General features: G+C 39.6%; 1 protein-coding gene and 1 long non-coding RNA gene across 20 annotated transcripts, besides 9 other annotated features; one reads left to right on the plus strand and one right to left on the minus strand.

Annotated features, from left to right (window-relative positions):
- Window positions 1–3,415: 3,415 nt before the first annotated feature.
- On the minus strand, window positions 3,416–84,560 carry YAF2 (YY1 associated factor 2). Of its 19 annotated transcripts, none has more exons than NR_135139.2 (7): window positions 84,467–84,560; window positions 83,911–84,036; window positions 56,860–56,931; window positions 45,448–45,547; window positions 18,452–18,521; window positions 7,925–8,077; window positions 3,416–7,138 (listed from the first exon to the last, which is right to left on the minus strand). NR_135139.2 is itself a non-coding variant. In XM_011537728.4 (6 exons), exons 1-6 carry the CDS (start codon window positions 84,490–84,492, stop codon window positions 6,901–6,903), a joined length of 717 nt encoding a protein of 238 aa, XP_011536030.1. In that variant the 5' UTR covers window positions 84,493–84,560; the 3' UTR covers window positions 3,416–6,900. The 19 variants fall into 19 exon arrangements, 11 of the variants coding, with proteins under 11 accessions (XP_011536030.1, NP_001307009.1, NP_001177908.1 ...); NR_135140.2 differs by lacking the exons at window positions 18,452–18,521; window positions 45,448–45,547 and adding exons at window positions 56,667–56,766; window positions 58,756–58,796 and having other exon boundaries at window positions 56,860–56,992; XR_944467.4 differs by lacking the exons at window positions 3,416–7,138; window positions 45,448–45,547 and adding exons at window positions 56,667–56,766; window positions 58,756–58,796 and having other exon boundaries at window positions 8,006–8,077; window positions 56,860–56,992.
- Window positions 15,506–15,706: a silencer, noted in NCBI's record as "peak1683 fragment used in MPRA reporter construct". NCBI's record gives its function as "represses an SCP1 promoter by STARR-seq MPRAs in K562 erythroleukemia cells {active_cell/tissue: K562}" and the evidence as "EXISTENCE:reporter gene assay evidence [ECO:0000049][PMID:32103011]".
- Window positions 63,116–63,316: a silencer, noted in NCBI's record as "peak1686 fragment used in MPRA reporter construct". NCBI's record gives its function as "represses an SCP1 promoter by STARR-seq MPRAs in K562 erythroleukemia cells {active_cell/tissue: K562}" and the evidence as "EXISTENCE:reporter gene assay evidence [ECO:0000049][PMID:32103011]".
- Window positions 83,686–84,015: a silencer, noted in NCBI's record as "silent region_4359". NCBI's record gives its function as "represses an Ori minimal core promoter by ATAC-STARR-seq in GM12878 lymphoblastoid cells {active_cell/tissue: GM12878}" and the evidence as "EXISTENCE:reporter gene assay evidence [ECO:0000049][PMID:35858748]".
- Window positions 83,686–84,352: a biological region, named in NCBI's record as "H3K27ac hESC enhancer GRCh37_chr12:42631341-42631842".
- Window positions 83,851–84,352: an enhancer, noted in NCBI's record as "H3K27ac hESC enhancer chr12:42631341-42631842 (GRCh37/hg19 assembly coordinates)". NCBI's record gives its function as "activates a minimal SCP1, AML or CMV promoter by ChIP-STARR-seq in naive H9 embryonic stem cells {active_cell/tissue: H9 hESC(naive)}" and the evidence as "EXISTENCE:reporter gene assay evidence [ECO:0000049][PMID:30033119]".
- Window positions 84,136–84,205: a silencer, noted in NCBI's record as "silent region_4360". NCBI's record gives its function as "represses an Ori minimal core promoter by ATAC-STARR-seq in GM12878 lymphoblastoid cells {active_cell/tissue: GM12878}" and the evidence as "EXISTENCE:reporter gene assay evidence [ECO:0000049][PMID:35858748]".
- Window positions 84,306–84,685: a silencer, noted in NCBI's record as "silent region_4361". NCBI's record gives its function as "represses an Ori minimal core promoter by ATAC-STARR-seq in GM12878 lymphoblastoid cells {active_cell/tissue: GM12878}" and the evidence as "EXISTENCE:reporter gene assay evidence [ECO:0000049][PMID:35858748]".
- Window positions 84,736–84,975: a silencer, noted in NCBI's record as "silent region_4362". NCBI's record gives its function as "represses an Ori minimal core promoter by ATAC-STARR-seq in GM12878 lymphoblastoid cells {active_cell/tissue: GM12878}" and the evidence as "EXISTENCE:reporter gene assay evidence [ECO:0000049][PMID:35858748]".
- LOC124902920 (uncharacterized) lies at window positions 84,757–85,590 on the plus strand. The gene is made up of 2 exons (XR_007063279.1): window positions 84,757–85,039; window positions 85,449–85,590. It is a non-coding gene; the product is annotated as an uncharacterized LOC124902920 (long non-coding RNA).
- Window positions 85,166–85,305: a silencer, noted in NCBI's record as "silent region_4363". NCBI's record gives its function as "represses an Ori minimal core promoter by ATAC-STARR-seq in GM12878 lymphoblastoid cells {active_cell/tissue: GM12878}" and the evidence as "EXISTENCE:reporter gene assay evidence [ECO:0000049][PMID:35858748]".
- Window positions 85,591–113,479: the final 27,889 nt, after the last annotated feature.

Raw genomic sequence — 113,479 nt, forward strand, 5'->3', positions numbered from 1 at the left:
TGTTGGATTATGAATTAAAAGAGGATAATGAAAATAATATCCATTTAGTTTCTGAATTTTCTTGCTAAAAGATTTATTAGAAAAATGATGATGAGGTGGTAGCTTTCATCCAAACTCCCTTCTTCCAGGTAGGTCAGCCGATTTAAATCTAGATGTAATCTAAAGACCTACTAAAACTGTATGTATTATTTCCACTCCTCAGGAATTCCAGATGGGGAGGTATGTATCTCACTGGATCCTTGCCCCAAATAGTTCCCCTAGGAGTTTATTCTTACAACTTGAAATAAGGAAGATTTTTTTTTTAAATACTATTTGGCCTGATTTACACTAGATATTTGTGGCCATTTATAAAAACAAAAGAAAAACAAGTAGATAAAAATCAAACTCTGGAAAAATACAAAAAAGATCAAGAATAAGAAATTAGATTAAAATAGAAAAAGAGCCACCACCAGCCTCCATGGCTCACACCTATAATCCCAATACTTTAGGAGGCCAACTCGAGAGGATGGCTTGAGCCCAGGAGTTCAAGACCAGCCTGGGCAATGTTGTGAAACCCAATATTTATAAAAAATACGAAAAGAAGAAGAAAAAATTATATTTCACAATTTATTATTTGTCATGATGTGAAGCTTGAATCTTTATATTAAATCTTTTCCTCTGATTAAAAAAAAGACTAAAAAGTTAGAATGCAGATAAGCAGACAACCAAGGCTACATAATTATTAAAACTGAACTCAATTTTTTTTTTTTTTTTTTTTTGAGATGGAGTCTCGCTCTGTCACCCAGGCTGGAGTGCAGGGGTGGGATCTCTGCTCACTGCCACCTCCATCTCCTGGTTTCAAGCAATTCTCCTGCCTCAGTCTCCCAAGTAGCTGGGATTACAGGTGCCTGCCACTATGACCAGCTAATTTTTTGTATTTTTAGTAGAGACGGGGTTTCACCGTATTGGCCAGGCTGGTCTCGAACGCCCGACCTCAGGTGATCTGCCCACCTCGGCCTCCCAAAGTGCTGGGATTACAGGTGTGAGCCACCGCACCCAGCCTGAACCCAATTTTAATAGGAGATTTCTCACAACTACAGCAAAAATATCGGGCAACCAATTAATAATCTGCTTTGTCCATAAGGAAAAGGCAATTTCTCAGGTGAAGTAAAGCTCTTTCTGAAATAAATCTGAATAAAATTTCTTTTGGACAGAGTGATGTAATACGCTTCTTCATCTACAAAAAGGACATAGCAGACCTCATTCAGCTGTTGTATGATTTTTTAAAAATTAGTGCAGGAAAATGATAAATTGTCTCACTTTACATGGCTTAAAGTCTTAAACTTTCAAAAATTCAAGCTGGAGTAAATAAAAGTGGAGTTGGGCTAAAACTACTGGTGACACCCAAAATTATCAGCTTCAAACATCAAGATGAGGCCCTAACATTTTCAATGTGGACTTGCAGTAGATGCTTTAGCCTAGGTGAATTTTCTAGAAACAAATGGGTGGCAAGCACTCTCTCTTGTCTGCATCTCATACATGTTTTTATTATTGTAGTTATGGCACTGTAATTATTTACAGTCTCTAAGATGGCCATTCCACATCTTATTGAGTATGTATATTCATACATACTCAGTAAGTGTTCACTGAATTAAATAATACTCAATAAGTGTTCACTGAATTAAATAATACTGATGTAAATAAAACCAAAGTCAACAAAATACTTACTGTATTACAACAGTGAAATAGCTATTACAGTCCATAACTCCCAGCAACAGGGGAGACTAAGAATGTGAAACATGTCCCAGAGCACCGAAGCCTTCCAGGTAGCTACTTGATTTTTTCCATTGAAGTATTTAGTCTTATGGCATTTCATATGCTCCAGAATTAGACTATTCCATAAAGACAGGAATATCTGCACTGGCTAAGCACAAAGCCTAATTCAGTTGACCCTTAAACAATGTGGCGGTTAGACACACCAACCCTCAAGCAGTCAAAAACTCGCATACAACTTTTGACTCCCCGCAAACGTAACTACTAATAGCCTACTGCTGACCAAAAGCCTTACTGATAACATAAAGTTAATTAACACATATTTTGTATATGTATTATATACTGTATTCTTCAACAAAGTAAGCTAGAGAAATTGTTAAATCATTAGGAAGGAAAAATATATTTACTATTCATTAAGTGGAAGTTGATCATCATAAAGGTCTTCATCCTCATAGTCTTCATGTTGAGTAGGCTGAGGAAAAAGAGGAATGGTTGATTTTGCTGTCTTCGACGTGGCAGAGTTGGAAGAAAATCCATGTGTAAGTGCACCCACGCAGTTAAAACCCATGTTGTTCAAGGGTCAACTCCACATTACATACTTAAAATTTAAATTATCTGGGCTGGTAGGAAAATGCATTCAGGAAAGTAGTTAATAATTTTCTTTTGTTCTTACAAATGGCCACATATATCTAGTGTAAATCACGCCAAATAATATTTTAAAAAAACCTTCATTTCAAGTTGTAAGAATAAACCCCTGGGGGAACTTTTTGGGGCAAGGACCCAGTGAAATAGATACCTCCCCAACTGGAATTCCTGAGGAGTGGAAATAACACACACAGGTTTAGTGGGTCTTGAATTACCTTGTAATTCAAGGTAAAACTTCTCTGTGACAGCTTCCTAAAGCGAACTGGTTTTGATGAACATCATTCTGTATTACACATACTGCTGTCTTAGTAAATAGTCTACTAAACACAAGTTAAACTTTAGCTAATGACAGAGTCATCATGAAGATGCTTTATCATGTTTTTAAAACGTCACCAGAGACTTATGTGCTGTAAGTTCTATTTGTTCTGTCCCTTCCTAGTGATTCTACCATTATCCAGACTGAATCCCAGTGTCCCCTTTTCTAATTTTTTTCATAACTTTTGCTTTTTCCCCTTCTTCTTCACTTTTTTTTTCCATCCCTGTCCTTCATTGCCTGTGATAGGAGTGGGGCTTACTTTTTATCACCCTCAATGGCCAGGGAGGGCATTCTTTTCCTTCTGCTTCTGAAAAATGATCAGTAACAACGTATATTCTGTAACCTTGTCTTTTTATTCTGATCAGTGATTTTTGTCATTGGTAACTGTTCTGAATTTCTTCAGTTTTTCCTACATTCTTTGTTCCAGACAACTGAAGGTGCCTGGGGATATACAGGAGAGGGCGAGTGCTAAGAAGTCAAAGCGTTCTTTTACTATTATTTTCCTTACATACGCACTCACTTTTCTGCTTTCACTTAATTTTCAAAGTACAGTGCGGAAACTTCTACCAATGACTTACTAAATAGCTCAGTTCCTACATCAAGTCCTTAAAAGATTCTGGAAAAGAGGTAAGTAGCAGAGCAAAAAAGTATCTCAATCCACTTTTTTTTTTTTGCTATAACAGAATACCTGAGACTGGGCAATTTATAAAGAAAACAGATTTATTTTGGCTTATGAGTCCAAAGGCTGAGGAGTCCAAGATCAGGGAGCCCATCTGATGAGGGCCTCATGCTGCTTCAACTCATGGTGGAAAGCAGATGGTGAACTGAGGAGGGCAAAGAGAACAGAACACAAGAAGCATCCTCACTTCATAACAACCCACTCTTGTGAGAATTCATCCATTCCTGCAAGAGCGAATCCATTCCAGAACTAACTGAGCCTCATGAGAAAGCCTTTAATCCATCTCAATGACCTAATCACCTCTTAAAGGCACCACCTACCAACACAATCAAACTGGGGACTCAGGCCTCAGCATGAGTTTTGGTGAGGACAAACCATATCCAAACCATAGCAGGAAGTTTAAAAAAGCGAGTGGCGGAAGCCTCAGTGGAAACGAAAACTTCTAGACCATTTACCATTAATGCAGAGGCTACATTCTTTCAGTCTATAAGGATCTTTATCTAAAAGTTAATAAACATGCTATCAACTTAGAAAGGCTGAAGTTTCTCTTCCTTTTTAAATGTTTTCACTTTGTCTATTATCCACTATCATTTTAGGAAAGCATTTAATAAAAATAAAACCTTTATTTCTATTGTATAATACAAAAGGTTTTAAGAATATTCTTCTGTGCCTCAAATTATATTCACTTTTTAAATATACATATATATATATATGTATATTCAAATTTTTTCATAGAGATGAGCTTTCACCATGTTGCCCAGGCTGGTCCTGGGCTCAAAATATCTGCCTGCTTCAGCCCAAAGTGCTGGGATTACTGGCATGAGCCATCACACCCGGCCTATCTTCACTCTTACTTATAGCAAAGTAAGGTAATAAATGCTGGAAAACATCCAAATTCTTTTTGTATGGAATTTGGCTAAAAGAACCCAGTGCTCAAACCACACTGTAAGTTCATGAAACAGAGAAAAACATGTACCCTAAACCTAGGTTCTGAATCTTTCGCATATTTTAACGTCAGTTCTGTTTATGGAATTTGGGTCTGTTTTCCTGGTGTGGAAGTGTACTTGAAGTAGGGTGAAACAAAGGCAGGTTGAGATACCTGTGATTAATAAAAGTAAAATAATTTCAAGTCAACTTAATTCATTTCTCCAATCTCATAGTGCACACCCACCAGGTTCTTTAATTATGGAAAGATGGTCTTTCTGCATCCAGAGAAAACATCTGATATTACACTGAAAATTTAGTGAAATCTATAAAACACTATTACTTTAGGTCATCCAAGAGGGCAGGAAAATAACTGTTACAAAAAATATTTTTGTATTTTTGTAATGGGATTTTACCTATAACAATGGTAAAAGCTCACATTTACTGAGTGACCAGTATGTGTCAGATAATTAAGAATTTTACACGGATTGACTTAATCCTCCCAAAAACCCTATAAATTAGATGTGATTACCATTATTAGCCCTGTTTTATAGATGGAAAGTAAGCTTGGGTAATTTAAGCTCATTTCCATTCTACAACAGGATTCAAACATGAGGTGTCAGTTAGCACGCTTAATCTCCATGCTACACCGTGTTCCCGTCTATGTAGAAAGATGAGTATCTTCCCACCTATGTAGAAATATGAGTATGCTCCATTCAGGTAAAATCCCATCTCCTGTCAGATTTTTCTCTCTTGCAGCTCATTTAAAATACATCCTGAAAGTTATTTGATCATAAGATGTAATTCCTTTAAAGCATAGTTTTTGACTTAAAAATTAAATATTTTCCCTATTACATTTTTAAATTTTTACTATCTCCAAAAATGTATAAAACATTTGAAACATGTTAAAAACAGAATAAGACAAAAAAATTCATGTTTTAAAGGAACATATCTGGTTAGCTGGTATTCCATTGAAAGTATCTTATAATAAACACAAATTTTAATTTTTCATTTAACAACACTAAAGAATGAGGTATATAAATGTTTTAATCACAGACTTTTACTGTATGCAATTAATTGTATTTCACAACTAGCATCTTACAAAAAAGACAGTACCACTGTGCCTGTAAAAAGTACTGTAATTAAACAGAAAATTACATTACCACATGAAACCACCAAATATCACAACTGTTAGGGTCTACAGTTTTATTTTTTCTTCAAATGTTATCATGATGTCTTATGTGATATTTTGCATCCACATTCTATTTTTAAGTTCATTTACAATTCAGAAGTCTCCTTTAGGTAGATATATATTAAGCAAATGGTTAAGAGAAAGCAGGAGACCCCAGGAGAATTTAAGTACTGTGTGGTTTCTAGGTTGAAATTCTAAATACAACATAAAACTCTTTAAATAGTTGTAAACAAAAATGCAAAATCTGTAGTCATAAAAATATTTTATTGGTAATTTTACATAGTATAAGTGGGGCTATACTTTTTTCCTTTCAGGATACTGAGAAATGTGTAAACTGGCAGCTGTGTCTGAAAATAGGGTACTATGATTTTCATAAGAATTATTGTATTTAATAAGAAGCCAATTTGACTGATTTAAAATTAGTTATTTCCCATTTCTGTGCAATAATTCCCATTTCTGTTTTAATTAGATTCATACTTCTATGGCCCTGGATAAGTTTGGGACAAGAAAACAATGATAAAACTATCATTAAGTTAAAGCTTTTCTAAAATTGCAGCTTGTAAAATATGGCAAGTTTCTTTTCTCTTGTTTTTGCCAAATGCTTATAATTATTTGAATTTTAATGTTTTATATGATACAGAAAATACCAGTGTTCAATGACAATAGCACTAAACCTGAATTATAAAGCTAAATAATCAATGTTTTATTGTTTACTAGTCCGCTAGTAAACATTACAATAAATGAATGTTTTGAAAAATAAGCAAACAAAAAAACCTCAAAAAATAGATAAAACCAGAAACATAATTCAGGAACAATAATTAGTAAAACGTGTCAAAAACATTGGCAAAGGTTCATACAAATTCTTTATTTAATAACAATTTTCCTATTTAACCACACCAAGTACCAGCAGGTGTATTTAAGAGGATAACCATTAAGAAAAACCTGTTGCAGCAATAGTTAAGTTGTTCTTTGACTTGTATACATATAACTATCTGTTTCACAATTCTCAAATAATACATATTTAGGCAGCTTGCACTATGTTATAAAAAATTTAAATTCGTTACATGCCAATAGTAGAGAATTCAAGAATTATGTGTTAGAATTCACTAAACTAAAAGTGAAAATACACTTACCAATAACACTGCATAATGAATAATTCAACCACATTTTCATGGCACTTAACTGCAGAGACCAAAATGTTAAGTCTGGAAATGTTTGGTAGGCATCATTGCAATAAAATCTAACAAATTCTAACAAATTTCTATTTTATGTAAAACTCAAATTATGGATTGTGCATGAATGTATCTGTCATGAAAATGTGGTACCTCTTGGCATAATCTGTGTATTTGCATGGTAGGACAGAAGTGACTAAGAAATTGGAGAAAATAAACTTTAATGAGATTCTCCATTCAATGATGAGGCTTCTCCTCTGGGTGAAGATGACCTGGACATTCCTCTCTCTGTGTTATCAGAGCTAGAGCCGCTTTGACTGTGTTGATCTGCAGAAGCAGCACTAGATGCAGGCGGTGACTTTGTTTTCTCCTTAAAGTCTGTAATAATGACTGTCAGATCTCCAACAGTAACTTCCAAATGCTGAGCACTACTCCGATCCACATTTTTCAATCTTGGCCTAAACATAAAAAAATGAAATTTTAAACTAGCTTTTCCCTCTACCAAATTTCTGAGCATATAATAAATAATAAAAGTGGTAAAAGTAACAAAATGAATACATGTATTTAAGGCAATTTATGTGTAACTAGCCACAAAAACATCATAAAATGTTTCAACTCATTAACATTAATCAAACCAATCATTCATGAACATTCTTCAATGCAACCAAAAAACTGTGACAGCCTAGAAGTAGAACTTGTGCTTCTATAGCTGTATCATAATTTTGCAGACAGCTTATTAATTTTATTAAAATAGATGTTTTAGACAACAATGAAATAGTTGCACCATGGAGGAAGGTGATAAAAGCTAAGGTTGAGCTATATGCAAGGAAGACTGTTACTCCACTGACACACACTAATAAGGGTATCATGATTGTTATGACTGAACGCATGACCATTTTGATAGGTTAAAACCCATGCAATTATCTGTTCGGTATGTTGAAAACCACTCCTGGTTCAAATAGCTCTTCTTAAGGGAAAAACAAAACAAAACAAAACAAATCCAGACACAAATGTCTTCCAATCTCGTAAAAAGAAAAAAGCATCATCACATTTAAGCTTGTATTTCTGGCTTCTGTGTTTAATTTCCTATGTATCTTTCAAACTCAGTAAAACCTTTCCTGATACCTTATAATAAAGGAGACCAAATATTTTACTTCCACTTTGTGTATATTAGTATGTCAAGGTTAAAAAAATTAAATGGTTTTATTATTTCAAAAATGTCATAAAACACTCTTCACATTTACCTGGTTTTCTTATGGCTATTCTTTTTGCTAGTTGTTTCCTTTTCACTTTTTTCTTTTTCTACTTTATCTTTTTTCTCTTTCTTTGACTGTGTAGGAGGCACAAACTGCTGAGTAACCTGCTGTGCAACCAACTGGGAGACAGGTCGAGGTTTCCTGTGTGCATGTTAAAAAGAAAGGTATTTTAAATTACAACTTAAAACATAAGTGCTTTATGACAGAATATCTCACATTATGAAAACAAGTTAATAACAATAACTTTCAAGTATAAAAATTCCTCATATGTAAGGTAATTTAAATATACAATTTTAAAGATATGTATCAGTTTTTCCCGTTCAACAAAAATGGAACAAACTATAACAATTAAAATTTATAGTCTAAGATATATGCTCAAACATTAGAATACTGTTACGTAAATCAACATAAGAAATTATTTTAAATGTATATCAAAAAAAATGGGATGTACCCATATAAACATGAGTTCTAAAAATCAAACTTCAAAGTTTTCACTGAAATAATAATTTATCCCTCCTTCAGAGAAGGAAATACCTGACCATTTGTGACAATGGCTATCTGTTCTTTAAAGCTTTTCATTTATTCATTTAATAAACATTTATTATCAAAATTTCTCACTCCTTATTGCTTAAATCCTTTAAGTTTCTTACATCTCCAGCCACAATCTCACCATGCTCTTTTGACCCTGGAGATCTGCCCAGTCTTTTGAGACTCATCTACTTGCTAACTTACTCATTTAGAAAATATTTATTGAGGACCTACTGTAAGAACTGTTCAGGGATATCTGAAATGTTGCCTGGCTTCAACATCTGATGCTGGTACAAGCTTTCACCTGTCCAGCTTTGCCACAGAACTTGCACAACTGAGGTTAAGGTTCAAAATACAGTCTCTAAGTTCTTAAGAGAGAAAGAAGGATATAGCAAGGAAAGAGGCAGAGGGAAGGAGGGAAGAAGTAAGATAAAAATACATTTTAACAGATGCTCTACAAACAATGGTAACTTTATTGCCTGAAAAATCCTCACCCTTTTTTGGTTAGTACAGTTTTTAAAAAATCTTTTTTTCTCCTGTTCCTCTATGGCAAGACAACATAAAAAATAATGAGAAAATATTGTACAATCTAAGAATTAAAGCTGCATGGCTGAGAGAAAATAGGAAACAGTATGTAAAGCAGATATCAGGAGATGGATAATGAATTTTGCTCAGGGCCTAGACAGTCTGAACTACTGAAAGGATATCCAGGACAGATGTCCAATATACAACTTAAAAAATAGGACTGACATAGAGTTTGAGATGTAGATTAAGAGTTGCACAAATAAAAGTGATATTGAAAGTATGGTAGTTAATGGCTGAGGTTAAAAAAGAAAAGGGTTAAGGTGGTGGTTTTCAAATATAAGGTACATCAGAATCACCAAGAAGGCTTGTTTAGCTTGCTTAGCCCTACCCCGCAGGATTTCTGATTCAGTAGGCCTTGAAGTAGAGCCCAAGAAACTGTATTTCTAACTAGTTTCCAAGTTATGCTGATGTCTCTGGGGACCACACTTTAAAAAAAAGCTTGAGGAAATGCAATATATCTGGTGAATACTGTTACTACTATAAGATAAAGTTTGAGATGGAGAGCAGAGTGGCAGAGTGAAAAAAAACCAAGCTGGACAGATAAGAAGGGATCCCATGATTAAAAGCTAAGCAGTCTGATTTTATCCTTAAGTGATGATAAGTCACTGAAGAAATTCAGACTTGAATTTTACAAAGATTACTGGCATTAGTCTGAAATAGAAAGGTACTACACTACAGTAGAAGTAAAAATGTGAGACTAGTGGTCTAATAAATGATCATGTAATCTCTGTACCTAGTGTTGTTTGTTGTTATTTTCTAACCATCAACAAATTTTCTATAGTGGTTCTTTTTTTCTGTTCTTGAGTAGTTGCATATCTTTCTCTTTTTATCCTAGGCTTACCTAAATGTATACTACACAACTATTCCATTTTTATTCTTATTTTAATGTGAAGGTTGATTTTCACTTAAAGATTATGATTTTGTACCTCAATTCTATGATTATTTCATCTGGTTCAATTCTGAGAGAAAAGAAGCACAAAACATAAATGTATATAGTTCAATTATTCAAATAAAGTTCTCTGCTGCTCTCTAGGAGCTAAAGAGCTTTCACTGAAGGTAGGAGGAACACAGTTTATGATGATCTTTTTACAACATCGTAAGTCACTCAACTCCATGCCCTATTAAAAATAAAGCCCTTCTATCTCCAGGTATCTTAAGGTTTGTGATCCCTTTTCTATTTGATGAGAAAAATCAGGATAGGAGGAAATTTTAGAGGTAGGAAATAGTTAACTCAGGAAATAAAGGGCAGAGTATCATTTATAAAATATACCCTTTTATGTTCACAGATTTATCACTCATGGTTTTGACAGTACACTTTTAGTAATGCCAAAGGTTCTGTGATAAGGAGTTGATGTGCACAAAATGGTTGCCTAGTTAATAAATGACTACTGTCTAGCCACTGGCCAACTACAGTCCATCATCTACTTATTCACATATGCCATGATTAGACTGTATTTGTCAGATATGATATTCACCAATTTGGGGATCCCTATGTATCTTTCATAGATAGCCCAAATAGAAGGTATAAGTTTTGCAGTCTGTTGATTTACTATAATGTAAGAAAAGGGGGAACATTTTATTACGCATTAGGACAAAATATTTTTGGAGCTGGCTGACCTTCTGTGTGAGCAGGAGGTCAATACATGTTGGCTTCATATATGCAATTTTCAACTACGGTCTGCCTTCCACCCCCACTGACAAAAATCCCATGTGCTAAATATTAGAGGAATAATATTTTCAGCTTGATCAACTTCATCATAATTTAGCTTTGTCATGTTGGACAGGTAAGATGAAAGAAAGGAAAGAAAGAAAAAGAGTATTAAAAACAATGACATTCTTTACTAAAAAGAGGCAGCATAACTCAAATTTCAAAAGAAGTAATCTGCTTAGTAACACCAAAATATATGGTAAATTGAAGCGATATGGTAAATCTCATCAAAAAAAAAAGGCTGGACTAAATCCATACATATTGTGAATCTGTTGATACTCTGGCTAACAAACGCCCAAAAATCTAACCTAGGAAAGATTTTATAAAAAACCACCTGTTTACAACCAAGCGTGGTGGCTCACACCTGTAATCCCAGCACTTTGGGAGGCCAAGGCAGGCAGATCATTTGAGTCCAGGAGTTCGAGGCCAGCCTGGGCAACATAGTGAAAACCCATCTCTACAAAAAAAATACAGAAATTGGCCAGTAAAGGTACGCGCCTGTAGGAGGCTGAGGTGGAAAAATCGCTTGAGCCCAGGAGGTGGAGGTTGCAGTGAGCCACGATCACACCACTGCATTCCACCCTGGGTGACAGAGTGAGACCCTGTCTTCTGGAACAAAAAAAAAAAAAAAAAAGAAAAGAAACTACTTGTTTGATAAATTTTATTGCACATTTACATGTGTCAGGCACTAGGTAAGGAGATTAACCATGAACAAGACAAACATAGGCCCTGCCCTCATGCGCTAAAAATTAAAAACAAAAAAACTGTGTGTTGTGATAGAGAAAACAGGAGGAGGAGTTATTATAGACAGAGAGGAAATAACTTCTGTCCATGTTTAAATGGTCAGTATACCAGGAGAAACAGGTATCACAATGGACCCTTTTAATAAGAGAACAATGAAACGACTTCATTAAGCATTTTATTAAGACTTTAAAAGAGAGTAAACCCAATTTCTTATTCTATAATAACTTGGTTTTAAAGTTATCTACACCTCGAATGGCCAAAAGGTTTTTGTTTTTGTTTTTGTTTTTGTTTTGAGATTGAGCCTAGCTCTGTCGCCCAGGCTGGAGTGCAGTGGCGTGATCTCAGGTCACTGCAAGCTCTGCCTCCTGGGTTCACGCCATTCTCCTGCCTCAGCCTCCCAAGCAGCTGGGACTACAAGTGCCTGCCACCATGCCCGGCTAATTTTTTTTTATTTTTTATTTTTAATAGAGACGGGGTTTCACTGTGTTAGCTAGGATGGTCTCGATCTCCTGACCTCATGATCTGCCCGCCTCAGCCTCCCAAAGTGCTGGGATTACAGATGTGAGCTGCTGCGCCCGGCCAGGTTTTTTTTTTTTTTTTTTTTTTTAATGTAACTAACTCCTCATCAACTGTCATGCCTAATCCTATGAACATTCATCTTGTAAGTACTGATTCTTGGTTTTAAATTCTATCTATATCTATCTATCTATCTATCTGTCTATATCTATATCTATCTATCTATGAATGAGACGGAGTCTCACACTGTCACCCAGGCTGGAGTGCGGTGGCGTGATCTTGGCTCAATGCAACCTCCAGCCTCCTAGCTTCAAGCGATTCTCCTACCTCAGCCTCCCGAGTAGCTGGGATTACAAGCGTGTGCCACCATGCCTGGCTAATTTTTTATATTTTTAGGGGGTTTCACCATGTTGGCCAGGCTGGTCTTGAACGCCCAACCTCAGGTGATCCGCCTGTCTTGGCCTCCCAAAGTGCTGGGATTACAGGCATGAGCCATTGCGCCTGGCCTCAAATACATTTCTAATAGGTTTTAGCTTTTCTTTACTTCTACCACTTCTTGGACTTGTATCATAGGATGCTTTACTTTTGAAACCCTTGACAACTCATAATTTCTTGAAGAGACAGACATTCTCTCTGCTTCAGAATTACCATTTTCATTTGTAGATGAGGTACACATACCTACCTTTAGCATCTGTCCACTAACGAACTATCTCAAGTAAATTTTTGTGTCAAATATAGAAGATAAAGAATGTTTTCACATGTCTTTAAAGCAAAACAAGATGCTCCAAGTTCTTTTTGCAAAATATTGCATGATAAAATCCTTTCTGTTGAATGACTACTTATATGAGAAATCATATATACTTTTTGTGCTCAGAAATATTTGTTCACTTATCAATTACTGAGTTTGAGAAAAATGAACAAGGATATTGTCATCTGAAGACTCATGGTCTGAGATTTCCCTTATATGGTCAATTTCAACATCACTACAATTTTGGATGCCACTATCACTGGCTTTACACCATCCCCTGATTCATCTAGTAACTGTGAAACATCTTGTAAATCTTCCTGTCATTAGGAGCAGAAAATGAAAAATTCTGAATTCTCAAATGTGTTCAATGAAAGTTAAAAAAAAAAAAAAGGAGGGCAAAGACTACAAAAATACTGTCTCTACACTTTTGTACTTTCTGGGAAGATGATAAAACACTGGATTTTTTTTTCAAAATTGCACTATCCTTCTAGATGATGCCACCATTTTTCTGTTTTCTTATTATTTTGGTCTCTTTTTAATACAGTTGGAAATAACTAAGTAGTAAAGATAAAATAGTTCCTAGGAACAGAAAACCAAACACTGCATGTTCTCATTCATAAGTAGGAGCTAAACAATGAGAACACATGGACACAGGGAGGGGATCATCACACACCGGGGCCTGTTGGGGAGTGGGGGGAAAGGGGAGGGAGAGTATTAGGACAAATACCTAATGCATGCGGGGTTTAAAACCTAGATGACGGGTTGACAGTTACAGCAAACCACCATGACACATGTCTATCTATGTAACAAACCTGCATGTTCTGCACATGTATCCCAGAACTTACAGTAAAATAAAAATAAATAAAATAGTTCCTAGGATGTAATAGCAAACTATCTCAAGATATAGGAAAAAATCAAATAACTAAGATCCCGTTATATATGACAGAAATATAAAAGGGACCAAAAGGTCCATATGGTAATTTCAAAAAATAAATGTTCTCCTTCTTTGAAGACCTCAAGGAAAGAACAAAACATAAAGTATCAAATCTATAGGTAGAACCACTTGAAAAAGGACTCAAAAACTAAAATTGGGTCCAACTTAAGAAAAATCATTTGTGTATCTACATATTAAAACAATACACATATCCTGTAACTAATTATTTAAATATTACTGTATTAGAATTACCATTTTTGGTTCTTAGCTCAATGTTGAAAAATATAAATAGCACACAACAGAAATTCAATAAACGAAAAGCTGTTGAAAATTTCTGGCCAGGCTCGGTGGCTCACATCTATAATCCCAGCACTTTGGGAGGCCAACGCGGGCAGACTGCTTGGGCCCAGGAGTTTGAGACCAGCCTGGGCAACATGGCAAAACCCTGTCTCTATAAAGTTACTCAGGAGTGGTGACGCAGGCACATGCCTATAGTCCCAGCTACAGTCCAGGACAGTCAAGTCATCGTCTGGCTTTGTTTCCATACCTCGAGCTCTGACTGCATCCCAAGATTACTGGGTAAGCCAAATAAAATAATGAATGTTAAAAATGTATATACTGTAAGTTATAAAATACTTTAAGTAATATTTATGAATAATATACAAATATATCTTGATGGCATAATATTTTTAAATCTAGGATTCTGTTACACTTTTGTCTCACATAACTCCCACAACATTCCTGACAAACTTTCCCATCACGTCTATCTCAAGAAAAGAAAGACAGCATTTTTTTTTTTTTTTTTTTTGAAATGGAGCTTCGCTTTTGTTGCCCGGGCTGGAGTGCAATGGCGCACTCTCAGCTCACTGCAACCTCCGCCTTGTGGGTTCAAGTGATTCTCCTGCCTCAGCCTCTCTAGTAGCTGGGATTACAAGTGTGCACCACCATGCCCAGCTAATTTTTTTTGTATTTTTAGTAGAAACGGGGTTTCACCATGTTGGTTAGGCTCGTCTTGAACTCCTGACCTCAAGTGATCCACCTGCCTCGGCCTACCAAAGTGCTGGGATTATAGATGTGAGCCACCATGCCTGGCCGAAAGACAGAAATTTTATGTCATAAAATTTAAGCAGGGTGATTCAGTTTGAAGAGGCTTGGCTTCTTCCTTAAATTCTTTTCGGAAAAATGATTATCTTACATTGCACAAAATAAAGACTCTAACCTGGTATTTAGCTATTGTCCCCAAAACTATCAAAATCCTTTTTATACACAATTTCTCCTTTAAAAAAACAAGAACACTCCATTCACAGGAACAAGCCACTGTTCTCAAAGTAGTTACAGTAAGCAGAATCTACTATACAAACTCTAGATCTAAGGGCATATTTGCACATTTACATGTCATTTGGTTGAGATGGCCTGCCTAAATATTTTTTAAAAACTTAAAATTTTCTAATTAAATTTATAATTAGTATTAATATTTTAATTTACTAAGTTTAAAAACTCACAATTACCTTTTAAAATGTTGTAAATATTGTGGGGCTCATACCACCCCTCCCATCATAAGAACACTATACTCCTTTCACAGACATAGAAATATACTGAAGTCTCTCCCATCTAGAAGGAAAAAACTCCTCCCTTAATCCCTTGTTTACTTGCTCTTCCTTTCTCCTCTTCCAGTATTTTGAAAATGTCTGCTATTCTCTCAGTTGTGTCCTTGTCTTCACTTCTACCTTTCCAAACCTCTTTCCTATCCACTAAAGAAACCATACTAAGGTCACCAAGTATGCCAAAACCAAAAGACAGCTTTCAGTCCTCATCTTATTTGACTTCTGTGTATCATGACATTATTTAACATTCTCCTGCACCATAGCTACAAAGGTTCTACTTTCTTATTCCTCTTCCTACCTTCTCCAGTAAGTAGGTCCTTCTCAGTCATCTTATATCTAAACTGGCTCCTCTTAGAACTTCCTCTTCCAGCCCCTTTAATGTTGAGGTTACTTCATGCTGTTCTTAATCTCTTCTCTTTAATTTTTCTTTTCTTTTTTTTCGGAGACATAGTCTCACTGTCCCCCAGGCTGGAGTGCATTGGCACAATCTCAGCTCACTGCAGCCTCTGCCTCCTGGGCTCAAGCAATCCTCCCCTCTCAGCCTCCCAAGTAGCTAGGACTACAGGCATGCCCCACCACACCGGGCTAATTTTTGTATTTTTTGTAGAGACAGGTTTCACCATGTTGCCCAGGCTGGTCTCAAACTCCTGGACTCAAGAGATCCACCTGCCTCAGCCTCCCAAAGTGCTGGGATTAGAGGTGTGAACCACCGTGCCCAGCCAACTTCTTCTCTTTTCATGTTGAATACAAGCATTATTCTTGAAGGATATGGGTAATAATGACACTATTGGAGTGGTGGAGCTACAAGACTAAATTTTAGGAAGTAGCAGGGTTAGAGATATATAGTAGAAGAGTTTCCTTCCTTCCTTTTCTCTCTCTCTCCTTTCTTTTTTTTTTAAGACAGAGTCTTGCACTGTCACCCAGGCTGGAGTGCAGTGGTACAATCACAACTCACTACAGCCTCAACCTTCTGGGTTCAAGCTATCCTCCTACCTCAGCCTCCAAAGTAACTGGTACCACAGGCACGCATCACCACACCTGGGTAATTTTTTTATTTTTTGTAGAGATGAGGGTCTCACAACGTGGCCCAGGCTAGTCTCAAACTCCTGAGGTCAAGCAATCCTCCTGCCTCAGCCTCCCAAAGTGCTGGGGTTACAGGCATGAGCCACCAGACCCGGCTATGTTATGTGTTTTTGATAAGTCAGTCAGTCACATTACACCATAATTGTAGGTATGCTTGCAAGCTCCTGAAGGATTGTGTCTTTTCATTTTTGAAACACTGGTAACAAGCTCAGAGCCTGATAGGCATTCAACAAATGATTGCTGAATGAATTAAATAGCCCTTGTTCTCTCCTGAATCTTCCATCTTTCCCTTTTTAAAATAATAATTTATCTCAAAACATGCTCATTTATCTTGCGTATCTTAATGATAACAAAGAATACTTGATATCTGTGTTGGTTCCTGGTTTATATTCTGCTTCAGGGAGCTCATCCACTCTAAGAGTTCCATTTGTTTCCTCTATATAGAAAACTTGTGGCCAGATGCGGTGGCTCACGCCTATAATCTCAGCACTTTGGGAGGCTCAGGCAGGCAGATCACTTGATCCTAGGAGTTCGAGACCTGCCTGGGCAATATGGTGAAACCCTGTCTCTACTAAAAACAAACAAACAAACAAAAAACTATACACACACACACACACACAAATTAGCTGGGCATGGTGGCAAGCACCTTTAGTCCCAGCTACTGGGAGTAAGGGACAGGAGGATCACCTGAGCCTTGGGAGGTTGAGACTGCAGTGAGCCGTGATTGTGCCACTGCACTCTAGCCTGTAGATCCACCTCTCCAATAGTATCATTATTACCCATATTCTTCAAGAATAATGTTTGTATTCAACAAAAATACAAACATATTTCTTTCCCCTAATATCCGCTCTAAATGTTGAATGGTGGGAAGTGGGAGAGAGCACTAGAGCAACGTAAGTGGTCAGGAATTGTTTAGTTTTTTTTTGTTTTTGTTTTTAGACAGAGTGAAACTCTGTCTCCCAGGCTGGAGTGCAGTGGCGTGATCTCGGCTAACTGCAACCTCCGTCTCCTGGGTTCAAGCAATCCTCCTGCCTCAGCCTCCCAAGTAGCTGGGATTGCACGTATGTGCCACCATACCTGGCTAATTTTGCATTTTTAGTAGAGACGGGATTTCACCATATTGCCCAGGCTGGTCTCAACTCCTGACCTCAAGTGATCCGCCCACCTTGGCCTCCCAGAATGCTGGGATTACAGGTGTGAGCCACCACACCCAGCCAGAACTGTTTAATCTGTAATATTCTAATATTGTAAAGTAGGTAATGTACTATCCAGGCATAGTGGTGCATGCCTGTAGTCCCAGTCACTCAGGAGGCTGAGGCAGGAGGATCACTTGAGGCCAGGAGTTAGAGGGGCTGCAGTGCACTATGATCATACCTCTGAATAGCCACTGGCATTTCAGACTGGGCAACGTGGTATGACCCCATCTCTTTAAATTAAAAAAAAAAGAAAGAAAGAAAGAAATATGTTACTTGTAGAATTACTTTTAAAAATAAAATCAACTAAGCACTTGCCTATGATTCTTACAGACTACAAGCAAAAGGGCCAGAACTGGGTATATAACTCCTGATCATTTTCTCATTACAAAAATCTCATATCTGGCTGGGCGTGGTAGCTCACGCCTATAATCCTAACACTTTGGAAAACTGAGGTGGGTGGATTATTTGAGCTCAGGAGTTCAAGACCAGGCTGGGCAACATGGTGAAACCCCATCTCTACAGAAAATACAAAAAAAAAAAAAAATTGGCCAGGTGTACTGGTGCGTGCCTGTAGTCCCAGCTACCCAGGAGGCTGAGATGAGAGGATCACCTGAACCTGGGAGGTTGAGGCTGCAGTAAGCCATGACCGTTCCACTGCACTCCAGAATGGGAGACAGAGGGAGACCCTGTCTCAAACAAAAAAAGAGTTTAAAAACAAGTATTTAGGCTCCTCAACAAACCAGCCTCTAACTACATTTCAAACATTAATGCTATCTGTTTTTTATTCTTCCAATGCTCTATGCTCTTTCTATATTTGATTTAGTTGTGCAATGCTGGGAAAATCCTTATTCACACAGTTAAGTACTTACAAATGACAATCTTTTAACTTTAAATTCACCTTGAATCTTGGGAAGCTCTTCAATTAAAGTAATTTAGAAGCTTGAAAGAAAGATACAAGGACTTTTGAGTTAAAGTTGCATCATTAACAGTAGTTAGTAACCACTTACATTTTTATCATAATAAAGGACAGAAGTCGTACAAAATTATAAATTATTATAATTTGAAATCTCTTATATGCATCCATCTACCTGGCTACTAAGCCACAATGACAGCATGTACCATCAGCAGATGGGCTAGAGCCTTCTTAAATATGCTTCAGCTGAGGCATGTGTGATACAGTGGTGGATGAATTTAGATGTCATACAATTTTATATAAGCCAACATGAGACCTGAATTTTTTTTAAGCGACTAGGGCAGGGGCTACAACATTCCTAATTGGTAACATATTTAAAAGGTTTGAAAAATACAGAAGCCCAGAGATAGCAGAAGTGCTATTCTGAAGTCTGCACAGGAGTGAATAAATCAAGTACATACCCAAGAGAAATGAAAACATATGTTCACACAAAAATGTGTACATGAATGTTCACAGAAGCATTATCCTTAACAGCCCCAAAGCGGAAGCAACCCAAATGCTTACTAACTGATGAATGGATAAATCAAATATGGTGTATATTCATAAAATGAAATATTATTTCACCATAAAGAAGGAATGAAATACTGACAGATACTACAACATGGATGAGCCTACGGCATTATGCTAAGTGAAAAACACCAGTCATTAAAGACCACATATTCTTGCATGGTTCTGTTTATATAAAATGTCCAAAATAGGCAAATTCATAGAAACAGGAAGTAGACCTGTGGTTGCTCAGGGTTAGGACATTAAGGAACAAAATGGAGAGTAACTGCAAATGGACATGAGAGAGGGAGAGAGAGACAGAGAGAGAGAGAGGGAGAGAGAGAAAGAGAGAGTCTGGAGTAAAAATTCTTCTAAATACTAGAGATGGGGTCTCGCTCTATTGCCCAGACTGCAGTGCAATGGCACAGTCATAGACACTGCAGCCTCAAACTCCTGGGCTCAAGAGATCTTTCTTTCTCAGCCTCTTGAGCAGCTAAGACTATAGTCACAAACGGGGCTCCACGGTCTATATGTATTTAATTTTCAATAGCAAACACTTCTGCAGCAGACCAGAACACAATTTTCCCCCAACTCCTGGCAGGTGGTACCAGGAAGACTTGATTCCTTGACAAATACTAAGATAGTCCTTGGTAAGCACAGACAAAACAGATTACTTACATCATTTCTATAAAAACTAGGTTAAAGTTTTCAGCAAAGCCTCTCAAATCATTAAATGACACGACAGTTTGGCATTTGCTTTTCACTTAATTTGAAAGACTAAGGACAATCTTCAAGACTACAAATAGGTCACTCTCAACTTTCCCTTCCTCTTAGCCAACTAAACATTTAAGCCCTTTCCATTTTTCTTTCATATTATTCCAACTGTTCCTCTTTATCATACCCACTAATACTACTCTAGCTTAACCCAACAGACTTCTACAGCACCTTCTCCTTTCCAATCCAAGATTACTCTTGCTTCCATTAATTTATTTAACAAATATTTATTAAGCATTTACTATGTTCCATTAAATATTCCAATTACTGTTCTAAGTACTGGGAAGAGAGCACTGAACAAAACTTGCTTTTATCATGTGCTATTTTATCAAGGGGGTGACCTTAGTTCTTATCTCACAGAGAAAAGAGAAGCTATTCGATTAGAATGTCCACAGCCTTCCATCTGTACCGACATAGTCTGACTTCCCTACCCTTACTCTTAATTAAACCATCCATCTCTCTGCCCACTGGATCCCTTTCTCCAGGACACACTCCTGCCACTGACCTCCTTTGTTTCCTGCTTAAACAATATTTCCTTCTCTACTGGGTTATTCCTGTCAGCATACAAAATATTTCAATAATTCATACCTCAAAAAGAAAAAAAAAAAAAAAACTCTTTCCTGAGTCTACATCCCTGTCTAGCCACTGCCCCATTTGTTTTCTTTTCCATGACACCTCAAAAAAATTTTCTATACTCACTCTATACTTTTCCCACTCTCTCTCAGGCTCACATTAGTCAGGCTCTTGTCCTTCCACTCCAGCAAAATTATTTATTTCAAGGTCACTGATAACCACTTTACCAACAGTCAACTGTAGTCATCCTAGCCTTTTCCAGCAACACTTCACTGAGTTTATCACTCCTTCCCTTCCTGAAAAACTTTTTTCACTCAGCCTCTAGGACACCACACTCTTCACATTTCTCTCCTGCCTCACTGGCTACTCTTTCACAGTTTCATTTACTGATTCCCTTCCAGTGTCCCAAATTTCTAAACTTCAGAGTACCTCAGGACTGAGTCTTTGGATACCTCTTATCTACGCTAACCCTCCAGACCAGTGCTACTCAAAAAGTGTAGTCAACGAATGAAGAGTAGCAACACCAGGTACCTCTTAAAAATGCAAATTCTCAGGCCTTGCCCTAGAACTAGGGTGATTTTTTTATGCATGCTAAAAGCACTCCTCTTGTTGACCTCATTCAGTCCTCGGTTTTAAGTATCATCTGTACAATGGTTTTCGACCCTGGCTCCACATTGGATTTCACTTGCAATGGCATTTTAAAAATATGACTAGAAAGCAAAAGTTAAATTTTGCTAAATTTTATAAATAGAATATTTGTAAAAATAACACTTAAGGAAAAACTAGATTATGACATTGAAAGTAATGAACATTAATTTTAATAATGAAAGTAGTCCCTGAATAATCTTTTCTATGCATCAAAGTTTTCCTCAAAGGCATACATAAACCCCTCACATTGAAACATATGAAAACAATGTGATCCATAACATCCAGGCATTTCCCTTTCAATATATGTACTCAAAGAAGGAAATATATGTCCATACAAAAACTTGTACACAAATGTTCATAGCAACTTCATTTGTAATGGCCCAAAACTGAAAATAACCCAAATGTTAATCAACAGGTGAATGGATAAAGAAACTGTGGTACATCCATACAATGGAATACTACTCAGCAACACAAAGAAATGAACCACTGACACTCAAGAGGAGTTATGCCGAGTGAAAGAGATTGGACCAAAAAAATACACACTGTATGATTCCATTCACATAAATTTCTAGAAAATGCAAACTAATTTATAGTGACAGAAAGCAGATCAGTAGTTGCCTAGCAACCAGAGATGGGATGGGGGTAGGTACAGGAGGGAGGAATTAAAAATGGGCACAAAGAAACTCCAGAAAATAATGGATGTGTGTCTGCTCTCTTGATTGTGGTGATAGTTTCACAGGTATATTCATATGTCAAAACTTAACATATTGCATGTTTTATGTGTGGTTTATTGTATGTCAATTATACCTCAAAAAAAAAAAAGCTGTCTAAAATTTTTTTAACCTAACTACTAATCAAATTAAAACGGGAGGCCAGGCACGGTGGCTCACGCCTGTAATCCCAGCACTATGGGAGGCCGAGGTGGGCAGATCATGAGGTCAAAAGATTGAGACCATCCTGGCCAACGAGATCGCACCACTACACTCCAGCCTGGCGACAGAGCAAGACTCTGTCTCAAAAAAAAAAAAAAAAAAAAAAAAAAAAAATTAAAACAGGAATACCTAGGTCCCACTTAAATGAGGATCTGTAGGCTCAAATTTTTTGAAAGTTCTCAAGCTGATGTGTATTCAAGGTTGAAAACAATTGATCTATACACAGATATTAAAATTTTATCAGCCCCAATGTCTCCCATAAACTCCAGACTTCTATAACCAACTACCTACTTAACATATCCACTTGGGGCTAGGCTTGGTGGCTCACACCCATAATCCCAGCAGTCTGGGAGGCCAAGGCGGGTGGATCACTTGAGGTCAGCAGTTCAAGACCAGCCTGGCCAACATGGCGAAACTCCGTCTCTACTAAAAATACAAAATTTGCCAAACGTGGTGGTGTGCATCTGTTATCCCACTTACTCAGGAGGCTGAGGCAGGAGAATCACTTGAATCCAGAAGGCAGAGGTTGCAAGTGACAGAGTGTGACTCTGTCTCAAAAAAAAAAAAAAAAAATCCACCTGGATGTCTATGAGTAGCTGGGACTACAGGAGTGCACCATCACGCCAGCTAATTTTTGTATTTTAAATAGAGATGGGGTTTCACCATGCTGGCCAGACTGGTCTCAAACTTCTGGCCTCAAGTGATACTCCTGCCTCAGCCACCCAAAGTGCTGGGATTACAGGGGTAAGCAACCATGCCCAACCAACAATATACTCTTGATTTCTCCCTTCTCCCACTCTTCCAATCTTCAACAATCTTTTTATCTCTCAGTAACTAGCACTTCATTCTTCCAGTTGCTTAGACCGAACACTTAGAAGCAGTATTTATTCCGTTTTTCCTCTCATACTCACATCTAAGTCACCATCAAATGCTTTCCATCCCCACCTTCAAAATAAGTCTAAAATTGAATGCTTTCTTACCACCTCCATTGATACCACCCTTGTAATATCTTCATAACATCCCGGCCAGGTATGGTGGCTCACATCTGTAATCTCAGCACTTTGGGAGGCTGAGGTGGGTGGATCACCTGAGGTCAGAAGTTCAAGACCAGCCTGGCCAATATGGCGAAACCCCGTCACCACTAAAAATACAAAAAAAAATGTAGCTAGGCGTGGTGCTGGGCGTCTGTAATCCCAGCTACTCGGGAGGCTAAGGCAGGAGAATCGCTTGAACCCAGGAGGGGGAGGTTGCAGTGAACCGAGATCACGCCATCACACTCCAGCCTGGGCAACAAAAGCAAAACTCTGTCTCAAAAAATAAATAAATAACATCCCTCAATTGTTCTGCTACAGGCCATTCTTCCACAGAGCAGCCACTGTGATCCTTCCAAATGTAAATCAAATTATATTATTCCTCTGCTTAAAACCACCCAATGGGCTCCTCCTTTCCACCCAATCAATCCCCTTCACTGGCAACCAGAGTATATGGCAATCAACAAAATCCAAAATTATTGCTCTAGTCCACAAGTCTCTATGTGATATAGGCTCTTCCTATCTGATCTTCTATACTCTTCTATATGGCACCCATTATTCCAGTGTCTTAGTCTGCTTGGGCTGTCATAACAAAATACCATAGACTGGGTAGCTTAAACAGCAGATATTTATTTTCTCACAGTTCTGGAGGGTGGAAAGTCCAAGACCAAGGTCCAGTAGGGTTCCGCTTCTACTCAGGGCTCTCTTCTACTTACATTTCCTTCTGGCTTACAGACGGCCATGTTCTCACTGTGTCCTCACAAGGCCTTTCCTCAGTGCATGCACAGGGAGAGACCGACAAACCTCTCCCTCTTCTTACAAGGCCACCAATCCTACTGGATTAGGACTCCACTTTTACGAGTTCATTTAATCTTAATTGCCTCCTACCAGCCTTATCTCCAAATACAGTCACATAGGGGGTGAGGGCTTCATTCAGTATGTGAATTTTGGAGAGATGCAACTGAGTCCACAGCATCCTGCATCAATGGCTTTCTACTTCTGCCCGAGGGTTTCCCCTGCTGTTCCTCTGCCCACTCACTCCCTCACTTCTTCCAGGTCTCTGTTCAAACGCCAAATGTCAGAGAAGTCTTCCTTTTTACTTTATTCTTTTTTTACTGTATATGAATGCCAGACCATAATTGTAGGAGAAGTCTTTCTTAATCTGACACAAAACAGCATTCTACTCTCCAACTTCACTCCCTACTCTATCCTCCTTACTATGCTTTATTTTCTTCAAAGCACTTCTCTACCTACTACATTACATATTATTATTAATAGTTTATCATCTGTTTTCCTCTACCAGAATAGAATATAGGCTCCCTACCACCCCCCTAATTGTAAACAGGGACTTTTTCCTCTTCTATTTTGTTCACTGCTGTTTCTCCTGTGCCTACAGCATAAAAATACTTAATGTGCAAAAATATGTACATCTATTTTGTATCAATAAAGAAAAATAAATATTTAATGTTTTTAATGAATGAACGTTAAACCATCCTACAAAAAATTTCCAGGGATCTGTGATCCTATCGCACTTGTTTTCAACCCTGGCTACACATTAGCATCACAAGGAGTCCTTTTAAAATTACTATACTTGGGCCCCCACCCAGACCAATTGAATAAAAGACCTCCAGGAATGAAGCCTGGTACAGGTTATTTTTCAAATCTCCTGGGCTGCTCCTATTGTGCAGTCAATGGCCTATAAAACAAGATCAAATCAGGATCTGCCAGGTGAAGCAAATTATTACATTTCACCTTTGCTTTCCTAATCCACTGAAGATTCCATCTTTTCCAAATAACCTTATCTACTCTAGTATTATCGTCATCTCTCCCCTCTCTAAAACACTACAGCCTATGTAGACTATGACAAATAATCATTATAAATACATATATAACTATATCATCAAATACAGTTTGCTCCCATTTTCATTTTTATTTTTTAAAATAAAAAAAAAATCTTCTGTCCAATGTGTCAGCACCACTTTCAAACTACTTATATTTCTTTTTAACCCTCAAAGTGTTATGCACATACTGGATACTGAATACATGCTAAATGAAGAAAATTTGCTTATAAAATTATGTGCCCTTTCAATTTGTACTAAACCAGAGACAGGGTGCATAATTCTAATCTTTTATTAAGAACCACTTAAATCAGTGGTGTCTAACACCCTGGCGACATATTGGAATCATCTGAGGAGCTTTAAAAAAAAAATACCCCTTTAGCCAGGTGTGGTGGTGCGTGCCTGTAGTCTTACGTACTCAGAAGGCTGAGGCGGGAGGACAGCTTGAGGCCAGGAGTTTGAGGTTATAATGAGCTATGACTATGCCTCTGCACTCCAGCCTGTGAAACAAAGCGAGACCCTCTCTCTTTCAAAAAGAAAGAAAAAATACACTTGTCTGGGCTCCACCTTTAAGAACTTGATTTACTTAGACTGGGATAGAGCCCAGTATCCTCTTATTTGTTTAGTTGTGAAGTTTCCAAGATGATTCTAATGTGCAGTGAGGCTGGGTGCATTGGCTCACACCTGTAATCCCAGCACTCTGGGAGGCCACAGTGGCTGTATCACCTGAGGTCAGGAGTTCGAGATCAGCCTGGCCAACGTGGTGAAACCCCGTCTCTACTAAAAATACAAAAATTAGCAGAGCTTGGTGGCGTGAGCCAGTAATCTCAGCTACTCAGGAGGCTGAGGCAGGAGAATCGCTTGAACCCAGGAGAAAGAGGTTTTAGTGAGCCAAGATTGCACCACTGCAGTGCAGCCTCAGCAACAAAGCGAGATTCCACCTCAATAATAACAATGTGCAATGAGAGTTGGGAACCAGTGACTGAAACACATCAAATCTGAAGGTCTAAGTTTTCTAAAAATAGAAATTGAGGTGGGCAAATCATTTGAGCTCAGGAGTTTGAGACCAGCCTAGTAACATGGTGAAACCCCATCTCTACAAAAAATATAAAAATGAGCCAGGCGTGGTGGCACGTGCCACCCAGCTACTTGGGAGGCTGAGGTGGGAGAATTGCTTGAGCCCAGGAGGTTGAGGCTGCAGTGAGCCATGACTGCACCACTACACTCCAGCCTTGGCAATGAAGTGAGACCCTGTCTAAAAGGCAAAAAAAAAAAAAAAAAAAAGAAATCAGTAGTATTAAAAGATGTTATTTGATTTAGAGTTCACAGAAAACAATTTTCCAAATAGTTCTTTATGATATGGATAGACTGATAGTATACTCACTAATAAACCATGCCTAGTTTTAGCTAAAATAAGTCTTTTCTAGGTATTAATTTTTTCTTTTACAATTCAGCTTCCATTTCTGCAACCTATAATTCTGGAGGACTTACTAGTACAAAGTATTTTTCCTAAGTTTCTTTCATTTGTTTCATTAACTTAGTCACTCATGAAAATGTTTATTGTGGCAGGCAGCCTTCTAAAATGGCCACTAGTAATCCCTGCCTCCTGGTATTCATGCCCTTATCCAAACCCCTTCCCTACATGTGGGCTGGACCTAGTGAGGTGCTTCTAATAAATAGGATACAGCAAAAACCGATTGGATGTCATTTCCAAAATTAGCTTACTAAAACACTCTAGCTTCTACCCTCACTCTCTCCCCTTGTTGTGATCTCCCCTAACAGAGTGGCCCATGTGGCAAAGAACTGAGGGAAGCCTCTGGTCAACAGGTCATCAGGAACTAATGTCCTAGGTCCAACTGCCAGCAAAGAACTGAGGTCAACAGCCACCTGAATAAGCCTGGAAGTGAGTGATTCCTCCTGTCGGGACCCTTGAGAGAGCTGCAGCCCCAGCCACAACGCTGACTGCAGCCTTGTATCAGGAGATCCTGAATCAGAGGACCCAGCTGAGCTGTACCTAGATTCCTTATCCATAGAAATCTGTGAGATATAAATGTCGGTAAGTAGCTAAGTTCCGGGTAATTTGTTATGCAGCAGTAGGTAACTAATATATGTATTTATACTATAATATTTCAAGTATTGAGGCCAGGCACAGGTGGCTCACGCCTGTAATCTCAGCACTTTGGGAGGCTGAGGCAGGTGGATCGCTTGAGGCCAGGAGTTTGAGACCAGCCTGGTCAACATGGCAGAACCCCATCTCTACTAAAATAGAAAAATTAGCTGGATGTGGTGGTGCGTGCCTATAATCCCAGCTACTCAAGAGGCTGAGGCATGAGAATCGCTTGAATCCAAGAGACGGAGGTTGCAGTAAGCTGAGATTGTGCCACTGCACTCCAGCCTGGGCGACACAGCAAGACTGTCTCAAAAAAATAAAAATAAAAAAATACTGAGATGCCATTCTTCACTACAGAAAATCTGGTGCCCATAATGGGAGGATGGCTTCTTTGATACACCTAGCTCTGGGCAACTGAATCTTTATATATTACATAGAAGTTATGGCACTCAGTTAATTCACACTGGACTGCAACAAATCATCCATTAGGTTACAGCACATTCAGAGTGGGACAAGCTGTCCTTTGTTTGAGGTTACTGAAGTAAATAATACTTGATTTGCCCTTCACTTATCATTCTAATACAACTGTGCTAGTTGGTGTTTCACTTCTTTGTGATGTTCATTTTAATGTGTGCTTATTCCTGTTACACAGTTTACTCTGTGCTCTTTCCTTACTACTTCTCCTACTGCTTTCCCTCTACTTCCTGCCCTGGTGCTGGTAAGACACTGGTTTTAAGAGTCATAGTCAGGCAGTAGTATTATTGCCCCTTTCATCCTGTGTCTCCACTGCCTTTTACCAGCCAGAGCTGTTACTTCTTGCGTAATGATCAGATCTGTGGCTCTTTGAATAACTGCTCCGGGAACAGCTTACTGCAGTATTCTCAAAGCACAGTCTCTATACCAATAGTGGGCTCTGTCAGTCTATTGTATGCTCTACAGGTAGCCTGGTATAATCATAAACTTAAAAGGTAATTATGATTTTTCACAGAAACCCTGCTGTTCTTATGTAATAAATAATTCAAACTCATAAAAATTGTTTTAACTCATAAAAGCAGAGATGAAAATAATTCACAGATGCCAGAATTCAAAATAATGCTGTGAAAGCAAACAATAAACAAGGCTTCAATGGAATGTGGAATGTCAATCAGTATGAACTGGGTAAATGAATTTATAACTGTGATGTCTATGCCAAGTACCTAGAAAAGTATGAATGAGAAGCGTAGTAATAAGTATCTGAAAACTGTTTTTTAACAGTTTTTTACATTTTACATTTTGCTTGTTTCACAAACAAAAGGATGTTCTTTAACATCCTTTTGCTTCTAGTGGCCAGTGTTACCTAGTGTAATCTTTTTTCAAATAGTGGCATGAAACATCAAAGTTTTTGAATAATTTTCAACATGAAAGTACCTCTCTGCCAAACAAAGTAAGGTTTTATAAAACAAGGGCAAAATATGCTCTTCTGTGTAAACTGATGAATTATTTCACAAAAAAAGAAGGTTAAAACTACAAAAGCATCATTTATAGTTGTATTTACAATATAAAAACATTATAAAGAAGGTTTTTAAAAAATTCACAAAGTTCATGATATGTTTGACGAGGAAGCAGAAGGCATGAAATTCTGTTAACATATGATGTGGCCGGGTATTTTATAATGCTGATAGCATGCAATGTAGAAGAGTTAACACTATTACATGGTAACAGGTATTTTTGCTTTACAGTTGGAACAAAACACAAATGTGAAAAAAAAATCAATCAGCTTGTTATGTAATTACAGACAATCTATTTGAGAAAGACGTGAACAATGACTTCTGTTTTATCACTTACATCAAAACTGAAAGAAAAGTTATTTCTAGTAGAGTGAAACTATAACATAAACTGAACTACAATATCATTGGAAAAGATGAGCTGGAATCACAACTTTACCTGTGTAGATACAAAGTTATAGAAGAGGTTGCAAAAGATTGCCTAATCTTCATGTTGCTTTAAACCTCAGTATGTAATTGGCAATCAAAAATACACTTCCCACACTCAATGAGGTCAGAACGGTTGTAATGTTTTTTCCACAGAAAGAAAACATTATTGAATATATTGAATTTTCCATCTTAATATAAACTGGCTATTGCAGGAAAAAGAATTTACATTTCAAGAAACAGAAAGCATCCTAAATGATCATATATAATTTCTAGACCACTGCTCAAGTGATATCCATATCAGGACATACAATGAAAATCTTGAATAGCATGAACACAAGAGCACATCTCATTTTATTGTGCATTACTTTATTACTTTTTACAAATTGAAGGTTTGTGGCAATCCTGTGCTCAGCAAGGCTATTGGCGCCATTTTTCCAACAGCATGTAAAAGTTGTCTCTGTGTCGCATTTTGGTAATTCATAAAATGTTTTCGTTATTATTATATCTGTTATGGTGATCTATGATTGGTGATCTTTGATGTTACTGCTGTCATTGTTTTGAGGAGCCAAGGCCCACACCTGTATATGACAGTCAACTAAATTGGTAAGTGTTTGTGTTCTGGCTGCTCCACTGACCAGCTGTTCCCTGTCTCTCCTTCTCCTTGAGCCTCCCTCTTCCCTGAGACACAATAATATTAAAATTTGGCCAATCAATAACTCAACAATGGTGTCTAATAATTGTTCAGGTGCGAGGAAGAGGCATACATCTCTCACTTTAAATCAAAAGCTAGAAATGATTAAGCTTAGTGAGGAAGGCATGTCAAAAGCCGAGACAGACCAAAAGCTAGGCCTTTTGTGCCAGTTAGCTAAGATGTGACTATAAAGAAAAGCTGTCGAAGGAAATTTAGAATGGTACTCCAGGGAACACACAAATGATAAGGAAGCAAAACAGCCTTACTACTGGGATATGGAGAAAAGTTTCAGCTTGGATAGAAGATCAAACCAGTCACAACATTTCATTAAACCAAAGCCTAATCCACAGCAAGACCCTAACTCCATTCCATTCTATGAAGGCTGAAAGAGGTGAGGAAGCTGCAGAAAAGTCAAGCCACCTTCACATGAAAAAATTACAAAGTGAAGCAGCAAGTGCTTATATAAAAACTGCATCAAGTTATACAGAAGATCTAGCTAAGAGAGTTGATAGAGGTGGCTACACTAAACAACAGATTTTCAATGTAGACAAAAAAGCATTATTGAAAGAAGATGCCATCTAGGACTTTCAGAGCTAGAGACGAAAAGTCAATGCCTTGATTCAAAGCTTCAAAGGACAGGCTGACTCTCTTGTTAGGGGCTAATGCAGTTGGTAACTTTTAAGGTGAAGCCAATGCTCACTGACCATTCCAAAATTCCTAGACCCTTTGAAATTATGCTAAATATACTCTGCCTGTGCTCTATAAATGAAACAACAAAGCCTGGATGATAGCACATCTGTTTACAGCATAGTGTACTGAATTTAAAATATTCAGCTCACCGTTAAGACCTGAATTTAAAATATTTAGCTCACTGTTTAAGCTCACTATTGAGACCTATGCTCAGATAAAAAGATTCCTTTCAAAATATTACTGCTCTTTAATAATGCACCTGGTCACCCAAGAGCTCTAAGGGACATGTACAAGGAGATTAATGTTTTCATGCCTGCTAACACAGCATCCATTCTGCAGCCCCATAGATCCAGGAGTAATTTCAACTTTAAAGACTTATTATTATTATTACTGTTTTTGAGACAGAGTCTTGCTCTGTCACCCAGGCTGGAGTGCAGTGGTGCCATCTCGGCTCACTGCAACCTCCATCTCCCAGGTTCAAGCGATTCTCCTGCCTCAGTCTCCTGAGTAGCTGGGACTACAGGCATGTGCCACCACGCCTGGCTAATTTTTATATTTTTAGTAGAGACAGGGTTTCACCATGTTGACCGCACTGGTCTCAAACTCCTGACCTCAGGTGATTGACTCACCGCAGCCTCTCAAAGTGCCGGGATTACAGGCATGAACCACCACGCCCGACCCTCAAGTCTCATTATATTAGAAATACATTTCATAAGGCTATAGCTGCCAGATAGTGTGATTCCTTGGATGGATCTCGGCAAAGTAGATTGAAACCTTCTGGAAAGGCTTCGCCATTCTAGATGTCATTAAGAACATTTGTGACTCAGGGAAGGAGGTCTAAATATCAACATGAACAGGAGTTTGGTGGAAGTTGATGCCAATTATCATGGATGACTGAATGGTTCAAGATTTCAGTGGAGGAAGTAACAGCAGATGTGGTAGAAATAGCAAGAGAACTAGAATTAGGCCGGTGTGGTGGCTTACGCCTATAATCCCAACACTTTGGGAGGCCGAGGAGGGCAGATCACTTAAGCTCACAAGTTCAAGGCCAGATCTGGCCAATATGGCGCAACCCTGTCTCTACCAAAAATGCAAAAAATTAGCTGGGCTTGGTGGCGCATGGCTGTAGACCTAGCTACTTGGGAAGCTGAGGTAGGAGGATGGCTTGAGCCTGGGAGGCAAAGGCTGCAGTGGGCCAAGATCGCGCCACTGCACTCCAGCCTGGGCAACAGAGCCAGACTTTGTCGCAAACAAACAAACAAACAAACAAACAAAAAAACAGAACTAGAATTAGTGGAACAAGAAGATGTGACTGAATTGCTGCAATCTCATGACCAAGCTTTCACAGATGAGGAGTTGCTTATTACAGATAAACACACAAAGTGGTTTCTTGATATGGAATCTACTCCTGGTGAAGATGCTGTGAACACAGTTTAAATGACAACAAAGGATTTAGAATATTACATAAACTTAATTGATAAAGAAGCAACAGGGCTTGAGAGGACTGGCTTAAATTTTGAAAGAAGTTTTGCTGTGAGTAAAATGCTATGCAACAGCACTGCATGCTACAGATGAATCTTTCATGAAAGGAAGAGTTAATCAATGTGGAAAACTTTATTGTCTTAATTTTAAAAATTGCTACAGCCACCCCAACCTTCAACAATCACCAACATGATCACTCAGCAGCCATTAACATCAAGACAAGACCCTCCACCAGCAAAAAGATTACAACTAGCTGAAAGCTCAGATGGTCATTTGAATTTTTTAGCTATATTTTAAATTAAGGTATATACATTGTTGTTTTTGGATATAATGCTATTATTACACATTTAACAAACTACAGAATGGTGTAAACATAACTTTTATATGAACTAGGAAACCAAAAACTTCGTATGACTTGCTTTGTTGTGATATTTGCTTTACTGCAATGTTCTAGATATAGGGCACAATACAATAAATTTATTTTTTAATTTTAAAAAGTCAGGCTGGGCCGGGCACAGTGGCTCACGCCTGTAATCCCAACACTCTGGGGAGTCCGAAGCAGGTGGGTAATCTGAGGTCAGGAGTTCGAGACCAGCCTGACCAACGTGGTGAAACCCCTAAAATACAAAATTAGCTAGGCATGGTGGTACATGCCTATAATCCCAGCTACTCAGGAGGCTGAGGCAAGAGAATTGCTTGAACCCAGGAGGCAGAGGTTGCAGTGGCTGAGATTGCGCCACTGTACTCCAGCCTGGGCACCAGAGCCAAACTCTGTCTCAAAAAAAAAAAAAAAAAAAAAAGGCTGGGCTTGGTGGCTCAGGCCTGTAATCCCAGAACTTTGGGAGGCAGAGGCAGGAGCTTGAACCTGGGAGGCGGAGGTTACAGTGAGTCAAGATGGTGTCACGGCACTCCAGCCTAGGTGACCGAGCAAAAACTCCAACTCAAAATAAATAAATAAATAAACAAAAATAAATAAAAATCAAATATGGTATATAAGGGTTGATCAAGAAAATAACTTTCCTGAGGGGGGCAGAGGGGTGGATCACCTGAGGTCAGGAGTTTGAGATCAGCGTGACCAACGTGGTGAAACCCCGTCTCTACTAAAAATACAAAAATTAGCTGGGCATAGTGGCGGGTGCCTGTAATCCCAAGCTACTTGGAAGGCTGTGAAAGGAGAATCGCTCGAACCCAGGAGGTGGAGGTTGCGGTGAGCTGAGATCATGCCATTGCACTCTAGCATGGGTGACAAAAGCAAGACTCCATCTCAAAAAGGAAAAAAAGAAAGAAAAAAAGAAAAGAAATTAACTTTCCCACTAGGAGTAACCAGGAAGCAGATTAGTATTAAATTTGCCAATGCCTCAATTTGGAATATTCAAACTGTTAGCATTTTAGAGGGACAAAGCTCATCAAGGGTCTGAGGGTAAAAGAAACACCCATCAGTAGGAAATTATCCTTAATTTCTGGATCAAGTTCAATATGAATATTCAGAATTATCTGAGCAAGCCATTGCTTGCCACCAATTCAGCGAACTATAATTTTAAATTAGCATAGGAGGTAGTAGAAATTGAGAGGAAATGAAACATACTAAATGGGGAACTTGATATATATAGTTCAAGCTCATGAGCCCTACATAGAACCTAATAATACAATATTGGTTTCACAGATTTGGTTTATTATGAATAATGATTATTTTAAGTACTAATTATTATTACTATTTTATATTTTTATTTATTTATTATTCTATTTATTTACTGATTGACTGACCAACAGCGTTTTGCTGTGTCACCCAGGCTGGAGTGCAGTGGCACAATCATAGTTCACTGTGACCTCAAACTCCTGGGCTCAAGCAATCCTCCCACCTCAGCCTTCCAAATAACTGGTACTACAGGTGCTCACTACCATGCCCAGCCAATTTTTAATAAAATTTTTGTAGAGATGGGGTTCTGTTATGTTGCCCAGGCTGGTTTCAAACTCCTGGCCTCAAGCCATCCTCCTGCCTTGGCCTCCCAAAATGCTGGGATTACAGCCCACCTTGTTTTTATTATTGAAGATGTAATCTTTTTTTTTTTAAACTTACAAAAATTAGTGGTGTGCTTCTATATTCTTTGTGTTCCAAGAATACTAAAGATTGAGATACAATGGCATAACGTTTAAGAGCTTGGCTCTGAAGTCAGATTGCCTGAATTCAAATCCTACTCTGATACTTACGTAAAAATCCTCATTTCTCTTTTATAAAACAGTAATTCTGAGGAGTAAAATATATATAGCATGAAAATACCTTAATATATTGTCTTACAAATAAGTATTAATAAATAATAACTATTTGTTCTTATTCTTTGAGGCTCACATCTCTTGCATTCATGCCTTTGGCCTTCCCACACTGAATATGGCTGACTTGTATAACCAGGACACTGCAGAAATTACAAAGTGGGATTTCTGGGGCTAAGTCATAAAAGACATTGTGACTTTCATCCTGTTTACTCCTGGATCATTCACTCTGGGGGAAGCCAGCTCTTATGTCATGGGGACACTCAAGCAGCCCTATGAGCCGTCTTGGAAGAAAATGTTCCAGCTGAGTCAAGCCTTCAGGTAACTGCAGCCTCAGCTGTTATCTTAGTTGCACCCTCAGGAGAAACCCAGAGCCAGAACCACCCAGCTAAGCTGCTCCCAAATTCCTGACTCACAGGAACTATGAGAAAATAAATGTTTTGGAGTAGTTTGTCACACAAAAATAGGTAATAAATCTGTTTACCAAAAACATGTGAAAAGACAGTGGTTTCTGGCACGGGAAAGGGGAATACAGAAGAGAGAAAAAGGGAGAGGAATGGGAATAGAGCTAATCAAATGAATAGAATAAATCAATGTATTCAAAAATATTTTAGTCTGTCATTATTTCTTGGTTTCTAAGATCATTTAATTATCTTCTTTGTCCTTAGCTATATGCTCTGAACTTTGAAATATATATATTTTGCTTTTTTTTTTTTTTTTTTTAGAGACAGAGTCTTACTCTGTCACCCAGGCTGGAGTGCAGTGGTACAATCTTGGCTCACTGCAAACTCCACCTCTCGGGCTCAAGCAATTCTCATGCCTCAGCCTCCTGAGTAGCTGGGATTACAGGCATGCACTACCATGCCCACTAATTTTTATATTTTTAGTAGAGACAGGGTTTCGCCATGTTTGCCAGGCTAGTCTCAAACTCCTGGCCACATGTAGATCCACCTACCTATGCCTCCCAAAGTGCTGGGATTATAGGCGTGAGCCACAGTGCCCAGTCAGAATTTTTTTTTTTAATTTAAAAAATGTTCTAAGTATTCACATGTACAATTTTATTATGTAATAACCTATTTACAAAAAAAAAGCAAAAGTTCACTGTTGAGACGCTATTCACTTCAAAGCTTCTATTACATGCAAGGCACTGTGCTAAATGCAAGAGGAGACTAAAAGATGAAGATAGATGGTTCTTATCTCATCATGGAGTCTCAATTTGGTAGGGAAAACAGACATGATGAATCCAGTAATGACTCAGAACGTAGTATACTTTCAAGCATTTGTTCAATAAATATGAGAAGTAGGTAATGCTGAGACTATACCTACAACTGGGAGAATCAGAGTGGAAATGTGTCAGGAAAGCCTTCCTGTAGAGATGATTTTTAAACTGAGCTTAGAGTGTGTGTAGAATTTCAACAGATGGAGCTGAAAAGCAGGGCAATTAAGGTAGAGAGAGCACTATGAGCAAAGTCACCATCTCAAGAAGATGTATAAAATTTCCAAATCTTTTTCAGAAAACCTGCTAGTAAATAATCAACTACAACTGCATACTCAGATTATAACAAGAGATAAGCTGGAAAGGCAAGTTAGAGGCAGGATATGGAGAATTCTGATTGATATATTAACTGGTCTGGAGCCTGGGATTTGAATCAGAAAGAACAGGCAGTTATCTATTACAAGTTCAATCTTTATTAGGATTTTTTAATGCTACTCTGTTTTTGCAGATATTTGAAATGTACTATAATTAAAGGTTTAAAACACTGAATCCATTTTCAAATCCACAACGATTACAATGCAAGGGCATCAGGGACAGACTGGGAGCAAGGAGAACCATTAGGGGCCTGAGAGCATGATGATGCACAGTAGCAGAAATGTGAAAGTTTGCCAGTTAGACTTGTGTATATGTATATGTGACTGTGCATAGGTACACACACATATATTGTCTATATGTATCTGATGTTTATGATACATACATTATAGATAAAACATATAGTATATGCCTTTTTTGCAGCAAATACAAAATCTTAGGAAATTTTACATTTCTGATTAGTATTAATTAGTATTAATTAAATTAGTATTAATACTAATATTAGATGGGGTTTCATAAGTACCAATTGATGGTGTATGCTACAGATAACATGTATCAGAAGAAAATTAGTCTAAGACAAGCACATTTTGTTAATAATTCACATAAAAATGATCAGCACAAGAAAACAGGTCAATAGCGTATGTATTCACTACAGCATATACTTTCTAAATAGCAAAAGCAGCTACGTTTAATTCTGAAAGGGTTGAAGACAAATTGTAATCAAAATATGCTGTTTTAATATATTATACAATGCCATAACAATTTACTTTTGTCGTTTTATTAAGATTGTTTTTGCTGGATGTGGTGGCTTACGTCTGTAATCCCAGCACTTTGAGAGGCTAAGGCCAAAGGATTACTTGAAGCCAGGAGTTTGATTCCAGCCTGGGCAACACAGCAAGACCACATCTCTACAAAAAATTTTAGAAATGAGCTGGGCATGGTGGCATGAGCCTGTAGTCCTAGATACTTTGGAAGTTGAGGAAGGATGATCTCTTGAGCCTGGGAAGCAGAAGGTGCAGTGAGCTGTGACAGCACCATGGCACTCCACCCTGGGCAACAGAGTGAGTGCAACCGTCTCAAAAAAATAAACAATAAAATGAAAAAGAATTGTTAATACTGTTTATATCTATAGTTACTTCTTTTTCATAATCCTAGTTTTGCCCTTTGTTAAAAAAAGATTGCTAGCTAGCCTTACTTTTAAAGGACAAGTTCTGTTTTACTTAACTATTTTTTCTGTTTTCTAATCCATTATTTACTATTCCTTATCTTCACCAATTACTTTTTCCAGCTTTCCTTAGGTTTATTTTGTTATTCTTGTATTAAATTCTTTTGTTGAGTGTTTGTTTTCATTTTCTAGTAATGAAATTCTTAGAAATAATTTTATTTGTATCCTGTATGTTATTCATGTCTTTCATTTTTATTGTAATTATTTTCTACTACAGTTGCCAGTCTGCAGTATCTTTAGACCTTTGACTTAAGTTTTTTCTTTTTTCAGGGACAATAATTTTACATTTTTAAATTCAAGTAATTGAGGTTTTTGTTTTGGGATTTGGAAAGGTTTGGTTTCTGGCTCTCCCTTTTGTTATTAACCTAAAATTTCATTGTAGAGTATGTGGTTAATAATATTTCTACTTTTTAGTTTTTTTTTCAGCTTTCTTTATAATACAATGTAACCTACTTAACAATGTTTAAAAATATAACCTATTTTAAAAAATGTTCTGAGGGGAATTTAAAAGTATTTTTTTCTCTTTACAACAACAGAATGATATATTTATTACATCAGCCTTATATATCAGACAGGCAAATTATATGACTCAGATTCTTTATATCATATTTCTTTATCACTTTGATGCAGCAAGGACTGAAAAATGTTTTTAAAGTCTACCATTGCTGTTAATGTTTAAAGTACTCCCATTACTGTCTCTCTCTTCTTCCCTGAATTTATATCGTTTTCACTCTAAACACTTTTGTGCTTCATCTTTAAAAGGTAAAGATCTGTGGCCCTCTTTATATTAGAAACTATACCCTAGATTATCAGTGTCTCTTTTTCTCACCTGATGTCTACTGCTTTTAATTCAACTTTTTCTAATAATATGAATCCACTGACTTTTTTTTTGCTTATATTTGCCTAGTATCTTGTTTTGACCATCCATTTACTTCCAATCCCCCTAGTAATTTTGTTCTAGTGTGTTTCTAAACACTAAGTGCATAGGTGGGCTTTGTATTTAATCTAATGTAAATCTTGCTTAATAGCTAAGCTATATCATGGGGCCTTTATACTTTTAACAAGCATGTTTGGTCTTGTTTTCATGTTTTCTCTGAATTTTTCCTTGTTTTCCTTCTTTTGCTATACACTTATTTTACACTGAGCACCTACTATGTGCCAAGCATCACACTTAGTGTTAGGAATACAAGGGTAACAAAAAAATTAGCTACATATATATAATTACAAACTGTGGTGTTCATTTTTCCCCACCCTGCCCAATACCATGAGAGGTTTTAACAGGAGTGGGGGTGAATAAGAATCAAGAAAGATTTGGCCATGCACAGTGGCTCATGCCTGTAATCCCAGCAGTTTGGGAGGCTGAGGTAGGAGGATCATTTGAGGTCAGGAGTGTTCAAGACCAGCCTGGTCAACATGGTGAAACCCTGTCTCTACTAAAAATACAAAAATTAGCCAGACGTGCTCACTTGAACCCAGGAGGAGGAGGCTGCAGTGACCCAAGATCGTGCCTCTGCACTCCAGCCTGGGCAACAGAGCAAGACTCCATCTCAAAAAAAAAAAACAAAACATACAATTAGATTTAAATAATACAAAAAGTGTTATAGAAACTGAAAGAAATTTAGTAAGGCTGGAGAATATTGAATATGGAGAAAAATTACATGAGATAAAACTTGAGAGATAGGCAGACCAGGCCAAGAAGGGCTTTATGAGCCATGTTAAAGAACCTAGATTTTGGCTGAGCATCGTGGCACATGCCTGTAATCCCAACAGTTTGGGAAGCTGAGGCAGGAGGATCTCCTGAGCCCAGGAGATCAAGACCAGCCTGGGCAACACAGCAAGACCTCATCTCCACACACACACACAAAAATTAGTTGGGCATGGTGGCACACACCTGTGAACCCACCTACTCAGGAGGCTGAGTTGATAGGATCACTTGAGCCTGGGAGGTCAAGGCTGCAGTGAGCTGTGATCGTGCCACTGCACTCTAGCCTGGGCAACACAGTGAGACCCTGTCTCAAACAAAACAAAACAAAACAACACAACCTGGATTTTATTCTAGGTACAATAAGTATCTTGAAATACTTTTAAGGATGTTAAGTGACTTCCATTATATTTTAATTTTTAAAACACATATGGAATTGGAGAGACTAAGTAGCACACTATTAGAGTAGCCCAGAAAAGAGATGGTGGCTTAGGGTAGCTGACAAATGGTAGAGATAGAAGTGAATGGATTTAAAGATTTTGGTCAAGGTAGTACTATCAGTTTTCCTCTTCCCCTACCCAATTTTGGAGTTACATAGTTTACATCTAGTTCTTTGCAAAGTTACTTTTAAGCATATAGTCACACGTCGCATAACAACATTTTGGTCAACAACAAACCACATATGTGACACTGGTTCCCTAAGATAATGAAGCTGACAAATACTTATCACCTAGTGAAGTAGCTGTCATAACATCACATAGTACTCATGTGTTTGCAGTGATGCTGATATAAACAAACCTATTGTGCTGCCTGTCATATAAAAGTATAGCACCTACCGGCCGGGCACGGTGGCTCACACCTGTAATCCCAGCACTTTGGGTGGCCGAGGGGGGGCAGATCACTAGAGGCCAGGAGTTTGAGACCAGCCTGGCCAACATGGTGAAACCCTGTCTCTCCTAAAAATACAAAAATTAGCCGGGTGTGGTGGTGCATGCCTGTAATCCCACCTACTCGGGAGGCTGAGGCAGGCGAATCACTTGAACTGGGGAGGCGGAGGCTGCAGTGAACCGAGATTGCGCTGCTGCACCCCAGCCTGGGCGACAGAGTAAATGAGACTCCCTCTCAAAAAAAAAAAAAAAATAGCACATGCAATTACGTATAGTCCATAAAACTTGACAATGATAATAAATGACTGTTACTAGTTTATGTATTTACTATATTTTTTATTGCTATTTCAGAGTGTATTCCTTGTATTTATAACTTTAAGCAACCTCAGGCAGGCCCTCAGGAGGTATTCCTGAAGGCATTGTTGTTTTTGGTTTTTGTTGAGACAGGATCTCACTCTGTCACTCAGGCTAGAATCCAATGGTGTGATCATTGTTCACTGCAGCTGCCTTGACCTCCTGGGCTCAAGTGATCCTCCCACCTCAGCCTCCTGAGTAGCTAGGACTACAGATGCATGAACACCCAGCTAATTTTTTTGTATTTTTGTGGAGACAGGGTTTTGCCCTGTTGCCCAGGCTGGTTTCCAACTCCTGGGCTCAAGTGATCTGCCTGCATCGGCCTCCCAAAATGCTATGATTACAGGCATGAGCCACCATGTCTGACCAGCCATTGTTATCACAGCAGATGACGGCTCCATGCATGTTATTACTCCTGAAGACCTTCCAGTGGGACAAGGCAGAGGAAGAAGACAGTGATATTTATGGACCTGACTCTGTATGCCTAGGCTAATGTATGTGTCTGTGTCTTCATTTTTAACAAACAGTTTAAAAAGTAATAAAGTAAAAAAATTTTTGAATGGAGAAAGCACACAGAATAAGGATATAAAGAAAGAAAATACCTGTATTTTTGTACTGTTGTATAATGAGTTTGCATTTTAAGCTAAGTGTCACTACAAAAGAGTGAAAACATTAAAAAAATTAATACTAAGCTCATAAAGTAAAAACATTACATTAAGCTAAGGTTAACTTATTGCTGAAGAAATAAAATTTTTAAAATAAATTTAGTGTAGCCTAAGTGTACAGTGTTTATAAAATCTACAGTGGCATACAGTAATTTCCTAGGCCTTCCTTCACATTCATTCACTACTCACTCACTCACCCAGAGCAACCTCCAGCCTTGCAAGCTCTATGATACAAGTTGTGAAGTAAAATAAATCTAAGCCGGCCAGGCAGGATGGCTCACGCCTGTAATCCTAACAGTTCGGGAGGCTGAGACAGGCAGATCACCTGAGGTCAGGAGTTCGAGACCAGTCTGGCCAACACGGTGAAAACCCGTCTCTACTAAAAAAACAAAAATCAGCCAGGTGTGGTGGCAAGCGCCTGTAATCCCAGCTACTTAGGAGGTGGAGGCAGGAGAATCACCTGAAACCAGGAAGCAGAGGTTTCAGTGAGCTGAGATTGTGCCACTGCACAATAAATAAATAAATAAATCTAAGCCATTCTTATATATCTAATTATGTCCTATAATATTCTAAATCAGTAACATAAAAATTTTTTGGTGTTGTACAGTTACTCACTCACTTAATAAACATTTACTAAATACTACCTATGGTCCAGGCCCTACATTACAGGTATATGGAAATATCCCCTCATGAAATATACATTCTGGTAAAAACATGCAAACATACATAAGTTCAATTTTGCATAAGTTTGAGATGTCTAGAAGACACACAAATGAAGCTGTGTAACTCTCTAATAGTTCACATGTAAATAAATGAGATGATCACGCCTAGCTTACTGACAACACTTTATAGACATACATCAAACATGTATACATGGTACATCAAGATCTTCTAAACTCCAATATTAGTTAAAATATTATACCAACAGGTAGTTTTAATATGATAGATACGGTTTCAGCCCTTACAGTTCAGCGTGAGAAACAAGAAACATACACAAGCAATTAAAGTACATCCACTAAGTACTATTATGGGAGAAGTCCAAAATGGATAAAGAAATCTAGAGAGAGAGAAAAACTCCTGGCTAGATGTCCAAGTTCTCTGTAAATGAGGAACAATATCCAAGAAAGTAATAAAGGTTTGACTCATGAATCGATCTAATCAATGGATATATTATTTTAGCTGGCAATATACTATCACGTAAAGCACAGGTTACGGACAAATTTTAATATCTTAAGAATGAAATTGTGGCATTAAACATAACTTCAATTTAAAGTAACATACAGGAAACAAATGCCAAATACTAAAACAAGATTTCTAAAAAGTATTACCAGAATTTAAAGAAGGAAAAGGTAAGTAGATACTGAAACAGGCCAGGGAAAAAAGTATCTTGTAAGGGACAGTCCCCTAGTACAAGCTTAGAGGATGAACAAGAGTTGAAAGGATGAAAACAATATTCCGTAAAATAGAAACCACATAGGCTCAGAATTAATGATTATTAAAAGAGCTTAGAGAAATGAGTCATCCACTCAATAAATATTTACAATGTACCTATTTTATGATGGGCATTAGAAATCAAAGGTGAAGACACAGTTTTGCCCTCAAAAAGGCTACAGAACACTGTAGAGAATAGACCATCGAACCAGTCATGGTGTGTTGAGACTGGGTTAAATTCAGGCAGCTATGGAAATACAGAGGATGGGTACCTAAGCAGATCCTACGGGAGCACAGAAGGCTTTCTGATTAAATTAAGAATTGAAATGAATAGAAATTAACTAAACTGGTGGTGGGGAAGAGTGGAAGGCAGGAGTTGCGGGGGCAGAGACAGAGAATGGGAGGACAGGCCAGGCACAGTGGCTCATACCTGTAATCCCAGCACTTTGGGAGGCCGAGGTGGGTGGATCACCTGAGGTCAGGAGTTGGAGACCAGCCTGGCCAACATGGTGAAACCCCATCTCTACTAAAGACACAAAAATTAGCAGGGTGTGGTGGCACATGCCTGTAATCCCAGCAACTCAGGAGGCTGAAGCAGAAGAACTGCTTGAGCCCAAGAGGTGGAGGTTGCAGTAAGGTGAGCCGAGATCACGCCACTGCACTCCAGCCTGGGCGACAGAGCAAGAATCCATCTGGAAAAAAAAAAAAAAAAAAAAAAAAGAGCGGGAGGACAGGCAAAACAGCATCCAGAGATTAGAGTGTGTGTAAAGGCCAGAAAGAACAGAGCACATCACCTATAAGTGGGTGGCAAATATGGCTGGGACATGACTTTATACAGGTTAATGGAAAGAGGTAAGGCTGAAGAAATAAACAGGAACCAGTACATGAAACGATTTGCAAGCCATGTTAAGAAGTGTGGACCATGTTAAAGAAGATGTCCCTTTGGCTATACCAGAAGTTTCATAATAAAGAAAATAAATAAAGTTTATAGTAGTGAGGGACCAGATTATCTAGAACAAGAGTTGCAAGTTGAATTATCTACAGAGACTAAATAAGTAATAAAAAGGAATAAAGAGGACCAGGGGTAAGAAAAACCCAAGAGGCAACAAGGACTGTGGAAAGCAAAAGCCCCAACTAAATGGTGCAAACTGTTGCAATGAACAAAGTGTTGCTACATCTTTCTTTTTAAAAAAGAAGTTGGAAATACAAAATTCCAAGTGAAAGCTCTTGATTTTTTAATGATAGCCATTAAATTTCTTTGAAACATGGTGCAGGCTAACATTGAAGGGTCTAAACAAAACAAGACTATGAGCAAACCGATACCACCAGTCATTTGATCCTGCTGAAGCTCAAAGACAAAGCTGATGAGTCTGACTGGGACCTCAAGGCAGTGAAGATTTAAACAGGAATGGAGAGTTACTAAAGATTTAAGGAGGGTATCAAGTAACCACCACCTGAGAAGGCAGTGTCTGTTTTGTTCACTTCTCAGAAAGTACTTCACATTTCATTGTCCTCAGTAAATGTTTAGTGATGAGCTTAAAAGGGGAATTTTTTCGAAAATTAGTGTCATGACAACAGATAGAACAAACTAGAGCGCAGAAAATACAAGTAAGAAAATTATTACAGTGCTCCTTTGCTCTAACCCCAGCCTGCTGTTTAGCAAGTTGTTAGCTTGTTAGCAGTCACTGCTGCCACGTGCTGCCCAGTGTTCTTTCTAGACTGGTGTTCTTCCTTTGGCTATGAACCCTCCTCTAACTCAAAAATTTGTCCAACACCCCAGTGACCACAATTAGCAGCTATCAGCTTTCACCTAGCTAGGGGCAATGAAGTTAAATAGAATGTGTGATCACAGTGGATGGGAGAATAAGAAGAATATTCTTTGCTTCACTTCAACTCCAAGCCAGGAACTTTATTGCTAATTCCATATCCTGCCACTGCTAATTCCACACTATATTCTCAGGGGTAAGTAACAGCTAAACGCTGCACTAACTACGTAGGGAAATGCCCAATAATAATATGTATGCCCAGATAACAGGGTTGGGAAGAACTAAAATTGCATGTGAGATTCCGCTGGAATAGAGGTGGTGTAACAAAGAGGTAGGCTGAGAAAAACTAGACACTCAGAATGGGTGTAGAAATTAAACAATAATCAACATAAGAAAACATGTAACCCGAAAAACCTCACAATCTTAACATTTATATAATCAGACTCCAAATAATCTTACCTTACAAGAGTAAAGTCTGAGAGGATTTGAAATAAATTATAGAAAATTTGGCTGCTATTGGGATACATGGATAACTAGTATTAGAAGTTATAAACTCAATTACTGAAAATAATCTTCTAAACTGTCCCTCATCTAGGACAGATGAAAGCAACAGACTATCAAAATATTAAGTCACATATGTTATACCTTGGTATACCAAACTAGATATGGTTCTACTTTGCAATATGTTCACTCTCAAATAGTATCTACTAGGAAAAAAAGTTAAAAAAAAATCAGTTAATTTGAAAACCTCTAAGCAATTAGTATCTAGGGAAAGCATATCCAATCCCCATAGAGTGAAATGTTGGGCCTCACCTTATAAAAAAAAAAGTCATCATGTAAGGAATCTTTCTGGTTCAGAGTAATGACTTTAAAGCAAAAAAGGAGAAGTTAGTGGCCTTTCCTTAGGGAGATGATGATAATTATAATCCTACCTACTCTAGCCCTCATAGAGGATCTGCTTTTTATCAGAGCTGATATTCTGATTAAAAACTTATCAGAATGAAGCCAGGCACAGTGGCTCATGCCTATAATCCCAGCACTTTGGAAGGCTGAGGCAGGTGGATCACTTTGAGCTCAGGAGTTTGAGACCAGCCTGAGCAACATGGTGAAACTCTGTCTCTACAAAAAAATACAAAAATTGGCCAAGTGTTGATGGCTGACACCTGTAATCCCAGCTACCTGGGAGGCTGAGGTGCAAGAATTGCTTGAGCCCAAGAAGCGCAGGTTGCAGTGAGCTGAGATCGTACCACTGCACTCCAGCCTGGGCAATACAGCGAGACCCTGTTTCAAAACAAAACAAAAGTTTATCAGAATGAAACATCACATTTTATCTAAAGAAATTAAGTAGATCTAGGTATCAGGGAACACTTATGGAAAGCCCTAAATGCTCTGTAAAATTCCGAAATGGAGAGCGGGGTTTCAGACTACAATTGATTAATAGTTAAGATAAGAGCCCACGAACAAGTGAAGCAATAAAAGAAGAAAAGACATCTGAGGTGCCTTTATTGAAGAGTAACAGCAGAATTACATAACACCAAAGTTTTCTCAAATGCTCTAAGTCTGTGCTGTTCAATACAGCAACTACATGTGGGTACTGAGCACTTAAATGTGGCTAGTTCAAGTTAAGATGTGCTGTAAATGTAAAATATACCCTGATTTTGAATACTTCATATGAAAAAAAGACTTTACAGTGCAATTCTAAACTAGCTGTGTTTAATTTCATGTGACTATTTTAACATTTTTGTTGAATTTAATATTGTTTGTTCCTTTAGTATTAATTTCCTCTTGGGTACATCTTCAACAAGATGATTTTAAGGTGAAAAACAGTGACAGCTTACCAGACTGTCCAAAAAAGAGAATGACCCAAATTTCTAGGCAGAGGCTTGAGCCAGCAGGATTGTTCCACCAAATGGTAACCAGGCTCTCTTCCTGTTATCTCTGGCAAAAGGGTTACAGAGTAAGAAAGAAACACTATGTACACATGGAACAGAATTTGACCAATAGTTTAAATCCATCAAACATAATAATATACTTTGTTTCAGGATTTACTCAATTACAAGTGTTAAAACTTTAAAAAGTGACATAAACATTGTTCACTATGATTTATTCAACTTTATCCTTTCTCAGTAATCTTTAGATATTTAAATTCACTCTGTTGGGAGGATCACACATACATGGGACTCCAATTTACCACCAAAAAATCCACACACCTTTCTCACTAGGATGAAATGAAATAGTACCATTACTTTTTATGCAGTACCATAACAGATTTCAAAAGGCACTGGAATTCTCACATTATAAACACTAATACCATCCAGAAACAGTCTATGGTCCTAACAGGAAACTTGAAGAAAATGTGGTTTTAGGGAATTAAGAATTTCAAAATACAGAACATAACAGTTTCACAAGCTAGCACTAACCAAAGACACAGAATACGGTAATACTGACTGAGAAAACCAACTGTACTATTCTAATATTAAAAGACTATTAGCTTAAAAAAAAAAGTATTAGACTCAGCACAGTTAAAAATAAAATAGATTTTTGGGACCCAACATTTCCTACAGATTAAAACATTACTCAAGTCAGAGTTCTTTGGCACATAACAATTCAAGGTTATACAGTGTTCTCAGTCAAATTACCTTAGTGCCTGACAACCAATGGAATCAATGGAAGACATCTCAAATAGTTTAAGGAGAACTTTTGGGTTAAGATGCTTTAATTTGAGAGTGACATCTGAAAGTGCATCAGTTATGCATTCAAACATCTCTAGGAGTTTACTAAGCAAAAGGCATTACACTAAATTTTGGAGACAAAATAGTGAAGAAGCTATAACATCTGACCATTACAGAGTTTACACTCTGGTAGTTTCGTAAAATAATAGAAGTGGGATCTTCATCAGTATTTCACTGCCTGCTTCCCGTGCTCCAAATCAAGACATTTCCTCCTTCTCCTATTTGTATTTGGAGGGAAAGTGACAAGGATAGAGAAACAAGGAAGAAAACAGATTTGCATGTATCAACTGAATCAAAATTATTTTCCTTGTCTCTTTATCTGTAAAGCTGAACTCCTTAAAGAGAGAGGCTGAAAACTATTCACCTTCTTATCCCTAGCACCTAGTGCTTATCTGCTGCTCCACTACATCAGAACCAAGCCAATCTCTTTTTCTACTATACACCAGTATCAAGAATAAATGAAGATTAAAACAACAAAGGTCAATCTTTCCAGTGCTTCTTTTTGCAAAAATAAGCACATACCTATATTCCATATAAGTATTTTAAAAGCTATACAGCAATATACATCTCCTTTAAGGAAAAGCATACAGTTCCATAAAGCTAGTTTCCTTTCACCATCATCAGTGTATCTCCCTCACCTTGCAATGACATCCAGAGGCAACCACTATCATAAGTGTGGGTAAATTAGATCACATTGTACACATCATTCTGAAATGAACTTTTCCTTATATTTATGAGGTATCTCAATATTCATACACATCAAAAGGTAGCATGGTATAGTGGACTCTGAAGCCAGACAACTTAGGTTCAAATCCTAACTTCAAATCTTGGCTCTGCTATTTACTAGCTATGAGAGTGAGTAGGTTATTTACCCCTCTATATTTCAGTATTCCCATACGCAAAATGAAGATAATGATAGTACCTCTTTCTGACTTTTCATGAGGATTACAACAGTTAAGATTCATAAAGGGCTTAAAACAATACAGAACCTAGACACAGAAAGTACAAGGAGTTTCTTAAGTTGAAATAAATACTAATTAATGATAATAGCCTAAATATAGATGTAGGTAATTCTCCATTGTATAACTATTCTATATCTTATTTATCCATGCCTTCCTACTGACAGGCATTTAGATTATTTTTTCCAAATGAATATCCATGTACATTCCTCCTTGGGCAACTGTTCAAGTTTCTCTAGACTAATACCTTGAATAGTAATCAACTGCTAGATAACAGAGTATGCACATTTTCAACTGTATGAGTAACATCCCATCCTAAGCTTTGCAATCTAATGGGTGAAAATTGATAGCTCGTACGTTTTCAACTGCACTTCCCTACAAATGAGACTAAGCATCTTTTCAGTTCATTAGCCATTCCAATTCCATTTCCTCTGCTGCTAATTGCCTTTATATCCATTGTTCATTTTATGTGTATCATCTTATTCTTTTGATCTTTATATAGTCTGGACACAAATCCACCGAATATTAAAGACATTGTGTGTGTCTCCTCCTAGGTATGTCGCATATCTTTTAGTTTGGTTTATAATGTCTTTTTTGTTGCTGTTGCTGTTGTTGTTGTTGAGCCCAGGCTGGAGGGCAGTGGCACAATCTTGGCTCACTGCAACCTCCACCTCCTGGATTCAAGCAATTCTAGTACCTCAGGTTTCTGAGTAGCTGGGACTACAAGCATGTGCCACCACGCCTGGCTAATTTTTGTATTTTTTGTAGAGACAGGGTTTCACCATGTTGATCAGGCTGGTCTTGCACTCCTGACCTCAAGTGAACCATCTGCCTTGGTCTCCCCAGATTGATGGCATTACAGGTATGAGTTACCACACCCAGCCTGATGTCTTTTATTAAACTCAAGTTTTCCTTTTTGAGGCAACAAAATCATTTACCCTTGATGTCTTTAACCTTGATGGTTCATTCTTCTTTTCCTGACTTGTTAAAGATCTTCCATATCCTAAAGTTGCATACTCATCTATACTATCCTCTTTTTAAAAAAGTTTTTCACGTGTATTATTTAATTCAACTGGAATTTATTTTCACGTATTGCTTGAAGCAGAGATCTAGTTTCCCCCCCCATCTAGAAAACCAATTCGACAGTCTACTTTTTCTCTCCCTCCCGCCAAGGAATGCCATTTCTAGCCTTCACCAATGTTCCAAATATGTATGAATCCATTTCTGAACTCTCTATTAGTTTGTCTTTTCCTGTACTAATACTATACTTCAAGTGCCATAATTTTTTTAACAGAGGTACTTACATAAAGCATACAAATACTGAATGTACAGCTTGACCTTTAAATACATATACTCCTGTGTGTGATCCAGCTCAAGCCAAACTATTAACATTCCTCATGCTCCAGGAGGCTCCCTCACGATCCTTACCAATCAGTACCATGCTTCCAAGATGACCACAATTCTCATCTCTATCACTATAGATTATTTCTACTTGTTTTTGAGCTTGCTATAAATGAAATCATACAATACGTAATCCTTGTGTCTCACTAATTTCATTCAACATTAAGTCTGGGAGAGAGTCATCCCATGTTATGCATAACAGTTTGTTCTTTGTCATTGTATATAGTATTTCAATCTAAATAGCATAACTTTTATTTCTATTTTTTGAGATGGAGTGTCGTTCTTGTCTCCCAGGTTGGAGTGCAATGGCATGATCTCGGCTCACTGCAACCTCCGCCTCCCAGGTTCAAGCAATTCTCCCACCTCAGCCTCCCAAGTAGCTGGGATTACAGGCACATGCCACCATGCCCAGCTAATTTTTGTTTTTAGTAGAGATGGGGTTTCACCATGTTGGCCAAGCTGGTCTTGAACTCCTGACCTAAGGTGATTCACCCGCCTCCGCCTCTCAAAGTGCTGAGATTACAGGCATGAGCCACCATGCCCGGGGCTAAATACCATAATTTTTAAATTCATCTTGACATCCAACAGAGCAAGTTCCTCCTCATTCTTTTTCTTCTTCCAAAACTATCTTGGTTATTCTTGAACCTTTAATTTTGCACAGGAAGGTCATTTTCCACAAAAAAAAAAAAAAATCCTACTGGGATTTTTGTCTGAAACTACATAAAATTCACAAAGTAACTTTTCAGTAATATTTATTACTAAATAAATTTTAACTTCCCACCCAAAAATATAGTATATCCTGCCTTTTATTCATGTCTAATTTTATGTCCTTCAATAAAATGTTGGGTACTATATTGAATTTCATATAAAGGAGATACTTTTTATTTTCTAATTGGCTATTGCTAGTTTGAATGCTGACCTTGTATCCAGCAACGCTGAATTATTTTATTAATACAAACAGTACTTTCATTTCTTTTAATATTTCTAGGGAGCATCTCATCTCATTTCTGTTCCTTTCCAATCCTTTTGGATTTTCTTTCTTTTTTGCGTATTGATAGAGATATATCTGTCTTACCCTTGGCTTTAATGAGAATGTTTCCAAAGTTTCACTATTAAGCATGATGCTTTCTATTTGAAAGGTAGCCTTTACTGTAAGAAAAAAAAAGCTCATTTCTGTTCATAGTGTAAGAGTGGTTTTTTAAAACTTTAATGGGTATTGAGTTTTAACATATAGTTTTACTAAATTTATCTAGATTTTTTCCTAAATTTTCTTATAAATTGATACAATTTTCAAATATTGAACTGTCCTAAACTCCTATCCCAATTAAAATTTTTATGTCTGTGTTCATAAGTAAGACTGAATGTAATATATTTTCCCTTGTATAGTCTTTCCATTCTAGATTTAAATGCTAAACTTGCCTGATAAACAGGTAGGGTAACTTTCCCTCTTTTTCTGTTCTCTGAGTCAATTTGCATAAGATTGGGATTAGCTGTTCCGCAAAAGCATATCTAAAATTATAATTACAAATATCACCATTAAAACTATTCCTTCATACTTGAGATGCTGAGGAGGGAAATTGCTTGAGGCCAGTTTGAAGCTGCAGTACACTATGATCATGCCTGTGAATAGCCACTGCACTGCACTACAGCCTCAACAGCACAGCAAGACCCCATCTCTAAAAAAACCAACCAAACAAAAAAAAATCTATCCCTTCTGACACCACTTCACACAAACTAGAAAGGCAATAATTAAAAAGATAATGAAAAGCATTGGTGACATTACAGAAAAGTGTGAACCTTTGTACACTGCTGGTGGGAAAATAAAATGATGCAGCCACTTTGGAAAAAAGTCTTGCAGTTCCCCAAAAGTTTAAACACGAAGTATCACACGACCCAGCAATTTCACTCCTAGGTATATATAGTCAGCGCTCCATATCCATGGGTTCTGCATCCATAGATTCAACCAATTGCAGATTGAAAATATGTGGGGGGAAAAGTTGTGCCTCTACTATGTACAGACTTTTTTCCCTTGTCATTATTCTCTAAGCAATACAATATAACAACTATTTACATAGCACTTGGGTTATATTAGATATTAAAAGTAATCTAGAGATCATGTAATGCATATGGGAGAATATGCATAGGTTATATGCAAATACTGTGGCATTTTTATGTCAGAGGCTTAAGCATCTGAGGGAAGTCCTGCAAACAACACAGGACTATAATAGTTCACAGAAGACTATTCATAATAATCAAAAAGTGCAAAACAATACAAACATCCATCAACTGATAAATGAATAAACAAAATGTGGTATATCCACATACGATGATGTATTATTATTTGGCTATAAAAAAGAATGAAGTGTACTGACATATGCTACAATGCGGATAAACCTTAAACACATGCTAAGTGAAAGAAATCAATCCCTCCCAAAACACATGTTGTATAATTCCATTTTATGAACTGTCCAGAACAGGCCAATCTACAGAAATAAAAGGAAGATTAGTAGATGCCTAAGGATAGAGGGTTAGGAGAGATGAAAATGTTCTAAAAATGACTATAGTAATTCTTGGCAAAACTCTGTAAAAATACTAAAACCTACTGAATTGTACATTTTAACCAGGTAAATAATATGGTATGTGAATATCTCAATAAAGTTGTTATTAAAAAAAAAAAAACCACCTATTCCTCTTGGGGAAATTTATTACAGCTTCAATTTCTTTAATGGTTTTTGGTTTCTTTTTCTTGTATAGACAAATTTGAAAAAAAAATTCACTAGAAAATAAAACTCATTTTTAAAATTTATATACATATAAATTATTAGCGATTTCTTATAATTTTAAAAATCACCATTATAGTTGTACTTATACCTCTTTTTTAAATTTGACTATCAGTCTCATCTATTTTTCTTGGGTATTTCCGGAATCAACTGCAAACAACCAGCTTTGACTGATCACGACATTGTTTTTCTTGCTGCTGCTTCTTCTCTTTTTTTTTTTTTTTGAGACGGAGTCTCGCTCTGTCACCCAGGCTGGAGTGCAGTGGCACAATCTCAGCTCACTGCAACCTCCACCTCCTGTGTTCAAGCAATTCTCTGCCTCAGCCTCCTGAGTAGCTGAGATTACAAGTGCCTGCCATCATGCCTGGCTAATTTTTGTATTTTTAGTAGAGACAGGCTTTCACCATCTTGGCCAGGCTGGTCTTGAACTCCTGACCTCATGATCCACCCGCCTCGGCCTCCCAAAGTGCTGGGATTACAGACGTGAGCCACCGTGCCCGGTCATTGCTGATTATTTTCTAGTTCACCAAATTCTGTTTTCATTTTTATTATTTCCTCTTCTTCCTTTGGCTCTACTCTTTTTTTAGTTTTTTAAATTGAAGAGCTGGCTCATTTATTTTCAATCTTTCAATCTAATACATTCATTAAAGATTATAAATTTATCCCCAAGTACCATTTTTGTGCATCCCTCAAATTTTGATACAACACTTTTGTTGTGATTTAGTTCTAATTATTTTGTAATTTCCATTTTTTTAATTCTTGAAAATTCTTAATCATTTTTCCTTTAATATTGCTTCTCCACTCCTCTGTGTATGCTCTCTTCTAAAACTCCAATTAGACCTATATTGGAACTGCTCAATCTATCCTCTAAGTGTCATCTTTTCTTCCATATTTTTCACCTCTTCATTTTTCTGCATTTCTCTGTGCTTGTCCGGAGGAGTACTCATTTCTTTCTTCAAATCAGTAACTTCTCTCTTTAGCTGTGTCATATCTTCTATTTTACCCATTTATTGAGTTATTTTATTACAAGCTATATTTTTCAAGATTTTAATTGGTTATTTTACATAAATATTTATTGTTTCTGAAGTAACTGTTCTTGTTCAATTATAATGCAATATGCTCTTAGTTAAAAAAAAAAAAAAAAAAAAGTGACGTCTGGCTGGGCGCAGTGGCTCACGCCTGTAATCCCAGCACCTTGGGAGGCTGAGGCGGGCAGATCACCTGAGGTCAGGAGTTCGAGACCAGCTTGGCCAACATGGCAAAACCCCATTTCTACTAAAAATACAAAAATTAAGTGGACGCGGTGGTGCACACCTGTAGACCTAGCTACTCGTGAGGCTGAGGCTGGAGAATCGCTTGAACCCAGGGGGTGGAGGTTGAAGTGAGCCGAGATAGCGCCACTGCACTCCAGCCTGGGAGACAGAGTAAGACTCCATATTAAAAAAAAAAAAAAAGTAACTGAAATTTTAAGCTAAATCACCTTAGACAAACTGTTCTTTGAAAAGTTCTCCATTATAAATCACTTCTTTAATGACAAAAAAAAAATCACTTTTTAGGAATTCTCTTGGCTGCTATTCTGCCAAATGTTATCCCACTGTGCCTACCTGCTTCAAGGCATGAAAAGTTCTATTATTCCCATTTTAGAATTGGAGAAATTGAAGCACAATAAAGTTCTCTTTAAAACACTTTCTCCTCATCTTTTTTTAAAATTTCAAAGCCATAGAAAAGTTGAAAGTACAATGACCCATATACCTTCTACCCAGATTCAAAATTGTTAACATTTACAACGTTTGCTTTACCTTTTTTCTCTCTCTCTCCATATACTTGCACACACCACACCCAAATATCCACACACTTTTTTTTCTGAACCCACTCCTGAGCCCAACATGATACTTCACTTGGAATATTTCAATATATTTCTCCAAAGAATAAAAGCACTCTCAATATAACGACCATATCATTCACACCAAAGAAACTATGAGATTGAACAGAATCGTACAAAGACATGCAGCAGTAGATTCAAAACTAGTATTTAAGTCATCTGACTAAATGCTCTTTATCTTGGCTTGTCTAATGATTGGACAAACTGCTTTCTGATGATTATTTAGAAGAGACAATCTGTCAAAGAGCATTTCCTTCCTTCATTTCTGAAAAGAAAGCAATAATCTTCTAAGATATTCAAACTGCAAAAATCAAGGATACTGTATTTCCACTTTGTTTTCTAACACTAAATCTTTAAGTGAAGCTACTCTATACTCTCAAAACTATATACTCTTTTTATATGCCACAAGATAAATTATTAATAATATTATACTAAATAATTAGAATTTCACTATACCAGCTTTTAAAGGGAAAAATTGTTTTTAAGAAAAAAATATGGTACAAATAAGATTGATGAGCCAAATGAAACTGCTTTATACATTAAAAAACTGGTAAGTGTAGGCTGGGCACGGTGGCTCATGCCTGTAATCCCAGCACTTTGGGAGGCCGAGGCGGGCAGATCACAAGGTCAGGCGATCAAGACCATCCTGGCTAACACGGTGAAACCCCGTCTCTACTAAAAATACAAAAATTAGCCGGGCGTCGTGGCGGGCGCCTGTAGTCCCAGCTACTTGGGAGGCTGAGGCAGGAGAATGGCGTGAACCCAGGAGGCAGAGCTTGCAGTGAGCCGAGATCGTGCCACTGCACTCCAGCCTGGGCGACAGAGCGAGACTCTGTCTCAAAAAGACAAACAAAAAACTGGTAAGTTTATTCATAAATCTATATGAAAAGCTAATATTTCAGTGGGGATGATTTAATCTCAGTCACTGATGTTAGGAACTAGGTAATATAAACCATAAAATCCTATGCTTGCTCTCAAAGAACCTAAAAACCCAGTTTAAGAGTTGCATATTTTTATTACACAACATACCTGTGTAAAAAATAAAATAATAAATTTTTTAAAAAGAGCTGTATATTTTTAAAAAATAGCAATATGGCCAGGCGCCATGGCTCATGCCTGTAATCCTAACACTTTGGGAGGCCGAGGCGGGCAGATCACTTGAGGTCAGAAGTTCAAAACCTGGCTAACATGGTGAAATCCTGTCTCTACTAAATATACAAAAAAGCTAGCCAGGCCTGGTGGCAGATGCTTGTAATCCCAGCTACTTGGGAGGCTGAGGCAAGGGAATTGCTTGAACCTGGGAGGCGGAGGTTGCAGTGAACGGATATCATGCCACTGCACTCTAGCCTGGGCGATCGAGTGAGACTCTGTCTCACTTTATTTTAAAAAATAAAAATTAAATTAAATTAAATTAAAATTTAAAAATAGCAATACAACCTAAAGCTAATATTTAAGGGCTAAACTGTATCATTCAGCTAACTATAACCACAAAAATGGTTAAGATCAATCTATAGCCAAACACTAGCCAATAAGGGTATTAACTGGGTGCTGCTAAGGTACTGTATTAAATAAATTCCATGAATTAATAGTCTTACAGACATCCCACTTTTCTACTGAAGAACTGAAGATAACAAATATACTAGCATAAAAGGACTGATAAAAGGGGTAAGACTTGCCTCAACTCTAAAGTACAGAAATCAGAATGCAGAAAAGGCTATCTGAAGAAAGTGAGAAACCACAAACCAAGTGTAAATATAACTATGCAGGTAAGAACAAACAAAAGTTTCAAACTGAAGAAATTAAGGCTAGATAAACAGAATGGAATTGGATAGCAGGAGGCCTCAAGTATCCAGCAAACGGATGAAAGTTTTGTAAAACAGCTATAAGCAGGACACCACTACGAGCTCTTTATATTTAAAATGCCTTTTTAGAAATAGAACCTAGTAATAATACAAAATGAGTGGGAGAGAAATGAGAAGCAAGAAACTATATAGTAACATTTACAAATATCAATTCAATAAGTTATTTGGTACCTGAGGAAATCAGGCAGCTCAAACTGAACCAATTCTGTCACAATTCACATCAAGTATTTTCATTACAAACAAGGAAGCGGTAAATAGACTTGCAACATATCCTATATTATTTTTCAAATATACTTTCAATGAAGTTCAAGATACATTGAAAACTGTCATTAAGAAGTGCTAGGAAAAAAAAAAAAAAGTGCTAGTCAGGCCAGGAGCAGTGGCTCACACCTGTAATCCCAACACTTAGGGAGGCCAAGGTGGGCAGATCATTTGAGTTCATGAGTTCGAGATCAGCCTGGGCAACATGGCAAAACCCCATCTCTATAAAAAATAAAAAAATTAGTCAAGCATGGTGGTGTGCAACTGTAGTCCCAGCTACTCAGGAGGCTGAAGTGGGAGGATGGCTTGTGCCCAGGAGGCAGAAGTTGCAGTAGGCCAAGATCACACCACTGCACTCTAGCCTGGGCGATAGAGCCAGACTTTGTCTCAAAAAAAAAAAAAAAAAAAAAAAAAAGTGCTAGACAATTAATATAAAACTATCCTTGCTGGTCAGTACTACTGTGCCAAAAGAAATTCACCAAATATGACATCTGCATAAATTTTACAATATAAGTATTTACTTCAAAAAAGCAACATCATAAAGAAATGTACACAAGAATTCAACATTTGGCTTCCCTATATTGCTTTAGAACAACTAAACCATTTACCAAAGCCAGTAAATGCATAATTTTTTGTTTTTTGAGACAGAGTTTCGCTCTTGTTGCCCAGGTTGGAGTGCAATGGCACAATCTCAGCTCACCGCAACCTCTGCCTCCTGGGTTCAAGCGATTCTCCTGCCTCAGCCTCCCGAATAGCTGGGATTACAAGCATGCACCACCATGCCCGGCTAATTTTCTATTTTTCGTAGAGACAGGGTTTCTCCATGTTGGTCAGGCTGTTCTCGAACTCCCGACCTCAGGTGATCCACCCGCCTTGGCCTCCAAAAGTACTGGGATTACAAGTGTGAGTCAGCAAGCCCGGCCAACTAAATGTATAATTTTTTAGAAGCAGCTATTACGTAAATAAGATACTTTAAAATTAATGTCATACTTTTTACTCATACACCCATTAATAGCTCAGTATTTACTGTCCACACAATAATTTCCATAATCCATATCAAATGTACAAAAAGAAGCTATCCCAAGTAACTTCCTTTCTTTTCAATTAAACAAACTCCTTCTCAAGGGACAAAATTTGGGGGGAAAAAAAATCTCAGGTTTGTGAAAACTAGATTACTTACCAGTAACTTGAGTTATCCTATTGGGTCTTTTCCCTCACAGATCCACCTCTCTTGCCCTTCTGTTCAGCATGAGAATCTTCCTGATGGGCATCCACTGGAACTGAGGGGGCATGCAGTACAGACGTATATGTAAGAAAGTTTGGGGGAGGGGATTTGGGAGATGCTAGAGACATGCTTCAGTGCACTTGCTTACCTTCCTGAAATTGGAAATTTCAACGGTTCCTTGGTCCTCGAGGCACTCACAATAACTTCAAACAATGTGGATCTGTGGAGATTACCCAATAGGAGAACTCCAGTTACTGGTAAGTGATCCAGCTTTTTCTTCTCTATCAGAATAAGAAGATTATTTCATTTTATTTGAGATTATTATCACACGTAGAACTACAGAAGAAAGCATAAATTCACTAGATAACTATATATACACGTATCAAAGTAAATATGGAAACAATTTGCTAAATATAATGTCAGTGGAAACTTCTCACATTATCAGAAACATAAGGAAATCATTAGAATGGTTTCATTTTAAAAAGTCTACTATAATGGCTGCTATATTTTAATATACAAAAATATCAGCCACCAGGCTATTTCATTTTGCTGAAACAATATCATTATATTTTATATTAGTACAAGAATAATTAGTTGATCAAAATCTATCATTTCTTAACTAGCCATTGTCATTAACATTCACTAGATTTTGGTATAGAAGCCACCATAGTGGACTAATAATATGTTAGAATTCAGATAAAATGCATCAATACAATTCTCATTTTATCACTCAAGTCTTTAACCAGGCCAGGCGTGGTGGCTCACGCCTGTAATCCCAGCACTTTGGGAGGCTGAGGCAAGCAGATCACCTGAGATCAGGAGTTCGAGACCAACCTGGCCAATATGGCAAAACCTCGTCTCTACTGAAAATACAAAAATTAGATGGACATGGTGGTGCATGACTGTAATCCCAGCTACTCGGGTGGCTGAGGCACGAGAACTGCTTGAACCTGGGAAGCAGAGGTTGCAGTGAGCGGAGATCGTGCCACTGAACTCCAGCCTGGATGACAGAGCGAGACTCTGTCTCCAAAAAAAAAAAAAAAAAAAAAAAAGTCATCCAGGCACAGTGGCTCACGCCTGTAATCCCAACACTTTTGGAGGCCAAGGCAGGTGGATCACCTGAGGTTGGGAGTTCAAGACCAGCCTGACCAACATGGTAAAACCCCATAACCCCATCTCTACTAAAAATACAAAAAGTAGCCAGGTGTGGTGGCATGCGCCTGTAATCCCAGCTATTAGGGAGGCTGAGGCAGAAGAATTGCTTGAACTCGGGAGGTGGAGGTCGCAATGAGCCAAGTCGTGCCATTGCACTCCAGCCTGGGCAACAGAGGGAGACTCTGTCCAAAAAAAAAAAAAAAAAAAAAGTCAGCCAGGCACGGTGGCTTGCACCTGTGATTCCAGCACTTTGGGAGGCCGAGGTGGGCGGATTAGCTGAGGTTAGGAATTCTAGACCAGCCTCACTAACATAGTGAAACCCCGTCTCTACTAAAAATACAAAAATTAGCCGGGTGTAGTGGCAGGTGCCTATAATCCCAGCTACTCAGGAGGCTGAGGCAGGAGAATAGCTTGAACCCAGAAGGCGGAGGTTGCAGTGAGCCAAGATCGTGCCTGGGAGACACAGCAAGATTTCATCTCAAAAAAAAAAAAGTCTTTAACCATTTGTCACCTATTGACACACCAAACACAAACAAAAGTATGCCAGTCATTGAAAAATATTAATAATGCTAATTATAATTTAAATACTTGTACAAAAGAAATACAGCAAATTTTAAACTTTTAAAATAATTGCCTAAAAATGGCCGTCACTGAAATAAAAACTATTTCTAATCAAAAGAAAAAAATCTCTCCAAAAGAAATTTATCTTCAAGCTCATATGAAGATATTACATTACCTTTAACTGAATACACATTAATCAATATATATTCATCATATTCATTTTAATGTGCCACAGCAGTGATGACTTCTAACACTAGTAACTACACTAGCAGGTACTAGATACAGATATATTTTAATACCCTTTACCATCATGCTTCTAAATAATCACCTCCTTCCTTCAAGAAACTTATGATTTCATGATTCTTCATTCTATGGAAACAAAGAAAGTGTATAGTTTTTCCTTTAAGAATAGTCTAGTAACTAACTCACCACTGAATAAATGAAAGAAAACAAAACAAACAAAAAATAAATGGGATAAAATGGTCTGTAAAATCATTCTACACAATCAAATTCAAAATGTAATTCTAATGAAAATCTTTTATTTCAATCCTGTTATGAGGTCATATTTGTATTTGTTAGGTTGACAACACACCTGTCAAGATTGTCAAGATCTGTGATAGATTCTTACTTAAATTTAAGATACAAATTGCCTTGGGTAAATGCATGCATTTTTCTACAAATTTGAGTTAAGTATAACAGTAATAAATCCATTCACTTTTAAATGACCCATTCAAACAGGGGTACTACACAGACCTCCATTTCTAATTGGAATAAATATCAGAAAAGGGTCATCTAGGTAACTCTGCTAGTTTACTAGACTCCTAGTCACTGGAGTAAGTACATAGCACAAAGGTCTTATATGTTTATAGTGATAAAACAGATCAAGGAGCAATAATGCAAATATTTTATCCTAATGGTATAAGCTAATATAAAAGATGTCATTAAGAGCCAGGCACGGTGGCTCAAGCCTGTAATCCCAGCACTTTGGGAGTCCAAGGCGGGCCTTTCTCTCACTGTCCAGATATCTTGCTCTGGGGCAAACAAGCTGTTATGTTCTGAGCCTATAGAAAAGAGAAGCCCACATAGCAATAAACTGATGTCTCTGGCCAACAGCCAGATGCCTGAGGCCTGACAATAGACATGTGAGTTAACTTGGAAGCAGGTGTTCTAAGGTCTGCTGACAACCACATGAGTGAGCTTGCAAATGGATCCTTCCTCAGTTGAGCCCTAAGCTGACTGCAGGCTTGTGAGAGAAAAGGTGGGAAAAAGAACAAAATTCTATTATATTATTTAAATTAATCTGACCAGATTTTGAAGCCTTACCTTACTTTTCAAGTCAATTCTTAATAGCCATCTCTAAAGTAAATAATTTCTGTGTAAAACTATTTTATAAAACAATGACAAATTTTTCCAACATCGCAAATTTCAATTGTCTCAAGCCAACTTGAGTGGCTCTAAGTGTCTCATTTTCCTTCCTTAGGGAAAGTCATCCTTTTTTATTTCCATTGAATAAATAACTTTTTAAAATAGAAATTCCTCTATTACATTTCAACATGTTCATGCAAATCATTCTGCTTTAACATAATTTCATTATCATTTTAAAAGTACATATAAACCGTAAGTACTGAAATGCCATACCTTAAAAAGTCTTCAGTGTGTGTATATTAATGACCTTTTTATGGAAACATACATCAAGGTATTAGTAACAGTAAGGTACAAACTCATTCTCTTTTATCTAATCTCAAAATTCAAACAGGGGTACTACACAGACCTCCATTTCTAATTGGAATAAATATCAGAAAAGGGTCATCTAGATAAAGGGCATTAATACGCCCCATTATCTTTCACCTAACTAGAATAGCCCAACTAGTCTTTCTATTTACACATTCCTGCAGCCTGCCAGTCCATTCTCCTTACAGAAGCCACAGAGCACTTCCACACTTAAACTCATTAAATGGCTTGTTACACTTCCAATAAAATCTCAGTGTCATATCATTTACGACTAAATTGTGATCTGGCATTTTACCCACTTGCTCACCTTCATCTGATGCCACTCACCCTCTGCCTCACTATGCACTAGTCTTTGCTCAATGTAAAACAAACTCCTAACCAAAGGGCTTTCAACTTGCCGTTAACTACAACTCTTTCACAAATACCTCCTCTTATCCTTTCCTTTGAGACAAGGTCTGGCTTTTGTCCAGGCTGGAGTGCAGTGGCACAATCTCAGCTCACTGCAACCTCCCCTTCTTGGGCTCAAGCCATTCTCTTACCTCAGCCTTCCAAGTAGCTGGGAAACCAGGCTCATGCTACCATGCCCGGCTAATTTTTATACTTTTTGTAGAGATGGGGTTTTGCCACGTTGCCCAGGCTGGTCTCGAACTCCTGAGCTAAAGTGATCCAATGGCCTCAGCCTCCCAAAGTGCTGGGATTACAGGTGTGAGCCGCCATGCCCGGCCTCCTCTTATCCTTCTGCTTTCTGATTAAATGCCACCCACTCAGAGAAGCCTCTCCTCTTCACCCATTTCAAATAATTCCTGTTGTTGCCACACTCTGCAATGATTTTTTTTTGGTATTTTTTTGTTTGCAACTTAAATTCCATGAGAGCTGGCCAGGCACAGTGGCTCACTCCTGTAATTCCAGCACTTTGGGAGGCTGAGGTGGGTGGATCACTTGAGGTCAAGAGTTCGAGACCAGCCGGGCCAACACGGCGAAACCCCTTCTCTACTAAAAATATGGAAATTAACCAGGCGTGGTGGCAGGCGCCTGCGGTCCCAGCTACTCAGGAGGCTAAGGCAGGAGAATCGTTTGAACCTGGGAGGCAGAGGTTGCAGTGAGCTGAGATGGCACCACTGCACTCCAGCCTGGGCAACAGAGTGAGACTCCTCCATCTTAAATTAAATAAATAAATAAATAAATGAATTCCATGAGAGTAAAAATGTGTCTTGTTCTCCTCTGTAACTCCATTACCTAGCCCAGCACCTGTCTCAAAATACCATTTTAATGTTTAATGAGTAATGAAAATATTTTTGAAATTCATAAGCCACTCACTGATTTTTAGTTCTAGAGTCTTGGCTACTCCTTTCTTATTCTGCCTATGTTCTAAATAACTTTGTTATTCAGCACTCCTAAAACCTGAATCTTTAGGCATTGTAAATCATATGAAATCCAGTGTAGGCTGGGTGCAATGGCTAACACCTGTAATTCCAGCACTTTGGGAGGCTGAGGTGGATCGCAAGAGCCCAGGAGTTCGAGACAAGCCTAGGCAACACAGTGAGACCTCATATCTACACAAAATTGAAATTAAAAAAAGAAAAAAAACTCCAGTGTACTTCAGAGATAGCTGTTACTTTATAGAACAAATGAAGTTTTAAAATATGTGCTGTGATTTGCTTGGCTAACCAATCATTAAAGAGTGCTATGATTCATTACTCCTAAAAACAGAAAATAAGGGTTTCTTCAAACCATACATATTCCCTCACAATTAACCATGCAATCTCCCAGGAGTTTTCAAAGCTACCATACAGTGGCAGGGCATGGTGGCTCACACCTATAATCCCAGCACTTTGGGAGGCTGAGGCAGGCAGATCACTTGAGGTCAGGAGTTCAAGACAGCCTGGCCAACATGGCGAAACCCTGTCTCTACTAAAAACACCAAAAAACATTAGCCAGGCATGATTGCACCTGTAGTCCTAGCTACTCGGGAGGCTGAGGCAGGAGAATCACTTGAAACCAGGAGGCAGAGGTTGCAGTGAGCCCAGATTGCGCCACTGCACTCCAGCAGCCTAGGCGACAGAGCGAGATTCCAGCTCAAAAAATAAATAAATAAATAAATAAATAAATAAATAAATAAATAAATAAATAAAGCTACTGTACATTTACTTACCACTTAAATTCTTGACACCAACAAGTACCCAATGTTTTGGGATTTTTTGTTGTTAATTCTATCACATTTTGTAGTTATAATCTAAAGTCATTGTTAGAGGCATAGACTTAAAGATAGATATTACTAGATAATTATATCCTTGGGAAACAAAGTTAGTTACTAACATAATTTTACTTATCTTCCTACCTACCAATATTAACCTCCTTTATTTAGTCTATAAATATAAACCAGAATTATTGTAACATGAAAAGCTGAGGACAATCACTACGCAAAAGTATTATCTTGTTACAACTTAAAAATACAAATCTAAATGCCATACTTATTAAAACAAATACTACATGGAACTTGAGAGAAAAATTAAGATTCTGTCTGATGAAAGTAAAAGCCATTGGAGATGGCTAAACACACCCCCCTCTTTTTGAAAATATCCTCTTCCCTCTGTTTCTGTATTGTTACACTCTCCTGGGTTTCTTACTCCCTATTAATTTTTTTTTCCTTCTCCATTTCTTTCTTCTTCTTTGTGGGATGCTCTTCTTCTACCACTGTAAAAAAATAAAGATGTTCCTCAAAAGTCTCTCCTAGGTCTCTTTTCTCATGGTAGGCAATCTATTCCCTCCCTGATCTGTCTTACCCACTCCTACAGCTTCAACTCAAATCATGTGTACAAATGACTATCAAATATGTATTTACAGCCCTTTTCTCCTTCCTAAGCCTTACCCAACATATCCAAACTGCTTCAGAGATCTTCCCTCTCAAATTTTCCCCAGGCACCCCAAATTCAACAAATCTATAGGCAAACTATTACCTTCCCCCAAACCTGTCTTCCTATTTGCTATCTCAGTGAGAACTAACACCACTCACTCAACTGCTTAAGCCAGAATCCTGAGATTCATCCTTGATACCTCCCCTTCACTATGACCCAACTTCCTGCCTCCCACAACCATATCCAATCAACCATCAAGTTCCACAGATCTCTCCTAAACACATCTATAATACATTCATTTCTGTCTCCCATCTGGCATTCCCCTTGTTCAGGACATTACTGCCTCTTGCCTAGACTATCAAAATGGTTTCTCTGCCTCTAGCTAAGATTCAGCAAGAAAGTAAGCATGACACAAGAGAGAATAAAATCTGTCGGCTGTGGTTTCAATCATACATTATACTGATGGTAAAAGAAAACATTTTTAAAACTGCTAATAATTGAACATGCAGGTAGCTTAGATTGATGTAAGTTCTTCTATCCAGTAAAATGGGTATAATTTTTTTTATAAGAAAATGGTTTTATTCCTAATTTTTAGTTCCCATACAGTTTACAAATACACTTTTACTCTGATAATACAGCTTTGCAACTAGCAAAGCAGTTGCGCTAACACCCATAAATATAGGTGGGGAGACAATTAACATCCACTAACATATTCCATCTAACTCACAAAATTATGAAATTATATAAATATTCCTTAAAAAACAAGAAGTGGAAAGCAGTTTAAAGCAGCAACAGAATCAGATATATAATAAAGGGGCTTTTGCAGTTCATTTTTATCAGTACCTACACAAGACACTGTGATGGGCATTGAGAATTTTAAAAATATTATTACAATTATCATTATCATTAACTAAGAAATGTGCTGAATTCATTTTATCACTTATATTTAATTACCACCAAAAAAATCACATGAATATAAATGTCAAGGAGGGGATTTAAACTGAAATGTGATAATGGGACCAATGGTACAGCCCTCAGGAAGGAAACAAATATAAAATATCTTCAATACACTGTGTAAATATATCATCACTTTTAGCAAAGAATTCTTTAAGAGTAATTGAGAGGGCATTCACTCTGACCTAGAGACAAAGGAATGCTTAGCCTTCAGAGATGAAGCCTGAGCAATCATAAAGACCATGAAATTGTGGAGGATGGGGAAGTAGAGGGCAGAAGAAACAGCATAATATATAAAATGGCACAGTGGCCTAAAAAAGACCATGACCATGCTCAGACAATCCCAACCTTGAAAACAGATGTACTCTTTAACTATGGCAAACAGTAAAAAATTCTGCTTTTACTGGCTTAATTCTTAAGTCTATATATACTGCTTACTCCTATTACACTACCAGAGTACTTTCTAGACGTTAGAACTTGCTGGTAAGGTCCAAATTTTTATGTGACAGTCTACATCAGGCTACTAGGAAACACACACACACACACACACACACACACACACACACACACACAGATGATTATCGATCTCATCAAGGCTTAGGTATTTCATGGTATTTCAGATTACTGCAGTTATAAAGCTAGGTGCACACAATTACCAACCACAATGATATGCAAGTATACATTTCCCTTTTTGACTGATGAATATGGTTTGTCTGCTCGTAAATGTTATATCTTCATGACTGTTGTTAGTATACCTTAGTGTCTATGCTTGCAAAAATGTTATTGCCTATTTTATTGTGTAAAGTGGCCTATGAATTGTTGTTTTTATCTGTTTCTCAAATAAATCCCCTTTTTAAAATGTATGTGTCTTTTAAAAAATGTATTATTTTTTCCAGAATACATTTTTGGGATTTTGACCTTTCAGGATTGTGATTTGGGGGATTTTAGACTTTAAGGATGTTGATTTTTCAGGATTTCAACATTTGAGATTATGGCATTCGGGAACCTATCTTTTGGGATTATGACTGGCTCCCAAAATAATCTTATTAAATGTTATCATAATGTATACTTTGATAGCATTATGAATTTAACATATGTTTCATCTGTAAATTATAATGCTCATTACTAATTTAATCAGTCGATTATGTAGCTCTGAGCCTTACTAATCTCGGTCCTTAAAAAAAACAAATGTGTCTAAGAAGATGAGTGGGGGGAAAAAAGGAAAGATATAGGGAAGGAGGGAGAGAGAAAGGGCTTTCAAGAAAGAAAGCTTCAAATCTCTCCTGCCACCCTACAAAACTCACTAATAGCTCTTCTTTTTGAAATGTGAGGGTAGGTAATCCAGTCACAATTAACCTAGCCTGTGCTGAACAGAATTTGAGTGGTAAAACAGGGCAGTGATTTTCCAAAAATGTTTTGCAAAACACCCTTATAAAATACAAATTAAGAGAAATCCTAATAAAATATATAATGGCATAAATGACCTGGATGAAGTGAAGTGGGCAACCACAGAGCCCCACTTGCTTGCTCCCACTGAGCCAATTCCATGAAACCTTAGGAATCCACTCAACACAATTTGAAACCACTGGGCCTCCTGAGGGACAGCCAGGTCTCGTCTACCCCAAAAAGTTTGTTACTTGATTCTAACAGGCAAACCTCTCTCCTCTTTACCCTCTTATTTCCTGAAGCCTGCTCTTTCACAGAAGGCTTCCCAAAGATGGCCTTGGATGAGCTGTATGGTTGAAGGAATGTACAGCTGTGTACAGATACTGGGAGCAGGGATAAGAGATAGGAGGTATAACAGAGAAAGCATTTTTGGACATGAGAGTTCATTAAGCTCATTCAGAGAAGTGTTTGCTAAACAGAAAGGGGGACCAGAGATATAGACACAGAGAGATGCCCACATACTCACATTCCTGTACACATATGCATGCCCAGGCACACACCCATACATACAACCCTGCCTGCACACACACATGCACACACAAAAATGTGAGGGAAAAGCTCTTTGGAAAAGGCAGCTCAAAGTGGGATGAATACCTCACACCCCGTCCACCTCATTATCTTATCCAGAAAAAATACAGCAGTGTTTCTCAAACTTTAATGTGCATATAAATAACCTAAAGATCCTGTTAAAGTGCAGGTTCTGATTCAGTAAGTCCTCAATGAGGCCTGAGATTGTACATTTCTAACAAGCTCCCAGGTGATGCTAACGCCACTGGTCTGTGGACCACACTTTGATAGCAACATCCTACATAACAACACATCTCCACATGATCTATATTATAATTGAAAAACAAAGTTCCCTGGTAAAATAAGACTGAGAACTGCTCAATTAAATAAGACAAAACAAACTGGAGCCTTCTCAGAGACTGGAGGACTTCTCAGAGACTAACTTAGAGGACCAAGATGAGGTGAGAATGGTTATGAGAAGGCCCTAAAATGGGAAAAAGTCTACTTTTTTCCCATTCTTCCAATGAGAGATACTTCAAGTTTCAATTTTAAATGCTAATACCTATGCAAAAATACAGAGTGGAAACACAACATTTTAGAAGTAGCTAACTTCTGACTGGAATGATAATATGAAAATAATCATTACTATCTTCCTCCTTATACTTCCTTAAATCTTTAATGTATACATAATACTTTTATAATCATGAGAAAAAGAATTATCTTAAGGAAAAAATAAAACTCCATCCCCCACACCCAGATTCTTTACATTAGCATTTAGAACAATTACTTTATTCAGACTTACATAAAACATAAAAGATTTTCTAGTAAAGGAAGAACTGTTGGTGAAGTAAAGAATGAAGCAATCATAACATTTTAGAAGGTAGCCTAGAAATAAATATTAGTGAAGAGACTTTGGGCTGTGGGGGAACAAAAGACAAATAGCAAAAATGGATGGAACAAAGAGGAAAGAAGACCAAAATCACTTTGCCTACTCCACAAATGCACCAAGAGCTTTACCTGTTGAGCAGCTACCTCCCTGGCATAAAAATCATTTACTTGCTGCCATTCTGGGTTGACTGTCCCTAGTATGTTCTATAAAAGTAAAGTATGTTGTGCAAAGGAACCCTGATCAGACTATAAAACATGTAAAGATGAAATTGTTTAATTCATATGTCTAAAAATTGTCAGGGGGCTATACAAACTTTACACCATACACACACATCCAGTCATTCACACATTCACATATTATCAAAGTGATTATATTACTATCAGTGATTCTTAATATTTGTATCACAAATAAAAGAGAGAAATAATACTTACTGGTATTTCTCCTGAGAAACACTATGATATCAAAGAAGTGAGGATATACAGCAAAATAAAAGTTGTTATAAAAGACATAAAAATGAAGTTTGTTAACATTTGTACTTCAAAAATATTAGTAAATATAGGAAAAAAGACAGCCATTTTATTCTTTATTCACCATACTATTAGCCTAGATTTTTAACATTTAGTTCTTAAGTTCTCATATTATTTATAAGTAGTAGGTCTAATGTTAGAAACTGTCAAGAGGTATACCACTAGATCTAGGTATAGGCAAAATTATAAGAAGAAATCTTTAAGAAGTTACTTGCTAGCAAATTTAATTAAATGCTACCACAGCAAGGTTATAAAATGGGACTGGAGGCTAGGCATGGTGGCTCACACCTGTAATCTCAATACTTTGGGAGGCTGAGGCAGGAGGGGTGCTTGAGGCAAAGTTTGAGACCAGGCTGGACAACATAGCAAGACCTCATCTCTACAAAAAATTTTAAAATTACCTGGGTGTGATGGAGCACGCCTGTAGTCCTAGCTACTTGGGAGGTTGAGCTTGAGCCCAGGAGTTTGAAGTTATAGTAAGCTATGATCGCACCACTGCACTCCGGCCTGGGTGACAGAGCAAGACTCTATCTCTTTAAAAAAAATTTTTTTTAAGTGACTGGAAATTCAGATTTCTAAATCTCACACTGATCAACTACTGACCCAAGTCACAATACTTCCAGCCTGTTTTCTTACCTATCAAGAGGATACGAGGCTAGAGCCATGAGTTTCAACAAATAGAAAAGACCTCACCCAGCAGATTGCTAAATATTATGTTAGTTCCCCAAGTTCCACAATTAAGAATCCTCCAAACTTAGCTGAAAATCCCAACAAGAAGGTTTTGAAAACAATAGTAGTCTCAGCCCATTTCAAAAGTTTAATACAAGCCTCTCTACTTACAATCTCTCAAGATCTTCCCTCTGAAGACGCTCTTATCTGTCTATCATTAAGGTTTCAAGTAATAAAAACTTGTCTGGCTCAGGATGTGACTAAACACTCTAGAAACACTTCAAAGGTTCCTTTTAGCTCTAAAATTCTCAGTAATTCTATAATTTCCCACAATAAACAATATTGTAGAATGAAGTACATACAGAATCTTTTAAAACATGATTATAAATCACAGCTCATATAACAAAAGGTACCGTCTTAACAACCATGAAAGCCAATAAACAAAACACTGTAGGTGTTCAACAAATGATCAACAAACATTTGTTAAATAATTATTCCAAGCTATAAAGATTTAAGGAAAACATACCTTAAAGAAAAAAACACTAAGGTTTCACCAACTCCTTGAATGAAAACTTGATATTCCACAGAATGTTAAACTTTCTACCAATGTTGGCCCTATATCTAACCTTGAAGGAAAGAGAAATAAGCAAAAAAACCTTTCATTCAACTAGGATGGTTTTATAAACCTCTTTATTAAAGACAAATGAGTGAAAAGATCAACCAGTAATCCAACAACCCAGGTTTCAATCTAGGCTCTAACATTAATTATTTGACTAGCGGACCATCTTCCTCACCAGCCATATAGGGGCGGTTTGATGAGCAAATAGAAGGATATATAGGAAAGCACTCTGAACACAGTAAAGCACTATACAAGTGTGCTTACATAAAACGGCAGGATTGTTAAATTTATATATATTCAATACTTGAAAAATCATCCCAGGAATCATCTACTTTGTAAATAAAATAATTTTGTACTAGGGTTACATTATTTAGTGTCTGTTTCATAAGTTACCTATTTTATTGGTTATATTGGCAATGATCGCCAGCATGATATTCAGGGATTTTTTTTTCCTTTTCTTTCAAAAGCATTGTTGAGAAGATTAAATGGTTTTAATTCTCATTGTTGAGAAGATTAAATGATAAAGCCATTATCACAGTGGCTGACACACAGTAAGTGCTCTGTAAGTAGTGGCCATTACTGTTAAGGAATAAATGGTGGCTTATAATTTATTGCTGCCAAATTCTTTTTTTTTTTTTTGTTACCATTGGTAGTTTCTGGTGTTGGAAACTCAGTAAAAAGCTGTGTCTTTCATTATCTGTCACTTGTGCAGTGCTTTACTGTGCTCAGAATGTTTTCCTATATACACTTCCATTTGCTCATCAAACAACCCTATGAGACTGGTGAAGAAGGTAGAAATCCAGTCACAGAATTAATATTAGAGCCCACATTGACACCCGAGTTGTTTGAAAGAGGTTTATAAAACTATCATAGTTGGGTGAAAGGTTTCTTTGCTTATTCCTCTTTCCTTCAAAGTTACATATAGCGCCAGCATACTATGTAGGAAGTTTCAGTCTACTGAAATTTTACATCAATTATATAACTATCATCTTAAAAACAGCAGTTTCTTTAAAATACATACACACACACACACACACACACACATATATATACACACAAACAAAAAGATAAAGAAAAGGCTTTACCCAGCAATGAAGTGCCAGCTGTTTCAAAGAACATAATTTGGGTGAAATTTCTTAGGGGAGAAAGTAATCAATCAAACTGGAAATTGGCCATGATGTTAAAGCACATTTTACCAAAAGTGCTTTATTTATATTTATTTATTTATTTGTACAGACAGGGTCTCGCTATGTTGCCCAGGCTAGTCTTGAACCCTAGGCTCAAGCAATCCTCCTGCCTCAGCCTGTAAAAGTGCTGGGATTACAGGTGTGAGCCACCTCGCCCCACCAGAAGTGCTTTATTAATAATGGCCACATGCAGCCATAAAAAAGGATGAGTTCATGTCCTTCGCAGGGACATGGATGAAGCTGGAAACCATCATTCTCAGCAAACTAACACGGGAACAGAAAACCTAACACCGCATGTTCTCACTCATAAGTGGGAGTTGAACAATGAGAACACATGGACACAGGGAGGGGAACATCACACACTGGGGCCTGTCGGGGGGTGGGGGGCAAGGGGAAGGAGAGCATTAGGACAAATACCTAATGCATGCAGGTCTTAAAACCTAGATGATGGGTTGATGGATGGAGCAAACCACCGTGGCACATGTATATCTATGTAACAAATCTTCAAGTTCTGCACATGTATCCCAGAAGTTAAAGTAAAATAAATAAATAAATAAATAATAATGGCCACAACAATAACTGATTTCATATAAGCACAGCCTTCTCCAAAAACTAGAACTATGTTGGAAAATCCATTCTCAACTCCTTGTATTTACTCACTAGCAAATATTACCTATCTTCTGTGCTAGAATTCAAACCCTTAAAGGCTAGAATTGGGTTTCATCCACAATTCTGTAGTCCTAGCATAATTCATTGCATATGTTTCCCAGTAAGCATGTATTTATAATATATTTTAGTTTCTGATAGGCCCTTGATGTCAACTACCTTAACTTTAAAAATCATTCAACAGAAAATAATTTAGGTGAAGAATACAATATATTTCTTTTTTTTATTATACTTTAAATTCTGGGATACATGTGCAGAACCTCCAGGTTTGTTACATAGGTATACACGTGCCATAGTGGTTTGCTGCATCCATCAACCCGTCATCTACATTAGGCAATTCTTCTAATGCTATCCCTCCTCTAGCCCCCCACCCCGCGACAGGCCCCCGTGTGTGATGTTCCCCTCCCTGTGTCCATGTGTTCTTATTGTTCAACTCCCAGTTATGAGTGAGAATACGTGGTGTTTGGTTTTCTGATCCTGTGTTAGTGTGCTGTAAATGATGGTTTCCAGCTTCATCCATGTCCCTGCAAAGGACATGAACTCATCCTTTTTACAGCTGCATAGTATTCCATGGTGTATATGTGCCACATTTTCTTTATCCAGTCTATCATTGATGGGCATTTGGGTTGGTTCCAAGTCTTTGCTTTTGTGAATAGTGCTGCAATAAACATACGTGTGCATGTGTCTTTACAGTAGAATGATTTATAATCCTTTGGGTATATACCCAGTAATGAGACTGCTGGATCAAATGGTATTTCTGGTTCTAGATCCCTGAGGAATCACCACACTGTCTTCCACAATGGTTGAACTAATTTACACTCCCACCAACAGTGTAAAAGCGTTCCTATTTCTCCACATCCTCTCCAGCATCTGTTGTTTCCAGACTTTTTAATGATCGCCATTCTAAATGGCATGAGATACTATCTCATTGTGGTTTGATGTGCATTTCTCTAATGACCAGTGATGAGTTTTTCACATTTGTTGGCTGCATAAATGTCTTCTTTTGAGAAGTGTCTGTTCATATCCTTTGCCCACTTTTTGATGGGGTTGTTTTTTTTCTTGTAAATTTAAGTTCTTTGTATATTCTGGATATTAGCCCTTTGTCAGATGGACAGATGGCAAAAATATTCTCCAATTCTGTAGGTTGCCTGTTCACTCTGATGATAGTTTCTTTTGCTGTGCAGAAGCTCTTTAGTTCAATTAGATCTCATTTGTCAATTTTGGCTTTTGTTGCCACTGCTTTTGGTGTTTTAGTCATGAAGTCTTTGCCCATGCCTATGTCCTGAATAGTTTTTCAGGACATAAAACCTTGCCTAGGTTTCCTTCCAGGGATTTTATGGTTTTAGGTCTTATGTTAAAGTCTTTAATCCATCTTGAGTCAATTTTGTGTAAAGTGTAAGGAAGGGATCCAGTTTCAGTTTTCTGCATATGGCTAGCCAGTTTTCCCAACACCATTTATTAAATAGGGAATCCTTTCCCCAGTGTTTGTTTTTGTCAGGTTTGTCGAAGATTAGATGGTTGTAGATACGTGGTGTTATTTCTGAGGACTCTGTTCTGTTCTATCGGTCTATATGTCTGTTTTGCTACCAGTACCATACTGTTTTGGTTACTGTAGACTTGTGGTATAGTTTGAAGTCAGGTAGCATGATGCCTCCAGCTTTGTTCTTTTTCCTTAGGACTGTTTTGGGTATACAGGCTCTTTTTTGGTTCCACATGAAATTTAAATTAGTTTTTCTAATTCTGTGAAGAAAGTCAATGGTAGCTTGATGGGGACAGCACTGAATCTATAAATTACTTTGGGAAGTATGGCCATTTTCACAATATTGATTCTTCCTATCCATGAGCATGGAATGTTTTTCCATTTGTTTGTGTCCTCTCTTATTTCCTTGAGCAGTGGTTTGTAGTTCTCCTTGAAGAGGTCCTTCACATCCCTTGTAAGTTGTATTCCTAGGTATTTTATTCTCCTTGTAGCAATGGAATATACAATATATTTCTTAATACGCTGTACACTTTCACAGCTTCATTGGTTTATTTTAGTCAAGAAACACTTCGTTTTTAGCTATATTATATCATATAAATTTCAACTATCTGAAAAATGAGACCTAATAAGTGGCCACAAATGAGATCATAACAATATTATACAACTTGCCAAAGCTGTTCCTTAAAAATGCTAAGGTGTTCATGTACAATATCATCCTTGAAATAATGCTAAAACATCTGGGTGCAGTGGTTCATGCCTGTAATCCCAACATTTTGGAGGCCAAGGTGAGAGGATTGCTTTGGCCCAGGAGTTCGAGACCAGACTGGGCAACATAGGGAGACACCCCCTCTCTACCAAAAATTTAAAAATTAGCCAGACATAGTGGCACACCCCTGTAGTCCCAGCTACTTGGGAGGCTAAGGTGGGGGGACCACTTCAACCTGGGAGGTTGAGGCTGCAGTAAGCTATATCCACACCACTGCACTCCACCCTGGGCAACAGACTGAAACCCTGTCTCAGAAAATAAATAAATAAATAATGCTAAAACGATTTATACCTACAACTTAGAGACAAAATAGTCTGATAATATTTTTACAAACATAGTGTTCAAAATTATTGGAAAAGCAACGCCAGGTGTCAAATAGCAATAGTCAAATTTGAAGAAACATTAATTGAAAACATTTAAATAGACATCTTGAGAGGAGGTCGCGGCGCCGGAGGCCCCAGAAGGCTCGAAGGCGCCGCGGGCTGGGGTCGGTGGCTTAGGGAGCCCGTCCGGCCATGGTGGCCGCGGGTGGTGGTTGGCGCGGCTGCGCTGCGGCCCGGGGCAGTGCGGAGCCGGGACAGTCGCGGCGCTGACGCCCGCGGGCCCCAGCTGCAGATATGAAGCGGAGCCGCTGCCGCGACCGACCGCAGCCGCCGCCGCCCGACCGCCGGGAGGATGGAGTTCAGCGGGCAGCGGAGCTGTCTCAGTCTTTGCCGCCGCGCCGGCGAGCGCCGCCCGGGAGGCAGCGGCTGGAGGAGCGGACGGGCCCCACGGGGCCCGAGGGCAAGGAGCAGCCGCCTGCCTTGGCCTCCCAAAGTGCCGAGATTGCAGCCTCTGCCCGGCCGCCACCCCGTCTGGGAAGTGAGGAGTGTCTCTGCCTGGCCGCCCATCGTCTGCGACGTGAGGAGCCCCTCTGCCTGGCTGCCCAGTCTGGAAAGTGAGGAGCGTCTCCGCCCGGCCGCCATCCCATCTAGGAAGTGAGGAGCGCCTCTTCCCAGCCGCCATCACATCTAGGAAGTGAGGAGCGTCTCTGCCCGGCCGCCCATCGTCTGAGATGTGGGGAGCGCCTCTGCCCCGCCGCCCCATCTGGGATGTGAGGAGCGCCTCTGCCCTGCCGAGACCCCGTCTGGGAGGTGAGGAGCGTCTCTGCCCGGCCGCCCTGTCTGAGAAGTGAGGAGACCCTCTGCCTGGCAACCACCCCGTCTGAGAAGTTAGGAGCCCCTCCGCCCAGCAGCTGCCCCGTCTGAGAAGTGAGGAGCCTCTCCGCCCGGCAGCCACCCCATCTGGGAAGTGAGGAGCGTCTCCGCCCGGCAGCCACCCCGTCCGGGAGGGAGGTGGGGGGGTCAGCCCCCCGCCTGGCCAGCGTGCTGTCCGGGAGGGAGGTGGGGGGGTCAGCCCCCCGCCTGGCCAGCCGTGCCGTCCGGGAGGGAGGTGGGGGGGTCAGCCCCCCGCCCCGCCAGCCGCCCCGTCCGGGAGGTGAGGGGCGCCTCTGCCCGGCCGCCCCTACTGGGAAGTGAGGAGCCCCTCAGCCCAGCCAGCCACCCTGTCCGGGAGGGAGGTGGGGGGGTCAGCCCCCCGCCTGGCCAGCCGCCCCGTCCAGGAGGGAGGTGGGGGGTCAGCCCTCCGCCCGGCCAGCCGCCCCGTCTGGGAGGTGAGGGGCGCCTCTGCCCAGCCGCCCCTACTGGGAAGTGAGGAGCCCCTCTGCCCGGCCAGCCGCCCCGTCCGGGAGGGAGGTGGGGGGGGTCGGCCCCCCGCCCGGCCAGCCGCCCCGTCCGGGAGGGAGGTGGGGGGGTCGGCCCCCCGCCCGGCCAGCCGCCCCGTCCTGGAGGGAGGTGGGGGTGTCGGCCCCCCGCCCGCGCCAGCCGCCCCGTCCGGGAGGGAGGTGGGGGGGGGTCAGCCCCCCTGCCCGGCCAGCCACCCCATCCGGGAGGTGAGGGGCGCCTCTGCCCGGCCGCCCCTACTGGGAAGTGAGGAGCCTCTCTGCCCGGCCAGCCGCCCCGTCCGGGAGGGAGGTGGGGGGGTCAGCCCCCCGCCTGGCCAGCCGCCCCGTCCGGGAGGGAGGTGGGGGGGGGGGGTCAGCCCCCCCGCCTGGCCAGCCGCCCCGTCCGGGAGGTGAGGGGTGCCTCTGCCCGGCCGCCCCTACTGGGAAGTGAGGAGCCCCTCTGCCCGGCCAGCCGCCCCGTCAGGGAGGGAGGTGGGGGTGTCAGCCCCCCGCCCGGCCAGCCGCCCCGTCCGGGAGGGAGGTGGGGGGGGGGTCAGCCCCCCTGCCCGGCCAGCCGCCCCGTCCGGGAGGTGAGGGGCGCCTCTGCCCGGCCGCCCCTACTGGGAAGTGAGGAGCCCCTCTGCCCGGCCAGCCGCCCCGTCCGGGAGGGAGGTTGGGGGGTCAGCCCCCCGCCCGGCCAGCCGCCCCGTCCGGGAGGTGAGGGGCGCCTCTGCCCGGCCACCCCTACTGGGAAGTGAGGAGCCCCTCTGCCCGGCCACCACCCCGTCTGGGAGGTGTGCCCAACAGCTCATTGAGAACGGGCCATGATGACAATGGCGGCTTTGTGGAATAGAAAGGCGGGAAAGGTGGGGAAAAGATTGAGAAATCGGATGGTTGCCGTGTCTGTGTAGAAAGAAGTAGACATGGGAGACTTTTCATTTTGTTCTGCACTAAGAAAAATTCCTCTGCCTTGGGATCCTGTTGATCTGTGACCTTACCCCCAACCCTGTGCTCTCTGAAACATGTGCTGTGTCCACTCAGGGTTAAATGGATTAAGGGCGGTGCAAGATGTGCTTTGTTAAACAGATGCTTGAAGGCAGCATGCTCGTTAAGAGTCATCACCAATCCCTAATCTCAAGTAATCAGGGACACAAACACTGCGGAAGGCCGCAGGGTCCTCTGCCTAGGAAAACCAGAGACCTTTGTTCACTTGTTTATCTGCTGACCTTCCCTCCACTATTGTCCCATGACCCTGCCAAATCCCCCTCTGTGAGAAACACCCAAGAATTATCAATAAAAAAATAAATTAAAAAAAAAAAAAAACATTTAAATATCTACAATACTTCAGGTATTTTATTAGCTTCTGGGAATACCAAAGTGAATAAGACGGTCTCTGCCCTGTAGGGCAGATAAGTGTCTAGACAATTATACTACAATATATTTATTCTCCAGGAATAATTACATATACATACAGCCATGCATCATTTAATGACGGATATGTTCTGAAAAATGCATCGTTAGGTGATTTCATTGTCAGAACATCATAGAATGTATTTATACAAACCTAGATGGTACAGCCTACTACATACCTAGGCTATATGGTAGAGCCTATTGCTCTGAAGCTACAGGTGTACAGGATGTTACTATACTGAATGTTGCAGGTAATTGTAACACCATGGTAAGTATTTGTATCTAAACATAGAAAAAGTAGAGTAAAAATATAGTATCATTTTATGGGACTGTATATGTGGTCCCCCACTCACCAAAAATGTCATTATGGAGTGCATGACTGACTCTACATACATAGAATCAATATGATACCAAGGGGTGGAGGGATGGTAATCCTAGAGGGCTTCTTTGAAAAGTACCATATGGTGGCTTACGCCTGCAATCACAGCATTTTGGGAGGCTGAGGCAGGCGGATCACGAGGTCAGGAGATGGAGACCATCCTGGCCAACATGGTGAAACCCTGTCTCTACTAAAAATAAAAAAATTAGCTAGGTATGGTGGCACACGTCTGTAATCCCAGCTACTCAGGAGGCTGAGGCAGGAGAATCGCTCAAATCTGGGAGGCGGAGATTGCAGTGAGCCAAGATCGCGCTACTGCACTCCAGCCTGGCGACAGAGCAAGACTCCTTCAAGAAAGAAAAGAAAGAGAAGAAAGAGAAGAAAGAGAAGAAAGAAAGAAAGAGAAAGAAAAAGTACCATATGATAAAAATAATTCAGTGCTGACACAGCACAGGATTGGGATAAGCAGCAGGAAATGAAGCTAGGAAGGTAGTTTAGGGATAGATTATTATTATGGCCTTGAACACTATCCTAAGGATCTCAGCCTTTATTCAGCAGCCACTAATAGGACTCAATTTTTTTTTTAAATATACAGGGACCAACATAATCACATAGGTTTCAAAAAAGATAATGAAGATCATGTTAGTAGCATTCCAAAGGAGAGACCAATTTGTCCAATAGTTCATGACAGAAGTGATATGGGCTTCTGAACTGTAACTACATAAAAGGAAAAAGGATAGATTTAAGAGACAATCCAGAGAAAGGACATGAAGGAGGACTACAAATTAGAATCAAAGCTGAGACAATGACAGTTTCTAGCTGAGGTTCCAGAAAGGAGTTTATGCCACATACAAAGTAAAGAATATACAGATGCCAAGTTTGGGGAGGCAGAAATGGGTTTCAGAGATATACACAGAAATCTATGAAAAAGGAGTCTTAGAGACATGAAGGAAGTAGAGTTTCAATTTAAAAAGGGCCAAGAACATCAAATACTTTGGAGGCGACATCAACAGATGAGTGAGATTGGGCCACTGAGTTAAACAACTAGGATATTAGTTATCAGGCCTCACACTATAAAGGAAATAAAAAGAATACCTGCTGAAGTAAAGCCATTGCATGTAGAAACCCAAGCCAATAAACTCTAGACCAGCAGTTCACAAACTTTTTGGTCTTAGGATCATTTACACTCTTAAAATTTAAGAGTTTTTGTTTTTTGTTTTTCTTAATGTGGGTCATCTATCAATGTTTACTATATTAGAAATAAAAACTGATAAAAATCTAAATATATTAGTTCATTTAAAAAATAAATACATCACATATTAAATGACATATTTTTATTTTAAAAACTTATTATTTTCCAAAACAAAGATATTTTGTATGAAGAGTGGCATCGTATATTTTTGCAAACCTCTAACATCTGGTTAGTAGAAGACACCTGGATTGTCACATCTATCTCAGCATTCAATTTGTTGCAATATGTTGTTTTGGTCCAAAAATATTAAGAAAATCTGGACTCTCACAGATATACAGTTGAAAAGAGGTAAGTAGTTGAATAGCATTTTCAGATAACTATAGGTGTTATTCTTTGATACTACATAAAAACACAGTTGTTTCTCAAAGGTTAGTTGCAATATGAAATCTGAAACCACATCAATGAAGTTTTCAGTGTTCCCTTAAAATCTGTTGGTATTTTGTACTTTGATGGATTACCCATTACAGTTTTGTAAAATCATACATCGGTAACTAGGAACCATTTGTTTGCTGAGTTATGCGTAGCTTCCAAATGCTGACACATTTCATGGTGAAATATCAGAAATTATATTCATTGATACCACCACTAATCTTCTCAGAAAAGTCTTTATACACAGAAACTCTAAAGCTCATTGTTGCTACAAATTTTCAAAAATTCTAATTTTCACTTGAATGATTATCACTGGCAACATATAGTATCAAGTGTTTTCCTTGAAGTGATATATTTTTTGAATATATTCATTTTCAAGAAAATATATGCTAAATATCCAAGTCTGAATAACTATGGTATTTCAGGTAGTCTTTCAAGTAAAAATGATGCTCTATGACAAAAAGACTAGCTCTGCTTGCAAGACAAACTACACATGTGCTTTCCCTTAACCACTGTACTTTGGTATACAGTAGAAGTGCTTTATGTGTAGTTCCCATTTGGTCAGACAGAATATTTTTAAAAATATGAGATGTAATAAAATTAGTAAATTTTTCTGCTTCAAGGATATTCTTAATTCAAACTGACATTATTCTTACTGCATGCATGTACATGGTGGTGAATATTACAATGAAGATAGCAATTTGGTGCCACTGCTTTGATTCATGCTAAGGTGCTGGCAGTTTTACCCATCACTGCCTCTGCACCATCACAGTGAAAAAGGCAAATAACATCTTCAAATTATTATAAAAACAGTGTGAACCTCATAGAAAGCTTCAACTAAAAAGATCTCAGGGACTCTCAGTGTCCCTCAGACTACACTTTGAAAACCACTCTGATATCCAGACTACACAAACACTAATAATCACTTGTAAAATTTACCCATATACAATTAACCAGTGTGAGTCCTCTTACAGGACAAAAAACAAACAAGTAAGAAATCTCCTAGAATAAGGAGTCTCTGAACAACTAAATGGTTGCTAGAAAGGCTCCTCAGATAGACAGGAGGCGGCTCAGGAACCATGCATTTCTTTAAAAAGGACTTATGTAGATGGTCCTCAATTTTTTTCTCCCATTCCTACACCAAAAGTCTAGAAGAATCAGTGCCAAACCTCAAATTTGAAGACATAAAGCAAGTATGACAAGAAAACAACGATGCTGAAAAGATTTCTACCAGATGATAGTTGGTTTAAGCTTCTTTCAGAATGTGGATTTTATAGCTTACTTTTAAAAGAAGCTGAAATAACTCACTCTTTTTACCTAACCATAATAATAATACTGTGTTCAGTTATAAACAACATATATTTTTAATGAAGAAGTTCCACCTCTTCAGCCTACACATAAAGGAAAGATCTACTAACACTAAACCTCACATATAGAGCTTGGTACAGTTAAAGCGGTTCTAATTTGCAAAACTGTAAAATTTTAAAGAAACAAAAAAATCCATTTTGCTCACCACTGTATGTCTAGTATCCAACTCAGCCCTTAAATAAGATGCTCAATAAACATTTGCTGAATGCTGAATATTGAAATGGTTGATATGAAATGAGATATGAACCCAGGTTACCAAAATCATACTAGTGTAACATCTAGCACTCTTTCTACTATGTGAAATCTTTTTTATAGCTCTCTAAAATAACACCTATGAGAAACCTAAAGGACTGTTATAATATCCTCTAACAAAATGTAACATTACCTGTTACATTTGAAAGCCTGGTATGAACCATTTAGACCACAGTTTGAAACCCAAACCAATAATTCTATCATTTTCATTTCTAAATATTTGCTATCTGAATTAAGCAATATTAAGTAACTGTCCACTACTAGATGAAGTACCAATAAGACACCAGTCTTAAATTAATCATCACACATTGATTATCACCCTCATACAGACTATCCTTAATATTTAATATTTCATTTTCTCTGATGACTCAGAATTTTGTTTTTTTGAGACAAGGTCTCACTCTGTTGCCCAGGCTGGAGTGCAGTGGTATGATCACAGCTCACTGCAACCTCGAACTCTGGGGCTCAAGGGATCCTCCCACTTCAGCCTCCTGAGTAGCTGGGACCACAGGCATGCACCACCACACCCAGCTAATTTTTTTAATTTTTAGTAGAGACGAGATCTCACTGTGTTGCCCAGGTTGGTCTCAAACTCCTGGCCTCAAGAAATCCTCCTGTCTCAGCCTCCCAAGGTGCTGGGCTTACAGGTGTGGGCCACTGGGCCAGCCAAGAATGATCCTTAATTTCCTAAAGTTTCTTGCATTTATATTTGGGACATTTCTTGCCTTATAAGAATCTTCAGATAGGCTGGGCACAGTGTCTCACTCCTGTAATCCCAGCACTTTGGGAAGCCGACGCAGACGGATCACCTGAGGTCAGGAGTTTGAGACCAGCCTGGCCAGCATAGTGAAACCCCATCTCTACTAAAAATACAAAAATTAGCCTGGTGTGGTGGCGGGCACCTGTAATCCCAGCTACCACAGAGGCTGAGGCATGAGAATTGCTTGAACCTGGGAGGTGGAGGTTGCAGTGAGCCGAGGTCACGCCACTGTACTCCAGCCTGGGCGACAGAGCAAGACTGTCTCAAATTCTGCCTCAAAAAAAAAAAGAGAAAAGAAAAGAAAAGAAAAGAAAAGAAAAGAAAAGAAAGAAAAGAAACTTCAGATATAAAGACTGTGCAGCATCTTGAAAATAATGTGTCACCGTGGCATTTTGTTTCCTTTTAAAAAATTTCCTGTCAGTTTGACATTTACTACTGTTTCTCTCACAAAAGCACAATGTAAAAAATTTTGGAGTGAGGGGCTGAAAAATGACCTGTTGGGTATAACGTTCACCATTTGGGTAATGGGTACACTGGAATCCCAATCCCACCACTCTGCAATATACCCAAGTAACAAACATGCACATGTACCCCAAAATCTAAAATAAAATTAAAACTTGAGGAACTGAAGCTACAACAAATCATTTTATTTTGAAATACATGCCATGAATGTAACTTCGTTCTCTAGAAAGACATGACCTACCATGGATATAGCCAAAGGAAATGGGCTTCTGTTGCATAAAGAATTTGAACTTAATATTATTTAAAGAAAAAAAATTATATTGCCAATAAAGACTTTAAAGGGGCCGAATGGTGGCTCATTCCTATAATCCCAGTTCTTTGGGAGGCCAAGGTAGGAGGATCACTTGAGCTCAAGAGTTTGAGACTAGCCTAGGCAACATAGAGATCCCCCATCTCTACAAAAAATAAGAAAATTAGCCACACATGGTGGTGTGCATCTGTAGTTTCAGCTACTTGGGAGGCTGAGGTGGGAGGATTCCTTGAACCTGGGAGTTCGAGGCTGCAGTGAGCCTGGATGATGCCACTGCAACCCAGCCTGGGCAACAGAATGAGATCTTATCTCAAAAAAGAAAAAAGAAAAAAAGAAGACTTCAAAGGTAGAACAAGGACTCAATCTTCTCTGCAGGTCTAAAAAGAAAAAAGTTTTTCAAATGTCTAGAATGGCTTAGACTTGGCCTAACATTTGGCAATGAGGCAGAATCAGTTCAAAGGTCAGTCTGACCCAAAGGATTCAAATCCCATCTGTGCGTCACACAAACAAATCATTAGCAAACTGCATCCTTCTGCTCTGCAGCTATCCAGTCTTGGCTTTAGTACTTGCCAACCTTACTCTGGAAATTACCCTGTTCATTAATAAGTCAATTATGGAGAATTATTTCTTCCAACTACTGAAACTTTTGCTTCTCAACACCGTTCTGCAGTCCTTTAATCTTGTTTTTTTAACATTACCAGAGAGGAAAAATATTAATATTCTGTGATGCAATCAATATCTTCTCTAGTAACAATACCCTGTTCCACACTGTTCTATACAAACACAGATTCTACCCTGAATTTCAGAAACCACTAGGAAAATAACAGATAACAGAGAAATTAGAGCTCTTAGGTTTAACTTAGAGCCAAAATCAAAAGAGAAGAGAATTCAGAGAGAGGAAGGAAGAAGCTGAGAGGGTCGTGGTGTAGAACACTTACTTTCAGGAACACAGTGTCCCTTAGATTTCTGGTGAGTTGCCCAGAGCCTCTTCAGTTTCAATCCAAATGACAATGCTTCTCTGAGTCCTCCTCAAGTAATGTTTCCACCACTAAAAATTGGATCTACAAGAGCTTAGATGTACTGGTAAAAAAAAAAAATGTCAGGGGCCCCCATGTGGGCCTCAAGCCTCTTTTAAACTAGGCCCACTTCTCTGTCCTGGGCCAACTCCCCTGTGTACTATATTCCTTCTTCTTCCAGGTGCCAGGTATTCAGCCTGTTTCTTCTCTTCTGAGCTGCCACCACCTACTCTATTTCTCAGGGTTCCTCTAACCCCAAGACTGGCTGTGGAGTAGGACACCAGCTTCCCCCCTTCCTTGCTGTCCCTGCAAATAAACATATAGGCTCTTCTAGTTTCAGTATTTTTCTAATGGCTACAAGAAAATAGAGAGGGAACAACAAAAAGCAATAATATATAGTACCAGAGATCAAGATTATAATTGTTTCCACTTTAATGTTCCTGCCTCCAAAAAACGAATTTTCTAAAAATTGCTTATTGAGCATTTTAAAAAGCACAAAGTACTAACACAGATACACAAATATACTCTAAACCAACTCCAACCTTACACAGCCAAGAAGATACTCTGCTTTTCAAAATACTTAAATCACAAATCACGGGTCCAAAAATAGTAACCACAATCATTTTAGCAAATACTTTTTTTCTTTTTGGAATGTTCTGTTGTAATCCCTTAAATTTAGCATACGTTTGAAAGTTTGCTTTTTGAATATGAAAAATGTACGAAATATTTTATCAATTGTGGGAATATACAAAAAGCATATGATGATTTACAAAAAACAAGCATGTCAAAACCAGCGAGCTTCACTGAGAAATTTTTCAGATAAGTTACTGTCAACCATTCCTGTCTCTAAATTTTAAACTTAATAAAATTCTGTAAAGTGTTTTTTAAAAAATCAAGATCTCATTTTTTAGAAATCTAACGTCTACTGAATATTTGTATATGTCAATATTACATGTGCCTTCTTTTTTAAAGCAACAGTAAGATTAGTATGCTTATTGTTATAGTTTAGTTTCTAATGGACTTTGTAATATCAAAATACATATCTTCTCTAAATATTAAGTAATAAATCACAGGATTATATTTAATTCAAAGGGTACCTTCGTATAAGAATCAAGGAGCTCGATAACTAAGTGCTGACAGATTAAGAATGCCACTGACTGAATTTCCTGGATGATTTTCTTTATTCACTTAATTCAAAGTCATTTTTTAAAAGACAGAGTTATTATACTGCAAGCTTACAATAAATAAAGTCTGAAAATAGGCAGAGATCTTTTCATCTCATTTGTCTAAGAGACTGCCATTTAATCAAACTAAAGATATAAAGGTACTTTCAGTAAAAATCTGTTCCTGTGACTGGGCTCATCTCCAACTACTTATTTATAAAATATTAGAGTACTGGAATAAAAACACTAAATAAAACCTTGATCTGACCCTTCCAGAAGTACATGTAGAAAAATAAGTTTTAATATATTGTGTATTCTGCAATCAGATACTTTTCTTTCTTTAGGAACGAAATTAAATTACATCCTTTGCTCCTAAAGAGATTTTATGGGTTTTCCTTGATCCCCACACACTAACACAACAATGCAGCCAACATTTTTATACCCAGAATGGGGAGAGGGGCATTACACCCAGCGATACGAATTAAATCGCAGTAGCTAATGCCTCCCTTAAATAATTTATTCTCTCTTGGCAGCAAAAAACGTTACAGCCTCTTCAATTACCCCTCACCGCAAACCATCGCCTGGGTTGCGATCAATGTGACCCAGTTCCTATCGCCACAGCCACCTCCGTCTGCCTCCTCCCGCCGGGTCCGCCAGTGTCATGGGAGGGGGCGGCAGCCGCAAGGGCGTCCTCTGGTCGCCACCCCGCCGGCCGGCGGCGCGAGGGGCAGGCCCGGGACTCACCGGGTGGAGGTGCCCTTCCGCACATCGCACATCATGCACTTGAAGGCCTCGGCGCTGTTCCGGAAGGTGCAGACGCTACAGTCCCAGTAACCCTCATCCGAGGACGGCTTCGGCTGCCGCTTCGGCCTGCAGGACACAACCCGGACACGACGCGGCGCGGGGTCACCAGCAGGCCGCGCCCGGTGCCCGGGCCCCGCGGCCGCCCCCGCCCCGCCCCCCGCCCCAATTCTGCGACCCCCGCCCCGCGGGCCCTCGGCGCGCCGCGCTCCGGCTGAGGGGGAAGGGAGTCAGGAAGAGGCAGGGCGCGAGCGCGGCCGCAGTCGCCGCCGCCACAGCCGCTCTGACACCCGGGCGGCCGCTCCGGTCGCCGCCGCCATCGCGGCTCCATTGTGGGGCGGCCGGCGCCGGCCCCCTCAAGCGGCAGCACTCGCACACCAGCGGCGCTGCCCCCGTGCTCGCCCCGGTGCCCGGGCGGCTAGCGAGGCGGCCACCCGAAGCCCTGCACGAGGGCCCTGCCGCCCGCACAGTCCGGGCCCCGGGGCCCGGGCGCTGTTACCTGGTGGGGCTCTTCTTGTCTCCCATGGCTTGGCTATCACCGCACGCCGAGAGTCGCCGCCGCGACCGCTCTGTTTGTCAATAAGGAGGATAATAAGCCGGGCGGAAGCGGGCGGGGGAGGAGGGAGGGAGGGGGCGGGGAAGGCCGCACCGCCGCGCTCGGGAGCCGCCGCCGGATCCCACGCAGCCTCCAGCTGTCGGGGAAACTCCTGCCTGGGCGCACGTGACCCTCGCCGGCCAACCAGCAGCCGCGCCGGAGACTTCAAACGCGGCCAGCGCGGCCCAGCACCCGCGGCGAGTTAGCCGGCGGGCGGTGCGGGGGTGGCCGCGGTGGCCGCGGCTGCCTCGGGCGCCGGCGCCGCCTCTCCGCGCTGTTCCCCCGTTGCCCCCTTGGTACCCCCGGCTGCCGGGGACTGCCTCGCGCTCCAGAGCCCCTCTGAGGAGGAAAACGTCTGTCCCACCGACTGGCAGGGGATGCTCCGTCATCCCGTGCGAAGCCTGGTCCAAGGTAGGGCCGGCCGGCGTTCGGAGGCCTGTCCAGGTCTGGACAGAAGTGCCAGCCCGGGATCTCCAGGTAGAACGACTTTCCTGGCCTCCGCTGTCCTTAGCTACCCAGCCCCCGCCTGCAGTATACCGGGGGGAAGGCGGGAACCAACACGCAGCGCCATTGCTACATGCCTTAAAGCACTGTCTGGTTTATGCACACAGATGCTCTAACAAGTAGGGATTGTCAACCCTAACTTAGAGGAATTGAAATCAAGACTCAAGAGAGATTAGGTGACTTCCTCTAGGCTATATAATTAGAAAATGACAAAGCCAAGAGTCTAACTCTGTTTTAATTCCAAACGCGCCCTTTTGGCCTCTCAGGCCTCTGCAGTAGCTGCTTTTGAAAGAAACCCCTATATACTCATAAGTCCTTTTTAAATATAAGGAGTTTGCATGTCCCCTCAACGCTGTCTGCTAACAAAAGAACACCTTCCCAGGTCTCTACGTCAACATACTAAAGGTCCTCATACTCCAGACTCCAGCAACAGCCATCTAACTGGTCTCCGAAGCTCCACTTCTACCTCCCCAATGTATTCAGTAATCCACAACCAGATTAATAATAAAATGCTGTTAATACTATGCCACCACTCTGATAAAGAACCACTAACGACTTGCCCACACTCCTTAGCCTGGCATTCAAAGGCTTCACACATTTTCCCTACCTCTGCCTCCCTCTCCCATAAGGAAAGCTGCCTCCTGACAAAGAGTGCAGATGAAATTCATTCCCTTACCAGAACCCTTCCTTCATGCACATGGGTTACTTCTGCATAAAGTATATCCCTCTTTAACTGTGCTGTTTCTGTCCATCTTTCTAGGTTTACATCAAGTCCGAATTCATGTAAAATAATTTTATAGCTAAACTACATAGGAAATAATACAGTCAGAAGCCCAGGATTCTCAGCCTGCTTCTCCTGTTTCTTAGCTGATAGACCTTGGAAGTATTGCTTAATTTCTGTAATTCTCAACGTTTTCATATTCTGAATTGCATCTATATGAGATTGTTGTGCGATTAATAATAACATTTTTTGGCCGGTTGCGGTCGCTCACGCATGTAATCCCAGCACTTTGGGAGGCCGAGGCGGGCGGATCACCTGAGGTCAGGAGTTCACAAGACCAGCCTGGCCAACGTGGCGAAACCCCATCTCTATTAAAAAATACAAAAATTAGCCAGCTGTGGTGGCGGGCGCCTGTAATCTCAGCTACTCGGGAGGCTGAGGTAGGAGAATCGCTGGAATCCGAGAGTGAGAGGTTGCTGTGAGCCGAGATCGTGCCACTGCACTCGAGCTTGGGCGACAGAGCGAGACTCCGCCTCTAAGTAAATAAATAAATAACATTTTTTTGAGCACTATGTGCCAGGCACTTTGTAAATCCCTGCGCATAGATGCATATTTTAAAGGACTCAAAGTACTATGCACATGGCCTCATCGACTGCAGATGCTCTTCGATTTAGAAAGGGGATACTTCCCGATAAATCCACCTTAAATAGAAAATATTGTAAATTGAAAATGCATTTGGTACACCGATAAATCCATCGTAAAGTAGAAAAATCGTAAGTCGAGCCATTGTAAATCCGTAGTCTAGCCCTTCTTTTTAAAGACAAGGCAATTAGGGCCCAGGTTAAATGGTTTTTCTTTGATGAGCAGGCCAGGGTTAGAGCTCAGGTATCCTATTGGTCTTTCACCGCATCTTCTTTCTGATTAACCAAATCACTCCATTTACATAGCAGTCTCTAAACTCGTTGTACCATCTGTACTTTTTGCAAATGTAGCTTCTCATGATTCAGACCCAAATTCGGAAACCAGGAACCATGAGGAGTATGATTGAGGCACGTATACAAGAGAACCAGATTTAAGGCCTAGTCTTTAACCTCTCAGTAATGCAGTGGGTAAACTCAGCTAAGTTTTTTTCATATGTAAAATAAAGGAGTTAAAACTATTATCACAACTAAGGTCCCTTGCAAGTCTAAGGCATTGTGATGTTTTTAAATGCCTCAACTGGATGGATCCTCAAATAGACTGACAAGAACTGCTCTACTTGCAAAAGTGATGGCAACAATGTATTTTTAAATAAAAAGGAAACTAAATCAAGCACTCTAAAAATCCCCCATGCTGCAAATCACCATTTCACTAGATTGTAACCTCCCTCACTAAAAAGTAAGCCGCACCTCTGAATCATGAACAAAAAGCACAATAACTTTTGTTGCCTTTATTGCTGCATCTCCAGCCCCTAGAACAGTGTGACACATAGTGGGCACTCAATAAATATTCTGAGAATAAATACATCCACTTATAGTCAGGTTAGCGCGCGCCTGTATTCCCAGCTACTTGGGAGGCTGAGGCAGGAAGATAACTTGGGCCCCGGAGTTCCAGACCAGCCTGAGCAACAAAGCCAAGACCCTGTTTCTAAACTAAATAATCAATACATTCACTTGTGTTACAATTGTTGAATGAGATTTTTTTCTTTCATATTGGGATTTACAAACTGTTAGGCATATTGCATGCAGTGGATGGTCAATAAATGCCAGAATTAACATTTATCCTTCAAAATGAACTTTACAACTCCACACATCCTTGTCGATGAACCAGGAACCTAGTTTTTGTGGAGCACAGAATCATATGCCCTTGCACTATACCAACTGCCTCCCATTTATGGGTGTTTCTCTTAAAAAAAAATCTCTGCCCCTACTAGGCTTACGTGGAGACAGTAGTACAGGAGGTACTCCTCCCATTTCACCACAAAAAGTCACACCTTTCCTAAAGTGTTTACTAGCTGTAAGAGTGGCTGTTGTGGAGAAAACAGATCTTTTTATTACTAAAGTGGCCCAGGTTCTTACCCAATCAGGTGTCTTTTCAATACAGTAACAGAGTTCAGTACTTTAGAAATGTTAATTCATTACGGTCACTTGTAAAGTGACAAACACTAACGATCGTTTTAACAATTTAACAAGTGTTGAAGTTTTCTGATGATTTACTTTTTTTGTTGTTTGTTTGTTTTTTTGTGTGTTTGTTTGTTTTTTTGTTTTTGTGTGTGTGTGTGAGAGAGTCTCACTCTAGTGCCTGGGCTGTAGTACAGTGGTGTGATCATAGGTCACTAAAGCCTTGAACTCCTGGGCTCCAGCGATTCTCCTGCCTCAGCCTCCTGAAGTGTTGGGATTCCAGGCATGAGCCACTGTGCCTGGCCTTACCTTAATGTTTAAAAGGTAAATGAGGGCAGACCAGTGGCTCATGCCTGTAATCCCAATACTTTGGGAGGCCGAGGTGGGCAGATATCTTGAGCTCAGGAGTTCAACAATAGCCTGGGCCATATGGGGAAACCCTGTCTCTACAAAAAATACAAAAATTAGCCGGGTGTGGTGGCATGCACCTGTAGTCCCAGCTACTTGGGAGGCTGAGGTGGGAGGATCACTTGAATCCAGGAAGCAGAGGTTGCAGTGAGCCAAGATCACACCACTGCACTCTATCCTGGGTGACAGAATGAGGCTCTGTCTCACAAAAAAAAAAAAAAAAAAAAAAAAAAAGTAAAGCAATCTTTACTTTCCCCAGTTACTGAGGAAGCTGAGAGCTGAGGCAGGAAGGATCACTTGAACCCAGGAGCTGTGGGCTGTAGTGTGCTATACTATTCGAGTGTCTGCACTAAGTTCGCCATCAATATGGTGACTTCCCAAGAGTGAGGGGCCACCAGGTTGCCTAAGGAGGGGTGAACTGGCCCAAGTCAGAAACTGAGCAGGTCAAAACTCCCGTGCAGCGCTGGGCGCAGTAGCTTACACCTGTAATCCCAGCACTTTGGGAGGCTGAGGCAGGCGGATCACCTGAGGTCAGGAGTTCAAGACTAGCCTGGCCAACATGGCGAAACCCCATCTCTACTAAAAAATACAAAAATTATCCAGGCGTGGTGGCACGTGCCTGTAATCCCAGCTACTCGGGAGGCTGAGGCAGGGAGAATTGCTTGAACCTGGGAGGCAGAGGTTGCAGTGAGCTGAGATTGCGCCATTGCACTCCAGCCTGAATGACAGAGTATGACTCTGTCTGAAAAACAGAAACAAAAAACTCCCATGCTGATCAGCTGTGGGATCATGCCTGTGAATAGACACTGCACTCCAGCCTAGGCAACATGGTGGGGACTATGTCTCTATAAAATAAATAAATTAAAATTAAAGTAATCCCTAGGCTATTGATATAATAATATCCGTTTCCATTCCAATATGCTTCCTAGGAGAGACTGGAGTAGGTACTGAAATTGTGCATGTGATCCTGTTTACACGTGAACAGTAATCTGTTCTTTCTGGAGATGAATAAAAAGATTGAGAGTCTGTCGTAGATCAAGAGACTGACAGTGTGGGCGAGGTGCAGTGGTTCACACCTATAATCCCAGCACTTTCAGAGGCCAAGGCAGGAGGGTCTCTTGAGCTCAGGAGTTCAAGACCAGCCTGGGCAACATAGCAAAACTTCATTTCTACTAAAAATAAAAAAAAATTAGCCTGGTGTGGTGGTGCATGTCTGTAGTCCCAGCTACTTGGGAGGCTAAGGTGGGAGGATCATTTGAGCCCGGAAGGTCGAGGCTGCAGTGAGCTATGATAGTGCCACCGCACTGCAGCCTGGGCAACAGAGTGAGACCCTGTCTCAAAAAATTAAAAATAAAAAAAGGAGACTGACAGCAGGATCTCAGAGACCCTAGATCTTCTGGTTAGTCTTGAGTTTATTAGCCAAACATAATAAAAACAATAAAAACTACGTATTGATGTTGTATATAGTTATTAGGCAACAGGAGCTAATACCTGAAATGAGAAGTACCATCTTGTTTATTAATTGGAATTTGAGAGAAAATGGGGTACCTAAGGGAGAAATGAGCTGTAAACCTTCCCTGAGAGCAGGAGCTCAAAGTATAATAGTAAGCTACAGTGGTAAAACCAATCACATTTTGAAAGATGGATTTTGTGGTTTTTGTTTGGTTGACTGGTATCTAATTTTGTTAGTTATAAAAGTTATATGTCACCAGTTGTACATTATTCGTTTTTTAGGGTGCCATAACAAAGTACTGCAGACTGGGTGGTATAAACAACAGAAATTTATTTGCTCACAGTTCTGAAAGTTAGAAGTCTGTGGTCAAGATGTCAGCAGGGGGCCAGGCACAGTGGTTCACACCTGTAATCCCAGCACTTTGGGAGGCTAAGGCAGGCAGATCATGAGGTCAGGAGATCGAGACCATCCTGGCTAACACGGTGAAACCTCGTCTCTACTAAAAATACAAAAAAAATTAGCCAGATGTGGTGGCAGGCGCCTGTAGTCCCAGTTATTTGGGAGGCTGAGGCAGGAGAATGGCGTGAACGTAGGAGGCGGAACTTGCAGTGAGCTGAGATCACACCACTGCACTCCAGCCTGAGTGACAGAGCAAGACTCCATAAAAAAAAAAAAACAAAAAAAAAAAACAGATGTCGGTAGGGTGATTTCTTCTGAGGCCTCACTCCTTGGCTTGTAGATGACTTGCTCTGTCTCAAGTAGTCTTCTCTCTGTGTGTGTCTGTGTCCTAACCTTCCCTTCTTATAAGGATACTAGTTATTGCATTAGGGCTATCCTAATGACCACATTTTAATTTAATCACATCTTTAAAGACTCCAAATACAGTCACATTCTAAGATACTGGGGGGTTAGGACATTAACATACGAATTTTGGGGGAGGGAAAGCCACAGTTCAGCCCATAATACTGGTGTCAAGTTCAGCAAATATATATATATATGAATTAACATATCCAGTGCCTTGTTATAACACTCCTGGTACAGGTTCACAATCCTTATCTGAAACCCTTAAAGCTGGATATGTTTTGTAAGTAAGGCATTTGGGAATTTTCAAAAGGCAGTTGACACAAATACTACATAATTACCCAACACTCTGAGTGGGTTCTGAGATAGTGCCTCTTAATCAAACACACTAATATTTCTGAAAAACATAAATATTCATACTAAGTGGGAAAATTAATGTCTATAAATCATCTCACATCAGTTCTACTCAGGTTTTGCTGCTAAATGATAAAAGGTCAGGTAAAATATAAAGCTTTCAGGCCAGACGCGGTGGCTCACGCCTGTAATTCCCAGCACTTTGGGAGGCCGAGGCGGGCGGATCACGAGGTCAGGAGATCGAGACCATCCTGGCTAACACAGTGAAACCCCGTTTCTACTAAAAATACAAAAAAATTAGCCGGGCGTGGTGGCGGGCACCTGTAGTCCCAGCTACTCGGGAGGCTGAGGCAGGAGAATGGCATGAACCCGGGAGGCGGGGCTTGCAGTGAGCCGAGACTGCACCACTGCACTCCAGCCTGGGTGACAGAGCGAGACTCCATCTCAAAAAAAAAAAAAGCTTTCAATTTTCAGTTCTTCTTGGAGTATGGGATTATGGACAAAGGATTATGGATCTGTAAGAATTTGAGTAAGAATTAAGATTACAAAGATTAAGATTTAAAATATCCACATTATTTGACACAGTAATTCTACTTTGAGGAATATATCCTAAGGATACAACCTGAAATGCATGAAAAGTTTTTCACAGAAATAGCCATGAAATTATTTTAATATACATTGAAAACAACCTGCATGGTCATCTGAAGAGAAATAGTTAAATAAAATATGATCTAACCAAAGAACTGGATTTTAAGAAGTCATTAAAAACAATGTTGATGAATAATTTGTAACAAGAGACAATGCTTATGTTGTAACATCAAGTGAAAAAGGCAGAATCTAAAATTGAATAAGTATATAAAAAGCATAGAAAACATTATAAGGAGACACACCTAAATATTAATGGTGGCTTGTCAGTCTTTCAATTTCTTGTTTCTTTTTCCTTTTTTTTTTTTTTTAAGACGGAGTTTTGCTCTTGTTGCCCAGGCTGGAGTGCAATGGTGTGATCTCAGTTCACTGCAACCTCCGCCTACTGGGTTCAAGCAATTCTCCTGCCTCAGCGTCCCAAGTAGCTGGGATTACAGGCGCCCGCCACCAGGCCCGGCTAATTTTTTGTATTTTTAGTAGAGACAGGGTTTCATCATGTTGGTCAGGCTGGTCTTGAACTCCTGACCTCAGGTGATCCACCCACCTCGGCCTCCCAAAGTGCTGGGATTACAGGCCTGAGCCACCGCACCTAGCCTTTTTTTTTTTTTTTAATTGAGACAGGGTCTTGCTCTGTCACCCAGGCTGGAGTGCAGTGGCACAATCATGCCTCACTGCAGCCCTAACTTCCCAGGCTCCACCAATCCTCCCACCTCAGCCTCCCACGTAGCTGGGACCACAGGTGCACGCCACCACTCCCGGCTAATTTTTGTACTTTTGGTAAAGACGGGGTTTCACCATGTTTCCCAGGCTGGTCTCAAACTCCTAAGCCCAAGTGATCCACTCACCTCAGCCTCCCAAAGTGCTAGGATTTAGATGCATGAGCCAGTATGCCTGGCCCAGTCTCTCAACTTCATTTCAGCACAGTATTGTCTGTTTTTTACCATTTGCCTCTAGCCTTTTGTTCCTTCCTTGCTCTTCTCCTCTGTCCCCCTATATTGTACCCTTCCCTCCATTTTTACCGCGCCTTTCTGATAGCTCTCTATGTTATCCCATGGTCTCACCTTAACTAATGGCGCCACCAACCAGCGCCCCATTCCTCCTGCATTTCCTCTTTACTCCAAACCAGCCCAGCACTAGATTCAAAGTAGCCTCTCCTGTCTACACATTGACTCTCATCCCCCTTTCCCAAATCCAGGAATTAGTGTGATGGGAACATAAGATTCATTAATGAAGGACAACCTTGAACAGGGAATTGGGAGACATTGTTTCAAGACTTTACCCCACACCTCTGAAAGGGCAGCACTGTGGCCCACTGATGCTGGTGTCTCTGACAAGGTCTTATTCAGCTGGTTCTGCAAGTACCGGGAAAAGTGTAAAGTGGATTCTGCCTCTGCCAAAGAAAGGAACTGCTGCTGCTGGAGCGATGCTTGGAGGAGCAGGGAGAGGACTGGACACCAACAAAAAGCCAACAAGAAGCAAACAGAAGAAAAGCAAGTCCCAGCCAGGTGCAGTGGCTCATGCTTGCAATCCCAGCACTTTGGGAGGCCAAGGAGGGTGGATCACCTGAGGTCAGGAGTTCAAGACCAGTCTGGCCAACATGGTGAAACCCTGTCTCTACTAAAATACAAAAATTAGCCAGGCATGGTGGTGGGTGCCTGTAATCCCAGCTACTCGGGAGGCTGAGATAGGAGAATCGCTTGAACCTGGGAGACGGTGGTTGCAGTGAGCCGAGATCACACCACTGCACTGCACTCCAGCCTGGAAAGCTGAGCGAGACTCCATCTCAGAAAAAAAAAAAAAGCAAGTTCCTTTTTTCTCTAGCTGTGCAGCCTCCTGCTGGTACCCCTTGGCTGAGTAAGAGAACAAAGTGGAAATGGGGTCCCAGAGTATTAGCGGAGTACTAGCTCCCATCACAAAGCCGAGTGTAGCATGGAGGGTGGGGTGGGGCTGAGAGATGATGACCTCTTTGACCACTCAGCATTACACAAACTTTTCTATACATATTTAAACTTCTATACAATGAGACATTTCTACCATTCCCCTAGATGCAACTATCCCATATACAAAGACATTCTCATCCTCCCCTAAAATGAGGAGACACTATGCCCCAGCAGTCATTATATCCACTGTGGCAGGCAATCACACCGTCCATCTCCACACTATTTTAATAACTCCTTAAATTCACCCACAGTCTTAGCTGGTTTTCTGTTACTGAAATACTAAACGTTATAGTTTAACCTCCAACAAAACTTGTATTAAGTAATAAAAGGAAAAAGAGGAAGAATAAAATAGTTCATACAAATGCACACACATACATGCACACACATAAACAATGAAGAAAATATATGTAGCTGCTACGTCCTCCTTTCTGTAACCAGTCATGGGACCACGGTTGTTAGTTATAACTGTGACCCACTAACCATTCCTTGTTACTCCTTACTTAGTCAAGCCCTTAGCAACGCTGAGTTCTTTACCTGATGAGGTGACCTAAACCTTCATTCCTGAAGTGTCTAAATGCTCAGTAGTCCTGACTTGGTTTGGTTACTGAAGTCTTCATTACCTTTTACTATTGGACATTGAAGTACTAAGAGGTTCTCTGAAGAATACCCTAGGCTGAAGACATAGTGATTTTTTTCCCTTCAGCTTTTATTTTAAGTTCCAGGGTACATGTGCAGGGTATGCAGGTTTGCTACATAAGTAGATGTGTGCCATGGTGGTTTCCTGCTCAGATCACCTTGGTATTAAGTCCAGCATCTATTTGTTATTGTTCCTGATGCTCTCCTGCCCAGTAATCCCCACTCCAACAGGCCCCAGTGTGTGTTGTTCCCCTCCCTGTGTCCATGTGTTATTATCATTCAGCTCCCACTTACAAGTGAGAACATAGGTGTTTGGTTTTCTGTTCCAGCATTAGTTTGCTGACAATAACAGCTTCTAGAACCAACCATGTCCCTGCAAAGGATATGATCTCGTTCCTTTTTATGGCACATAGTATTCCATGGCATATATGTACCACATATTCTTTCTCTAGTCTATCCTTGGTGGGCATTTGGGTTGATTCCATGTCTTTGCTATTGTGAGTAGTGCTGCCATGAACATAAGCATGCATGTATCTTTATAATATAATGATTTATATGCCTTTGGGTATATACCCAGTAATGGGATGGCTGGGTCAAATGATATTTCTGCCTCTAGATCTTTGAGGAATTGCCACACTGTCTTCTGCAATGGTTAAACTAATTTACACTCCCACCAACGGTGTAAAAGCATTCCTTCTTCTCCGGAACCTCACCAGCATCTGTTATTTCTGGACTTTTTAATAATTGCCATTCTGAATGGCATGAGATGGTATCTCATTGTGGGTTTGATTTGCATTTCTCTGACATAGTCATTTTTATCCTTGCAGCATATCAGTAACCCAATTTTGCCTTGAATCTGGTTCAGTCTCCCCATCCAATATAGCAATGTCCTTATTTATCTTTAGTTTGATGGCATGAGGAGTACTACATATCCAAGTGTCAATTTCATCGTCCAGTTCAATTGTTGTGGCCTTTTGTGAAAGCATTTCTACTCTGGGAATCAAGACCTTCAGGTTAGTAAAGTGCAATGTTATGGGGATGGAAAGCAAAATTTCTGCAAATAGGCATAATAGTGAGAAAAGCCACTCCCATTTCCATCTCTCTCTTTTTTATGTATATACTTTAAGTTCTGGGATACATGTGCATAACCTGCAGGTTTGTTACATAGGTATACATGTGCCATGTTGGTTTGCTGCACCAACTCTTCATTTACATTAGGTATTTCTCCTAATGCTATCCCTCCCCCAGCTCCCCACCCCCTTACAGGCCCTGGTGTGTGATGTTCCCCTCCCTGTGTCCATGTGTTCTCATTGTTCAACTTCCACTTATGAGTGAGAACATACGGTGTTTGGTTTTCTGTCCTTGTGATAGTTTGCTGAGAATTATGGTTTCCAGTTTCATCCATGTCCCTGCAAAGAACATGAACTCATCCTTTTTTATGGCTGCATAGTATTCCACGGTGTATATGTGCCACATTTTCTTAATCCAGTCTATCATTGATGGACATTTGGGTTGGTTCCAAGTCTTTGCTATTCTGAATAGTGACACAATAAACATACGTGTGCATGTGTCTTTATAGCAGCATGATTTATAGTCCTTTGGGTATATACCCAGTAATGGGATGGCTGGGTCAAATGGTATTTCTAGTTCTAGATCCTTGAGGAATCACCACACTATCTTCCACAATGGTTGAACTAATTTACACTCCTACCAGCAGTGTAAAAGTGTTCCTATTTCTCCATATCCTCTCCAGCATCTGTTGTTTCGTGATAATGATCACCATTCTAACTGGCATGAGATGGTGTCTCATTGTGATTTTGATTTGCATTTCTTTGATGATCAGTGATGATGAGCATTTTTTCATATGTCTGTTGGCTGCATAAATGTTTTCTTTTGAGAAGTGTCTTTTCATATCCTTTGCCTACTTTTTGATGGGGTTGCTTGTTTTTTTCTTGTAAATTTGTTTAAGTTCTTTGTAGATTCTGGATATTAGCCCTTTGTCAGATGAGTAGGTTGCAAAAATTTTCTCCCATTCTGTAGGTTGCCTGTTCACTCTGATGATAGTTTCTTTTGCTGTACAGAAGCTCTTTAGTTTAATTAGATCCCATTTGTCTATTTTGGCTTTTTTTTGCCATTGCTTTTGGTGTTTTAGTCATGAAGTCCTTGCCCATGCCTGTGTCTTGAATGGTATTGCCTAGGTTTTCTTCTAGGGTTTTTATGGTTTTAGGTCTTACATTTAAGTATTTAATCCATCTTGAGTTAATTTTTATATAAGGTGTAAGGAAGGGATCCAGTTTCAGCTTTCTACATATGGCTAGCCAGTTTTCCCAGCACCATTTATTAAATAGGAAATCCATTCCCCGGTGTTTGTTTTTGTCAGGTTTGTCAAATATCAGATGATTATAGATGTGTGGTGTTATTTCCGAGGACTCTGTTCTGTTCCATTGGTCTATATATCTGTTTTGGTACCAGTAGCATGCTGTTTTGGTTACTGAAGCCTTGTAGTACAGTTTGAAGTCAGGTAGCATGATGCCTCTAGCTTTTTTCTTTTTGCTTAGGATTGTCTTGGCTATGTGGGCTCTTTTTTTGGTTCCATATGAACTTTAAAGTAGTTTTTTCCAATTCTGTGAAGAAAGCCATTGGTAGCTTGATGGGGATGACATTGAATCTATAAATTACCTTGGGCAGTATGGCCATTTTCATGATATTGATTCTTCTAACCAAGAGCATGGAATGTTCTTCCATTTGTTTGTGTCCTCTTTTATTTCATTGAGCAGTGGTTTGTAGTTCACCTTAAAGAGGCCCTTCACATCCCTTGTAAGTTGAATTCCTAGGTATTTTATTCTCTTTGCAGTAATTGTGAATGGGAGTTCACTCATGATTTGGCTCTCTGTTTGTCTGTTATTGGTGTATAGGAATGCTTGTGATTTTTGCACGTTGAGTTTGTATCCTGAGACTTTGCTGAAGTTGCTTAGCAGCTTAAGGAGATTTTGGGCTGAGACGATGGGGTTTTCTAAATATACAATCATGTCATCTGCAAACAGAGACAATTTGACTTCCTCTTTTCCTAATTGAATACCCTTTATTTCTTTCTCTTGCCTGATTTCCCTGACCAGATCTTCCAACACTATATTGAATAGGAGTGGTGAGAGAGGGCATCCTTGTCTTGTGCTGGGTTTCAAAGGGAATGCTTTCAGTTTTTGCCCATTCAGTATGATATTGGCTGTGGGTCTGTCATAAATAGTTCTTATTATTTTGAGATACGTTCCATCAATACGTGGTTTATTGAGAGTTTTTAGCATGAAGGGTTGTTGAATTTTGTCAAAGGCCTTTTCTGCATCTATTGAGATAATCATTTGGTTTTCGTCATTGGTTCTGTTTAAGTGATGGATTTTGTTAATTGATTTGCATATGTTGAACCAGCCTTGCATCCCAGGGATGAAGCCCACTTGATCATGGTGGATAAGCTTTTTGATGTGCTGCTGGATTTGGTTTGGCAGTATTTTATTGAGGATTTTCACATTGATGTTCATCAGGGATATTGGCCTAAAATTCTCTTTTTTTGTTGTGTCTCTGCCAGGCTTTGGTATCAGGATGATGCTGGCCTCATAAAATGAGTTAGGGAGGATTCCCTCTTTTTCTGTTGATTGTAATTGTTTCAGAAGGAATGGTACCAGCTCCTCTTTGTACCTCTGGTAGAATTCAGCTGTGCATCTGTCTTGTCCTGGACTTTTTTTGGTTGGTAGGCTATTAAATATTGCCTCAATTTCAGAACCTGTTATTGGTCTACTCAGAGATTCAACTTCTTCCTGGTTTAGTCTTGGGAGGGTGTATGTGTCCAGGAATTTATCCATTCCTTCTAGATTTTCTAGTTTATTTGCATAGAGTTTTTAATAGTATTCTCTGATGGTAGTGTATTTCTGTGGGATCGGTGGTGATATCCCCTTTATCATTTTTATTGCATCTATTTGATTCTTCTCTCGTTTCTTCTTTATTAGTCTTGCTAGCTGTCTATCTTGTTGATTTAAAAAAAAACAGCTCCTGGATTCATTGATTTTTTGAAGGTTTTTTTGTGTCTCTATCTCCTTCAGTTCTGCTCTGATCTTAGTTATTTCTTGCCTTCTGCTAGCTTTTGAATTTATTTGCTCTTGCTTCTCTAGTTCTTTTAATTGTGATGTTAGGGTGTTGATTTTAGATCTTTCCTGCTTTCTCTTGTGGGCATTTAGTGCTATAAATTTCCCTCTACACACTGCTTTAAATGTGTCCCAGAGATTCTAGTACATTGTGTCTTTGTTCTCATTGGTTTCAAAGAACTTCTTTATTTCTTCCTTCATTTAGTTATTCACCCAATAGTCATTCAGGAGCAGATTGTTCAGTTTCCATGTAGTTGTGTGGTTTTGAGTGAGTTTCTTAATCCTGAGTTCTAATTTGATTGCACTGTGGTCTGAGAGACAGTTTGTTGTGATTTCTGTTCTTTTGCATTTGCTGAGTGTTTTACTTCCAATTATATGGTCAATTTTAAAATAAGTGTGATGTGGTGCTGAGAAAAATGTATATTCTCTTGATTTGGGGTGGAGAGTTCTGTAGATGTCTATTAGGTCTGCTTGGTCCAGAGTTGAGTTCAAGTCCTGGACATCCTTGTTAACCTTCTGTCTCATTGATCTGTCTAATATTGACAGTGGGATGTTAAAGTCTCCCATTATTATTGTTTGGGAGTCTAAGTCTCTTTGTAGTTCTCTAAAGACTTGCTTTATGAATCTGTGTGCTCCTGTATTGGGTGCATATATATTTAGGATAGTTAGCTCTTCTTGTTGAATTGATCCCTTTACCATTATGTAATGGCCTTCTTTGTCTCTTTTGATCTTTGTTAGTTTATCAGAAACTAGGATTGCAACCCCTGCTTTTTTTTGCTTTCCATTTGCTTGGTAGATCTTCCTCCATCCCTTTATTTTGAACCTACGTGTGTCTTTGCATGTGAGATGGGTCTCCTGAATACAGCACACCAATGGGTCTTGACTCTTTATCCAATTTGCCAGTCTGTGTCTTTTAATTTGGGCATTTAGCCCATTTACATTTAAGGTTATATTGTTATGTGTGAATTTGATCCTGTCATTATGATGTTAGCTGGTTATTTTGCCCATTAATTGATGCAGTTTCTTCATATTATTGATGGTCTTTACAATTTGGCATGTTTTTGCAGTGGCTGGTACTGGTTGTTCCTTTCCATGTTTTGTGCTTCCTTCAGGAGTTCTTGTAAGGCAGGCCAGGTGTTGACAAAATCTCTCAGCATTTGCTTGTCTGTAAAGGATTTTATTTCTCCTTCAGCTTAGTTTGGCTGGATATGAAATTCTGGGTTAAAAATTCTTTTCTTTAAGAATGTTGAATATTGGCCCCTGCTCTCTCCTGGCTTGTAGGGTTTCTGCTGAGAGATCCGCTGTTAGTCTGATGGGCTTCCCTTTGTGGGTAACCTGACGTTTCTCTCTGGCTGCCCTTAACATTTTTTCCTTCATTTCAACCTTGGTGAATCTGACAATTATGTGTCTTGGGGTTCCTCTTCTCGATGAGTATCTTTGTGGTGTTCACTCTGTTTCCTGAATTTGAATGTTGGCCTGCCTTGCTAGGTTGGGGAAGTTCTCCTGGATAATATCCTGAAGTGTGTTTTCCAACTTGGTTCCATTCTCTGCGTCACCTTCAGGAACACCAATCAAATGTAGATTTGGTCTTTTCACATAGTCCCATATTTCTTGGAGGCTTTGTTCATTTCTTTTCACTCTTTTTTCTCTAATCTTGTCTTCTTGCTTTTTTTTCATTAATTTGATCTTCAATCACTGATACTGTTTCTTCCACTTCATCAAATCAGCTATTAAAACTTGTGCATGTGTCACAAAGTTCTCATGCTGTGGTTTTCAGCTCCATCAGGTTATTTAAGATCTTCTCTACACAGTTTATTCTAGTTAGCCATTCGTCTAACCTTTTTTCAAGGTTTTTAAGCTTCCTTGTGATGGGTTAGAACATGCTCCTTTAGCTCAGAGATGTTTGTTATTACCGACCTTCTGATGCCTACTTCTGTCAATTCATCAAACTTATTCTCCATCCAGTTTTGTTCCTTACTGGCGAGGAGCTGCGATCCTTTGGTGGAGAAGACGTGCTCTGGTTTTGGGAATTTTCAGCTTTTCTGCTCTGGTTTATCCCCATCTTTGTGGTTTTATCTACCTTTGGTCTTTGATGTTGGTGACCTACAGATGGGGTTTTGGTGTGGATGTGCTTTTTTTTGATGTTGATGCTATTCCTTTCTGTTTGTTAGTTTTCCTTCTAACAGTCAGGCCCCTCAGCTGCAGGTCTGTTGGAGTTTGCTGGAGGTCCACTCCAGACCCTGTTTGCCTGGGTATCACCAGCGGAGGCTGCAGAATAGCAAATATTGCTGCCTGACCCTTCCTCTGGAAGATTTGTCCCAGAGGGGCACCCACCTGTATGAGGTGTCTGTTGGCCCCTACTGGGAGGTGTCTCCCAGTCAGGCTACACGGGGGTCAGGGACCCACTTGAGGAGGCAGTCTGTCCGTTCTCAGAGCTTGAACGCCGTGCTGGGAGAACCGCTGCTCTCTTCAGAGCTGTCAGACAGGGACGTTTAGGTCTGCTGAAACTGTCTGCTGCCTTTTGTTCTGATATGCCCTGCCCACAGAGGTGGAATCTACAGCAAGGCAGTAGGCCTTGCTGAGCTGCGGTGGGCTCCACCTAGTTCGAGCTTCCAGGCCTCTTTGTTTACACTTGGTTGGAAATGCAGAAATCACCCACGTCTGCGTCCATCTCACTGGGAGCTGCAGACCAGAGCTATTCCCATTCGGCCATCTTGGAACTTATCCTCTTTTTTTTTTTTTTTTTTTTTTTTGAGATGGAGTCTTTCTCTGTCACCCAGACTGGAGTGCAGTGGCACAATCACAGCTCACTGAAACCTCTGGCTCCTGGGTTCAAGCGATTCTCCTGCCTCAGCCTCCTGAGTAGCTGGGATTACAAGCATGCACCACCACACATGGCTAGCTTTTGTATTTTTAGTAGAGATGGGGTTTCACCATGTTGCCCAGGCTGGTCTCAAACTCCTGACCTCAAGTGATTCACCCACCTTGGCCTCCCAAAATGCTGGGATTGCAGACATGAGCCACCGTGCCCAGCCCCATTTCCATCTCTTGATTCCTGTATTTATTCTGGCTGTGGGAAAGACAGCACCACATATTGGTCTCTGATTCAAAACACACACTGCATCTTGTAAGATAGCATGGCTTTCTTTCAGGACATTGTCTTTAAACCAACTGAGTCTTCAGTAAGCCATTATACTTTTCTACTAGGCCAGATGTTTCTAGGTGAAGGAATACATGGTATGACCTGTAAATTTTATGGGCATAATCCCATCGTTGTATTTCTTTTGCTGTGAAATAATCACACGCACTGTTGTGCAGAATACAGTTGAAATGAATAAGGCATTTTATGAGTCCATGCATAGTGGTGCAAGCATTATAGGCAGGGAAGGCAAGTCCATATCCAGAATATGTGTCCATTCCAGTGAAAAGATCTCTGTCCGCTTCCATGAGGGAAACAGTCCAATATAATCAACTGACCACCAGGTGGCTGGCTGACTTGTCTCTCCAAGGAAGGGTGGCAAATTGGAGACCCAGTGTTGGTTTGTGCTGTTGGCCAGTTAGTATTGTTAGCAGTAGCAATGTAGCTGGGCTGCAAGGCCAGCCTTTGTGAGAACATCATATTGCTGAGCCCATGCAGAGCCTCTATTCTGGACAACATGACCAGTTTGCACATGGGTCCATTGAGAAATCACTAGGGTGGCTGGTTAAAGTGGCTGACTGACATCAAGAGAATGAGTCATTTTGTTCACCTGATCATTAAAAGTTTCCTTATCAGATGGTGCCCTTTGGTGAGTATCTACATGGGACACAAATATATTCACATGGAATGTTTCAACCATCCTGAAAGGTCCACCCACATACCTCTTCCTTAGATCCTCTTGTATCATTCTTCCAATCTTGTCCTCTCTGAGTCCTTAATCATCCAGCCCAAATGTTAGCAACTGCCCATGAATCAGTGCTGATCCATACTTCTGACCATGTTTCAGTCCAGATAAGGTGGACAACCAAACATGTTGCTCTAATTTATGCTCATTAGGAGAATTTCCCTCTACTACTGCCCTTCAAGGCCACCTCTCATTGGGACTGTAATGATGTAACCATCCACCTCTGGTTGGTAACAGCATATCATGTAGAACCATTTGCATACCAGGCCTGGGATTTTCCCCCCTCAGTCAATCAGTTGTAAGAAACTCCTTATAAAATAATAGATATGAGTTGAGAGAGGAGCAGTCACTGTTGAAGGACTCTTCATGGAATTACCTATTTCCCATTTCTGCATAAGTCTGATATATGCCATTTCCACTTGAGGACAGATTGCTGTCATGTGTACCCAACCTTATGGCTTGGTGGTTCAGGTAGCACCCATTTCATAAAGGGAAGCTCAGTTAACATTGCCACTTGATGTCCCATAGTTAGGCATTCAGTCTCTACCCCGGGCTAAATAGCCAGACGACAGCTGTTTCTGAAAAGCTCAAATAATTATTTGCAGAAAAGGGCATGGATTTGCTCCAAAGCCCTAGAGGTCTATATGATGATTTTCCTTTGGTACAAAGTGTATCTGCTTACTACATAATAGAATAAGTATTTTATATGTAGAGCTGTTTCAGTATTCAATATTGCCATTCTCAGGGGGTAATTTTTATTTTCTTGTTAGAAAGCTTTTGTTTAAAATATGTTGTTTTGGGCCAGGAGTGGTGGCTCACACCTGTAATCCCAGCACTTTGGGAGGCCGAGACGGGTGCATCATGAGGTCAGGAGTTCAAGACCAGCCTGGCCAACATGGCAAAACCCCGTTTCTACTAAAAATGCAAAAATTAGCTGGGTGTGGTGGCAGGCGCCTGTAATCCCAGCTACTTGGGAGGCTGAGGCAGAAGAATTATTTGAACCTGGGAGGCGGAGGTTGCAGTGAGCCGAGATCACACCACTGCACTCCAGCCTGGGCTACGTGAGCGAAACTCGGTCTCAAAAAAAAAAAAAAATGTGTTTTAGTCAGGCGTGGTGGCTCACACCTGTAATCCCAGCACTTTGGGAGGCCAAAGCAAGTGGATCACCTGAGATTAGGAGTTCGAGACCAGCCTGGCCAACATGGTGAGACCCCCATCTCCACTAAAAAATACAAAAGTTAGCTGGGTGCGGTGGCCTGTGCCTGTAGTCCCAGCTACTCAGGAGGCTGAGGCAGGAGAATCGCTTGAACCCGGGAGGTGGAGGTTGCGGTGAGCTGAGATGTACCACTGCACTCCAGCCTGGGCGACAGAATGAGACTCCATCTCAAAAAAATAAAATAAAATAAAATAAAAATGTTATTTTTATCTTCTGATCCTCCTCAAAATTTTACTCTGGTTTCTATTGACCTTATTATTTTATGTCAACTTTTCCTTCACTTTTCTTCTCCTGTTATGTTTTTTCTTATATTTTCCTCCTTTCGTTTCTATGGATATTGCCTTTTCCATCGACCTTTTCCAAGTTTTCCTCATTTCTGTTAATTTTCTATTTGACACAATTCATTTCTTTTCCTTAGTCTTCCTATTCTTTCTTGCCTCCACTTTTGTCTCTCTGCATTTTTTAATCAATTACATTTTATTTCTACTAGTTCTTATTAGTGCCACTTAAAGAATCTAACACATGCCTCTGAGATAAGATTTTTTATTTATCCTTGTAGAGCTTATAGGATTCCAATGGAAAAGATGCCAATGGAAAAACTTATTCAGTACATGTGAACATTTAATATAGTGTGAATTAGTTGAATTAGTTGTTGAGAAGGTCAAAGTTCAATATCTCTAAAAATCAGAGAGGGTCCCCAAAGGCAAAATTCTTATTTCTCTACGATCATACTGCATCACTAACTCTGAGTGCCCTTGCAAATCTGCATCTTTAGATATTAAAAAGGGAAAGCAACTCTATGTGCACACCCCACAGCCAAGTATGTTAATGTGTTGTATTTATTATAAAAAAAAGCTTTTTAATAAACTCCACAGTTGTAAAGATTTCATCTCTGATCATATATTAAGCGGTTTTATAAGCTTCCAGTTCAAAATATAAATATCGTAGTTACACTTAGAACAACCTCTAGTAAAGCCAAATATATTTTAAACATTCTTATATGAAGATGTTTGACCCTGAAAAGTCTACTGTAACATATCTGAAAAATTTTTAAGCACCTAAAATTTCTCTACCAATAGCACAAACACAGTTGTAATATCAACTTTCTCAGTAGTGAAAATAATATTTTCCTGAGACATAATCTTGGAGAGTGATATTTAAGGAGAAAGTTCAATCTGTTGTCATATACATCTTCACAAGAAAATGATTGAACTAACATTGGCTTTTGCAGTAATGTAAATAAAACTCCAGCGAGTCCTGAAAGATTTCTTGTAATAAACACATTGCTATTCAAATAATATATTTCATTAGTATATTATATTCTAGAAGCAAACACATCATATAATTAAGATATTTTACATGTTATATGTTACTTAACATTTCTTTTGAAAATTGTTTTTTTTTATTTTTTGTAGAGATGGAGTCTTGAATTCCTGGGCTCAAGTGATCCTCCTGCCTCAGCCTCCCAAAATGATGAGGTTACAGGCATGAGCGACCACACCTGGCCTTACTTAACATTAATTGGATTAAAATATATATATATATATATATATATATATATATATATATATATATATATGCAAAATTTTTTTTTTTGAGACGGAGTCTCTCTTTGTCACCCAGGCTGGAGTGCAGTGGCACGATTTCGGTTCACTGCAACATCTGCTTGCCAGGTTCAAGCGATTTTCCTGCCTAAAACTCCCAGAGTAGCTGAGATTACAGGTGTGCACTACCTACCTGGCTTTTTTTTTTTTTTTTTTTTTTTTTTTTTTTAGTACAGACAGGGTTTCATCATGTTGGTCATGCTGGTCTCGACCTGAAATGATCCACCGGCCTCAGTCTCCCAGAGTGCTGGGATTCCAGATGTGAGCCACCGTGCCCGGCCAGAATTAAATATATTTAAAAATTTTTAATATTAATAAATTTGTAAAGAAGCAAAAACCAGTGGTTGGGGCATTATCTATAGCCAGTGTAAAAAGAAAAAAATTACTCAGTGATACCTGTTGAAGCACAGTTAGGAAGATTTTATTCAGTACCACTGCGATAGGAAGAGGGACCACCACAATGAGGTCTTGCAGTGGGAAAGAGAGATTGGGCTCAACTTCAATAACATCACAGTGGGAATTATAGCCAAGGAGCAGAGTGGGAGTCAGTGGATAGAAATTTACAAAGAAGAAATGTCAGGGGTAAAGAGGATTCAAGCTAAACCAAACTAACAGGATGTTTCCTGAAGACAGGCCAGGGTGACCAGATATCACCTGGGGAACAGGGAGAATGAGGAACCTGATCAGGTATTGAAGATGATCAGATATCATGGATGAGGGCAGTTCTTGTCAAATTCACCCAGCAGGGTTCTTTGCTAAAATGGGATTTTACAAGAAAGTGGACAAATGGGCTTAGCAGAAGGTTAAGAAGCCTGACTAGGCTGGGCGCGGTGGATCACGCCTGTAATCCCAGCACTTTGGGAGGCCGAGGCGGGCGGATCACGAGGTCAGGAGATCGAGACCATCCTGGCTAACACGGTGAAACCCCGTCTCTACTAAAAATACAAAAAATTAGCCGGGCATGGTGGCGGGCGCCTGTAGTCCCAGCTACTCGGGAGGCTGAGGCAGGAGAATGGCGTGAACCCGGGAGGCGGAGCTTGCAGTGAGCCGAGATCGCGCCACTGCACTCCAGCCTGGGGGAGAGAACAAGACTCCTCTCAAAAATAAAAAAAAATAAAAAGAAGCCTGACTAAAGTTTGGCCAAGCAAGGGATCTTTTGTCACCAGATTGCCAGGATTCAGATTCTGCTTCTGAAGCATACTAGCTGTGTAACTGTGGGCAAATTACTTAACCCATGGCTCAGTTTTCACATCTGTAAAATGGGACTAATAATAATATGTACTTACAGGATTATTATGAGGGTTAAACCACTTAATATATGTACAGCCCTTGGGAAAAGTGCCTTATTAGTTGGGTGTGGTGACGTGCACCTGTAGTACAAGCTACTAGGGAGGCCGAGGTAGGAAAAATCTCTTGAACCTGGGAGGTGGAGGTTGAAGTTAGCTGAGATTGCACCATTGCACTCAGCCTGGGTGACAGAGAGAGACTTTGTCTGGAAAAAGAAAGAAAGAAAAGAAAGGAAAAAAGAAAGAAAGGAAAGAAAGAAAGAAGAGAGAGAGGAAGGAAGGAAGGAAAGAAGGAAGGGCACCTAGCACTTATATGTAATATCTAAGTGCCAGCTGTTTTTCTGAGGCAGCTCAACACAATGGCTAGACTCTAGAGCCAAACTGACAGTTTCTAATCCCAGTGCTACCACTGTCTACCTGAATATTGGAGAAGTTACTTAACTCTCCTGTGCCTCAGTTTCCTCACCTATCAAATGGAGTGATAATAGTACTTGCCGGGAGGCGGAGGTTACAGTGAGCCAAGATCACACAATTGCCCTCCAGTCTGGGCGACAGAGCAAGACTCCATCTCAAAAAAAAAAAAACAAAAAAGAATTATTGTGGGTTGATAACACAAAGTACTGTGGCTGGTACGGTAAGTTCTATGCAAATGTTTGCTTTTACCTGGCTTACCTGAGTGCCACTGGGGCTTGAAAAGGAGCATTGCTCTTTTCTTTCCTCTGACTCATGGAAGCCCAAACAGCTTAGTGGAATTGTCAGGTAGCCCATCCTCCCTGGACTCACTGAATACTCTCATGGGACATCTAGGCCACCTGCCAGGATTCGTTCTGCCTAGGGTGCCCTGTCCCTAGGCAAAAGAACAATTCAGGCCAGGCAAGGTGTTTCATGCCTGTAATCCCAGCACTTTGGAGGCCGAGGCGGGCGGATCACTCGAGTTCAGGAGTTTGAAATAAGCCTGGCCAACATGGCAAAACCCCATCTCTACTAAAAGTACAAAAACTAGCCTGGCGTGGTGGTGGGCACCTGTAATCCCACGTACTTGAGAAGCTAAGGCATGAGAATCACTTGAACCCGGGAGGTGGAAGGTGCAGTGAGCCGAGATCATGCCAGTGCACTCCAGCCTGAGCAACAGGGCGAGACTCTATCTCAAAAATTAAAAAAGAAAAAAAAAACAATTCAGGCAAAACAACAATTATGATTATTTATATTTTATTTTAGAGACAAAGTCTCACTTTGTCACTCAGGCTGAAGTCCAGTGGCACAAACATGGCTCACTGCACTCTGACCTCCAGGCTTAGGCAATCCTCCTGCCTCAGCCTCTTGAGTAGCTGGGACTACAGGTTCATGCCACCACACCCGGCTAATTTTTGTATTTTTTGTAGAGATGGGGTTTCGCCATGTTGCCCAGGCTGATCTTGTTGCCCAGGGTGCTCAAGTGATCCACCCGCCTCAACCTCCCGAAATGCTGGGGTTACAGGCATGAGCCACTGCACCCAGCCTATTTATACAAATTAAAACAAGGAGAGAGGTATAGAATCAGCTGAAGGTTGTAACATATTTGAGTTGGCTCCAGTTCTATTCTGGAACTGTTTTTTATCTAAGTATTTTTTGTGTCTAAATATTTCTCAAAGTATTTATTTATTTATTTATTTATTTATTATACTTTAGGTTTTAGGGTACATGTGCACAATGTGCAGGTTAGTTACATATGTATACATGTGCCATGCTGGTGCGCTGCACCCACTAACTCGTCATCTAGCATTAGGTATATCTCCCACTGCTATCCCTCCCCCCTCCCCCCACCCCTTCTCAAAGTATTTATCACTTAGGTCCTCTGGACCTCAGTTTTCTCGTTTGCAAAATGAAAGGATTGTACTCAAAAATCTCTCACGATTGTTCTTGGTATGAAATTCTAAAATTCTATCATTCTATTCACATAATACATAGTGTTTGGGCGCGGTGTGGCCTAGGAGAGATGAAATCTTAGTTTCTATTTGAATCAAGGCCAAAACTCAAATGCCACTGTTGGTGACAGCTGCCTAAAGTGTAGATCTCAACAAACCTTATACTCTCTTTTTATTATGAAGTGAAAGGACCAAAATAAATTGTAACCTTTATAGTGATATGTATTTCTATGGCTAAATTGCTATAAAACTCCTGAACTACTTGAAAATAATAGAATGTTACAGGTCTGAAAGTTTCTAAAATCTTCTCAAATCCAAGCATAAATTTTAAGTTTAAATGAGGCATATATTACACACACACACACACACACACACACGTAAAAGTGCTTTGTAGAGTTGATACATTTTACAAATGTAAGATGTGATCACGTATAAAATCAATCTGGTCTTATTTTAATAGAAGAGCTTTATAATAATAATTTGTGGAGATGGAAATCTCTAGTTATTTAGCAAGCATAGAGAAATTCTTGCTTCTAAACTGACATCAAAGCATTTCTAGTTGATAAGATGTCCAAGTAAGATTTCATATATATGAAGTCATGCCAGTTGCCAGAAAGAGAAGCAGCTTTACTTTGAGGGTTTTGAGTTTCCACATTTGCTTTTAGCTTCTTTGCCAGAGGCACATACTTCTCCTCCACCCCAAGAAATTTCTATGATGTTTTTAATAGCAAGGCATTTTTTCCACGGCCTTTTTACTTTTATGATTGCAGAATGAATAATCGGTTGGCAAAATTTGTTAATCTATTATTATGACTCCTAGTTTATCATGTAATGGTTAATTCTATAGTATTCTTTAAAATATGGCTTGTGTTCATCTTTGTAGTAATACAGTGATCTATTTACCAATGTATATTTATTTGTAAGACAATTTTTTGTACAAAACCATATTATCATGCCTGAAACAATATTTACAACATTAGCACACCTCTTCACATATTCTGCAGCATCTCTTTTGATGTTTCTTGATCATATATTCACTCTTTCACTAGTCACTGCAGGAGGTCTCCAGATTATTATTAACCAAGGTTTTCATTATATGTATGCAATCATTTTCTAAAATTTATATTTCAATTCATATAGTAAAATTCACTCATCTATGAATTTCAACTAATGCATTCAGTCATGTAACCACTAGCCTTGTCAAGATATAAAATGATTCCAATATCCAAAAATATTCGCTTATGCTACTCCTTTGTAGTCAACCCTTTTACCCAGCTCTAACCAGGTGGCAACTACTGATCTGGTTTCCACTCCTAGAGTTGCCTTTCCCAGAATGTCATACAAATGAAATCATACAGCATGTAGCCTTTCCTGTCTGGCTTCTTTCACCTAAAATAATGCATTTGAGATTCCTTAATGGGGTTGCTTGTATCAATAGCTTGTTCCTTTTTATTGCAGAATAGTATTCCTTTATGTGTATGTACCACAGTTTGTTGACTCATTGCCCAGTATAAGGACATCTGGGTTGTTTCCAGTTTTTGGCGATTATGAATAAAGCTGCAGTAAACATTTGCATGCAGTATTCTGTGTGACTATAAGTTTTCATTTCTCTTGGGTAAATATTTTGGAGTGGGATTGCTGGATCACATGGTATTTTATATTTAAATCAGTAAGAAACTTCCAAACTTTTTCTCAAGCTAGCTGTACCATTTTTCACTCCCCCTAGCTATATGTGAGAGTTCCAGTTGTCCCAAATACTCATCAACATTTGATACTGTCAATCTTTATTTTACTATAGCCATTCTAGTGTGTACTAGCATCTCATTGTGATTTCAATTTGTATTTCCTTTTTGACAAATAATGTTGAACATTTTTCCATCAGCTTATTAGCCATTCATATATCTTCTTTAGTGTAGCATCTATTCAAAACTTTTGCTCATTTTAAAACAGCAGGTTGCTTGTTTTCTTACTATTGACATTTTTAAAAATTGAGGTAATATATATATAACATAATATTTAACTTTTTAACCATTCATAAGCATACAATTCAGTGGCATTAAATATACTCACAATGTTGTGTAACCATCACCAACATCTATAATCAATCATCCCCAACAAAAACTTGTACTCATTAAATATTGACCTCCCTCTTTGCCCTGGTATCCCCCAACCCCACCTCCCAGTCCCTGGTAACCTCTATTCTACTTTCTGTGTCTATTAATTTTCCATTTCTAAGTACCTCATATAAGTGGAATCATACAATATTTGTCCTTCTGTGTCTGGCTCATTTCACTAAGCGTGTTTTCAAAGTCCACCCATGTTGTGGCATATATCAAAATTGCATTCCACTTTATGGCTTATTAACATTTTGCTGAATCTAATTACCAAGTCTTAAGTGCCCCTTTTATGCACTGTTTTCAAGTACTTTTTCAGATATATATATATATATATATATATATATTTTTTTTTTTTTTTTTTTTTTGAGATAGGGTCTCACTCTATCACCTAGGCTGGAATGCAGTGGTGCCATAACAGCTCACTACAGCCTTGACCTCCTTGGCTCAAGCAGTTCTCCCACCTTCACCTCCCAAAGCTAGGACTATAGGTGTGCACCACAACGCCTGGCAAAATTTTGATTTTTTGTAGAAACAGGGTCTCACTATGTTGCCCAGGTTGATCTTGAAACTCCTGACCTCAAATTATCTTCCCAAGTCAGCCTCCCAAAGTGCTGGGATTACGTGCATGAGCCACCATGCCTGAACCAGATATTTAATTTGTAAATATTTTCTCCCAAAGTGTTGCTTGTCTTATTATTTTCTTTGGAGTTTTTCAAAGAGGCAAAAAAATTAATTTTGATAAAGTCCAATGTATCAATTTTTTCCTTTTAAGGACTATGACTTTGATGTCATATTTAAGAACTCCTTGCCTAATCCAATATCAAAAAGATTTTCTGTGTTTTCTTCTAAAGTCTTAAAGTTCTACATTTAGGTCTCTGATCCATTTTGAGCCAATTTTTATATAAAATTTAAGGTGTGGATTGGGCTTATGTTTTACATGTGGATCAAATTGTTCCAGAACAATTTGTTGGCAACATTAACTTTTCTCCATTGAATTTCCTAGCAAAAAATCAATTGACTGTATTTTTGAGGATTTATTGCTAGACTCTCTATTATATTCTATTGATCTATGTGTCTGTCCTTTTGCCAAAACCACAGTCTTGATTACTGTAGATTTACAGTAAATCTTGACATCAGATAATGTGAGTCCTTCGACTTCCTTCTTTTTCAAAATTGTTTTGACTATTCTATTTCCTTTGCCTTTACAAATAAATTCTAGAATTACCTTGTTGCTATCTACAGGAAATCCTGCTGAGGCTGGGATTGAGATTGGGGTGAATCCATAGATCAACTTGGTAAGAACTGACATTTTAGCATTTGTGATTATTTTTGGATGCAACTATCTGATTGAAAATTTCTGCAATAAATCCTTCACTTCTACTAGGTAAAATATGATGTTGTTTTATCTTAATGAACCTAATACAGGTATTTGAAATCAATTTCTTTCTGTATCAATTGAGTTGTTTGCAGGTGATTTGTGTTGTAGTGAATTATTTTTAGCTACTAAGTTTTAGTGATACAAAGCTATAGTCATTTTTAATTTATTGATTTAGTTATGTTAGTATTATTAAAATGATGATGTTCTTTTTTATTTTGGAACTATTTAGATCTTTACATGAGCTTAAGTTGTTTTCTATTTATTTGTTGTGGTAAAATACACATTACAATTTACCATTTTAACTGTTAAGTGTAAAATTCAGTGGCATTAAATATATTCACATTGTTGTGCAACCATCACCACCATCTATCTCCAGAACTTTTTTCATCTCCCCAGACTGAAACTCTGTACCATTTAAACAATAACTCCCAATTTCCCTCAGTCCCTGGTAACCACCATTCCACTTTCTATCTCTATGAATTAGACTGCTCCAAGTACCTCATATCAGTGGAGTCATACTGTATTTGTCCATCTGTGACTGGCTTATTTCACTTAGCATAATGTCTTCAAGGTTCATATATATTGTAGCACGTGTCAGAATGTCCTTCCTTTTTAAGGCTGAATAATATTCCATTATATGTACACACTACATTTTGTTTAGCCATTGATCTGTCCATGGATCCATGGACGCTTGGAATTACTTTCACCTTTTGGCTATTGTGAACAATACTGCTATGAACACTCATGTATACATAGCTTTCCAGTTCCTGCTTTCAATTCTTTGCATTCCACAAAGTGAAATTGCTAGATCATACCATAATTCTATGTTTAATTTTTTTTTTTTTTTTTTTGAGACAGAGTCTTGCTCTGTCACCCAGGCTGGAGTGCAGTGTGCCATCTTGGCTCACTACAACCTCTGCCTTCCCAATTCAAATGATTCTCCTGCTTCAGCCTCCCGAGTATCTGGGACTCCAGGTGGGCACCACCACACCTGGCTAATTTTTGTATTTTTAGTAGAGATGGGGTTTCACCATGTTGCCCAGGCTGGTCTCAAACTCCTGGCCTGAAGTGATCTGCCCGCCTCAGCCTCCCAAGGTGCTGGGATTACAGGCGTGAGCCACTGCACCTGGCCCTATGTTTCATCCTTTGAGGAACTGCCATACTAATGAGCTAAAGTCTTATTTGATCTACTTATTTAACACTGCTTTTTATGTTGTCAGTTTTATGAGTAGTATATAGAAAAGGAAATGAATTTTAGACATTAGTGAATGATATTGTAGACAGTGGGGAAAGTCAAGAAAAATATAAAGGAGATACTCTTCAAGGAAGGAATTTGAACATCTTGCACTTATGTCACAGGATCATTGGAATGTCACTTTTCCGGCAGGAAGCCTCTGTGGCGGGTGGTGCCCTTACCTGAGTTTTGCTCAAGCCTGCTGGGCTCATTCCACCCATTTGGCCTGGCAGGCTGTGCTCGTTTCATGCTACCAGCCCAGATCCCATGCCTGCCAAAAGCGAGCCAGGCACAGAGTGGGGAGGAGTGCATGAGCGAGTGAGCACGGGGTCTGGCTACTGCTCACAGCCAGGCACGCTGGCTGCTGCAGTGGGGCAGGCAGCTCCAGGTAGCAGTGCAGGTGCCGGCTCGGTGTAAACCTGCAGCTGGATCTGATACACCACAAGCAGCTTCCACTGTGGGCGCCCGCATCTGGACGAGGGAACACGATGGCGCCCAAAACCTTGGAGATGCCAGAAACCACAGAGCTCCAAAGAGGGTGTCACAGCCCTGGCTAGGGGAGACCCTAGGTCTGGGCTCGCAGAAGGGCTGCAGCTCTTC

This window comes from Homo sapiens, chromosome 12 (genome assembly GCF_000001405.40).
Source record: "Homo sapiens chromosome 12, GRCh38.p14 Primary Assembly".
NCBI lineage: Eukaryota > Metazoa > Chordata > Mammalia > Primates > Hominidae > Homo > Homo sapiens.

Excerpts from the sequence above, each read along its gene's own strand:
- YAF2 (XM_011537728.4), bottom strand. The coding sequence starts at position 84,492 with ATGGGAGACAAGAAGAGCCCCACCAG. Across the intron at positions 84,037-84,466 it reads GACAAGAAGAGCCCCACCAG|GCCGAAGCGGCAGCCGAAGC; the intron begins GTAACAGCGCCC and ends TGTGTCCTGCAG. Across the intron at positions 7,139-7,924 it reads AATAGCCATAAGAAAACCAG|GCCAAGATTGAAAAATGTGG; the intron begins GTAAATGTGAAG and ends TTTTATGTTTAG.